The following is a 144,179-nucleotide window of genomic DNA, read 5'->3' on the forward strand; positions in this document are numbered from 1 at the left end:
CATCTGTTCCCACACTCCTTTGTCTTCTTCCCCTCTGGGCAGACCAGGCTTTAACAAGAAGGAAAACTCTGATAAGGGGATTCACAAGTCCAATCGGATGTGGACAAGTTTTAGGGCTGGTAGAACATGCATTTTCTAAACTTTTTCTCACAAAGTAATCTCCGTAAATGAAATTACTCATCTCAAATCCATGAACCACTCTTTCATTAAGTATCTTTTTAAAAGGAAAAGCACGGGGCTGAGAATGTGGCTTGACTAGCATGCATGAAGCCCTAGGTTCAATTCCTCAACACCATGTAAACAGAAAAGGCCAAAAGTGGTGCTTTAGCTCAAGTGGTAGAGTGCTAGCTTTGAGCAAAAGGAAGCCAGGGACAGTGCTCAGGCCCTGAGTTCAAGCCCCAGGAATGGAAAAATAAAGAAAAGAAAAGCATATCATGAAACTGGATTGTTTCTATTTTCTGTACATAAAGTCTGTCAAAATGACTCTTGTAATTAATAATCTTGAAGATGTTTTTAAAACACAATCTTGGACATCTTTTTTTTTCAAATTTTTATTATCAAACTGATGCACAGAGAGGTTACAGATTCATACGTTAGGCATTGGATACACTTCTTGTACTGTTTGTTACCTTGTCCCTCATACCCCCCCTCCCCCCCCTTTCCCTTCCCCCCGCCCCCGAGGTGTTCAGTTCACTTACACCAAACAGTTTTGCAAGTATTGCTTTTGTAGTTGTTTCTCTTTTTTTACCCTGTGTCTCTCAAATTTGGTATTCCCTTTGAATTTCCTACTTCGAATACCAGTAAACACGGTTTCCAATATACTCAGATAAGATTACAGAGATAGTGTAGGTACAACCACAGGAAGGTGATACAAGAACATCATCAATAATAGAAGCTACAGATACACATAGGACGTTGAAAGTAGTTACAACTGTGATATAACACTTGTTTCCATAACATGGAGTTCATTTCACTTAGCATCATCTTAGGTGTTCATAAGGGTATAGCTATTGGGCCTTGTGATGCTCTGCTATGACTTGCCTAAACCTGTACTAATTATTCCCAATAAGGGAGGCCATAGAGTCCATGTTTCTTTGGGTCTGGCTCACTTCACTTAGTATAACTTTTTCCAAGTCCTTCCATTTCCTTACAAATGGAACAATGTCATTCTTTCTGATAGAGGCATAAAATTCCATTGTGTATATGTACCACATTTTCCTGATCCATTCGTCTACTGAGGGGCATCTGGGTTGGTTCCAGATTCTCACTATGACAAATTGTGCTGCGATGAACATTGTTGTGCTGGTGGCATTACTGTGATTTTGTTTGTGGTCTTTTGGATAGATACCCAAAAGTGGGGCTGCTGGGTCATAGGGGAGTTCTATATTGAGCCTTCTGAGGAATCTCCATACTGCTTGCCAGAGTGGCTGAACCAGTTTACATTCCCACCAACAATGAAGTAGGGTTCCCTTTTGGCCACATCCCCTCCAACAATTGTTATTATTAGTTTTCTTCATATATGACATTCTTGCTGGGGTGAGATGGAATCTCAATGTTGTTTTGATTTGCATTTCCTTTATGGCCAGTGATGTAGAGCATTTTTTCATATGTCTCTTGGCCATTCTCATTTCCTCATCAGAGAAGTTTCTTTGTAAGTCTTTAGCCCACTTGATGAGGGGGCTATTGGTTCTTTGCGGTTTTGTTTTGGAAGAAGGTAATTTTTTTAGTTCTGCATATATTTTAGAGATGAGGCCTTTGTCTGTTGAATGTCCGGTAAAGATCTTCTCCCAGTCTGTGGGCTTTCTGTTTATCTTGCGAGCTATGTCCTTTGCCGTGCAGAAGCTCTGCAGTTTGATGTAGTCCCATTTGTCCAAACTTTCTTTGATTTGTAGCCTTTCTGGGTCTTTGTTAAGGAAGTTCCGTCCTGCGCCAAGGAGCCCAAGTGTTTCTCCTACTCCTTCCTTTAGTGTTTTCAGGGTGCCTGTTTTGATTTCAAGGTCTTTAATCCATTTGGAATTGATTTTTGTGCAGGGTGATATATAAGGATCTAGTTTTAGTTTGTTGCATGTGTTGAGCCAGTTTTGCCAGCACCACTTGTTAAAGAGGCTATCTTTCTTCCATACTATTGTTTTAGCTCCTTTATCAAACATTAAGTAGGCGTAGTTCTGTGGGTTCAATTCTGGGTCTTCAATTCCATTCCATTGGTCTTCAGGCCTGTTCCGGTGCCAATACCAAGCTGTTTTTATTACTACAGCTTTATAATACAGCTTGAAGTTGGGTATTGTAATTCCTTCAACACTGTTCTTTCTGCTTAGGAGTGTTTTTGCTATTCTAGGTCTTTTATTGTTCCATAGGAATTTCTGGATTGCTTCCTCTATTTCATTAAAAAATGGTGTTGGGATATTAATGGGTATTGCATTGAATTTGTAGATAGCCTTTGGCAATATTGCCATTTTGATTATATTAATCCTCGCAATCCAGGACCATGGGAGGTTTTTCCATTTCCTTAGTTCTGACTTAATTTCATTTTTCAAGCTTTTAAAGTTCTCATCAAAGAGTTCTTTCACTTCTTTGGTTAAGGTTATTCCTAGGTATTTTATGTTTTTGGGGGCTATTGCAAAAGGAGTTGCTTTCCTGATTTCAGCCTCGGTCTTCGGGTCATTAGCATAGAGAAAGGCCGTTGATTTTTGAAGGCTTATTTTATATCCTGCAACTTTGCCAAAGTTTTGGATCAGCTCTAGTAGCTTGGGGGTAGAGTCTATGGGATTCTTTAGGTATAGGATCATGTCATCTGCGAAGAGAGAAAATTTAACTTCATCTTTTCCTATTTGGATCCACTTTATATTTTCTTCTTGCCTAATTGCTCTGGCTAGGAATTCTAGTACTATGTTGAAGAGAAGGGGAGAGAGTGGACATCCCTGCCTTGTTCCTGATTTTAAAGGGAATGGCTTTAGTTTTTCCCCATTTAGAGTTATGCTTGCTGTTGGTTTGTCATAAACTGCCTTGATTATATTCAGGAATGTTCCCTGGAATCCCAGTTTTTCCAGGGCTTTAAGCATAAATGGGTGCTGGATTTTATCGAACACTTTTTCCGCATCCAGAGATAAAACCATGTGGTTTTTTACCTTGCTCCGGTTGATGTGGTGGATTACATTAATTGACTTGCGTATATTAAACCAACTTTGCATCCCTGGAATGAAACCAGTTTGATCGTGGTGTATGATTTTTTTGATGACCTGTTGAAGTCCATTGGCCAGAATTTTGTTGAGAATTTTTGCATCTATGTTCATCAGGGAAATCGGTCTGTAGTCCTCTTTCCGTGATGAGTCCCTGCCTGGTTTGGGGATGAGGGTTATACTGGCTTCATAGAATGAGTCTGGTAGTGAACGTTCTCTTTCAATTTCATTGAAGAGTTTGAGAAATATTGGAGTGAGTTCTGTTTTGAAGGCCTTGTAGAATTCTGCAGTGAATCCGTCTGGACCTGGGCTTTTCTTGGATGGGAGATCATTTATTGCTGTTTCTATTTCAATACTGGATATGGGTCTGTTTAGAAGGTTTAAATCTTCATGGTTGAATTTGGGGGTATCAATTTTTTCTAGGAAATCATCCATTTCTTCCAAGTTCGCGAATTTGTTGGCATAAAGGTTTGCAAAATAGTCCCTTATTATTTTCTGAATTTCGGTTATTTCTGTGGTGATGCTACCTGTTTCATCTCTTATCTTGTTTATTTGAGTGTGCTGCCTTCATTTTTTGGTCAGGTTTGCCAGGGGTCTGTCTATCTCGTTGATTTTTTCAAAGTACCAACTCTTTGTTTTGTTGATTCTTTCAATGGTTTTTTTCGTCTCTAATTGATTTAATTCTGATTTGATTTTAATTATTTGCTTCTGTCTATTGACTTGGGGTTTGGCTTGCTGTTCTTTCTCCAGAAAATTAAGGTGCTTCCTTAAATTACTGAGTTGCTGTTTCTCCAGTTTGTTGATGTATGTACTCAGAGATATAAATTTTCCTCTGAGTACTGCCTTTGCTGTGTCCCAAAGGAGCTGGTACTTTGTGAATCTTGGACAACTTGCTTTCAATCTCCAAGTTTTATCTTAATCTCTATGGGAAGTTGATCAGATATTACCCACATGGTTATATGAGAAAAGAGGAAAAAACAGTAGCCTAATGGAGAGCAGTTAGTGTCATAGGCAAAAATGCAGTATTTATAGCTACTCTTTATTCCCCTTTACTCTAGATATTTAGACAAATACAAGAAAAACTTAGAGCCCCAAACTTGGAACTGGTTGCTTGATTTCATTAACCACTTTTTCTAATACATTTGATTAGCCAAATCACAAAATAAATTAAATGATATATTTGACTTTCCCATTCTCTAGTTTCTAATTTCAACATTAGAAAATCACAAATGAGTAGGGAAAACTAAAAATATACCAGTGTGCTAAAGAGAGAGAGGAGAGAGAATTATTTTCACAGTCCACAAAGTATCATAATTAATGTAAAATACACATACTTGGAGGTAGATAATGACTGAGGCACTAAGATACACACACACACACACACACACACACACACGCACGCACACGCATGCACACAGAGTATCCCTGGAGGTGTTAAAGAGCTGTCTAGGTACAAAATGTGCTATATTAACATTACTTACTGTGCACTGAGCATTTTCAAAACATATTTGTAGTTTCTTCACTTAGAGAAATTTTTTTGCCTTTCGCAGGCATTATGAAAAGAAATCAAATGGTATTACTCTAACTTGAGAGAGGAAGGCAGAAGAAAGATAAATACTTTAGGCACTTTATTTTTTTTCCCTTTTTATTTTTATTTTTTTGCCAGTCCTGGGGCTTGAACTCAGGGCCTGAGCACTGCCCATGGCTTCTTTTTGCTCAAAGCTAGCACTCTACCACTTGAGCCACAGCGCCACTTCTGGCTTTTTCTGTGTATGTGGTACTGAGTTATCGAACCGAGGGCTTCATGCATGCTAGGCAAGCACCCCTACCACTAAGCCACATTCCCAGCCCCGGCACTTTATATTTTAATGCAGTACATTTCTTCTACTATAGAAAGTTAAAGGTTTACAAAAGAAAAGAGAGTAGAACACGTTGCAAAATGGTTAAAGTCACTTCAAAAATCATTGATTTTTAAGCATAACCCCTGACCAGGCTACTGTTTTTCTTTTTTTTTTTTTTTTCAAATTTTTATTATCAAACTGATGTACAGAGAGGTTACAGTTTCATACATTAGGCATTGGATACATTTCTTGCACTGTTTGTAACCTTGTCCCTCATACTCCCCTCCCCCCTCCCCCTTACCCTTTCCCCCGCTGAGGTGTTCAGTTCACTTACACCAAACAGTTTTGCAAGTATTGCTTTTGTAGTTGTTTCTCTTTTTTTACCCTGTGTCTCTCAGTTTTGGTATTCCCTTTCAATTTCCTAGTTCCAATACCAGTATACACGGTTTCCAATATACTCAAATAAGATTACAGAGATAGTGTAGGTACAACCAGAGGAAGGTGATACAAGAACATCATCAATAATAGAAGCTACAGATACACATGGGACATTGGAAGTAGTTACAACTGTGATATAACAATTGTCTCCATAACATGGAGTTCATTTCACTTAGCATCATCTTAGGTGTTCATAAGGGTATAGCTATTGGGCCTTGTGATGTTCTGCTATGACTCCTAAACTTGTACTAATTATTCCCAATAAGGGAGACCATAGAGTCCATGTTTCTTTGGGTCTGGCTCACTTCACTTAGTATAATTTTTTCCAAGTCCTTCCATTTCCTTACAAATGGGGCAATGTCATTCTTTCTGACAGAGGCATAAAATTCCATTGTGTATATGTACCACATTTTCCTGATCCATTCGTCTACTGAGGGGCATCTGGGTTGGTTCCAGATTCTAGCTATGAAAAGTTGTGCTGCGATGAACATTGTTGTGCTGGTGGCATTACTGTGATTTTGTTTGTGGTCTTTTGGATAGATACCCAAAAGTGGGGCTGCTGGGTCATAAAACCTTTATGCCAACAAATTCGAGAACTGGGAAGAAATTGATGATTTCCTAGAAAAAAAATCATATCCCCAAACTCAAACATGAAGATTTAAACCTTCTAAACAGACCCATATCCAGTATTGAAATAGAAACGGCAATAAATGATCTCCCATCCAAGAAAAGCCCAGGTCCAGACGGATTCACTGCAGAATTCTACAAGGCCTTCAAGACAGAACTCACACCAATACTTCTCAAACTCTTCAATGAAATTGAAAGAGAACGTTCACTACCAGACTCATTCTATGAGGCCAGTATAACCCTCATCCCAAAACCAGGCAGGGACTTATCACGGAAAGAGGACTACAGACCGATTTCCCTGATGAACATAGATGCAAAAATTCTCAACAAAATTCTGGCCAATTGACTTCAATAGGTCATCAAAAAAATCATACACCACGATCAAACTGGTTTCATTCCAGGGATGCAAAGTTGGTTTAATATACGCAAGTCAATTAATGTAATCCACCACATCAACTGTAGCAAGCTAAAGAACCACATGGTTTTATCTCTGGATGCGGAAAAAGCGTTCGATAAAATCCAGCATCCATTTATGCTTAAAGCCCTGGAAAAACTGGGATTCCAGGGAACATTCCTGAATATAATCAAGGCAGTTTATGACAAACCAACAGCAAGCATAACTCTAAATGGGGAAAAACTAAAGCCATTCCCTTTAAAATCAGGAACAAGGCAGGGATGTCCACTCTCTCCCCTTCTCTTCAACATAGTACTAGAATTCCTAGCCAGAGCAATTAGGCAAGAAGAAAATATAAAGTGGATCCAAATAGGAAAAGATGAAGTTAAACGTTCTCTCTTCGCAGATGACATGATCCTATACCTAAAGAATCCCATAGACTCTACCCCCAAGCTACTAGAGCTGATCCAAAACTTTGGCAAAGTTGCAGGATATAAAATAAACCTTCAAAAATCAACGGCCTTCCTCTATGCTAACGACCCGAAGACCGAGGCTGAAATCAGGAAAGCAACTCCTTTTGCAATAGCCCCCAAAAACATAAAATACCTAGGAATAACCTTAACCAAAGAAGTGAAAGACCTCTTTGATGAGAACTTTAAAAGCTTAAAAAACGAAATTAAGTCAGAACTAAGGAAATGGAAAAACCTCCCATGGTCCTGGATTGGGAGGATTAATATAATCAAAATGGCAATATTGCCTAAGGCTATCTACAAATTCAATGCAATACCCATTAATATCCCAACACCATTTTTTAATGAAATAGAGGAAGCAATCCAGAAATTCCTATGGAACAATAAAAGACCTAGAATAGCAAAAACACTCCTAAGCAGAAAGAACAGTGTTGAAGGAATTACAATACCCAACTTCAAGCTGTATTATAAAGCTGTAGTAATAAAAACAGCTTGGTATTGGCACCGGAACAGGCCTGAACACCAATGGAACAGAGTTGAAGACCCAGAAATGAACCCACAGAACTACGCCTCCTTAATCTTTGATAAAGGGGCTAAAACAATAGTATGGAAGAAAGATAGCCTCTTTAACAAATGGTGCTGGCAAAACTGGGTCAACACAGGCTACTGTTTTTCTAGTGTTTTATGTAAAGTTCAAAATTGAACTTGCCAATAGACAGGGGAAATTAAATTCCCTTGAGAAGTATACAAGAGCCTACATTTTGCTACCAGAGAAATAGAACATTAACAGTGTTGCACGATATTGGTGTTTTTTAATCAAAATCTCAACAGGACTCTGAACAATAGCATGCCTCAGAGAAAGCACCACTGAGAGAGGAAGAAAAGCTCCTCTTCATGCAAGGACTATCCTGTCTATCAGGAGTCACATGATGGGTGAAGGATGCTCAGTCAGAGAACTAGCCAATAGTTGGACATGCAGTTAGGCTGTTTATTTTCCCCTAGTGATTTGAGCAAAGAAATCACCAAAATGAGGTTTGAAGCACTTTAATTTCTAGATGTATAGACCTAATAAAATGAATAATTAATGAGCTAAAGAAAAAACATTAGGGTAAGATGGCACACCTGCTGAATCCAGGGCACATGGCCTGGCATAGAGTTTCTCCCTAGTTCTGTGACTTAGAGAAGTGATTTAGCCTCATTTTTCTTTTCTTTTTGTTAATTTAATCTTATTATTGTTATTGTAAAGGTGATGTACAGAGGGTTACACTTATATGAGTCAGGTAATGAGTAAAATTCTTTTTGAACTATATCTTTCCTTCCCTCCCTCTCTCTGTTTTTCCCTCCCATCCCCATCCACAAGATGTAAAGACGTACAGTTCATTTTTCATGAGTATCTAGTGAGTACCACTTTTGTATTTGTTCACCTTTGGTTCCACCTTTTCTGTGCCCCCTCTTACCCTCCCAAATACAAACTAACAAATAAGACAAAAAGAAAAGAAAACAAGTACAGCAACAACAGCAACTAAACAGCACACTAAAGCTACCAACACCACCAAACATGTTCATTGCAGCATTGTTTACCATAGCCAAGATATTGATTCAACCCAGATGCCCCTCGGTGGATGAATGGATCAAGAAAATATAGTATATATACACAATGGAATTTTACCATCCATCAGAAAAAATGATATTGTACTATTCATAAGGAAATGGAAAGACTTGGAAAAAATTATATTAAGTGAAGTAAACCAGCCCCCCCCAAAAATCATAGGTTACATGGTTTCCCTCATTTGTGGTAGCTATATTGTGCCTATAAATCTATAAGGAAACACACTGAATCACACACACATACACACACGCACACACACACGCACACACACACACACACTGGGACATGATAAATTGTATAGATCTGTAGATATTCACACACTGAGGCTAAAGGAGGATATACATAGTAGCAGATGACACAGGCTCAATAACTATGTGCATATAATCATATAAGATAATATGAAGTGAACTCAGTTTTCTTACATGTAGATAAAGGTAATGATAGCACCTGCTTTCTAGATATTAGTGAATATAACTGTAAATATTAAACACTATCTTACATCAGCATTCTGCCTGTTGTGGATGACTCAGCTCGCAAAGCCAATGAGTGAAAGCGTCACATATTGAACATGAAATAAAGAAAGAATGAAGAAAGGAAGGAAGGAGGCAAGGAAAAAGGAAAGAAAGAAAGAAAGAAAGAAAGAAAGAAAGAAAGAAAGAAAGAAAGAAAGAAAGAAAGAAAAAAAGAAAAAAAGAAAGAAAGAAAGAAAGAAGGGAGGGAGGGAGGGAGGGAGGGAGGGAGGGAGGGAGGGAAGGAAGGAAGGAAGGAAGGAAGGAAGGAAGGAAGGAAGGAAGGAAGGAAGGAAGGAAGGAAGGAAGGAAGGAAGGACATCTCATGTTCTTTCTTGTCCAATGCAGTGATCAGATGGAATAGTGTTTGAAGAGAACCAGGGGGCTTTCCCCTAAGATGCTTGAGACTTTATTATCTTTTTCAATTCAACCCCAGAAATGCAGGAACAGAATCCTGGTTGTTCAGGAGGAAAAAACCAGATCCTTCTCTGAAAAGCAGAATTACGTGAAGTCAGCTTTGTGGGGCTCATGTGATCAATGAAAACTAGTTTAATTTATAGCGAAAGTTCTAGTTGGTACAAGAACAAAATGCATGCATTTAAACATCAAGATCATTCTCTCCTGGTACACAAGCCTAGATAAAAAATAAACAAAATCATAGGTAAAAGAAGAAAGATTGCTTGGGGACACAGATGAGCAGGTAATGTATACCTGTCAGGAGCCTAATCCCTCTAAAAAATTAGTTGTGTTTCAGTCATAAGACCATCTGGAAGGTAGACCAGGATCCTTGGATCGAAGTTTGGAATTTTTATGTGACTGAACCATATCCAGTACAGAGAAGGTAAACCATAATGTGTAAGCAGGAACATATCAGGAGACGAAGCTGAAAAGTAAGCAGAGTCTTGATCATCTATCATATATATCTTCTAATAAGATAATAATAAATTTCTGTTTGGGAGCTCTAAAGGTTTTCCTTGGTTTTATTCAGATAAAGAAATAATATTTCAGGTGGAGTCCTAACCTTGAAGATGCCCCTATTGTCTACAAATGTCCCCCAGGCAGCCATCACCCTGTTGAAATAGCCTCAAAATAAGTAAGACTGATCCTTTGTTGTTTTGTTTCTTGGTACTCTTATAGCAGTTACAACATCCTGATGGGAGTATGTGGGAAGGGTTTCAGAAAGCTTAGATGCTTGTTTAAATGACATATGAACATGTGCCAAAGCATGTAAAAATGGCATTTGTGAATTATTATATGATTCTTGAAATAAGCAATTACTATACTTACTATTACTGAACTCCTGACTCTTCCATTTAAATACCCTCACTTACCTGTCAAGATCATTGCTGATTTGAAATACAGACATAGACAAAATAATAAGGTGATCTAAATTCACAAGAACATCTATAAAAATGTTCCTACTAAAGGCTTTTTTAACTAAGACACTAACACTCTCTTGCAATCTCAACACTTGGGAGGCTGAGGCAGAAGGAGAGTGAGTTAAAATCCAGTGTGGACTAAATAGAAAGTTCAAGGCCAGATTGGGCTACAAAGCTAGTGTTTGCATCAAAGAAAAACCAATTGCACTTTTAAAATCAGTTTTATATCAGTATCCAAAAATTGTGCTTACTAGATATTTTAATCATCACTGCCTATTAGAAAATTTACTTTTAATAATAATAATAATATCTAACAAAAAAATATAAACGGATGCCAAACAAAAAGACATGAGAGAAAAAATCCAGTCACGTTTATATTAAGAAATTTTGTTAATTTAAACAAGATTAAAGAGGAATGCTTTTAAATTTATGTTAACAATGTTGTTATTGATTGATATTTATAACAATATTTATTAACTTGTTATTATGTATAAAATATTGCTCCGGACATTTTGCATATACTTTCTGCGTTAGCCATCACAAAATGCCAGTGAAGTAGGCACTATTCTACCCAACTTATAGACATAGGAAACAGTTGTTTTAAAGAGAGATTGTCATACTTTGTTGAAAATGAAGATTTTATTTTCCCTATGACTTTGGGACAGTTTTTCTTTTACATAAACAGTAGTGTTCAGTGCTGTGCCAGGGCAGAAGGCACTGCAAGTTGTCAAATAGTATACAAATTCTATGTGACAACACCACATGAATCATTCCTTAAAACCAAACACACTATGGAAGCATGTTCTTTAACACATAGCTCAAATCATTCCCCCAAATATAATGCTACATTGTCCAAGAGTTCAACAAAACTTGAGAGAATTGAGTTGGCCATAAAGTCAGTTACAGCTCAGTCTTCCAACACCACCTTACAGAAAGCCTGTTTTGTACAACATCCAACAATAAGAATCAAGGAGCATTAAATTAAGATGCGTTAAGAATCTAAAAGAAGATGGTAGAAGAGGCAGCTAAGCTGAGGTTTTCCCTTCCAAGATAGCTAAATATTTCATCTTCCTCAAGCAAGTGAGATGGCTAAACCTCACCTAATTAAACTGCACAGTGATTGTGTTCTGCCACCTTTAAAGAATGACAGGCATATTGTCTCACTGGTACGTTACAAAAATCAATGGCTGACATTTACTCGATGAAATACAAATTAAGATTAGCTACTTTCACTTTTTATTCAGCAAATTCAAGCCTGCAATCAATTCTTGTGCATCTGTAGACTGTGGAAATTGGTTTTAAATTGATTTGTTTCTTCCTTAGCTAATTATGCCGTACAAGTAAGTGAATAATCAATTGCTAACCTTACTCTTACTGTATACATTTCAATAAGCAAAACAAGTTTGTCAAAGATGGGTATTATTATGGTCTTTTCAGAGAGGCTGCTAAATGGTCCACAAGACTGTAATACATCAGCTATTTAATGATAATTTAAAAGACTCTCTTAGTTGTTGAACAAATATAAAACTTCCCCTGCTGTTATTAGTTAAGCTTATAGAAAATTCTCAATTGAATTGAGAAACTGCTTAGAAAAACATAATAACAGGGAGAGTTCTTATTAGCTGCAATCAGGTAGTAGTTATTATACAATGGAATTGTTATACAATTGTGGAGTCAGAAATTTCAAGTTGCAAGTTTTAGATCAATCACTCTTCTCATCTAAAAAAAAAAATCCTACTCCTAGGTACATGACCAAATGAAATGAGTGTCTATGTCCACCAAACGTGTGATTTAATTTACTATGCACAAAAATAAAACATTGGCTATCTCCTGCATGGCCATCAATTATAATACATACAAATAAACTGTGACAACTTCATTCAGTGAATAACTATGCAGATGTGAGAAAGTATAAGCTGCAGGTATACATTGCCTAGATGAAGCACATAGACATAATTTTGAGCCAGTATAAAAAAATATGAACCATCCTAGGACTCGTTTTTTAGTATTTTAAGTGAAGGCAAAAGTAATAGCTAAGGTGGCAACCATTTTAAATTTAAATTGTATATATTTAAGGTCTTCAGAATGATGTTTTAATAAACTAACACATAGTAAGCTAGAGATCACGTTGCTACCTTTTCTGTTTTGGTGAGAATACTTCGGAACTACTCTCTTAGCAAATTTAAAGTACACAATACAGTATTATTGATTTTAGTCATATACCTTAAATCTCTAGAATTTCTTTGCCCCACAGAAATGAAACTACACACAGTTTGATGATTAGCTCCTCATTTTTCATTCCTTTTAATCCAAGTAACCCTCATTCTACTACTATGAATTTGACCTGTTTTGATTACACTTGAGAGAGATCTCCCAGGAATTTTCTTTCTACATCTGGTTTGCTTATTTAACATAATGTCCTCCAGTTTCATTTATGTCATTTCCAATAGTAAGATTTCCTTTTAAGATAGAATAATACCTACCAATGTATGTATCTAAATTACACAGATTTCCTTAATGACTATAAGAGTTTATATTCCACCTATTTTTGGAAGAGCTTTAATTGAGAAACTGCATACAGAACACCCAATTTTCTAGGGCTGGGAAAGTGGCTTAATGGTACAGTGCTTGCCTAGAATGCATGCAGCCCCAGGTTCATTTCAAACAGAAAAAGCCAGCAGCACTGTGGCTCAAGAGGTAAAGTATTAGCCTTGAGCAAAAATAAGCCAGGGACAGTGCTCAGGCCCTGAGTCCAAGCCCCAGAACTGGCAACAATACATTTTTCCCACAGAATTCATTTACATAAAAGTTATAATGGTCCTGTGTATCTGTGCATTTAACCAATCACAGGTAGAAAATATTTAGAAGAAAATGCATCTATCCCAAAAAGTAGACTTATTACCTTCTAAACAATGTAGTATTATAATTGTTTACATAAAGTTGCATTGTATTTTGTACTAAAAGTGTATGAGAGGATGAGCATAGTTATATATAAACAATACATCATTTTACACAAGGAACTTGAATATTTACACATTTTAGTATTCATTAGTCCTGACATCAATCTCCTGTGGTTATCAAGAAACAAATGTTTTGGGGATTTTCTTGGTTTGAGTTTTCTCAATTGTTTGTTTTTGTTGTTGTCATCATTTTCTGTTTGTTTTTGCTTCTGTTTGGAGAGATTTCCATTGGGGGAATAAGATATCTGTGGCACTAGGGATTGAACCCAGGGCCTCATACTCAAGTTAGAAATGCTTTCTACTACTGAGCTACATAGCCTGTGACAACTTTAATAAATTTCAAGTATTATTAGATGTAACCGAAAAGATAGGTATATTTTTGCTTTAAAGATATGTCTAAGGTAAATCAAAGATTTGCAACTGTTATAGCACCAACCTGGTAAGCAGACACCTGTGATGGCACACAGATTCTGTGAAGAGACCGTGGGATCCAGTTTCTATCTAGGAGAATCCAGTGGCCAAAAGATTTAAAAGTAATGACTAGTTTCTTGCCTAAGCATGACTAAAATATGAATTAGCGGTCTTAAAAACTTCTAAGTTCTTTCTTAGAAGAGCTCAGGAATGAGTCAACAGGCTTTCTCATGACTATTGCCACAAAATGTTTAAAATTATTGGTTTTATTATGAGGACTATAAATTTATGCAAGAGCCTTTGGAAATCTGTCAACCTACAGAAAATCTTATGCGGTTGAACATTCTATTAGAAAATTTTCACAGGTTTTATAGTAAATCATACCATCTATTGATCTACTTTGAAATACATAAACCTATAAAAAGCTGACTGTCACGGATTAAGAAAGCATGGATATATTGGTCCAAGTTCTGTAGAGGAAAAGAATCTGGTATGGAGACCTGCTAGATTCATTTACAAGATTGAATTCCACATTGCTAAAGAAGCAGAGAGCTCAGTAACTGCTCAATCCAAGAAGTCAGGAACCCCAGAACAAAGAGGGGCCAACAGTGTACCCCAGCCTGAGACTGAAGGCCCCTGAAGCTTCCTGTGTTTGCCAGTTTCACAGCCTCTAGCTGTATACAGCTGTTAAGCAGTAACAACAAGAAAAATATTCTGTGCCCAGACCACTGAATTTGTCACTGAATTGAATTTTAGTACAATTATAATAGCCACTTAAACTTCAATAACTACCTGTAGCTATTATTTATTTTTCTGAACAGTACATTTCTTAACAACCCTAGACTTTTCCAGTAGGAGACATTAGTGTTCTGAACTGGCCGATTCAACTCTTCCCATTAGTCTCAGCCAATCTTGCAAAAACAAAATAATCCAGATGCTTCTATCCCATACTTGTTCCTTGAAGCCCATGGATCTAGTTAAACACCAAAAAGGTCCACTGCTCACACAGCTCCCAAATCATTGCATTTGGAGCCTGACTCCTTTTTCACCTGACCTACTACCTCAGTTTCCCTCTAGCCTCCTTTTGTAGGTTGGTATCTACTAAGGACTCTAATCCAGATGTTAGACGCCATAATGCCTTCTCTTTAGTTCTTACAAATACCCAGAAATTATCATAGGTTCTTCCATTGAATTTTTAACCATTGCCAAAATCTGCTACTGTTATGCCCATCAAACACTCGGTAGTTCTCTCAGATGCCAGCATAGAGAGATGACTTGGATATCCTAAACCTATGCACATTGTTCTTCTTTTCCCTCCAAGCTTCCTGATTCAGGTAGGAGAATCTAGGCTCTCAGTCTATCCCAAAGTTATTCTGAAATACAACTGAAATGCCAGTAGAATCCCATACACATTCACAAGTAAATAAAGAGCTTAATTCAATATTTCATTCACCTTCATGAATGGTATGCACGTATCCTCATTATTATGTATGCATGGCAGCAAAGATCACTTGAGAGATGTTCTTTCATTAAGTGTGCTGCATTTGATAAGATCAACATGTGCTCTGTCATTGCCTATTGATATAATTTGAAGGAAATGTATATTGTACATGTGATCTAGCCTACATACGCATGACAAAACACATAAATGTGTATATTCCCAAACCGTTAATTGTCAGTATGAGTTGTGATATTTCAGAATGAAGAATCTATTTCTGAGAGATGTCAGGTAATCCATGAATGCTGCTCCACTGAATGATGGTTTCATTCATCATTCTGTACAGAAAGAGGAGAAGGTATGGCTAGCCTGCAGTTTCAAACACTATCATGTGCACTGGCAGCCCTTCACTTGAGAAGCACAGACCTGAAAACAACATCTGTTGAGTTCTGAGGGCCCTGGGGTAAAGGATCTTGGAAAAAATATTTGGTCTTGGTAGCTATTTTCGGGAAGTAACAAAAAGTTCTTGCTGGTTTAATCTTTCTTGATCCTTTGATGTTTTGTTTTTCACATTGAATAATCTGGAACAATTTAAAAGAAAGCTTTAAAACCTAAACAGAGGAAATCCAAAATGCTAAGTAGCAATATACTTTAAAATGGAGACAACACTCAGTAGTGCACAGGTTTGTTATCCAGTTCTTTGTCACTTGTTTTCTTCCTCTGTCATTTTCTACCAACAACTTGCACCTCCACCTGCTGGCATTCTGAGGAAATGAAGTGGAAGTCAAGTTCATGCAAGCCAATTAAGGTATTTTCTGGAACTTCTAACACATGTTAAGTGAAAGAAATGCATGAAATTACAGTCAGAAATGAAATTTCAGCCAGGTGCCAGTGGCTCACATCCATAATACTAGCTACTCAGGAGACTGCAATCTGAGGATCCTGGTTCAAAGCCAGCCTAGACAGAAACATTCCCAAGAGACTCTTATTTCCAATTAACCACTCAAAAGTGGAGTTGGGGCTCAAAGTAGTAGAGCACTAGACTTGAACAAAAAGTGCTCAGGGACAGTTCCTGAGTTAAAGCCTCAAGATCAACAAAAAAGAGAAAGGGGGGAGGGAAGGGAGGATGGGAGGGAGGGAGGGAGGGTGGGAGGGAGGGAGGGAGGGAGGGAGGGAGGGAGGGAGGGAGGAAAGAAGGAAGGAAGGTAGTTGTTTCAGCCAAGCATATGTGGATCACACTCTTTTATTGTAAAGGTGATGTACAGAGGGGTTACTGTTATATAAGTTAGGTATTGAGTACATTTCTTCTTGAACAGTGTCATCCCCCTCCCATATTTTCTCCCAGTTTTTTCCCTCCCAACACCCACCCCCCAGATTACATAGTTCATTTCAACTTTTAATCCTAACTACTCAGAAGGTTGATATCTGAGGATAACAGATTAAAAGCATAAATGTCCATACAACTTTTACCTCTAATTAACCACCAAAACCTGGAAGTCAAGTGAGTCAAGTGGCAGAGTACCACTCTTGAGCAAAATAAAAAAGGCTAAAGGAGAGTGCCCAGGCCCTGTGTTCCAGCTCCCATACCAGCATACACAAAATACAAAGACACACACACACACACACACACACACACACACACACACACAATTAGAAGATTTAGTAGTGTATTTATTAATGTGTCCATTCTGTTAACTATTAAAGATGCAAAAGTTATTTTTAAATTCTTTTACTAAATGTCTTATCTTCTACATGTTGGCTTTTCATTCAGCTGTCTTGCTGTCACTCGTATGTCATCTTTTCAATAATCCCACTAAAGGTTTTATAAGAAAATGCAGCAGAGTTGGAGTACAAACCAAGCATAAATCAAAACATTTCATTCAAACTAAAGATAGAAAGAGCTTCAGGAATATAAATTGGTCCTAAATCTTTTTTTTAAATAAAGTAAGTGTTTAAAAACCTACCAAAAGTATATTACAATAGAACATTAAGAGCATGAACTGCAGAAGCTGTCCTCTCAGGCTGAAAACTATGACAGCTAGGCAGCACTGATCAAATTATTCACATATTTCCCTGCCTTTATTTCCCCACATGTGAAATGGGGTTATGTTAGATGGGCTACCCACCTAACAGTCTTGTTGTACATATTGAGTTAACATTTCCAAAACACCTAACACAGCTCCCAGAACCCAGAATGGTACAGGAATAGTAGTTAAGCAAAGGAAAGTTTATTGTTGAAAGTTTATTGTTCAGTCACATGAAATCTGATGGTCATTACCAAGAAACTATTTTCTCTCAGTTTAAAAGTATTGTCATTATCACATGTCCCCATAGCAACTTGAGGTATGATGGGCCCAGAGGGCCTGCTTATTTTGTTAGGAAGAGGACACTGAGTCAGAAAATAATAAGCTGCTAATAACTCCCTAACTAGAGACTAAACAGTAGGAGTTCCAGTAATTTGACATTTCTGAATAGGCTAATTTAACATTAAATGATCTGGAAGGATAAATTCTTAGTAAAATGTTCAAGTTTTAAGAGGATATTAAAATTTCCCTGGAAAGAAAAGGCGAACAATAGTACTTCTAAGAAAAAAATCAATACGTTTTACCCTAATCTTAAATGCAATTATGTTCATAAAAACAGACATAGAAGTTGCAATGGATGTGCTGGTTAGATCATGCCTTTCATTCAGCCATTTAGTAAATTGGTTGTTTTTGTTTGATGTGGTTGGGATTTGAATACGTACTTGACATTCACAATTTAACACAGAATAGGGAACACATAACAGATACATACAATAACAAAGGGTGAACAAATGCAGCAGTTGTGCTTATTATACCCTATGTGGAAAATGAACTATACAACTTGCTGGTGGGGATGGGAGGGAAAAGTTGGGAGTGAGCAAGGGAAGGAGTGACGTTATCCAGAAAGAACGGTACTCATTACCTGATTTATGTAACTGTAACCACTTTGTACATCACTTTTATAATAATAAAAAAATTAAATAATGGCAGGCAGTTTAAATAAAATGGAAAAAAGAGGAAAGAGGGCACAAAGGAGGAAAGCAGTCCTCCCAATGAAGACCTTGTACATAGATGGACATTTGAGCTAAGGTCCTAAGGAAGGCAAGAAGTAAGCAATGGATCATCAGGAGATGGAAGAATATCTTGGAGGTCTGAGGTGGAACTCTGCTTGTTATATTCCACAAACAAAAAGAAAACTGATAGGTTGATGCAAGTTATCAAGGGAAAGAGTGGCAAGAAATCTGGATAGGAGGGACAAGACACTGGATAAAGTAGGAAATTTTAAGCTACATGTAACTGATTTAAAAATACAGCTCTAAAATTGTTTAGAATTTTCCCAGTAGAGGTGGGGTCTTTGTCTTTTTCCCTCAAATCTGGGTGGGGTTGCAACTGCTAAAACCAGTATACGAATGACTGCCATTTCAGAAGCTGGATCACCATGGGAATATGGCTGTCTTGCCAGATGGATGGCTTATGTGTGTTGCCATCAGTTGTCACAGTTGCTAGGTGGCTGCATGGAGGTTGCCATGTTAAAGGGAGTCAAGCCACATGTAGGGAACATGAAGCCTATCTTCCATCCACCAAGTCAGCTTTACTAGCTTTTGAGTCAGTCCAGCTCCCATCCCAGACATGCAACTGAATAAACTTTCAGATCATTCTAGCACCCACCAAATCTTCCCCACAAAAGGCCCCTGAAACTTCAGAGTAGAGACAAACCATCCCTGCTGGGTCTGATCCAAACCTCCAAACAAATTCATGATCATAATGTTTATTTTAAGCTAATGTGTTGGGAGTTCAACTGTTATACTAGTAACTAAGTAGTAACTAAGATAGGATTTTTTAATTTCACTTTAAATGAGAAGACTTTGAAAACTTGAAAAGTGAGATTATACTAAGAAGAAACAGAATCAAGGCCAGTAAAAAATAGTGCACATGAGAACAAGAATGGAAGCAGAGTTACCTGTCTGCAGCTACCGCCCTTGTCTGAGCAAGAGGTGATAGAGTCTTGGAGAGATACTAGCAATTAAGGTGTGGAGAAACAAACTGAGACTATATTTAGAAATTAAAGTTGTCAGATGGAGATACTTAATAGGCCATTGGATATATGACCTTGCAGCTCCCAGCAATAGTTCATTCAGTATCACTATTCAACTTCAACTATCTCATTTTAGAAAAGACAGCCACAAAACAGTGGCTATTCAGAGAAAGTGATCATGAAACAGATGCATCTCTGAAAGCCACCTTGCTTTAAAAAATAAAAAGTAGAATTATCTAAACACAGATTAGGCTCACACCTTTATGATGAGGAGGTACTTGAATCAACAGACTAAAAGTCATGTTGAGGTAAGGTGTCTTCTTTGGGAGACTAAAAGTTCTAGTGGCCACTTTCTACACACACACACACACACACACACACACACACACATTCATACACACACAAAAACTGCTCACAGTCAATTATGCCATTCCTCACCTCAAAACCAGATGCCATCCTAGAGAATCTGACCCTTTCAGAAATTGTGTTTATAGGACACAAAAACCTCAAAATAATACAGCAGGTGGACCGAATAGCAGGAGATGCATTCTCTAAACAAAATAAAGCCAAACAAAGCCACATACTCATATGTTCCCAGCAAATGAAATTCTACTCTATATGAAATTTATCTATTGACTAGGAGGAAGTAGGTGTTTGTTGTTTTATGCCCTTCAACCTAAGACATCTTGCTATAGCAATCTAAAATGACTGAGATGTTTGCCTCTGTGGATTTATATATAGTTGGGGGCTTCTAGTGCTTGTTTTTATTCAATTGGGATTCATGTAGGAGGACTAATATAGAACTAATAATAAGAGGAAGTAATTCAAAGTCACAAGTTTGAACTCACCCCCTTTGCTTTGACACCATCAAATGCTTTCTTAAAGGCCTCTCTCCTACTATTACAGCTGCTGTCACTCGGCTCTCTGTCTCCTTTCTCACTGCCCTTCACACTGCATTCATCTGGAAATGAATGTGTCCTGACAATGAAAAGAAAAGAATTACTCCACTAGCTATAAAAAAAATGTACAGAATGTCAAACACATTGCTTAGAGATAACAATAAATATTCTGAAATTACCTTACATGTACAGCAGATTCATTGTGTCTGCAAATGAGACCAGCAATGGAAAGGAGCTGAGATTGAACTTCATTTGAAAAGAGAGGTGAGCAGCAGTTGACAATATTTCACCCTTAGGTATGGAAGCTAATGGAGTCCTCACTGCATTCCTCGTGTGGAATGCTTCAGGAAGGTAACTCTGGGGATTACTGGATTCATTTCACACCCAAAGGAGGAACCATAAAAACAACAGAGTGGAAACAGGCTTGGGTTGACATGAACATGTGAGTGACTCGCAGGACTTCTGCCCTCATCTGCAGAGCATTTTCCCCCACTCACCCTTATGAGCAGGCCCTGAATTTCCCAAAGGCTCCTGGCCTGAAAAAAAAAAATCCATTAAACATTAATTGGGACAGTAAAAGCCAAAGGCACTCTACTTACTAGACCTGTGGAGTGCCTGTCCAGCCTGGAACAGAGGGACACAAAGATACTCTAGGGTCCTCACAGTAGGAAATCTCTGCAGACCCCACACCTAGAATGAAAAGTGGCGGGCCAAACTGTCAGCCCCTGACAATCTGTGACTGGAAGAGATTTGGTCTTCCCTTGCCCCTTGCTTGATAACTGGTTGGTCAGTGTTCACACAGCGTATTCCTTAGCCCGTGTCCTAGCCTCACCATGGCACAAACCAGTGACTTTGCCGATGGCCACTAGCAAAAGACTGGAACCTGTGGCCAAAACGCAGACCTAGGCTACCTGGCTCCCTAAATTATCCACCCTCCGTCTCTTTCTCCTGTCGTGGCGGCGGCACCAGCACGGCTTATCCACCAGATGGCGCCGCGTCCCTAGGTTCTAAAAAGCGTAGTGGCGGTGCTGGACTGCGCAAAGCCTGTGGTTGTCAGCAAGCCAGCCAGCCTCTGGGCCAGGAGGTCCGCCACAGGGACTGTTGAAGTCAGCTTCCGTGCTAGCACCCGGAGATCACCGAAATTTTGGAATAAAAAGCCAAGCACTTCAGCATTGCAGCCTTCATTCTATCATTTTCCCCCCTCAGTTTCCCTACGTAGCCCAAAGGTGCTCCCTGTGATCAGAGACAGCTGGGTTGGGCCTTTGAATAGCAATAAGGAACCTATGTCAGCACATCGTCAGTGCATCTTCAGAGACCCCCGGGCTTCAAACAGTCTTGGCTTTATTTCCTAGGGCTACTAGCAGGCAAAGCACCACGGAATGTGCAGCTCTGTGACTGAATCCAGATATCCAGATAAGGAGTAAGTGGGTGTGGAGTCGTTAACATGGCCCACTTCCACTTGCAGTATCCAAAAAATGACCTGGCCCCTGCGTCCCAAATCTGGGTCCCTGACAGCCATAGTGGCCAGGTCAGCACCAGGTGGGTTATTCTAGCATACTGAGACCTCATGGACTGGCCCCGTGAAGAACGTCCCATTGTTGTTCTCGTCGCCCCCGCACACGGTGTAGGGTTTCAGGGCGCACCATGGCCCTCGGCCACGCGTGTCGGGTTGTACTTGAGGATGCGCTCGCGCGGTTCCCCCAACACCTTGGTCCCCCAAGTTGTTGCTTCTGCAACAGCTGGAAGTGCTCTTGCCAGTAGGGGGCGCGATGCACCTGCCCATTGGCGTCAGAGTCTCTGTCCAAGGTGCTGACCGGAGCCAGCAGGTTCTGGATCACTTTGCGATCCACTACCAGCTGGGTGCGGCGCTGGCGTCAGATTTCCTGGGACTGGCTTTCGACGGTGCGTCCCTGCTGGTGATGGTGGCAGCGCACCTGGAGAGGTTATGGGAATGATGAAGATGGAAGCTTTGCCATGATGGACCTTGCAGGTGGCAGCGCGAGGCTCTGTGCCAAGGTCTTGGGCCCGCATGTCCAGCCCGTAGGTGTCCTGGCGCTCGTAGTCCACTGGGCCGACTACGGTGAGGGAGACACAGCGCAGGTCTGGCTGGAAGAGGTGGTTTTCCAGCAGCAGAGAGCCCACCGGAGCGTCCTCAGCCAGTTCTACCTCGGCCACGGCGCCTTGCGGAAAGGCCGGGTCATGGTCATTGGCGTCCAGCACGCGCACGCTCAGGGCGGCCGTGGCGGAGCGCGGCAGGCGCCCCGGTCCTGGGCTACCAGCTCCAGGCTGTAGGCGGCCTGGCTCTCGCGGTCCAACTCCTGGAGCAGCACCAGGTCGGCGGACTGGGCGCCGTCCGCACGGGTCTGCCGCTCCACTGGGAAGGGGCTGTGCAGCTCCGCCAGGCGCACACTCTGCAGCCCCGTTGGCCCCCGAGTCCTCGTCCACCGGCACCTCCAAGGGGATGCGCGTGCCCAAGGCCGCCCCTTCTGAGATCTCCACGGGGTTCTGGGCCCGGGAAAAGCGGAGCGCGTGGTCGTTCACATCCCTCACCTCTACCTCCACGTGCACCAGCCGGAACTGCTCCTGGGAGAAGCTGACCAAGTCGAAGGCACTGCGGGGCCTGGCCGCGTCCAGGCCGGCGTCCCCGATGGTCAGCTGCCTGTCCCCCTCGTGTACCGGGAGCAGAGAGCTGTTGAATTGCTTCATGCAGACGAACTGACTAGAACCTAGCACCTGGGAATTACACAGTATATGGTTAAGCAACACCAATGACAGTGCCAAGGACTTTTTATTTCACAGATCAGGAAACTAATTATTTCAATGCAAGACCCAGGCAGAAGCAGCCACAGAAGCAAGGAGGACTCCAGTCCAACTCCCTCTTCGACGTCAACACAGAAACCAGATCTCCAACAAAACATTTTTTTCCAAAGAGAAGAGCCAGGTACAAGTGCAGAGCTCAAACTTCCAGTCATCTCAAGCCCATCCCTCCTCCTCAGTGCATGATCAGGAAACACTTTACCTGTTAAACATATCTTCTTACTAAACCTTCTTGTCCTTTGATGTCATTGCTTTTCCTTGCCGCGAGGCCTACTTGCATGCCTCTTTGGAAACATACTCATTAGAGATGATATAGGCAAGAATATACAAATAAGCAGCCATGTGAACCAATCACAGGAGACTCTGGGCCTCTAGGTTGCTCTGCTTCTGCAAAGGGGCTCACAGAAGGGTTTGGAGAGGTGAGCAGTGACCAGAACAGTGTAGGGGTCAGGAAGATTGGTGCAGAAGTTTGTATGTCCTGTTTGCTTTTCCCCTGTGCTTGCTTCTTCTTCCTTGCATAGTGAGATCAGGAGATGTGTGGTTGCTTTGTTCTCTCTGCACAATGTGCTCTCCTTCTGAGGCACAGTTGCTCTTCTGATTTACCCTGGGAGAGAAGCATAGATGCTCAGTGCCACATGCATTGCCACTGACAGGTATCATCCATGTTGCATTGTCATTTCCAGTCTTGAAGGCTTCTGGGGCAACCATTTCTCCAGAGAGAGTCAATGTCTAATCAGAGAACTGTTTTCCAAAGTAATCATTTCTGAATTGCTTTCCTATAGCAAAGAAACCATTAATGATGAAATCTCAGGCCTTTCATCTTCTTTTATGTCAGTAATTACTTATACGTGAGGATTCAGTGTCAGACAGAGAGGTTTGTCAGCCACAAACCACTGTAAGGGATAGTTAAGGGAAAGAAAAAGATTTAGGGAAATAGATTGCAGTCAGTCTTGTTAGAAAATTGCTGTGGACCAATTATTTTTAAAAAGCCCTTGGCTGAAGAAAACCACGGGTGGCCTGATAGACTGAAGGCTAAAGAGACATTAAACCATCTGTCTGAAGCGTAATAAATAGTCCTGTGTTAAGTTCTCTTTCTGTGTGAAGTGTTCTAAATGCTAAACAGTTCCACATGTTAATGATGACATTGTTCCTTATGCCACGGAGTTGTCATCACTGCAGAGTGCTCTTTAACTAGTCATCCTGACTCAGTGAGCAGGCTGAGTTATTAATATGCCCAATCTTTTCTTGGCTCCTCCACAATCTGTAATATTATTGATTCCTGCAGGGATACATCAGTAAATGACTAATTTTATTCTTTCGTGCATAGGAAGGAATCTGTATTTATTTTAGCACTAGGACTTATGAATCCAGTTCTGAGACCATGCCATCTATAATGAGATCATTCGTTTTGGAGGAGCGGGGAGTAGGACAATGGATTAATCTGGTGGAGCATTGGGCCATGATAATAGTTACCACAATCCAGTACTGGAAAAGTACAATGGAAAGCATAAGTTGTTTTTGGTATAGTACCCTGAGAACCTAGACAAAACTTTCTTCTCATTGAATTTTACTCTAGACTTATAATTTTTCCTGAGGAACTATTAGTCTGAAAAAAGACAAGTCAATACTGGGGCCTGAACTCAGGGCCTGTGCTGTCCCTTTAGCTTTTTCTACCACTTGAGCCACAGCTCCACATCCAGATTGGGTTTGTTGTGTGGTTAACTGGAGACAAGGTTCTAATGTTTTCTCAGGCCCTGGCTTGCTTTCTGTCACTGGAATGGTGACCTCAGATCTCATTCTATTGAGGAGCTAGAATTACAAGCATGAGCCATCAGCATCCAACTGGGACCAGATTCAGAACTAGTATCTTCAATGTCGTATTAGATTGTCTTTCTTACGACTAAATATTACAGAACTAAATATTACTGATTATTCAGCCTGTGGATCTTAAGGAAAGTTAAGGGAATATTGGTCCATCTAGTCATCATGCTTTAGAGTCCTTTAACTGAAAACTGAAATTGCTTCAGCTGAAGCTTTTTTAAAAATGCATGCTTCCATACGCATTAGCCAGGAGAGGGACCCATTTAGCCACAATCCACAAGTCTCATTTCCTTCCTTGTCTCCCACAAGCCCTGCGTGTGAGCTGCCTCTGCTTATCTTCAGCACTGCTATTGCCATTCATGATCAGAAAAGCTATTCAGGATACCAAAAAAATGAAGAATAGTCTATCACGCCATCTATAGAACATCAGAAGACACAGAGAAAATATGAAAAAGCAGGCAATCAAACATATCACTTCCACAATGGTAAACATCTGGACACTTATGTTTGGAAACATCCCGTGATGATATTTAAATGCCTGATTGCATTTTCCCCTACTTTTCCTCCAGCTGTTTAGCATCAAATAAACCATCCATGGCAAGGAATATGCTATGCTGTTAGTGATTCATTATTAGCATTATCATTGTTTCATAGTAAACAGCTATCTTATTCAAACATTGCTTTATGAATGAAGGACAGCTGGATATACCGGGAAGAGACATTTTCCAAGGTAAAAATGAGTTTTGTGCCAGAGAATGGCAAGCTGAATAATACAGAAACTGTATGATCAATCCCCCTGGGGATATATCATCAGGAAGCTGTGTTTACAGCCCTGGGCTGCTGGTACTCTCGTGTTCCATTCTGTTGGCTCTGTTAGATAAAAATCTGTCTTGATATTAAAAGCACTGTGGCAGAAATTTGCTTTATGTTGCTTGTTTTCCCATTTGCCTTCATATTACAAAACTATAACTCTATAAAATATATGTTAATCTCTATTGGAGTCAAACATAAAGCAAAACAAACAGTCAAGGTAGGTCCCACCACGAAAGAAAAATCAAAATATAAAGCAAGCAATTTGTTTCACTTGCTTAGTTTGTTTTTAAAAGGGAGGATTTGATAAGCACTCTACTTAGTTGCCCTTTATTTCTAAAACAAAATACACAAGATATCTTCTAGGTCTCCCCAAATGTCAAGAAATCACATCTGTACCACAATTCTTACACTCTAATCATGATTAACACATCACACTAACATGCTCCTTTAGAGTATACTGTATGAAAACTAAAATAATTTTAACCAAAAATGTAGAGAAAAAAATAGCTTTCTGAAATAGAATAGTGCTACTACCTCTTCCTATTTCTATTTGCCTATTACATAAAACTAACAGTGTTTGGAAAGAATTAAGCCAGAGGAAATTCTTCATATAAACATTTATCTGGAATATCATGTCATGTAGGTATCTACTTTCACAAGATTCAGAACTAATACATCCCTAAGCCAGAAACAGTTTGTGTGTCATTTAAAACAAATCATTCTACATTATATACTGAGACCCATTTTCATTTCTCAACTGAATACATTCTGGAGCCAAGTGAGCAAAATGCTCTCAAATGTAACATCGGTGTCTTCAAGGACTAAGTTCCAGGAACTGAGACTATCAAAACTGCTTGTAAAGAAGTAGCATTGTGGCTCATGTGGTAGAGGGCTAACCTTGAGCACAAAGAGGCTTAGGGACAGTGCCCAGGCCCTGAGTTCAAAACCCACAATTGATTTAAAAAAAAAAAAACCTGCTTATAAGAGCCTGCTACACGTGCCTTGAATTTAGCAGCAGGCCAGCAGTTCAGCTGAATAAAGTTCTCTCTTCTTCTGGGGAGGGGGACGGGGATTGCTTGTAAGAAAACAGATCAACATATCGGCTTAAAACATTTTTTTTAAATAATACTTTGGGGAAAAAAAAACCTAAAGTCAAATTTTAGAAGTATGAGGCACCTCAAACAGAATAATTTTCTTAATTCATTCTCATAAGAAGCACCATTAGCATGTATTCCTGTTGTCCATTTCATAATCAATTTGTTACTAGGACTGGATTGTGCAGTCATTTATAAGAAGAGTAATGAGAACATTGCTGGTCTTTTTGGCAAAATTATTTCAGGAAAAATAATTCAGTCCTGAAGTCAGCCAAATACCATTTAAAAACATAACACAGAAACAAATAGTATTTATCAAGTACTTAACTGCTTTAACCCAGAGAAAAATCACAGAAATCCCCTAGAGAACATTACACTAATCATAAATTCCACCTTAACATAAAACAAGCACTTAAATGAAGTAATCCTTACTTAGAAAAAAGACTTTTGTCATGAAAAGTATCAAATTAATTTTTTGAAATAGTATCAAAACTATGGAATATTCAAAAACTGTGTGAAGCTTTACATTTTAAATCATTGTCTTCATTAACATTTCTGCACAAAGTAAATTAAATCAATGAAGATATGAAAAATAATTAGGTTAGTTTGGGTTCAGGGATGCTGAAAATCCCAAATGTAGTAGTGAGATTGACTTTGGACTTGATAATCATTAGCTAAAGAGTCAAGTTCTGTGTCCCTGCAGAAAGGAGGCTTTCCCATTACAACCTCACAGTAAGAACAAAGTAAATTAAATGAATAATAGCAAAATAAAGAAAAGCAAAGCTGACAGTGGAGAAGGTGATTCCTGAATTTCTGAGTTTAGTCACTGGGTTCAATGAAGGGAAATCATCTTAGAAGAGATTTTAAAGTCAAATCTTTCAACCAGGGAGAATAAAAGACCCTTCATTTTTTACATCTCTAAATTCCAAAAGATTTTACCTCTCCATTGACTTAATAGGAGACAACCCCAAAACTTATTACAGAACCAGGGAAGCAGTTGTGACTTGGTCTCAGGTTCACTGAATGGATCTATTTGGGTGAGAAATGTGAGTCACTCTGCAAATACTGTATTGCAACATAGAAATCTAAGAAATTGGAGGGGAGGAGGTAATATAACGCCTTCAAAAGTTCATAACTCTTCAATGCTAAATTCCAAGATAATAAAATGGTTGAAATAGGACAGATAATACAATGTCTAATTTATTTTATTTATTTATTTATTTATTTTTTTGGCCAGTCCTGGGCCTTGGACTCAGGGCCTGAGCACTGTCCCTGGCTTCCTTTTGCTCAAGGCTAGCACTCTGCCACTTGAGCCACAGCGCCACTTCTGGCCGTTTTCTGTATATGTGGTGCTGGGGAATCCAGCCCAGGGCCTCATGTATACAAGGCAAGCTCTCTTACCACTAGGCCATATCTCCAGCCCAACAATGTCTAATTTTTAAAATGACTGCTGATAGGAAATACAGAAATTAATAATGTAAAGAAGCCAATTCAAGGTCTGGGTGTGATTGTGCAAAAGAGATGAATAGTTCAGCAAAGAAATTGTTCTGGGAATTCAGGGTGGGGGAGGAAATGTTGGAAATGAAACATTCAATATAACAAATGAAAATGAGGCAGAAAGCATAAAAAGTAGGAAGATCTCAGTCCAGACCAGTCTAGGCATAAAGTGAGTTCTGTCTTGAAAGTAACCAACCCCAAGTTACTGGAGATGTGGCTCAAGTATAGAGTGTCTGCCTACCAAGCAGAAGGTCCCAAGTTCAAATCCCATTACCACCAAAAATAAATTGATAGAGAACAAAGTCCTTTCAAGATAAGCACACACTAAATCAGTTTGTGACTACTAAAACAGTATTGCAGAACATACTTACAGGAATTCTATGTAGGTGAGCAAGAAAGTCATAAACATGAGATTACCAGAAAGAATCTATTCCATGAGCGAAACAGATGAACTAATGAGGTTACTCAAGTATCAAACATGTTCAATTCAGTAAGACAACAAGTTCCTAAGATACTTAAGGAAGAAAGAAAAGAATAGACAATGCTCCTAAGATCGAAAAGGAAAAACAATTGGTATTTCCAAATAGAATACACAAAGGTCCTTCCTACTTATTAGCTAAATGACCAAAGGCAGAAGACTTCATCTATCCAAAACTCAATATATCCCAGGAAGAAAGCCTAACTTAAAAGAATCCATTTAATGCTTAAGAAAACGTAGGAAGAACAGAAAGGTGTTTTGCTTAACATTGTGTGGGATCTCAAAAGACAAGCGTAGGTTATTTGTACAATGAATTGTGATCTGCTTATTTAAGGGTATATATCTTACTTCCACTATGAGTCATTCCAAATCATCAAATTTAAATTTAAAACACAGTGCTCAATCTAGTGGCTGCCAAAGAAAAGGACTCCATAAGCATTTGTGGCATTACTGCATTACTGGTGGGGAGTGGGGGTTCCATCACCCCATATGGTTTCTGTGAAACACCACATAACATGGTTCAAATTCAAATCTAGAAAAATGGCTAAAGAATCACAAAGTGGAGAATTTTGAACTATTATCTTACATGAGACTTCTGTGATAAGTGAAAGTTACTGAAAATATTTGAAACTTGGTTCAGCCTCGTGTAACAAAACTGGTATCTTGTGTCAGTTTCACATTGATCTATTAGGACATGTCCAGACTTCTGTTGTTATTGTTGGCTTAGAATCCAGTTCTTTTGAGAAACTGTTTCTTTACCAAATCAATCCATGTGAGCATTGTCTCTCAGATCCCTCTCCCTGACACACACACACACACACACATACCCCAACACAGACACATACTCATAGTGTGAGGTGTGAGGATGGCCACATGATCCAGGCTAAGCCAAACTAAAGCACTCTGTCTCCTTGGCTTCAATAATTGATTCTAGTAGATGCATGTATCCCTCCTGAAGCAATTCAGAGAGTTTCTGAGCTCAGCAGATGTGACCTGGGACAAGAAACCACCAGGTTGGAAATTCTTTCCTGAGAGTAAAGTCAAACTCCATGAAGAAAAACTGAGGTGACATTGAACACTTAGATCAAACCATCCTTGATCTCATACTGAACTCTCCACTGCATGAAACAGCACATCATCATGTTGAAGCCAGTATACCATTTTTTTCTGTCTTTAGACCCCTAAGGTATCATAGTGAGTTCCAAAGCTGGGAGATGAATTGTCAGTAACAGATCCTAGCATGACTAATTTGTTCAAGGGAGCCAGGAAACAGGTCCAAGAGGATGACCTATGGATGATAAACTGACAGCCTGACCCACATTCTTGTTACATGTTTGCAGAGCTGCTGGTGAGTTGTTGGTCATATATTGGAACTCAGATGATATGTCTATTAAAGCCAAAGACTTGGAGACTATTAGATATGGCTATACTTTTTTTTTTAAAGAGGACAAATGATATCACTAAAATAGAACTTTTTTCACTGAAGTCAACAATACAAAGAAGCTAAAAGTTGGCAATCTTGACTCATCATAAACAGAGAAGAAAAACCAAATTTTTCTCCACCAATCTAGTTTATACAAGAAAATAAAGGCAAAATAATCAAGAATGAAGTCATGATTCTCCATGTCTTCTACAAAATACCCTTGATGTATGGCATATCTATGTTGAGAAAAATGACAATCACCTCAGAGAAAAAAAATAAATGAAAGGAACGAAGAAAAAGAAAGAAAAAAAGAAAAATCTAGCACCTGGAATGTGGTGTGGGAACAAAAGAGCATACTACTTGTGATTTCCACTCCATGAAATTGATCTAAATGGCCCTAAAGAGATCCTGGTGGAAGTAATTTAAGCTGAATGTGAAGGGACCATCTAATCCTGTTGTGCAGTGTAGAAATTTCCTAGCCTCAGAGTACATTCAAGCACTTTCCCCAGCTTTGATTATGGGGTTGACCAAATGCAAATATAACCTCTACATTGTTGTAGCTGGCAGACTTGGGACTATGATAGCTGAACACTGAGTTTAAAACATGGCCCATTAACTTGGTAAACCCTTGGTAAAGCTTCCATCATGGCCAGCTCAGAATTTGCCTCAGATGATAAAGGACAACACAAATCATCTCAGAAAACAACCTCATAGGTGATAGGAAATCTACACTCCTTCTGGCCAACAGGACTTCCTTGTGTTCTGTGTGGGTACTGGCTCTTGAATGCAGCTTCTGTTTTTCCAAGTAATATTTAAGTTGCAGTTCTTTGTTATAAGATGTGTTAGGAAATGTTTAATATATCACATAGGTTAGTAGATCACAGCCAGTCATGCCCAACCCTGGCTGAAAGCTGTGCAAATCTTCCCTGAATCTGACTTGTCACCAAACACAACAATTGCATCTGCCATTGAATATCATCAGAACTGGTAAAAATCACTGACAGCAACAAAAAAGTCCTAGGTAGCACGGTACAAGATACAGATGTAGACTTTTTGATGGTTTACTTTTTTTCCTTTGACTCTGTAGCTCAACTCCCTGATAAATAGCAAGGACTTCTGATATTCAGCACCCTGTGTCCAGGGGTATTTATCTCTTCCTTGTCTTTGTCCCTCAACCAGTCATTGGATATCTCTGATGACTCATGTGGGGATATAACACTGTTGTCAGCCTGCAAGATGGAAGATTTCTTTCAGTGGACTTGCCTATCCTTCCAAAACTCCTCTTTCCATGTTCTTTTTTTTCTTCTTTATTGTCAAAGAGATGTACAGAGAGATTACAGTTTCATACGTTAGGCCTTGGGTACATTTCTTGTACAGTTTGTTACCTCCTCCCTCATTCCTTCCTCTAAGACAGACAAGATTCTCCCACATACACCTGAGAATGCACCTCTTATTGGTTCCTGTTGTTCCTAACTTCCTTATGGAGGACAGCTGACAGCTTTAAAAAAAAAATAGCTTCTGTCTCTCACAGACTTCTCATCACAAGAAGCCTGGGGAAAGGATGTAAGGGTCCTTTCCTGGCTAAGAGAGTAAAGGTCAATATTGCATCTACTGTCCCTCCGATCTGAAAGACAAAGTCATGTGGGCATTTAAGTCTCCTAGATCCATTTGACTTTGGCACCCCTACCTGGATGATAGGTGTGATTCCCAGTGTATCTGTTTGCCTTCAATATTTACTTCATTCTTTTTTGCATAGCTTCATAGAGTTAAGGGTGCATCTGTTGAAAATAGATTTAGTGAGGTGATGACATAGGAAATACGTGGAGTGGCACCCAACCCAAAGGTTAAGTTCCAAATGTATGACAAAATATATGTTACAAATTTTAGATAAAAGTTCCTACATCATTTGCTACTCAAGAACTTTTTGTTATCCATCTTTATCTCTAGAATAAGGAACAGGTCTTAAGCCCTTCTCAAACATCAGCCTCCGTGTCCCACTACTCACCATCTTCTGTTCTGCAGTCCATGTGAGAGCTCTGACTGATGCAGTCCTGGAAGTGCTTCACTCATCCCCATCCCTCTGTCCTTGCTTACACTGTCTGGGGAGCTACAGTGGGGTTCCACGCACATAGACTGTTGAAATGCTGTACAATGAATATCCTGTAAGGAAGGGTTTTGCAAGTTTCCATGTGCCTGCAAATGAGGATCCTGATGAAGTATTGATCCCAAGTCAGATCCAGGATAAGGTCTAAGATTCTGCATTTCACACAATATTCCCATTGTGCCCTCTCTACAGCTGCTCTCTGAGGAAGAAGAGGGGCAGTTAACAAAGGCCAAATCTTTGGGGAGACATCGTCTGACTACCTCAGCTCTGATATATCTCTGCTATTGCACTTACTAGACTTAAACCATTTAACTATCCATCTTATCTTAGAGCCAGGCTTCAAAGTAACATTATGTGTAGCACTATTAGTCTTGTAAGCTTAGCTGCACACATTAATATCATAAGAGGGGGCACTACACTTTCAGAAATTACAAGAGTGTCATGTTCAACACAGTTTTTGTTTAGTGAATATGACTGAGATACTAGGCTGCATAAGCCTGCATTGCTTGTGAGTCTCTCTCCAAGAGACACACTTAGAACAGTCCTACACTAAATATTGGGGAAACAACCTAGATACTCCATGTCTTCATGCTTTATATAACTCCTCTAATTTCTCCATGTCTCAGTGATGTTCTCATAATTTTAATAAGACAATGATAATATTGTTTTACAGGACTGTTTAAGGTTTCAGCCAGGGAACAGATGTAAAGGAGATGGTGTTTTATAAAGCATTCTGTTCTTGTTACATAGCAAGTCCTGTGTAAGAAAATGAACATTCATTACTAGCTTAAGTGCCAGTTCTTTTAGGTTACCATGAAAATTCTTACACAATTTAAATTCCTTTAATCACTTTTGACTATTCTGCAACCTACCCACTGTAAGTCCTCTAGACTCTTTATGTTTGTGCATGTTTGCTTTTTTTCTATGTATTCCTAGGTAACCTCCAACTCATTCTTCTGCCTCAGCCTTCCAATTGCTAGATACAGGTTTGTACTATCACATTCAGCTATACTACATTTCTCTTTAAAGCTAAGTAGTTCTCATAGGTATATCTGTAAGGGTTACTAGCCATCACTTCCTATCTCCTTTCTGGGTTGAAGCTAAAAGTATGCTGATTCTAATACTAGAAGCCGACATGAAAGATCAGGAAAATACAGCCATCTGTAAGGTTACCACAGCAACCACTAGATGTCATCTTTAGAATGTCCCTCTGTTCACGTCCTTTTTGAGAAGGGCTGTAAAGTATCTATTCACTTGTCTACTAAATACTTGGCTTACATATAATCTTAGAGAGTAATCAAAACTATTCAGGCATCAACATAAAGAAATTTGCAACTGCACTGGGTTATAAAATACACACCATAAAGGGATGAAACTTCCTCAATATCAAATTTCTTTTCTCTTTGCTTATCTGCTAGCATAGCCTTTTCTTTAAAAATTGATGGAATACAGATTTGCTTTATTTTTGAAAAGCATTCTTATATTTTACAGATTTTTTCCCCATAGCCAAGGTGAAAACCACAGCAAATCACACATCAGAAACATGTATGTGCATGAGTTTGTGTGTATAAGCGTGTATGTATAATTCACTGAAGTATGTATTTGCCCACAATTGCTACTCAGACACAGTATCCATCAACATCTTGGTTAGATATATAGGAGGAGGGAAATGAATGGGATATGCACATGCATATGTCTAAAGAAATAAATATACATTATAGATACAGACACACAAACATATATGTGTTATTTGGCTATTTTGGACAGGAAAATTTGGGTACAGTCACTTAAATTAGATTGATGTTTATATGTGCTTATGCAAAATAAGTCATGAGACTTATGTGGTGATTCCCGCAAGACTAAGCTCTCCCTCGCTCACTCAGCTTTCTTGCTCACTGATACCACTGTACCACTAGAACCACCCTACAGACCAGCATTTTACTGGTGAATTGGAGATGGAGCTTCATAGACTTTTCTGTCTGTGATGCTCCAGATTTCAGCCTCCTGAGTAGCTAGGATTACAGACATGTGTTCCTGATGCCCCCAGCTTTGTTTCCGATCTCGTTATTATTAGCAATGCTGTGATGAATATTCTTGCAGAGAGATCGTTATTCACACATCTCATCACTTCCTTGGGATCCATTTCCTGCAGGTGAGTTGTTCAACCCATGGATATGCCAAATTTTAAGAGTTTTAATGCAGATTGTCAAATTGCTCTCCAAAAATACTGAGCCATTTCCTGTTCTCATCTGCAGTGCATGTTGGAAAGAGAAAATGCTAATAGGAAACTGAATTTAATTTGACTGTTCAAAGATTTTATACCTCCAACAAGAAAGATAAAGATCCTTGCACCTCTGAAAAGCTAGAGATGGAGAAGATTTCAGGCAGGGGATGGGGCGGGGAACTGCTGACTGAAAAAGTCTTTTTCTATCTAATAACATCAAAAGAAATGCAATTTAAAGCCTAGAAATGGAAAGAACATTGTAAGGTTTGGTTATTGAAGATATTTTAAAAAGGATTCATGAGGAGAGAAATGGTGTGGCACAATGAAGAAAAAGCACTGGATTTAGTGCTGACATAACTGGGTTTGAATCACAGCTTCTGCTTTACTATGATGCTAAGCAAACTATTTTAACTTCTCAAGCTCATTTTCCTTAATATAAAAATGAGGCAGTTACTGCCTCTCTCTCTTTCTCTCTCTCTGTCTTCTGCTTTTGTGAAGTTTAAATTTGTTAATGTAAAAAGGTTTAATCATAGTTGTATTTGAATTGAAACTTGAACTCCCCTTAAATTTTATGATATTGCTATTCAATATTTTATATTCTCCATAACTGCTTGGAGATGAGTAATAAATTCTTTTCCTTCAATAAAAAGAACCATTTGAATTTGATACAGCATTCTTCAAGGCTTCATTTTTGTGGCTGTTGTTTTATAATTTTATCAGTAAAAGATGTTAGTTTTTGATCAACTTTTACATATAACACAATGCACACATTTTAAGTGTGTGGCTCCATGGGGTTTGGGAAGTGTGTAGATAGCTATGTAATAGCACCTCCTTCAAGATGTGAAATAATCCATCACCAGTCCCTCAATGAATTCATCCTAAGAACCGCCCCCACCGCCAGGCCTCTTTGTATCAACCCCTCCAAACAATGCCTGATCTGAATTTTATCACTATACATTAGTTTGACCTACTTTCAAATTTAAAAAAAATGGGATTATATCAGGAGCCAGTTGCTCACACCTAGAAGCTAGCTACTCAAGAGGCTGACATCTGAGGATCACAGTTCAAAGCCAGACTAGGCAGGAAAATCTGTGAGACTGTTATCTCTAATTAACCACCAAAAAGCTAAAACTAAGATGAGATGCAACCCAAGTGGTAGGGTGCTAACCCAAGTGGCTTTGTGCTTAAGCACAAAAGCTCAGGAAAAGCAGCCATGTCCTTAATATGAGCTCTAAAACTAGCACACACACACACACACACACACACACACACACACACACACACACACACGCACAAACACAGATAGAGATAGAGATAGATAGATAGATAGATAGATAGATAGATAGATAGATAGATAGATATGCACCGATGTTAATTCACCTATTTCACTTTTGTTTCATAGTTTGTTATTTATTTATTGCTGGGAAGAGTAAAATTTCATAGTACAAATATACTGTTCTTTATTAGTAAACTGTGTGGATTTAGCTGTTTACCATGGTTCTGATGAGTAAAATGGCTCTCTGTGTTGTAGACATGCATTTCATTTATCTTAAAGTGGATATAAAGGGCTATTGCTTGGGCAAACAATAAATGTATGCTTAATTTTATAATTATCAAAACACTTTTCATAGTGATGTGCCACTTGCTTTCCACCAGCACGCTCTAACACCACTATGGTTCCACATCCTCAACCACATTAGATGTATAGAGTCTGTGGTTTTGTTTTTAAACTCTCAACTGAGTATTAGGTGTTATGTCATTGTGGTTTTTGTCCTTCATTTTATTGATGAATAACAATGTCAAGATTTTGTTCGTGTCCTTCTGGGACATTTTTGTAACTATTTTTCTGTCACAATGGTTGTTCAAGATGTTTTCCTACTTTACTAGCTTATTTTGACTTCTTATTAGTTCTTGCTAATGTGGATATTTCCTCACATAAAATGTTAAGTCAAGGCCAGGCACTGGTAACTCAGGCCTGAAATCCTAGCTACTCAGAAGGCTGAGTGAGATCTGAGGATGGTGATTGAAGCCAGCCTGGACAAGAAAGTCCATAAAATTCTTATCTTCAATTAACCACCAGAAAATCAGAAGCAGAATTGCAGCTCAAAGTGACAGAGCACTATACTTAAGCACAGAAGCTCAACGATAGAGCCCATGCCCTGAGTTCAAGTCCCATGACTGCAAGAATTAATTTAAATAAATTAAAAATAAAATGTTACGTTGATTTTCCTTTTCACTAGTTTTTCACTCAGTTTTTTATATGCTTGCTATTGAGTTGTAAGAGTCCTTTGTATGTTTGAACCATAGTTTTTTGTTTTTGTTTTTCAGATTTACAAAGTGTGTCTGGCAATGCATGTCTCAGTCTATAGACTTTTCATATTTAATGCTACATTTTGATGTAATTCAAATTATCATGTTTTAAGTTGACAATCTGTGCCTTTTCCTATCCTAGTGCCTAAAATTACACAGATATTTTTTACACTGCATTTTCTAGAAACCTGATACAGGTAGCTTCGACCTTTAGATCTGTGATCCATTTTAAATTAATTTTTGTGTGCTATAAAGGAAGAGTCAAAGTTTATTTCTTAATATGAATATCTAATTTTTCCACTTTGATTTGTTGAAAAATTGTCCCTTTCCTATTGAGTTACTTTGTTGCCTTTATCAACATGACCTGATCATGTATGTGCAAGTCTGATTTGTTTCAATGCCTACTATTTTGATAATTCCATATTGTATTGATGGTTGAAGAGATTATAGTAAATTTTGAAACCATATTTTGATTTTGGATTGTTGAATTCCTGTGTAAATGATTGAATGGTTTCTTAATTTCTTGTTTCTTTTTACTTTCTTTTTTCTTTCTTTCTTTCCTTCTTTTAATCAGTAGTGCTCTCTCTCTCCCTTCTCTCGGGCCAAGGATCATCTTGGCCACAGGCCAGCAGTTCAGTAATAAACTTTCTCTCCTGCCTGAATACCGCGTGGCGCTCTCCTTTACCGGCTACCTACTTAAAAAAACGTAACATATATGGTGCCATGACTCGGGAAGGGCTTAAGAGTCAGGACAGGTGGAATTACCATCTATTTTTCTTCTTTTTCTGGGAGTATCCCCAGTCCTGACGGCCCTTTTTACGTGACCGAACTGCTGCGAGTCGCCACACGGCACTTTTTACTAATACCATTGCTGGCCTCCACATCCACCTCCACCTCCACACCACTTGTCTACCCTGGTGAGTGAAACTGCTGCTGCTCGGGTTCTCTGCCGCTCCGTCTGCCACTTCTGCTGCTTCTGCCCGGTAAGCTCATCCACTTACCAGGCGCCTCTCTCCCGTGCTTTTTGGGTTTTGCATCACAGTCACACCCAAGCTGGGAAACTGCTAGCATGCCTCTTGACAGTGCAATGAGGCCTGCTCGAAATACTCACTCAGATATAGTTTTTGCCACTGCAATGGTAAATGGTTAGAAGTCACTTATATTCAGGCTCTCTCTCTCTTTCTCTTTTCCTCTCTCTCTCTTCCTTTTTCTCCCTCTCTCTCATCTTCCTGCTTACTTGCTTACTTTATAAAATTCCCAAGTCGTACCATCGTTGTGTGCCTTGCTCACAAAGCTGCCTCTTCTCACAGACCTCTGAAACTGAGGCTTGACCACCAATGTGCTTTGTCAGCAAAGATATCTAAAAGTTCTTTTCTCTAGCATTGACCACGTGGTGAATATTGGGTTTAACAGGCATCAGCTCAGGCGCCATTATGCCATGCCACGTGTTCTCTGTTAGTGTGTTTGTGTCCTGCCACCCCCCTCAACATGGCATGTTTGATAAACATGGAGTTTATCAAAATATGGTTTCTCCATTTGATAATCTGAAAATTGTTGTTTGCTAGCAAAATTGTTTTTCTAACCAACCACGTGGTTTTAAAATATTGGGCAAAAAAAAGTCATTTACTATTGGAATTCCAAAAGAGTCTACTGCTGAAATTCATTTTTGCATGCTGTAAAACCTATGTGCACAGTGTGTATGTCTGTGTAAATGTCATTTGTTAATATGTTCATCTAGCTATATATCTGTGCGAAAACTCATCACATCTACTGAGTTTTGTCATTGCAGAATTCTGGCAAGTATTTGGTCAGTTCTTGACAAGGTACAGGTAAGCTCTAGTCCCCTTGGTCTCCTTGTTGTTTTAATTGGAAGTAAAAAAAAGGGCTTTTGTGGCAAAGACTCCTTGGATTGCAGTTCGAAGCCAGCCAGGGCTGAAAATCTCTCTCAAACTCCATCTCCCAATTAATCAGCGAAGAGCCAGGCTGGAAGCATGGCTGAAGAGACTTATCTCTTACCAGACAAATGCTGGAAGTGGAGTTCAAGTGGTAGAGTACTAGCCTCGAGCAGAAGTGCTCAGGGACAGTGCCCAGGCCCTGAGTTCAAATCCTGTGAATGCCAATGAGGGCAAGCCATCCCAGCAACAAGCACCTAGACCACTGGGACTCAGCCAGTTCCAGGAACAAGTATCATGGAGTGGAGTAAGAGGAAAATGATCACATCCAAAATGGAGTCACTTTGTCTCACCCTTTCAAAATTAATCAGAGCTGGGGGATCAAGAGATAGTAGCTTGTCCATCTAATGTCCATACCTGAGTATAAGAACTAGCCAAGTCACCCAATTTTTAATTTTGTGCCCTAAACCCTTCCTTTTGCCTTAATATTTTTTTTGCCCTGCCCCTGCCTCATGAGACTTCTTCCAGGCTTCATTCAAGGACTGGCATCTACCACCAAGGGACCCTGCTGCTCGCCTTCTCCAAGAGAGGCCACATTTCTGCCTTTTACCCCTAATGCTGATGCTTCTTGCCAGCAGGAAGCAGCCAGAGAGAGTCTTCGTCCTTTTTCATAACTATTAAAAGGCTGGAATGTTAGGTCCTCTCCCTAAGGGCTCCATGTAGATGCCCCCACCTCATTAAGTCTCCACCCAGTTACCTGGGTAACCTGCAGACCTGGAGGCAGTTACCTCCCCTTTCCCTGAGGTCACATCCTAATCTACCTGGCCACACCCCTTGCCCCTGCCCTAGATATAAGGCAGGGCTGGGTGGGGGTCGCTCTCTCTCTCTCCCTTCTCTCCCGCCATGGATCATCTTGGCCACAGGCCAGCAGTTCGGTAATAAACTTTCTTTCCTGCCTGAAAAAAAAAAAAAATCAGTAGTGGTGGTGGTAGTAGTAGTAACAGTAGTTGTAGTAATAGTAGTACCTTGATGATTCTGTATTTGAACTTAGGGACTTGTACTTGCTATGTAAATTCTCTGCCACTGAAGTCAAATTCCAGCTCTCAATTTCCATAAAATTGACTCTGAGATTGGATTGGGATTGGATGAGTCTCTACTATAATTTGAAGGACGTGAACATATTGACAATATTGTGACATGCAATCTATTAACATGGTTTATTTCTCCATTTATTTAAAAATTTAAAATTGTCTCCCAAGGATATCTATTGGTTTTCAACACAGGCTTCTATATTTATTTGAAAGAACTTTATAGTTTTAACAGTACTTTTTAAAATTACAATTAGTTATTGCTAGTACAGAAATACACACACATATGGGGGTTGTAATATTGTTTTATAACTCAGAACCTTATATTTGCTAGGCAAATACGTGAACCACACCTCTAGCCCTTTTGTTTTATTTTTGCAGATAGTGATTTGCACTGTTTCCTGGGGCCAGTCTTGGATCATGATTGATTCTATTAACTGCACTTCCCACATAGCTAGAATTACAGGTACGACCATATCACATCAGGCTGTTTGTTGAGATAGAGTCCCACTAACTTTTTGCCTGGGTTGGACGAGAGTAGCTATCCCCCAAATATACCTGTAATACAGATACAAAGCACTGTTCATGGCTTGGATGTATATATAGATATAGATATAGATATAGATATAGATACATATATGTATATATATATACACATGCATATACTATAATATATTTAATTTAATTATATGTATATTATATAATGTATATTTTAATGGAGGTAGCCTATGACATTACTAAATCTGTATAATAATCCTAGTTATTTCTTTGTTTCTTTATAGACCTCTTTTTTCTCTTTTTCTTTTTTTATTTTGTGCTGCTCCTGCATCTTGACCTCAAGGCCTGGGCACTATCTTTGAGGCTTTTGCTCAAGGCTGCCACTCCACTGCTTAAGCCACAGCTCTACTTCTGGCTTGTTGGTGGTTAACTGGAGATAAAAGTCTCAGTCTTTTCTGGCCAAGCTAGCTTCAAACTGTGATCCTCAGCTCTCAGTCTCCTGAGTAGCAAGGATTACAGATGTGAGCAATTGGTGCCTGCTTTATAGACTTATTAGTCTTTTCTATGTATATAGCTATGTAATTTATAGAGATAATTTTACTTCTTCCTTCTCAATCTATATTCCTTTTATTCCCATTTCTTGCTCTAGTTTATTGGTTAGCACCTCCAGTGTAATTTTGAATAGAAAATGTATGAATAGACATCCTTACGGTAGTCCCAATTTTAGGACAAAGCACTTGGCATTTCACAATTAATTAGTATTTCCTATTGATACATTGAATAAATTTTCTATTGGTCTTAGAAAGTCCCTCTTCTTTCTAATTTGATGAGGGATTTTCATATGCAATATTTAATTTTGTTAATTTTTTCTTTTTCCACTGAAGCTATCTTATGACTTTTTCCACTTACATTTTGTCAAAGTGACAAATTATGATAGTTAACATATGTTTAAAAACAAGCCTTGTATTAGATCACTCCATTTGGCTATGACATATTTATTAACTTCCTTAAGATATTTTTTGTTCGAGGTGCCAGTGGCTCATACATATAATCCTAGCTACTCAGGAGGCTGAGGTCTGAGGATCAGGGTTCAAAGCCAGCCTAGGAAGGAAAGTCTGTGAGACTCTTATCTCCAATTAACCATCAGTAAACCAGAAATGGCACTGTGGTTCAAATGGCAGAGCATTAGCCTTCAGCTGAAGAGCTGAGACTGTGCCCAGGTCTAGAGTTGAAGCCACACAACCAACTTAAAAAAAATATGTTTTTTGTTTTGATTCGCTAAAATTCTGATTTTTTGCATTAAAATTACTTGGAAATGCTACCTATAATATAATTACTGGCTAGCAAATTTGAACTTGTTATTCTGGGTTGTAAGCTGTAAAACTCTAGAGTTGTTTTGCATTCCTCCAACTTTGTGTGTTTCCTCTCCAAACACTAAATCTCCTGTAGATCTTGTCAAAGTTTAGTCTTATTTTAACCCTTATCAAGATGAGTCTAGAGTAAGTCATACAAGTTGAAGTCCTTCCTTCAAAGAGATGACATTTGTGGAGCCTCAAATGTGTGCACCCCAGCTCCTATTCCACAATTTGAGGATTGCTACATGTACACTGGAAGAGATTTCCTCTTCCCTTTGGGATTGTGCTGCTTGTTGTTCAATCCCTGAAAACAATTACCTTATATTGTTTCTCAGTTCTCATGTCATTTATGACACAAAAAGAATAAGTCTGCAGGGCTTTGCCTTAAAATGAACTCTTTGACTTGCGGCTGCCAGAGGGAAGACAGCAACTCTAGGACAATGATCAGATTTTTTTTTTAGTTGTCTCAAAATAGTACTGAAAGCAAGATGTGGCAGATTGTGTAGGATTATATGGAAAAGCTTCATGTTTCTTGGTCATTCTAAAATCTTACCTTCTTGCCTTTTCCCCAAGACCTCTGTTCATTCTCATGATATCCATTAAATTTCCATATAACAGCAATATACTGAATTAATAAGAAAAGGTCAGAGAAACTGTACCCTTTGCATTCTAAAAGGAAAAATAATGACAGATAAGTACAGACAGAAAACTCACCCAGGTACTTCACTGAGATTTAGTAAAACTAGCTGGGTCTTTTTCTCAAAATTTCTCAAGCTGACCCTGATCCTATCTTGGAAACAAGGGATCTATTCACAGAGACTTAAATACTTGACCTCAACTTCCAGGAGGATGGCGAGACCACAACCATCTTATATGTACCGCGTGCTAACCAATTGCACTACTGGAGCTCCCCACAACCATCTTACCTGCCATCAACACACCCCTCAGAACTCTCTTTCCCATCTTCAGCCTCCATTTTCTTGCTCTATCAAGCATCAGTTGCCACCCATCAAAAGAATCCAATATTTCACAGCAAAAATAGCCATTTTGTTTGCTCTGATTATGTGGGTTAGCAACCTGGACTGGTCTCATCTAAGTGGTGTCTTTTCTGTTCTCATTTGGAGTGGCTTCTGTTGCTACAGTCATCTGTCAGCTCAAATGGGGCCTGTTTGTCTAAGCCTCACTTACCAGTCTTGTGGAAACTGAAGGCTGTCAGCCATGCCAAGTGTCACCAATAGGCCAAAAGGTTTCTTCACACAATGGCTGGGTTCCAGAAGCAACATGAGGCAAGGCAAGCCTATGAGCAAAGCACTTGTTAAGACTTTGCTTGTGCGACATTTGCTAATATCCCATTACCAAGCAAGTCACAGAGCCAAGCTGAGTCAGTGGGAAAGAACAAAGCAGGGGTGTGGAAATGGGGACCCTGCTACTATGACAATTTGCCACATATATTTAGACATCCCATTCTGTACCTAAGCTCAGTACATTTCTGTTACCAAAATCTGCTACAATATTTCAGTGTCACTATGTGCTGCTTATGAGAGAAAGGATGCTACAACCTGGAAAATCAAGATGATGTATTGGTGATTTCTGAGTTCTGCTCTGCTGTGGCAACTTGAGTTCAGGCTCTATTTTTGTGTGTGTAATTAATAATCACCAAACATGCACAAGTGCAGAACTATCAGCTGTATATGACTCCAGTGCTGGAGTACCAACAAACACTTACCATTATCTACCCTATCCTATATACACACTACTTGCAACATAGTAATCCATGTCTCATAACTATCCTATGAATAATTTGCAACTCGTGGATTCCTTAAACTTTACATAAATCTTCCAGGTTATTTGATCATGGAACCAGAATGGAGAACTAAGCTCAGAATTCAGACCTTTCCATTGTTAGAACTATGTTGTCCTAATCACATAGCCTACAAACTTTCATATAATTCAGTCCTGCCTTCACAGACATGTGTCTCCTATTCTGATGCCTAATTTATATCTATAAGATCTGCATTCAGGTTGCAAGTACATGCCTAGAATCCCAGCATTGAGGAGGCTGAGACTGAAGGTTCACAGTTCCAGGCCAGCTTAGCCTATGAAATGAAATCCTGTCTCAAAGAAAGAAAATTTGCATTCCAATCACATATTTTAAATGGAAATTTTCCAAATCCACAAATAATATTAAAATATTTATACTATTCATCCTCTTAATCTTCATTTCATTTGATGAGCTTGTGTTATGGCTGTAATCCCACTTCCTGCTTTAGAGATGTGTAGGAATGAGGAAGAGGTTCTATTTTATAGATACAAAACCACATTTCTTAATTCTCTCCCACCTGTTTCCTCATCAGGAAAATCCTGAGCCCTGACTTCACCAAGTGAGCTCTGATAAGAAGGAAGTTCAGCATGTCCTCTATTGCTTTCAAATGACAGTAATCCACAGAAATGTTTTTGTTCTGATTTATTTACCTATTAATGTTTGCCCCAGAACATCTTCAGTTCCTGCACTTTTAGATGTCTTTCCCCAAAGTAATAGCTTATAGCACATGTGAGCTGTACTAGCAAGGAATGAAATTGTGTTCTAAAATGGACTCAAGGACAGGACACTGAAAATCAAAGTGCCTTTTGCCCCTTATAAACTCCAAGTGAATTTTTAAGAACAAACAACTAAACAAGATCACAACAGAAAAAGATCAAAAACTCAGAGTCATTTGAAACAACTCAAAACTCTAGGACCTTCCAATTCTATGTATCCTAGCCTAGCCATGAAGTTGTTTTTTTTTTATCATTACAAAATCATGAGTACTCTTTACAACTACAAATCACTCATAAGTCTGTACAAGAAGGCATTGAGAATCCCAATTCCACTCTACCAAGTAAAGTATGAGCTAACAAGAGGAAATAGAAATGGAACATGGAGAGAGATACATAAGAAAGGGACGAACGCAGCAATCTGACTCTTGTCAGACATCTCATCAGAGCTCCTGTCAGCAGGAAGCCAATTACTTGAGAAAGAATGAAGTTTGTTTTATGACACCATATTACAAATGCAGCCCCTTCATCCTAACATCAAGGAAGGATTTTTACATTTCCAATAGAAACCAGCAGTGTTCTGCAGCTGATGGGCAGGTAGTCTGCCTTGAAGGTGAAAAGTATGGGGCTATGGAATGAATAATTGAACTTCATACCTCCCTCACTCTTGTGATTAATCTATGACAATTTGTGATAACCTGCAGTGGACAACTATGGTCCCTCAGATCACAATCACCAACGCCATAATATAACTTTTGACCTCCTGAGCCTCTTGTTGTCTCTAATAGGACAAGCTTCTAATGAGTTTTGTTAGTGGGGACTTATGATCTTCCACAGAGGCATTAAGGAAAAGCAAAGAGCATCACTCTCCCTTCCATTATTTACTAGGATTAGTTATTATCTTTTAATGATGTGATATTCTCCATGAAGAAATCATCTCTTGAAAAGTTTGCACATAAAAATTTATTCTAATGACAGGACCATCTTTGACCTTATCTGGAAAACAAAAATGCTTATCTGACTTCATTTTGTCTGTCCCTTTCCCTCATAGGGAACAGTACATACTGGTAAGTACTGGCATGAAAAGTGTGTCTGCACTCTGAAGCCTCTACCAGATTTTATCCACAGAAAAGTAGCATTTACATAAATGAGAAAAGGAAAGGAGTGACTTCAGGTCATTTAGGTGTTAGTAATATCCACTTTTATACCTGTGCATCATGATACATGTTTCTAATATTATCACTGTTGTCTCACAAATCCAGTCTAAGATGGCCATTTTATCTACAAGATTAATACACCAGACTTCAAAACACACACACACACACACACACACACACACACACACACACACACACACACTACCTAGACATTTCTGTTACAGATACAAAATTCCTTAAAACTTTCACAAAAAGAAAATTAAAAAGGAAGAATAGATTCTATTCCTTAAGGATAGCTATGTAACTTCCATCATTATCATTTCAGCACAGTGACGTTTATTCTCCTAAATCCTAGATAAGTTCTCATTTCTAATGTGATTTCTTCTTTGACCCATAGTTTGGCTTAAGTTAACTTACTTCCCAAACACTTGGGATTTTTTCATTTATCATTTTATGATTCACTTTTACCTTAATTCCATTTTGAGCAGAGAATATGCCCTGTATTAATTTAATGTTTGGGAGTTTGTCACCATTGGTTGTAGACTCCCCAGCAGTATTCTTGGGTCATGTGTTCAATTCTTCTTGGGAAACATGTTCAATTCTTCTACATCATTCTATCTACTTATTCTGTTATTTTTTTTTAAAAAGGCATAATAGATTTACATAAACTAGGGTGGATTTGTCTTTGTCTCTTTTTCTATCAGTTCTTACTGTGTAAGCTTTTAAACCTCTAATTATAACTAGGCATATCTGTCAGTGTTACTTCCTGCCTAATTAACCATTTTATCACTGTGCAATGTCTCTTTAATAATTCTTAATAGCTCTTAATCTGTTACTAACTTAGAATAGTAATTTTCTTTGGTTAATGTTAACTAGTATTATCTTCTTATTACTCTCAATTTTTTAAAAATGTTTTCTTTTCTTGTTTTGATGGTAGTAAGAATCAAATTCAGGTCCTCATATATGCTAGGCAAGTGTTCTACTTTAGAGCCACATTCCCAGCCCCTGTAATTTCATTTTTAAGTTGCATATTATGAGTAGAATAACATTATTCTAAGTCCAGTTTGAAATTCTATATATTCTAGTGAAAGTTGTCTTTCATTATTGATTTATGTGGGTCTAAATCATATTCTTGCTGTAGGTTTTTCTTCTTCTCCCCATACTTCATCTCCTCTTTGTTCTGATTTTGGTTGTGCTGCTTGAACTCAGGGCCTAGGAACTATCCCTGAGCTCTTTTTGCTCCAGGCTAGTATTCTACAACTTTGAGCCACAGAACCACTTCCAGTTTACTGGTGGTTAAGAGTCTCATGGACTTTCCTACCTGGGTTATTTCCAAACTGTGATCATCAGATCTCAGCCTCCTAAGTAGCTAGGATTACAAGCATATGCTACCAGTGCCCAGCTTAATTTGTATTATTTAAAAATACCTTGACTCAAGTATTTGTTGTAACAGCACAAATGGATTAAGATGGCAGCTTCAATTTCTCCATCTTTCTGCAGGTCTTCCTATTTCCTCATTTGGATCTATTACTAACCTCCTTTTGTAGCCTCTCAATCAATAAAATAGAGGTAGGGATGAGGATGGAATCAGAGAGAAAAAGAAGCACTTCAAATACATGCACATAGAAAGAGAGACAGGGAGAGAGACAGAAAGAGAGAAAAAGGAGAGAATCTTGAACACCCCTTGCTCCTTGCCTCATTGCTGTACCTTATTCAGTCTCTTTTAATCTCTCCTAAACTAAAGATAGGTCACAACCTCCAGCAGCAGATTCCAGAGAACACAAGATTTTCCCCCTCCCTAGAGTACCTCTACACTGGTAATTGTTCCCATGGTGTCCGTTTTTCCCCATGGTTCTGAAGGCTGGGAAGTTCAAAACCAGGTGGCTACATCTAGAGAGTTCCTCCTTGCCTCTAAGGATTTTTTGCAGGGTTCCATTGTGGTGAGAGATCATATCTCACAAGCACATTAACTTCATCTCTGTTCTTCTTACAAAATCACTAATGCAATCACAAGACTCCCAGCTCTTGCCTCATCTAACCCTATTAACCTCCCAAAGGTTTCGCCTTCAAATACTATTGGAAGTGACAAATACCAAGACTATAACAACAAGTGAGGGACCAAGGGGCATATTCTAACTCTTTTCACTTAATCCCTATCTTAGAATGCTCTTACTCTTTAAAATAATGGGGAAGATATTGCTACATTTGTCTTTCTGCTTCCACTAGAACTCAGGAATTTTGTTTCCAACACAAATTGCTGTTAGATGCTGTGAATTATTAATTACTTGCTTCTAAAATATTATTTTTTAACCTAAATGTTTAACTTAATAGAACTTCCTTTCCCTCTGGAGAAGATTTTTAAGTGTGAAGAGGGCACTGAAAATAGGCTATTACTACACAGTTGGCATCCTCTTCCTACTGAGTGACATAGAATCGCCATTAAGGTCTAACTTCTAAAACAAATTAATGTTGGTAGGCTACATTGGACTCTGTACTTTCATAGGCCATGAAATCAGAACATGTCAAGCCAGTATCACAATTCCTAAACTTCAGGAAAGTATGTGCGGTGCATATTCATGGAATATTCCGCCCCCCCCCCCCCCCACTTCTCTCTCCTCTCTCTCTTTCCTCTCTGTATTAAACCCAGAACCTCACACATACTAGGAGAATGTTTTTACTGATGAACTACATCCTCAGTTCTTAATGGGTGTTGGCCTTTTGGTTCAGTGCTGAATTACAATGCCAAATAACAGATGGTATCATCTCTCAATAATCATACATTAATCAGAAAAACAAAAATAAGACTTAGCATATAGCTGTGCAATGGTGGAGATATGCATATGCACATGGTTCTCTGAGAAAAACCACCTTCACTTAGGTGCTTAAGAATAACTTTGTTGGGGCTGGGGATATAGCCTAGTGGCAAGAGTGCCTGCCTCGGATACACGAGGCCCTAGGTTCGATTCCCCAGCACCACATACGCAGAAAACGGCCAGAAGCAGCGCTGTGGCTCAAGTGGCAGAGTGCTAGCCTTGAGTGGGAAGAAGCCAGGGACAGTGCTCAGGCCCTGAGTCCAAGGCCCAGGACTGGCCAAAAAAAAAAAAAAAAAAAGAATAACTTTGTCCTCTTTATTCTCCAACATAGTGTTCAGGGAATTGGTTTGCCCTTAGCCCCACTGTTTCTGTGGAGTGGTGACACTGATCAAAAGGAAATGTACTGTTACCTGACTTATTTAACCATAACCCCTTTGTATACCTTTACAATAAAATTTAAACAACAACAACAACCCTTTCTTCACCCCAATGACTCTTAAGTGGAAAAAGTAAAATAAAACCACAAACTGAAAAAAAGAAAATAACTTCCTAACACAGGCGCTACTTGAGTTGTCTGAAAAGAATCAACCAAACAATTCTCAGTTTCTCAGTTTAGATGTTAGTAACACCAATGATGGTAGAAAGTGTGTAGACAAGATTTACAAAGAAAGCCAATGAAGTAGAAAGCAGTTGCTGTTGGTGCAAAGAATCAGAAATAGCGAGCAAGCATTTGGATATATAAGAATGAAACTCCTAGGAGTATAAGCTAGAAAGGTAGGTTTGAAAGTTACCAACATTTATTATTTGTTATGGCTTAGATCTTAAATGTTTCCAAAAGCTATGTGTTAAAAAGTATAAGTCCTTAGTGTAACACTGGTGGAAGATTGTAAAACTTTTAAGAGGTAAAGCCTGTTAGATGATCTGAGGTCATTGGAGGAATGCCCTTGAAGTAGATATTGTGATTCCAACTCTTTCTTTCCCTCCCTATAAGTTGACTAGGTAGGTATTTTGCCAGAGCAACTGCTAGCTGATTAGCACAAATAATTGGTACAGAAAAGAGGGGTCATTGTTGCCATTTATATTTGATCATGTGGTTCAGAAGCATTTGGAGGTTGTTTATGGGTGGCGTTTGGAAGCTAATGAAGTCTTATTATGCTGTAATCAGAGCTTATAAGGAAAATCTCATGGATTGTAGAGGCTGCGCTCATAATGTTTCAGGTAGAAATGAGAACCTTAGTGGAAATCAGACTAAAGTTTTATAGTCTGGCAGAAACCTGTCTACATTTTGTCAATGACCTGAGACAATGAGTGAGGCTGAATTTTAAGGTGGACATACTAATTGGTCCAGTGGTGGAAATTTCAAGTAGCACAGCATTCAGACAGTACATGGGTGCTTTTAGCCAGATTTACCTTGAGAGATGGGACCAAAAGCAAAGCAGAAGATTTAAAAGACCTGCAGTTTGACAGAAAAGGATTACATCTGTTCTTTCAGCCAAGGAGAGCAAAATGATAACAGGGATTAGCACAAACAAAAGAAGCCCAGTACTTTGTGTTACTTTGCAGTAGATAGTAAAGATGCCTAGAGGAAATCCCAAAAGTTGGCCAGACACAACCTATGGCAGACTCAATGATTTGAGAAGTATAAGCTTATTTCAAAATCTTGCTTTGAGAACAGACAGAACCTCCTCAGGGTTTCTTCTTGTCTTTGGGAAACATGTAGAATTGTCTCCTTAGAAGTCCTTTCTCTAGTTTGTTTTTCCCCTTCCCTTCCCTAATTCAGATAAATGTATATACATTACCCATGGTACCAAAATCAAATACAGTGACAACAGGGAATAAACCACAAGGGAAAACAAAAACAAAAGAAAAAAGAAATAACTTCACATAGTACATTAAAAACAACAGCAACAAAGAAAAACCTCTTGTTTCTATATCTTCATTCACTTAGTATCATCTTATATGAGCATATGTAGATAGCTATTGGGCTATTGTGGTCCTTTGATAAGACTATCCTAGACATATACTAACTATTACAAATAAAGGAAACCACAAACTAATGAGACAAAAGACAAAGGGCAAACCAATGCAACAGCAATATTCACAAGACAATATGTTAGAAAAGAACTGTACAACTTAGTAGGGGGGTGGGGAGAGAGAAAGTAGGAGAAAAATGAAGGAAGGGGTAAGAAGTTTGACAAGAGGGGCTGGGGATATGGCCTAGTGGCAAGAGTGCCTGCCTCGTATACATGAGGCCCTGGGTTCAATTCCCCAGCACCACATATACAGAAAATGGCCAGAAGTGGCGCTGTGGCTTAAGTGGCAGAGTGCTAGCCTTGAGCAAAAAGAAGCCAGGGACAGTGCTCAGGCCCTGAGTCCAAGCCCCAGGACTGGCCAAAAAAAAAAAAAAAAAAAAAAAAAAAAGAAGTTTGACAAGAAATGTACCCACTACCTTATGTATGTAACTGTAACCTCTCTGTACATCACCTTGACAATAAAATTATTTTTTAAGTCAACATAAATTCAAGGAAAGCTTTGCAATCCCATAGTTAAGTATTTCAGTGGGGAGATGACAAGAATATGAGATTTGTTGCTGCATGATTGAATAGCAAATAAGGCGTGCTGAAAAACAGAAGAGTAGGGGAAGAGGTGAGAAGAGGAGGAATGGGAGAGAAAATTGAAAAGGATGACATTGATCAAGATTCATTGTCTATATAAACTGCTTTGCTAAGTGGCAATTTCTTGGTACAACTACTTAAAGATAATAAATAAATAAAGAAGGAAAGAGAAACAAAAAAATCCTTTTTCTATTTTCAGCTACCAAGATACTCAGAGGTCACTGAAGTCATGCTCAAAGCAAGCCAGGGGACTTCTCAAGCCAGTGCTAGACTGTTGACTGTCTACATAATGGTGGTTTGTCACTAATGCAGACTGCAAGAGGTGGGAGGTGAGTGAATGACTAAGACTTCCACTAAGATTTAAGGAAAGCATGAGAGGCCAGACAGTATTTAGGTGAATCAGAATCCTTACAACTGGTTCCTGAGCGGGTGATGTGTGAAGCTAAGGGACTAAATCCAAAATTGCAAGGAGGGTCACAGGAACATGAAGATGTCAGGAACATGGAACCTCTGTTGAGACAAACCACAGGCAGCAAGGAAAGCCAGTTCAAGAAAGTGATCGTGTAGGCCATTGCTGTGGGGCTGTTGAGTCCTTTGGAGCCCACACCAGAGTGCCAGTAAGTGGCCTGGACATCAGATACTGAGCTCTAGGATTTCATGTTTGCCATGTTATGTTTTGCTCTTGCTTTGATCTGATCCTTTCTCTCTGTTTCCCTATTCATTCCTCATAGAATAGAAATGCTTATTCTGTGCCATTGTATCATGGAAGTGCAGAACATTCTTTTTTGTGTTTTACAGAAACCCAGAGCTCAGAGTGTACCTGGAGTCTCAGGAGAGATGTTGGACTTTGTTGAGCACTGTTGGAACTGTTAAGACATCAGATACACTTGGAGGTGGAATAAATTCATTTTACATTATTGGGAATAGATAGGAAATTTTGAGAGCCACGTAAAATATTATAGTTTGGGTCACAAACATCCCCAGGATAGCAAGTGGTGGGTCTGGTTAAAGAAAGGTAGGCCACTAGGAACCCTGCCCCTCCTCCTCCTCTACATTTGCTTCCTAGCAGCCATGAATTGAGCAGCTCTGCTCTGCAACAACATATTGTCTGTTGTTACCACAGGCCTAAAGCAATAGAGCAAGCAATTCTGGACTAGAAGGTCTGAAATATGCACTAAAAGAAATGTTTCCTTCTTACAGGTTGATTATATCAGCTATTTTGTCACAGTGACAGAAAGCTTACTAATATTATTGAAATACTGAGAATAAATATAATCATAAAGGGAGACTATAGGTTGTTTGGTTCATGGATTTTTTTTTAAGAGAATCAGTGAAAAGAATGGACTCTTTTCCCGGGGGTGGAGTGGGGGGGACACTGAAAGAACTTCTTGTATACACTTTTAGTCCCTGAAGTGATTATCTAAAGCTCATTTAAGAAAAGTCAAGGCTAGTAAAATGCAAGTTGTAATCAAGGAAGTAAGTTAATGACTGAAATTTCCTGAGCCACCGTTGAAAATACTGATGTTCAAGATCAAGCATGGTAACACCTGTTTTTAACCCCATCACACAGGAGACTAAGGCAGGAAGATTGCAAGCTTCAAGCCAGTCAGGGCTGCACAGCATGAATCTCTCTGAGCTTTTCCTCCATCACAGCCCGACTCTCTATCCAACACATTTAAAATATTCTGATGTGTAGGAAAGCATGCAAGACAAAGCTATCCAGAAAGGGATATCTGTAAAAAGTTAGTTTTCCTAAACTGAAAAACATATTTTTGTAACTATCTAACTACATAGTACCTGTCTTTTGAATCATAAAGTCCATAAAACACACTGTCACAAAAATCCAAAACCAGAGGCAAGCTTGAAATATACATGCGAAGTGGAGTTTAATCTATTCATATCACAATTCTGAGAATATATCAAGCTAGAAGTAATGAGTTCCAGTTTGTAAGGATTTTTACAGCTCATAAGAAATTGGCTTTTTTTTTAAGTTTTCCCTTTTCCTCTAGGTTGCAGAGTACTGTACCTATGTTTTCACTGTAAAACTCATTTCATTCTTTCTTGTTTATATGTTGACCTTCCCCATTCAAAACTTTAGGGTCCTTGAAGATTAAGATCAATTCTTGTTTATCTTGGTATATAATTCTGTGTTCCCCATTATTTAAGTGTCCCCTTCTGCATATCTAATATGGAGTCCCATACATACAAACATTTTTGATAAATGTTTGTGTAACTAATCAGAACTGTCTATACAATCTTCTTATACTAGCAAAGCAAAAATCAGAAGTATAGGAGAAATAATATAATGGAAACTAGTTGATTTTTTTTCAAGTGAGGTCTGATACTTCTCATTTCTGCAACAATTGATCACAAGAAGAACCAAATAAATATTATTAATAAGCCCAAGCTCTTCCTGCCACAGTTCCCAATCTTATATAATGTAAGCTCATTCTTCTCTCTTGTCACATAAAGAAGACTATCATTTTTTGCAAAGTGAAGGAAGAAAAAGAGGTGTTCATACAAGAAGAGATCATCTCAGGAGGTTATAAAACCAATGTTTGCACCCAACATAAACCTACCACAAATCAAAACCCTCGAGTGCAGGAATTAAATCACAATATATCTTTGTTTGCTGTGTAACATTGTAACTAAGACTGCTACACGATGACATCTTTAAACATTTCATGCTAGCCTGACAGGAAGCCATTTTCTGACCTTTGCAGATTTATAGTCCCAGCAAATATGAAATGGAGCAGAATGTTGTGAATGTTTTCAGAAGAATATTTGCTCTGGTCCCTTGCTAATGCGATCATTACTAACTCCAATAAATCTTCACTTGCTGTTTACCAATGGAACACTTTTGGTTTCCATTCCAATATACAAAAGGTCTAAGTCTGTTGCAGTATCAGACAAGGTGCCTTTTTTTTTCTTTTTGGTTTTGTATTGGTTTGTTTTTTATTATTCTAGTCTGGTTTTATAGTTTATCTAGTGTTGTGGAAAGGGCACTTAAACCCCAATGTCTCACAATTCAAAAATATGAAGTAAAATAAAATAAACATAGATGGAAACCAATTTTGAACTATCCTTGACTTGATGTGAGCCTCTTAAAGTAAAACTCAGTCTAAGATAAGCTCAGCTAAAACTATGAGTTGCCCAAACTATTTCTCAGTCTTCTGAAAAATAGAGTTGGTCCTGTTCCAGGGTCATTTCATAGAGTCTGCAGGAATTCTGGAGAATAAAAAGACTTGTTCTGTCCTTCAACCTTCTATTCTTCCCTACAAAATTCTAAACCAAGAAATCGATTTGTCCTAAACAAAGGAAGGCAGTACAGTAAATAGGAAAGAGCAGAGTTTCTTGATGTCAGGCTGAGGGTCTTGTGTTTTGACAGGGAGTGAAACCTATAGTTCCAGATTTGGGAAGGAAGTCAGGACTAACAAAGAGGGGAAAATGGCAAGTCTTGAAAAATAAATTAAAAAGGAGAAAAGAATACATATAGGTTTCAAGTTGTGACTACTTGCATCTGAGGATAAAAAGATCAACAGCTGGGTTTACAATGATAAATCTAGACTTTTCCTGGAATGTTCTCTCATTCCTCCCTCTGTGATACAAGTTCTTACCCCTACCAAGAAGCCTCAGTTCACATGTCATTTATTCTGTAAAGATTCCCTAACATGCCAAAAAGAATGCCTTAGGCTACCTCCTTATGCTCCTGTCTCAGTTAGACCCTTATTCTATTTTATTTCATATTTTATTGCTTTAAAGAATGCCTCTCCCCACTCTACTGGGCATACCATGAAGGATTATATTTTTTCCCAGAGCTTGTCATTATAAGTGACATGAAAATTTGTTTAGTAAGAATCTTTTGAATCTGTCCAGGGGGCCAACACAAAAAAGAAAAAGAAAGAAAAAAAATGCCAAGAACCAGATACTTAATGTAGACAGACAACTAACAGTTCACCTTGTCATGTTTAAAACCCAGTGTGAAATTAAGAGAACACTCAGGGGCTGGGGATATAGCCTAGTGGCAAGAGTGCCTGCCTCGGATACACGAGGCCCTAGGTTCGATTCCCCAGCACCACATATACAGAAAACGGCCAGAAGCGGCACTGTGGCTCAAGTGGCAGAGTGCTAGCCTTGAGCGGGAAGAAGCCAGGGACAGTGCTCAGGCCCTGAGTCCAAGGCCCACGACTGGCCAAAAAAAAAAAAAAAAAGAGAACACTCAGACTGATTCAGAAATCATGATGTCACAACCAAAGTATCTGGAATGTCAATTCAGAGAAAGATTTATAAGAAACCAAAGTGGAAATTAATCATCTACCTTTTTTCCCCTTTATTGTCAAAGTGAAGTACAGAGGGGTTACAGTTTCATATGTAAGGCAGTGAGTACATTTCTTGTTCAACTTGTTATCTTCTCCCTAATTTTTCCAAAAGGTTTTAACAATGAACATACTTTTACATGGGGCGGGGGGAGGAAGGAACCCTGAAACTATTTATCTTGAAATATCCCAAGGTGGTACATATAATATTCTGGGCAGAAATGTTACACACCAGCAACAATTTTACAAATGACCTGAAGTAAGGAACTGAGGAATGGCCTCCCAGTCAGAAATTGCTTAATCCTGCTTACGAGCAGTCACTTAACACTACACTTAAAAGAGAACCAGTTGAAAATGAGGGCTACACATGCTGCAGCACAGACACTGGCCAAATGTCACCTCATATTGTGACAGAAGCCTAAAATGTATTGAAAACTGTCTTTCTTTCCAATGGATTTCTTTTCAGAAGTACATTTAGGGCTGGAGTGGGTTACTAGAATTACCCAATTGCTACACCATTTGAATCATTTGCTACAAGAGTTTTCAACTCCTTGTAGAGGATGAAGAGGCCCACACAATGGTGTAGCTAATGCGCACCATGCAGGCACACACACATACTCCCACATGTGTACACAAATTCAGACATGTATTTACACACATGTTCACCCATGTACCCTTACACATTCTCACTCACTCACTCACTTCTCCTTACTCTCACTCTTATTCTCTTTTCCTAACAAGCTTAGAAGCAACTCAATGAAGAAAGATCATAAGATAATTTCCAAAATGGCTCAGGATGAAAAAGGTGGCTTCTTGTAACTTCTCAATTCATTGATCAGTTGAATTTTATGATAGTGACCCAGGTAGTGACCCAAGTCCTACTTGATATTTACACATACTACCACCACTACATCCTGTAAATAGCAGGTCTTTATACTGCAGAAAATAATTTGTGATGCTAAAGAAAATAATAATAAAACTATTAAATCTCAAAGAAGCATAATAAACATATCCACAAAACTAGGACTATTTAGAATTCTTTTTTTCTGAATAATTACTCATTTATTGTCAATGTGATGTACAGAGGGGTTACAGTTTCGTACATAAGGCAGTGGGTACATTTCTTGTACAATTTGTTGCCTCCTCCCTCATTTCCCCCCTCCCTCTCCTCTCCCCCTTTCCCTCTCCCCCCATGACTTGTTCAGTTGGTTTATACCAAATGGTTTTGTAAGTATTGATTTTGGAGTCATTTGTCTTTTTATCCTTTGTCTCTCAATTTTGATATTTCCTTTCTCTTCCCTAGTTCTTCTAATACCAGTATATACAGTATTCTTATTGGCCTTAAAGTATCTTCTTAAAGTTGCTTTTCTAACAAGTGAATGAGTGAACCTTTTCTGATCTCTCATCTTCTCAATTTACCTTAACTTGAATCTAGACAAAGGCACGATCCTTCATGCCTTGCCTACCATTCTGTGACCAAGGTTAGCATCTCAGGGACAGAATGAATGACTTTGGGTGGGTAGGACAAACTCTCCAGCTCACATTAACCTTATTCGTGGTGAGTCCATATGTGCACATTTGCTGGGACATATGGTGCTGTCCTCTAGAGAAACAAAAGAGAAATTAGAAGCAGGCCAGAGAAAATGCAGCATTTCCCAAGTGTACCTACAGTTAAAATATGCATTTTTCAGCATCCTTTTTCCTCCAGATGCTTGACTTCACTGGGGAAATTTCCTCCATGTGGAGAAGAGACTAAAATCATCTACATACTCCCCATACAAATTATCTTTCTTTCTTCCAGTAGTGACACAGGGGAGAAATGACTCAACTTGTACCTGTGAACAAAGGGGGAAAAGCCAGGCAGATGTACAATGACACTAATCAGAGCAGCTGAAAATATGTATAATTCATTTTCTATCTTTCTCCTGTGTTGAAATGTTTTGACCGGAAAATCAGAAAATTATTTCAGGTTTATACCTCATTAGTTTTATGTAAGCATCATTTCACTTTTACTAAAGATAAGGTTAACTCAAAGGTTTTTGTCCAATCATTTGTACTAAATAAATGAAGTTTTGAAGTGGATTCCCAACAAAAGGCTGAAGAAAAGTATGGGTAATGGTTACATGGAGGTTTCATATAGTTCATATATTTTTAAACTGAGTTGAGAGTAAGAAAAAAGTAAGTAGAGACATTTGGTGATTAAAACTAAATTAAGTTGGGCACTGGTGGCTCATGTCTATAATCCTTATCTATTCAGGAGGCTAAAACTGAAGATCATAGTTTGAAGCTAGTCTGAGCCAAAAATCCATGAGGCTTTTTATTTTTGGGTCAGTCCTGGGGCTTGAACTCAGGGACTGAGCGCTGCCTCTGAGCTCTTTTGCTCAAGGCTAGCACTCTACAACTTTGATTCACAGCACCACTTCCAGTTGTCTGGTAGTTAATTGGAGATAACTTTCCTGCCTGTGCTGGCTTTGAACTACAATCTTCAGATTTCAGCTGCTAGGATTATAGGTATGAGCCATCAGTGGCTTGCTGACATAAAACCTTTATCTCCAAATAACCAGGAAAAAGCTGGAAATGAAGATGCGGTTCAAGTGGTACAGCACTAGCTTGAGTGAAAAGGTTAAAAGAGAGAATGTTCTCACTCTGAGCTCAAGCCCTAGTACTTGCACAAAAGAAAAAAAACAGAATCAAGATCACAATGGTTTGTAAAAGCTATGTCCATTCTGTACCTATTGTGTATGTGGTATGTATTACATATACATATATATACAGTACATATATAGTACACAGATGAAAAGACATGCATAGTTACCCCATATAATCCATATTTGTTGATTTTCTAGTCATGATAGCATATGCAAATTAACAAAAAAATAACAGAAAACAAGTCTTTGAAAACTATGCTCTAGGAGAGTTTTGTTAGTGTGAACTGAGCCATAGTATGTTCAAGTTGACTCCACCCCCAGACAAAAGGGCATCCATTTGGAAAGCAACAGGAAGAGATTTTGCTTTTGTGGTGATAATTGGCTCTAAAGAGGCACAGTAATTAACAGCATCAGGTAGCTCAGGCGGCATTTGGTCTCCTGATGCCTATCCATTTGTTCACAAATGGGAGGGTACAAGGGTGACAGGGACAGATGGGGAGGAGATACAAGTACCTCATTGGCACCTTGCATGGATGTCTCATGTTGTTTTCTCCCTCTGGACCATAATTAATGCCTCTGGATTCAGAGGCAGGTCTGAAGAGTCTGTGAGTAAATGTAGATGTTACCAGCTGTGCTGGGCTACACTCACCAGACCCGGCTCCATACCTCCACTCATTATGCTTAAAGAGGGAATTTCTAGGCTGATTCCTCCCATCTCTTCACACATCCGTTTCACAGTTGAGCATTGTTGTTGTTTTCAACAAGTACAATGCAGTAAGGTTGTAGTTAGGGGTTAATTGGGCATAAAAACAAAATGTGAAAAGACCCAACTGTTCCTCTCAGGGAGAATTCCAGAGATTTATTATACTGAGCACTACCTTTCAACAATAACTTTCTAGTCTGACGGCATTATCAGGAAACAAGTATTAGCAATCAAGAACTTCAAGAGAAGATACTGGTTAGAAAGGGAATAACTACAAAGAACCATAATAGAAATCTTTGGATAAAAATAGAGCAGCTGGTATTTATTAATAATTATTGTTTGACAAGACACTGTAAGCTTTGATATCTGGACTTCAAAATAAAGTTTTAAACTTTATGATGTATCATTCAGACAGTGGGTATTGTTCAATCCTTGATTCATATTCAGGAAATCCCTTCCCCCTGCCCTCTTAGAAGTCTGGAGTGTGGAGTTTTGCTCTGAGCCAACTTCTATGTAGCAGAATAACTTCAGCTTATCACTGAATTTCAGAATCTGTCCAGATAAAAGTGGCCATTCCAAGCACAACTGACGATTTCCTGCATGTGAATCATCTGGCGGGTTTATTAAAGATGTAGATTTTTAGGTCTCTTCTTCAATCTAATAAATCAGAATCTTTATGGCAAAGTGCCCAAGACTACATTATTAATCCCCAGCAGGAGAGGGCTCTGTTCAATAAAGCTGAAAGATTGATGGACCAACTTATCTCCCTCCAGTATCTTCTAAGTGGAAAATTGTGTGTCTCTGGTAGTAGACACGACACCCAAAGAACCCACTACATTATTCACACTCCAGTTTTATTTATTTACAAAGAACATTCTGAATAGTTTTATTTGGTATAAATTACTGTTATTGACAAGAAGTGATTTTGATGACTTCCCCTTATTCCCAAAACTCAAGCCATCTTCAAAGGAATGGTTTCTACATATTGAGAAAGATTAAGAGACTTAGATTCAAGACTAGTTTAATTATGGTGTAAAACATGATTGTGTTTTTGGAATAAGACCCCTACTGACTTTTTTAAGTCAATAGCTTGAGCCAGGAACTCACTCCTGTGATCCTAGCTATTCAGGAGGATGAGCTTGGAGGATCACAATTCAAAGCCTGCCTGGACAGAAAATTCCCAAAGACTTATCTCCAATTAACTACCAAGAAGTCAAAAATGGAGCTGTGGCTCAAGTGGTTAGAGCATCAGCCCTGAGCAAGTTAAGCAAGGGCATGTGGCCCTGAGTTCAAGCCTCAGTAATAAAACAAAGGTCAATACTCTTTGGATATATAAATGAACTTTTAAAATAAAATTTGATTACCTTGATCACACCTTCCAAACAGTAAATAATGTTAGATTAAACTACATGAATTTTTTACTTGCAAAAATAATTAGTCTACGTGGTTTCAATTGAGTGTGTGTGTGTGTGTGTGTGTGTGTGTGTGTGTGTGTGTGTACTGTTATTGACTGGCACAGTTCTTATGAATATAGTATTTAAACATTATCTTACTTGGCCTCCACAATACAGTATAGACATCTTCATGCATCTTCAGTGATGATAAGTGGTGATATTAATGAAAGTTCATACCCAACTCCCTAACCTGTGTCCACAATCCTTAGATTTGAATTTTTAAAAATACCAAAAAGATGAATATCCCCAACTCTAGTAGAGTAATGAACAATTAAGCTAAAGAGCTAACTTATTTTCTTCCATTCATTCTCAAACGTAATCTCACATGCAAACTCATATATCTAACCCAGTAGCCTCAGGATAATTTCCTATTATTCTGCATATGTACTTGCTGTGTCTTACCAAAGCTTCATAGTCTAGCAGCATAGTCAACAGCCTATTTTTTCCCCCACTGGTCAGGCCATTTTCTTTTTCTTCCTTCCTTTCTTTCTTTCTTTCTTTCTTTTTTTTTTTTTTTTTTTTTTGCCAGTCCTGGGCCTTGAACTCAGGGCCTGAGCACTGTCCCTGGCTTCTTTTTGCTCAAGGCTAGCACTCTGCCACTTGAGGCACAGCGCCACTTCTGGCCATTTTTTTTCTATATATGTGGTGCTGGGGAATTGAACCCAGGGTTTCCTGTATAGGAGGCCACATTCTCAGGCCATTTTCTTCAAGCTAAGTATTCAGTCATTGTCACTAAAAACATGAAGAAATCTAAAAGTTAAAAACTGGCAAAATGACATAGATTTGCATGGATTGAATGCTCTGCTTAGGGAAGAAATAAAAACAACTGTGCTCACTCTGTCATAGAAATATTTGTGCCTTCCCCTTCCCCACATCTTCCTAAAATTGCCCAACTTGGGGTGCCAATGGGATTACTGGGCAACAGCAAGCTCTAACTAAAGCTCCTAGAAGCTCTCATTCATGGATGAAATTGTTGTCTTCCTCTGATCCTCAGATTATGGAGATGAGGAGATGAATGTACAGCACTGAGATTCCCTACTGAGATAGCTTTTCACTCTTTTCAGTAAGAAAAAGATCAAAAGGAAATGGCCTAATTAGCATACCAAAGGAGACAAAACCCCTAGAGCTTTATCGTTGTTGCAATCCAATAATAAACACCCCAGTACAAAAAAGATTATTTGATAATGACACACAGAATTGAAAGTCTTTGAAAGAGCTGCTTCTAGAAAAAAAAATATTTTTGGAAGTGAAAATATCCATAATTATACAGAATAATGCTCACACGTTGAGGGAGAGGCTCTTGGTTCCTGTGAGAGCTGCTAGCAGAACTACTTTGCCTAAGAACTGCCTTTCCGATTGCCTTTATCTGCAACACTCAAAAAGCCTACAAAAGGTTTCAAATCCCTTCCCAAGTAAACATTCAGCTCTTTCATATTCCCAAAAATTAAACACAGAATTCTACTCTTAAAATAAGCCTTCCCTTTCCCCAGACCAGCACCAAGTCAAAGGCTTTCAGTTCTTTAAAAACCAAAGAAATTTGCAACTCTTTGAGACTCATTATTCTTCTCTGCAACCTTTTCTGGTTTAGAAACTCTGGTACTTTCTGCAAATATAGACTTTTTTTTTCCCAGGGGTGAAGAACAAAGCCACTGTTTAATTCTGAACAGGTTATTCTGGGACACAAGCATAGGGATCCACCAGGCCTAAGGGAAGCAGCCTTGAAGTAGATCAGCTCCTCACTCTTCCCATTCATATCAGTCTTGTGGCACCTGTCTCCCTACATTGAGAGGATGGTATTGATCCACCATCAAAATGTATTCTTTGGAAGTCATAGGAAGTTAAGAACCTGTGTGCTTCTTTCTCTAAGGGGTACATAGGTAACTATAGCCAACATCAGGCAATAAGCAAACACTGGGTCAAGCCTACCCCTCCTACTTGAAGCTGGTATTCAACCAGTCAGTTCCAGTAGCTCACTGGGGCAGGACTGGGTGGGGCTTGGAGGTGTGGGGAGGTGCTAATAGAAGACTTTTGCATAGGAATAAAAAAGGTATTGCCCCTTCACCAAGCTCCAGTTTACAATTAGAATGCCCACTAGCTACAGGGAAGATATTATGTTGCCTGGAAATCACCCAGGTTATTATAATGAACTTGACCGGGACCTTCGACTAAGTCATTTGCATTAAAAACCTCAGAGCCAGGTTATTAATAACATTTTATCCTGTTTCTAACCAAATAAATCATTGTTAGAGAGTTAAATGGTGACGAATCTTTAGCAGTGCAAATCTGAGCATAAATGAATATTGCCTTTTCCTGTTTCATAAATTTCATTTTTAAACAGTCAATGGATGAGAAATCTACCTTTAACTGCCCAGCCAAGAACCTACTTTTCCCCCTGGGACCTCTCAGTCCTTTCAAATTGGATAAATCACTAACGATATTATTTTGTTAATTTCATATAGAATTATTTTTGTTGTTGTTATTCCTGTTTTATAAATTGTCCATTTACAGTGAAACAAGCCCCAAATCAGAATTTTACTTAGAAAATGTGTCTACAGGAGTAAAATAAATGTCATTTACCTACCACTCCAAAGTATTAATTAGACTTTGCTGTTTGCCAGCTAAATACCAAAGGAACCCATGGTGATTAGCTACACTAATTGGAATTTCAAGTGGTGCTGATAACCACACAAAGATAATAGGATTATACCTTCCTTCCCTAAAAAAAAGCAGTAGCTTTGTCATAACTGTTTAGATGGTGGTTTTAAGCTGTTTCACACCTAACTACCCCTAAAGAAAGGGAACACTTTTACTTTCTATTTTTATTTCCTTTTAAAGAAAAAGAAGAAAACCTAGGTAGCAGCAGAACAAAACAAAAAAGTCTTTCAGTGTTTCTGAGTTTTATCTTGTTCTCAAAAAGCATTAAAAAAAACTGGGGCTGGGGATATGGCCTAGTGGCAAGAGTGCTTGCCTCGTATACATGAGGCCCTGGGTTCAATTCCCCAGCACCACATATACAGAAAATGGCCAAAAGTGGCGCTGTGGCTCAAGCGGCAGAGGGCTAGCCTTGAGCAAAAGGAAGCCAGGGCAGTGCTCAGACCCTGAGTCCAAGCCCCTGGACTGGCCAAAAAAAAAAAAAAAAAAAAAAGCATTAAAAAAACTAACTTTTCCTAACCTTCAATGGGAGCTCAAAGCAAAGCAAATCAGACAGCCAATTGGACCTGCCTTTGCCAATAGGAATGTATTTTTGTTTTAATTACAAAAACTACCTCATGAATAGTTATATCTTCTTGGTAGCCAGGACAATATAACTTGTCGTTATGAAGGCTAGCCAGATGTTAATAGTGCTTCCCCCCCCCCACCCCCCAGTTCTGGGCCTTGAACTCTGGGTCTGGGCACTGTCCTGGAGCTCCTTTTGCTCAAGAATAGCACGCTGCCACTTGAGTCACAGCTCCACTTCTGGCTTTTTCTTTTTTTCATTTCTTTATTGCCAAGTGATGTTCAGAGAGGTTACAGTTTCATACGTAAGGCAATGTGAGTACATTTCTTATCGTACTTGTTATCAACTCCATTTCCCTCCCATCTCTCCCCTTCCCACTTCCCTCCCCTCCGCCCATGAGTTGTACAGTTGGTTTACACCATAAAGTTTTGTAAGTATTGCTATTGCATTGGTTTGTCTTTTTATCCTGTGGCTTTTTCTGTGATAAGAATCTCCTGGACGTTCCTGCTTGGGTGGCTTTGAAACACAGTTCTCATATCTCAGCCTCCTAAGTTGCTAGGATTACAGGTGTGAGGCACCAGGACCTCTTAAATAATGTATTTTTTAATACATTAAGAAGCTAATGTTTAGCTGGGCGTAGTGTAATCTCAGCTCTGGGAAAGCTGAGGCGAAGGATCACAAGTAGGATCCAGCCTGGGCTACATAGCAAAAGCCAGGCAGGAAGTGAGGAAGGGGGAGGGAGAGAGAGGGAGCAAGGAAAAAGAAAAGAGAGGAGAGGAGAGGAGAAGGGAGGAAAGGAAAGAGGGAAAGAAGGGAAAGAGGGAGAGAGGGAAGGGAGGGAAGAAGGGAAAGAAGGAAAGAATAAATATGTTGTATGATTACTACTTTGAGTGTTAAGGAATTTAATAACTACAAGTAGGACTGTGTGTGTAGTGCTATAAATGTTGGTCTAGAACGTACAGGGACCAAATTAAATGTGTATTTATTGCTGTAAGGATATAACATGGAAGAGATTTTTGTTTGAGTTGTGGTATTGGACAATGGAAGGTAAGTTAACACCTATTGGAAACTAGAAGAAATGTAACCTGAGTTATGTGCTGGCAAAAACAGTGAAACTTTCCTGAAAAATTATGTAGAAGTTAGGAACTGATACCCTAAGTATTGTAGCAGTAGCTACAACAACAACAACAACCTGAAAAGACATATTGGGCAAAGAAATGAGACCTAATGAGCCTCTAGAAGATTCTTAGTGGTATTGAGAAGGGCACAGAGGAAATTGCTTTGAGAAATAAAAATTGAAGTTATGTATGGGCAGACTAATTACTAAAATCATCACCCAGGGTAACTTGGAAAATAGAAAAGATGCCTAATTAACTTGTGGAGCTAGCTATGGACATAGACATGCAGAATGTTGAAGGTAGCACCTATCATCTAGGTGCCTAAGGTAAGTTACAGGAATCAACTTTTTTTTTTTTCTGTAGAGTTTAAAGAAAATGCAAAGCACTTTCGCTGAGTTGGGGGAATCAAAAACAAAACTCTTCTTTATCCCTAGTGCTTTTTGGGGGAAAATAATCTCGAACTAAGAAATTGCCTGAGGAAGAACATCAGTTCCAGAGCCACACCAGTATAACAGGGCCTCAAAGCAAAAATCAAATTAAAGACATGATTTGTGAGACATCAGAAAGAATTAGGGCACTGCATTATAACTCTTGGATAAACAAAGAGCTTCTGTCAATCTTCCGGGCTTGCCACATACTGTCTTCGATGGGAGGTTGGCAAAAACAAAGACCTTCTAAAAATATTAAGCACCCTGACTCAAAGAGAAAATTTAAAAGGGTCAATCTTATAGAGCTTTGAAAGTCTGACTTTTGTCTAATGAAGTGAACCTTTAATGAGCTTTATAAAAAATTCACAAAGTTTAAAGAAAATTGTATTGTATAAGCAATTGCCAGATCAGACTTAAAGAGAGAGACATTTCAAAATGAAAAGAACTCTCTCTCCCCCGGGCTCTCAACCTATTACGAATAGGACTAAGACTGGAAAAAGTGACTCAACTGTCAGCATGAGCTATGGAGAACCACTTTCAGATAACAGAATTCTACCTTCACCAAGATGAAAATGTGTTCCTATCTAGATTTCATGGTTTCAAAAGACTAGCATTTCTGCTATTTTCCCCTTTTGAAGAAGAGACTATTACAGTGCCTCTTCCTTTATTCACTTACTGTATTTAGTGGTGATGGCCAAGAAGAGTAAATATAACTTCATATACCACAGGCACTTGGATTGAAAACAGCTACACCTAAGGAGCTTAATCTTTACCTGGTCCTGTTATAGACAATTAGATTCTAGATTTCAAGCCTGAGTAAATGCTCCCGTGGACTGAAGCTTGGGGGTGGGTGTGGGGTCTCAACAAGAGTAGAATATATTGCTTGTACAATGGAAGAAACGGGAATTATTTCAGGTCAGTAATAAACAGGTATTTTGGTAACTCACAACAAACCATATCTCCCATCATGTCCTTGTGTTGCCTATGTGACTAGCTTTGGTCTGGGTAGTAACACCAAGTGTGATGCAAGCAAAGGTTTCATAAGCAGTTACACATTTGGGCTTATCCTTTTGGCAAGCTCCATCCTGAAACCCAGCTGTCATTCAATGTGGAAGGCCAAGCGAGCCACTAAGAGAGGACTCATGGAAACAAAAATGCTCAGAGAGCCATCCAATTAAGTCATCAGTCAAATGGATGCAAAAGACATCTTGGATATTCCAGCCCACCAGATGTAGAACACAAATGAACTCCCTTCCCTTCACCACACTCTGCTCAGATCCCAGACTCATAATTGGTCATTGGATTGCAATTGGTTTGGGGGTGATTTGTTATAAGAAATAGATCATGGAAATGAGACGTGATTTTTGTTTCTTTTTTAAATTTAAAAATTATTTTTCTTTTGTAAATGTTCTGTGTGAATTTTCTCATGAGTTCACTTTAAACCTAAAATGTGTGATAGCAGGTTCTAAATTCCAGTCTTTTTTTTTTTTTTTTTTTTTTTTTTTTTTGCCAGTCCTGGGCCTTGGACTCAGAGCCTGAGCACTGTCCCTGGCTTCTGTTTTTTGCTAGCACTCTACCACTTGAGCCACAATGCCACTTCTGGCCGTTTTCTGTATATGTGGTGCTGGGGAATTGAACCTAGGGTCTAAATTCCAGTCTTTTGAAGGCTCAGTTCAATTGAGCCGTCAGTTAATATTGTATAAGAACAAACTCTACAGTCTGTGTTATATGTAAGATTAAAGTAAGCATGACATTTGTAATAAAGACTATGGAATATAATTTCAGTGAGATGACAGAGATGTTATTCTTCACCATATTATCCTGTTCTATTTTCTGTAAGACATTTGTCCCCGAATGAGCATATTTCATATGTATTTGGTCACTCCTGTGTTCCTCTGGCCCAACATAGAAATGTAGTCTCTAGTACTTCTTTTTGCCTAGATATGAGCACCTCAAATATAGAAAAGGACTTAAAAGATACCAATGCTATACAAGGTATATTTTTACAATTAAAAACAATTGTGCTCAAGATAGGCATTACTAGAGATATATATTTCTAGTTCTTTGACCCATCCTGACACATAGAAGATAATGTTTATCAATCTAATTGCAGTTGCCTAGTGCTATTGACAAGTTCTGGCAATAGACCAGCACACTTTTAAGCTGGGACATGGAAGATCCATGTAGGTTTCTTCTTGATCTCTTCCTCTACCACTCAAAACCTTGATACTTAATGCTGAGAGAGGGTAGTCTGGGATGTTTATATCCAACCTGAATGATGACAACCTTGAGGAACTTCTAGAACTGCAGAAGAGCTTAAGCAAAAAGTAAACCTTCTTGTATTAAATCACCGCAAGTGAGGGCTGGATATTGCGTCTTAGCCTTACCTTCCCTGACCAATATGGTAATTAAAATGAGTCTGGGGCTGGAGGTATGGCTCAAGTGGCTCCTAATTTTTTGAACTCTGTAACTATAAAATCTGCATAGGCATGTATAGATTCAGTGGTAATTATTGGATATATATGTAATATGCAAAATATTGTGCCAGGTTAAGAAGTAGAGACAAAGATGAATTAGTTACTACTTCTACGCAGTCTGTTGTTTGATGAGGAATAAAGAACTGTAAAAAATGGTGTCAGAATATAGGTACAAATAAGCTGCAATAAAAATCTACCCGAGAAGGATACGAAAAAGATTTTTTAGACCCCTTATTAGTGTAACATTTTATGAGAGAATCAACTTCCTACCCATATATGCCACAGTAGACCAAGCTATTGGGCTTTCTGTTTCCCCAAAGCTCCCCTTGAGGCTTCTTTGTAGGCTGATTTGTGACATCCCAAGCTTGTATGTTGAAGTCCTAATTCCTAGGAGCTCCAGATGTGACATTATTTAGAGATAGGATTTTACAGAGGTAGTAAATTCAAGCGAAATCATTAGAGTGGGCATTAATCCAACCCAGAAGAAGAAAAAGACAAGCAAACAGAGAAAACATCACATGAAAATCAAGGCAGAGCTCAAGGTGACATGTCTGCAAACCAAAGAACACCATAGGCTGCCAATAAACTACCAGAAGCTAAGGAGAGACACAAAGAAGTCTTTCAGCCCCCAAAAAGTGGTATCGATATTGGACTTCCAGTCTCCATAATTATGAGACAGTTGATTTCTGATGGTTAAACCACCTGGTTTGTGGTACCTGGTTACAGAGGCCTTAGCAAACTAATTCAAGCCTTAAGTAAAAGAAAGACACATGAGCTAGAGAAAGACACATAAGCTTGTGGCGTTTTAGTCAAAGACATGTTCTAACTACCTAGTATCTAATATCCCTCCTTTCCTTCACTATCAGTCAAGTTAATTAGAAAAAGATGGAAAGAAAGCAAAAAATGTTTGGCTATTATTGAGTATGGAAGAAAAGAGGAAGAAGCAACTAGAAGCCAGGGATGACGTGTTTGATTTTGTGGTTGTTGTTGCTGTTGTTGTTTTACTTTTTAGAACATTTAATTAAGCTACCAGAAAAAAACAAACAGAGGTGTGAGTGTGTGTGTGTGTGTGTGTGTGTGTGTGTGTGTGTGTGTGTGTTTCTGTTTATTCTCTCCATTTGTTTCCTTTTCTTCTTCAGGGAATGTCTTTAAACATGGTTCTTTTTTTAATACAAGCAATAATATACAGCAAAAATTCTAAGTTGAAAGTGTTCTTTAAGCTTTCAGTGTTTCTCAAGTTTGTGTGGGTGTTCAAAGCATTAGGATGATTGCTTCACGTTATTGCAATGGGTTTCCTAACTCATTGAGTCTCTGAGCCTTATGCACACCTCCACAGAGAGCTCTCATGGGCTTATTTCCCACTTTTGGTCTCTTATGCTCTTTTCTGCATATAAAATGTGACAAGAAGTAATGACACTAGCTCTTAAAATGGTTTGTGCAAGTACTTCTGAAAGCAATTCCAAACGAAGAGTACCAAAATATTTGGGATAATGGCATCTTGAGAAAAGAAATTTCTACAATCCTCCCTGTGGCCACTTTAAAATGCTAATATCCTTAGTCATCTAGTCCTGATTCTTTTTTTAATCTTGCTAGTTTATAATCCCAGCTAGGCTTCTGAATGTATGATTGGCTTCCCCCAAAGGTGGTAAACATACATATAAAGTGACAAAATATACATTGCTTCACTAGGTACTGTACTAAATAGATAAATGACACATGGCTCTGCCCTCAAGGGAAACATGAAAGGGAACTATGAAAGAAGTGATTTTTCCATATATACAGACATCAACATCCTAAATGATCTGATAGAATAGGGGCATAGGCACCTGAGAGAAGCTAGGCCTCACTTTCTATCTTTACTTCCTGTAAGAATGAAGAGTATGGCCAAATGGATCAAAGACCTGGAAATAAAATCAGACACCCTGAAAACTCTGCAAGAAGAAAGTAGAAACTGAAGGACTCCTTGGAACTGGAAGAAACTTCCTCAACAAAGGCCCAGAAATCCAACAAATCAAAGAAAGGCTGGACAAGTGGGACTGTATCAAACTGCCGAGCTTCTGCTGGGCAAAGAAAATAGCTTCCAAGATAAATAGAAAGCCCATAGATTGGGTAAAGATCTTCACCAGCCATACAACAGACAAAGGCCTGATATCTAAAATATACACAGAACTCAAAAAGTTAAACTCCTCCAAAACAAACAATCAAAGAACCAACAGCCTTCTCAACAAGTGGGCTAAAGACCTAAAAAGAGACTTCTCTGAAGAGGAAATGAGAATTGCCAAGAGTCACATGAAATAGTGCTCTACATCACTGGCCATAAAAGAAGTGCAAATCAAAACAACATTGAGATTCCACCTCACCCCAGTAAGAATGTCTATTATCAGGAAATCTAATGATAACAAATGCTGGAGAGGATGAGGCCAAAAGGGAACTCTACTACATTGTTGGTGGGAATAAAAACTTGTTCAACCCCTCTGGAGAGCGGTGTGGAGGTTCCTAACAAGGCTAAACATTGAGCTCCCCTAAGACCCAGCAGCCCCACTTTGGGGCATCTACCCAAAAGACTACAAGCAAGACCACACTAAAGCCACAAGCACAACTATGTTCATCTCAGCACAACTTTTCATCACTAAAACATGGAACCAACCTAGATGCCCTTCAGTAGACGAGTGGATCAGGAAATTGTGGTACATATACACAATGGAATTCTATGCCTCCATCAAAAGGAATGACTGCCCCATTCGTAAGGAAATGGAAGCACTTGGAAAAAAATCATACTAAGTGAAGTGACCCAGACCCAAAGAAACATAAACCCTATGGTGTCCCTCATAGGGAATAGCTAGTACAAGAATAGGCTAGTCATGGTAGAAGACCAAAATACCCCAATAACTACATCCATATGGCCACATAAGAAGATGCCAAGTGAAATGAACTCCACGTTACAAAAAAGTTATACCACTGTTGTAATTATTCTCAACATGCTATGTGAATTCGTACTACTTTTTTTCTCTTTTTCCTTGTCTGTTTGTTTAACTGAGTGGTTAGTTTTGTTTCTCTTGCAGTCCCTTCCTGTGCTCTACCTTCGCTGCCACTGTACTACATCCGAGTAACCTGGATATTGTCTGTTCCGGTTAATAGAACTGGGGAAGGAAGAGGGAATATCAAAATTGAGAGACAAAGAACAAAAAGACAAACCATTCAAAAAACAACACTTAGAAACCATTTGGTGTAAACCAACTGCACAACACTTGGGGGGAAAAGGGAAGGGGAGGGGGAGGGGGAAATGAGGGAGGAGGTAACAAGTAGAACGAAAAATGTACTCACTGCCTTTCATATGAATCTGTAACCCTTCTGTATCACACTTTGACAATAAAGAAAAAAATGCAAATTGAAACAACACTGAGAGTCCATCTTACCCCAGTTAGAGCCTCCATTGTCAAGAATGAAAATAATAACTGATGGTGGCATGAATGTGAATGAAAAGGAACACTAGTAGACTGTTGGTGGGAATGTAAACTTGTTCATCTTCTCTGGAAAGCAGTATGGAGGTTCCTCAAAGGGAGGAAAAAAAAAATTGGGAAAGTAGGAGAAAAACAAGAAAAATGGATGTAATTGTAACCTCTCTGTATATCACCTTGACAATAAAATTAAATTAAAAAACAAAAACAAACAAAAAAGAATGAAGAGTATGGGCGGAGCTGAGCACAGGTGGCTTGTGCTTGTAATTCTAGCTACTCAGGAGGCTGAGATCTTAAGATTCTTGTTCAAAGCCAGCCCAAGCAATAAAGTCGATGAGACTCTTACTTCCAATTAACCACCGGAAATGGAGCTGTGACTCAAGTGCTAGAGCGCTAACCTTGAACATGAGAGCTCAGCAACAGTGGCCAGGCCCTGAATTCAACCCCCAAGAAAGACCAGATTTTTTAAAAGAATCTGGAAAATAGAAAAATTTCATCTAGGACCAGAAGTGTTCTGAGATTCAGTTACATAACTTGTTCATTGCTTGAGGCAAAAGTTGGGAATTGGACATAATGTACAGAAGGTAGTAGTGGTGGTACAGGTGGTAGTGGTGGTGAAATGAATTCCTGCTTCATGATTAATATAAACTTGGTTCTGGATACACCCAAACTTTAAAAAAGGAAAGAATCACTGAATGACTAGGTGCTGTTGGCTCACACCTCTAATCCTAGCTACTGAGGAGGCTGAGATCTGAGGATCACAATTTGAAGCCAGCCCTGAGCAGGAAAGTCTGTGAGACTCTTACATCTAGCTAGCCACCAGAAAACCAGAAGTAGAGCTCAAAGTTGTAAAGCGTTAGTCTTGAGAGAAAATATACATGGATGCGTATATGTTTAAGGTGAATTTCTTGCTATGTGGAAGATCACAACTGAAATTGTAAAGAAACATTCGATAAAATAAACAAGACAAATATATTTAAATGTATATATTTATATATGTCACAAATCACTTATTAAAAATAAAAGAAAGAATTCAAAAAATATATGTAGCAAACATAATGGAAGGTGGGAATAAGTTTTCCTATGATATAACATTGTTTTAAACTAATGTGAAAAGAAAATATTAATAGACAAATATACTAAAAACTTGGAAAAATGTTCACCCAAAGAACAACAATTTTCACTAAAGTTAAGCAGGTTGTTGTTGTTGTTTTTTTTTTTTAATAGAACTAACAGTAAAGGGAAAAGAAAAAAGGTTGCAGGGCTAATAATAATAATTAGCACTTATGCTGGCACTTCTTTTCTTCAAAGCATTCTGTGAAAGATTAACTTGTTATTCTTCACAACATTCATTTCAAGTTTATAAAGTTTTAGGCTATTTTGATATTCCCTGTGGTATAATTCCATATAATGTGTGAACATTTATTTGATTTCTGCCTGTAAGTACTATTGAAGTTCTGATTAGCCCACACATACATTCATACCCAACAAGTTCACAAACTTTGGTGGAAAAAATGGATGGTACTTCCTGACTCCTCAGTTCAAAGGGTCACTCAGAATGGAAGAATGTGAGTAGATGATGGATTGCCACTTTAGACACTAAATCAAGTTTATTGAGATGTATTCTTCCTATATTTTTCTTCATTTACATCATAAGTTCCTCAAGGACAGTGTGTGTTTTCCATGCTGGTTCCAAGGATCAGCTAGGCTTGTGTTGGCTCATAATTATTAAATATAATGGTGAATTTAATAAGGACTCATGGAATAAATTTAAATGAGACTTTTATTGATAAACTGTTCTTAAACTGTAAATAAATAACTCTTGATGTCTTTCCTATATCTGCTAAGGAATTAGTACAAAAGAAGAAGGAAGACATATATAGGAAACAATTATTCATAAAATACAACTGTTACATCTTGAATATGAAATAGCCCCCACAGGCTCATTTTTAAAGGCTTGATCCTCAACTGGTGGTGCTGTTTTGGGTGTTTTCAAAGGATAGGAGGTAGATAGATCTCTCTCTCTCTCTCTCTCTCTCTCTCTCTCTCTCTCTCTCTCTCTCTCTCTTTCACACACACATGCATATACACACATACACACACACACACACACACACACACACACACACAATCTCTACTTCCAGTACACCCTGAGGTGATTGGCCCCATTAACTATGGAGTGAAACTTCTGTAATCATGAACCACAATAAATCCTTTCTCCATTGTCAACTTTTTATGACAAGTATTTTGTCACATGATGAAAATCTAATACAACTAAGAAATAAATCTTGGCGAAAATAATTTTATTGTTTTTTGTCTCTGTCGGTCCTACCTCTGTCTTTGGATTTCTAAATGTCAAGCCAATCTTTGCCCCTCAATAAAATGCTATCATGTGCAAAATAGTATATTTCCTAATCTTCTTATAGAAATTTGATTCATTTGAGAATTACATACTTGCAAAAAATGTTTCTTTCTGTAAAAAGAAATAGAAGAACACATGAGAAAAAGTATTCAGTACACATTGGTGCAGGCCTTAATCTAAATTAAAAGAAAAATAGTACAACTCCAAGATTAAGTTGAATTTTTAAAGATTTTTATGAATGTCAGCAAAACTGCTCTCTGAAAGAAAACTTGGTTCAAATTTCCCTTAAGCCAGAACTTGTTTTGGTTATTCCTCTTTACATGTGGGTGTTTTTAAAACTCATAGAAATGTATAAACCCAAGACATACCTTTGAATCTGTCGTGTGTTTTTTCCAAGGCATTTTTGAAGTTTGTCAGGATATTCCACAAGTATCATAAATTGACACAATTTTTAAAAAGAATGTATTGTCTTCTTTTGAAACCAAATGTCTTTTTGTTGATTAGTTGGTTGGTGTGGTGTGGTGTGGTGTGTGTGTGTGTGTGTGTGTGTGTGTGTGTGTGTTTTAGTGCCAGTCCTAGGGCTTGAACTCACAACCTGGGTGCTGTCCCTGAGCTTTTTTGGTCAAGGCTAACATTCCTCTACTACTTGAGCCACAGTTCCTGGCCTTTCTGGTGATTAATTGTGTAGGTAAGAGCCACACTGCCATTGCTGTCCAGCCTGGCTTCAAACTGGGATCCTCAGATCTCAGTCTCCTGAGTACCTGGGATTAAGGGCATAGGCACAAGGTACTGGTGCCCAGCTACAAACATGTTATTCTTATAGAGGCACCAACCAATCTCAAATCCCCATTTCTTTCCTTTGCTCTCTTCAACCAGAATGCACATCTCTTCTACCCCTGCACACCATTCTAATCCCATTTCCTTCATCCCCATGAACAGCCACATTTTAGGACCATGGTCAGCAGCATGTCTCTCTCCATGCTTCTTTTCCAGCTGCTTCAGCTTCTGTATAAACTTCATGTCACTAACTACACAAGTTATAGATCTAGTCTTTCTGAGCCCTGTCTCTACCTTCTACCTTGCTTGTTGGCACTGTAGCTAAACACAACAAATATCTGTTGGAAGTGGACACAGTGTTAGGCCACAGTGTTAGGGTACGAAAGGGAAGGTAACACAAGGAAGAGCTTTGTCTTCCTGATTTCAAGGCTATTTTTCCAACAAGAAGAAACTTGTCAGAGAATCTTGTAGGAAGGTTTGTGTCACTGGATATTTTGCCAGTGGTGCAGTTATTGCATCCAGTGAGAGTTACTGTTCAGCTAGCAGATGGCTTCCTGCTCCAAGCTCAGCCTGTATCACCTCAGGGAACTCTGCCACACATTGAACCACATAGCCTTGGCATGGAGCAAAGGGACTTCCTACAAGTTTATTCATTTCTTCAGCCCTGTGGAGAGTAACTTCTCTCTATGTCTTACTCCTACTTTCTGGAAAGTTGCTCTATGCATCTTACTAGGCATTAGCCTTTAATTCGTTCATATGTGTTATAGAGTATTAAATTTTCTCTGTTCAGATTATTATTATATTATTATACTATACTATTATACAGAGTGTCTGTTTCCTGAAAAAAATCCTGACTGTTTCATTAAGTGTATCCTTTCTAAATCATGCCAACTCATGCTTTAAAAAAAATCAGCAGTGACTTCTGATTTTAAGGGGCATTCAGTATAAAACATTTTTTAGTCCAAAACAAAATCCAGTTGAAAACTATAACCTACGGCTTGATTATTCATCAGCTCAGATGACCCTCGGATGTATTTTTGTGCTTGGCAGTCATAATATTTAGCTGTTTGATATCATGGGTGACTCAGAAAATTCTGACTTTTTCTTTTCCTTTTTTATGTCCTTTGCAAATTTTATTATTATTATTTTCATTATTACTTACTTTATTGTTATTATGAAGGTGATATAAAGAGGGATTAAAGTTACACAAGTCAGGTGATGAGTATATTACCTTGCATACATCCCTTCCCTTACTCTCTTCCAGTCCTTCCCTTCCATCTCCACCAATGGAGATCTATAGTTCACTGTCATCAGTGTCCAGTGAGCAGACTCTCTCTTTTTTACATAGTTAATATTCACCTAGACTTTTGGGGCCCCCACAAAGAAGTACTAATTTTACTGGTCACAAAGCTTCATGGTACACAAGGATAAAACCAAGCCAGCTGCAATAGTGTTCAGTTCTTTCATCATTCTACCTCAGTACAAAAGCCTTTGACTCATTCCTTGAAATAAAATAGCATGCACTGAGTGAGTTTAAGGTATGTTGGAGACAAACTTTCTCCTTGCTTAAGTCTTCTCAGAAGTGGTTGGTTCCATTTCTCACTTCCAAAGGCCTGTGGCTGTGTGGCAATAGACATAGTCCTGAAACTGCCATATCTTGCTCCCTTTCCCACAGACATCACCAGGAGCCCAATTCAACGCCTTCTTAACAGCACTCTTCAGATTTATCTGTCAGGGCAAAGGATCCAGATTAAAAATGAAACAACCATTTCACTTGCTTGACAAGGGGAGACCTGGTCTGCCAAATTTCCATCCCTATCGCTTGAGAACAGGACTTTCAGAAATAAATAATGAGTGTTTTCTGACCTAGGGCCACCTAGCCTGGAATACTTAAGGGGTTCTTATCTTAATGCAACAATTATTCCAGTTAATAGGTTAAGGAATATATATATAAGATTACCAGTAATCCCTTCACATGGGTTGTTCAGTACTTATTTGAGATGCAGAGCACATGTGTTTAAGGATTAGCTCCCTCTCTCCTTACTTATACTCTTAGAGTGATACCACTTCCTGCTATCTTCTCCTGTGGAATAGAAATGAAGAATAGTTGCACTAGGGGAGTTATTACAATCAGGCTCTTTTATATCTTTAAGGCAATTACAGGCAAAGACAAGAGTGCCTAATGCATAGCATTTCCAGAATTTGTCATTTTGGTATCTTATCTTGCCAAGCCATGCTAACATGCAGATGTTGCCCTATTGAAAGGTGTTAAATAGAATAAACCTCAAGCCAACAGTACTTCCGTGTTTTATTTTGGAGACTTCCAAAGTGTATACACATTTTTTCTTTAAAATATCAGACTTGGGAGTCTGCGCTATCTAGTCTCTAGACTTTGAACCTCTAACCTGGCCTGCCTCCAATCCACTCGCCAACTGTAGTCAGGAGAACATTTCCCTGCTTCTATCGTTGGCTCCCACTGCCCTGGGCTTGCATCCAAATGCAACATGGTTAGAGCCTGGCTCTGAGTTTTACCCCATCCGTTTTTTTAAAAAAAAATTGTTGAGGGGATCTGTGTGTGTGTGTGTCAAATATGCAAAAATACATTTAAGATCACTCATTAAATAGGAATTATTTTATTTTGCAAAACAAACTCCAAAAGGCATTTTAATTAAGTTAGTCATTTAAACATTCACTTTTAAAACTTTCAGATTTTATATGGAGGTGCTAATACTCCCCCACCCCACTCCACCTTCCCCAAGGAAGTGTCAAATGTTTGGGACCTTTGGAAGCTCAGAATCCACATTTTGGGTGCATGGAGCTGCACCGCTCTCTGAGAAACCTCTGTCCGTATCTTTCTAAACACTCTTTCCTCTGTCTGGATTTCCTCTCTCCTTCTGCAAGCTCTCAGGGCTGCCCCAGCCCCTTCTCCTCTGCCCTGGGGTCTATTTTCTGCTTGTGTATTTCAGTTTTGTTTGATTTACTGGGAATGGAGTCAGGGCCTGGGCATGCTTTACCTACCCCCTGAGCTGGACTCTCAGGCCAAGAGGAAACTTGTTGAGTTGTTGTTGTTGTTGTTGTTGTTGTTGTTGTTGTTGTTACTGTGATATACAGTTTTTTAATTGTTACTGGGATGTACAGAGGGGATATACTTATATAAGTCAGGTAACAAGTACATTTCTTTCCTTCTGTCCTCCCTCTCCCTTCCTTCCTTCCTTTCTTCCTTCCTTCCTTCCTTCCTTCCTCCCTCTTTCCCTCCCTCCCTCTCTCTCTCTTTCTTTCTTTCTTTCATTCTTTCATTCTTTCTTTCTCCCTTTCTTTCTTTTCTTTTCTTTCTGTTGGTCCTGGGGCTTGAATTCAGAGCCTGGATGCTGCCCCTGAGCTTCCTTTTACTCAAGGCTAGTGTTACCACTTGAGCCACAACTCCACTTCTAGCTTTTTCTGAGTAGTTTATTGGAGATAAAAGCCTCACAGACTTTCCTGCCTGGGCTGGCTTTGAATTGTGCTCCTCACATCTCAGCCTTTTAGAGTAGCTAGAATGACAGGCATGAGCCACCAGTGCCCAAGCTATGAGTGTATTTCTCCTTGGACAATGTCACCCCTAGGTTGTTGTTGTTGTTTTTTAATCTGTAAAATGAACTGGCTCTATAGAGGATCAGATATATGAATATAGCAAGCCAGGAGAGGAGATACATGCCTGTAATCTTGGCATTCAGGAAGTTGAGGTGGGAGGATCGTCATAAATTCAAGGCTAGCCTGAGATACATAGTGAGACTGGGTTTCAAACATATATATATATATATATATACACACACACACATACATATATATGTATATATATACACATATATATATATATATATATTCCTAGTTAATGCTCCAGAATATTTCAAGTGTATATCTTTGGAAGGGTTGAGGGGAGGGTAAGAACTCAAAGGAAAAAGGGTGAGAAACCACAGCCATGGAGCTCACTGGACACTGATAAAAGTGAATTATACAACTCATGGGTGCAGACAGGCAGGAGGGCCTAAGAGAGAGCGAGGGAAAGAAAACACTGTATGAAAGGAAATGCACTCACAACCTGACCCACACCACTGTCATCCCTCTGAACATCACCTCTAGAAGAACAACAACGTGAATTAATAGTCATAATTAGAAAAAACACACACATGCCTTTTGCTATAGAAAGATGAATTCTATGGAATCTCACCTGCAGCTTGTTTAGAAAAGCAGGCTGGCCCACTGTTTTTAACAAGTTCCCAGGTGATTCAGAGGTGGGTGGAGCCTCTTGTGTGTTTGTTAGCTCCTGGTAAACAGCAGCCCTCTGTAATAGCTAATATTGCTGTCAGGAATGTGGGGTGTGGGGAGGGGAGGGTGTCTTTGGGTGCCAGGGAGCACTGGAATCGAGCCCAGTACCTCATGCTTGTCAGGCCTGTGGCTCTGTGGCTTGAACCACACTTTCAGCAATTTCTTCTTCTTTCTTTTTGCTTTTTTTGTGACTCCTTTCCAGAAATCTCTAGAAAAGCTGGGACCACAGGTGTGAACAGCTGTGCTCAGCCTGTTGTCAGCATACCGAAGCACAGGTTCTTTTAATGGTGTCTGTTTTTCTTCTTGCCTTCTACGGTCGCTGGTGACACAGGTGGTGTTTTAAATCTGGGTTTCCTGGGAGAACCCCAATGCTCTGGGAAGTGAAGGGGCACCCAATTCTAGCTAAATGCCAAGACCCTAATCTGTGACACAATCCCCAGCTTGCCTCCCTCCGCAGAAGGCTACGGAAGGAAGAGAGGCAATTAGGATAGGGGCCACCTGCACTGGGTCACTTGGGGCCACGCAGCTCAGAAAGTATAAAAGCTACGGGAGGGAGCAGCCTTCATTTCAGGTTTCTGGCTCTCATCGCCTGTGTGTTTCTTGCGGCCTCTCTCTCTCTTTTCTTAAATCTGTTATGCCAAAACTTTTTTTAAAAGGGGAGCAGGGGATGGGGGGGCAAAAATAGCAGAGGGTGTAGACATTTCGTGGGAAGCTTAGGTTCAAGAAATCACTGGCTTCAAGATTGTGTACCCTAAAGCCAGGCACTGGAGAGCACATGCCTGCCTGTAATCCTCAGGAGGGTGAGATCTGAGGGTTGCAGTTCAAAGCTAGCCTGGGGAAGGGAAGTCTGTGACACTCTCCAACGAACTGCTGGAAAACTGGCAGTGGAGCTGTGGCTCAAAGTAGTAGAGGGCCAGCCTTGAACAAATGGAGCTCAGGGACACTGCCTAGGCTATGAGTTCAAGTCCCACCATCAACAACAACAAGCGTACTCCAAGCGGCAAACTAGTCTCTCTTTAGACAGTGGGCTCGAGGAGATGGGAGGGAGAAGGGAGCTGGGGGGGGGGGGGGACAGGCACCATCCGACTGGTGGCAGAAGCTGCTGGCCAAGAGTCTGTAGCTTAGATTGATAGTTGAGGCCCTGAATTTGATCCCTGGAAACAGCAGCCCCACAGAAGGAAATGGGGTGTCCCAAGGAAGGACAGAGGTAGCTTGATGCAGGCTCCACTCCTCACCCTCTGCCCTGGCTGTCTGTACCCCATACACACCAAGGGCACCCTTGGGGTTTTGCCAGGACTCCGCTTGCTATCCTGGTCTGAAGCCCAGCAAGACAGACATGCTGGGTGAGGGCTTATGCCCTGGCCCAGAGCTTCAACCTCTCCAGGCCTACAGGATAGCACAAGGGGTTCTGCTCAGGTGGGCGAAAGGTGGTCATTCTGTTGACTGTCCCGGCTCGAGGGTTCACTTTGTCCTTCTACCTAGTTCAGAAACTGGGTAGCCACCAGATAGTCTTAGCAGATACATCTTTAGTACTTAAACAAAAAATATCCCTTGGGCTGGGACCCAGGCCGCAGCCTCTCCTCCCTTGCAGAGGCCTTCAGCAGGCTGGACAGAGACAGGTCCATTAGGGTCACAGGGAAGAAAGAGCCACAGTTTTCCAACGGCCTGAGAGCCACAGGGGCAAAGCCAGCACAAGGCCGGGCTAAGGCCTTCCTGGGGCTCTGGAGATCCTTTTCATAAGGAGGAGGCCATAGTGTAGCCTCTCCCTGGAAGATGGGCAGGGCAGACCTGTGGAGCCCAAAGCCTTCAGGGAGGGGTCAGGCCTTGGAAAACAAGGTTAGCTGAGCCGGGCCCAGCAGAATAAAATAAAAATATTTAAAAAATCATACTTGCAAGAAACATTTCAGTCTGCTTGATGTTTTAGGGTCTACTAATACTAGCAATGGTGATTTTTTTTCTCCACTTAACAAATCCTTATATGGTGTTGTGTTTCTTGAATACTAACTTATTTAACCTATGGTATGCTCTCTTCTGGTACAAAAAATAATCCTTTACCCCATATTACTCCAGATTTTTGTCTAATTTTACTTGAACAGAAGGGAAGGTCACTTCTTGCAGGGTTGTTTGCCTTTAAATGAGTCAGTGAAAATTTGTCTTTTCTACAAGCTAGAAATCTACTAGGAAAAGGTACTATGCCCATTCATGAAGTTTGCATAGCAATTAATGGGGGGGAAAAGCCTATAAAGTCAACACTCTCTTGTCACATTTGAACACTGTGATCTGTTTCTTAAGTGGACTGTTGATGCTGTGAGCATGCTGTCTCCTCTGCTTATTCAGTGGGTCTTTACCAAATGTCTGTGGTGTCTCCCTGCAAGGCACCAAGCAGGAAAGGAGAAAGCCCCTACACTCAAGATTCTCTGGTCTCCCAAACATGAGTTCTGCTGTGTGCTAGGCACCAACTAAAACGGTAGCAAACTACTACAGTGCTGGGAAACCCAGCCACTGGCCATTAAGGAGGGCCTATCAAGGTGGAAAGGGATCAATGGAGTATGAGAAAGTAAAACATAGCCAGGCCCACAGAGTCAGATATCTTTATGTTCTAGAATGGTTTCTTTTAATAATGAAAGTCTTTTTACTAATTTTTTTTTGTTCTGTTTTGTTTTGTGCCACTACTGGGGCTTGAATTCAGGGCCTTGTGTTCTTGCTTAGCTGTTTTTGCTCAAGACTGGCACACTACCACTTCTACTTCTGGCTTTTTTGGTGGTTAATTAAGATAAGAATCTCACAGACTTATCTGTCAAGGTTGCTTTAAACTGTAATCCTTAGCTCTCAGCCTCCTGAGTAGCTAGGATTATAGCTGTGAGCATGAGTACTCTGGTGCTTATGAGTTTCTTACACCAAGAAGGTTACTGAGTAAACTGCCAATGTTGTGAGCAGGCTTTCTACTCCGCTGTCTTTAACAGTCACACACAAACCTCTTCCCCTTTGCACCCATCTAGCTCTGTTCCCTCTGTTTGCCCTAAAAGATGTATTTTCAATCTTTTCTCCCCTCCATCAAAGAAAGGCAGTCAGTCTGCACAGCAACTCGTCTTTGGGGAATTGCACTTTTCTTTAGGGAAAGAGCACAAAGTCAAGGGGCCTCAGCTACTGCATATCATGGACCAAAGAACAGAGTAGAGGAAGTTGCCTCTGGGTCACTGTTAAAAAATAAAATGTTGGGACTGCTCACAGCAGTCTGAGAAGGTAAGAAATACATGTGTTTTGCCTTTCCAAGGCAAAAGACAGTTTGATAAAAAAATAATTTGAAAACAATTCAGGTCTCAATCACTCATTTATTCATTCAATAAACACTCCTTGACACATTTGCAAAAACACATGCAAACAACCCATAAGCACAAAGATGGAATTGTACCAAGAAGAATCCTCAATCCAAGCTACAAAAGGGTGCTAATGGAACTTGTTCATGATGCTTAGAAAGTCCTTATGCCAAGAAGAAGATGAGGGTCTGGATATTTATAATACCAAGGAAAAAAGAGGTTCTGAGGTTCTAAAGCAAGAAGGTTCTAAGCAATTTGAGGACAAGAACCATGCCCTACCTACCTTCAGTTCTACCACTTAACCAACACCTGGTACATAGCCATTCATAAATATATTTCAAACCGAACCAAACTGAGGTCTTACGATTCTTGTTTTACTGACTTTACAGAAAGCCAAGCACTGGGGGATAAAATCCTACCACAAAAGGTAAAGGAATAAATTCATTGGTATTACTAAATTTCCTAATAGCTTGACTTCAAAAGTATTTTAACTTTTTTGTCTCTGTTTTTATTGGGTGGAAAAGGCTTAAATCCAGATTTCAGTCTCATATTATAAATTATTTCTAGAAATCAATTATTCCCACTGTCCTGAAAAGTCTGTAAAACAAGCTCTGTGAGACAGAGGGAGAATCTGAAACCAGGAGGCAGTGCTTGCATGCTCCGTGTGTGTTGTATATTTGTTTCAGACATTCCTCAAGAGCTCAGAAAGGAAAAGTCAAGTTGTCAAATCAATAATGTTTCCATCGTGTTTCATTGCTTTAGATCTATAGAATGATTTGGTAATTCTGTTTCTCAAGCACATCGTAAGCACACAGGTATGATTACCATTGTCTTAGCCCATTAGGCTCTTGATCAGCAAGTTACCATTCCCTAGGAAGAAATCACATGCTTCTAAAATAAGAGAAAAACATTTCTTATGGATGCCTCATAAAATGAGGAAAGTTTAAATCATGTCTCTATTCACCTCAGCCCCTCTTGATCACCAGCTGGGAGCTCATGTGGCTCCAAGGCAAGCTATACTATGTCAGTATGGGCAAAGAGCAACAGCAAAAGAGGCAACATTTTACACATCACACTGATCCTGCTACAGCCTTCGACATGCCACTCCATCAGCACTCGAGGCCCAACCGTGTTTCTCAATGACAGACAGAATCTGAAAGTGCTGCCCTAGTAACATTAGCTGACCCTGGGGAGCTGCCTTTATTCATTAATAGCAGTTCCTGAGTCTTGCCAGTTAATATAAGACACTCTCCAGAGACATGCTCCATCACTCCTTATTTGACTTCAAGGATCTTGATTGCAACCCAGTGACTCCAAATTTAAGAGGCGGTGAGAGGAGGAAGTAGAGGAAAGGGAGAGAGAAAGAGAGCGAGGGAGAGCTAGTAAAGGAGGTTCTGGTGATTAGGTGATTAAGTGATTAGTGCTCAGGAAAAGAATACATTTACTAACTCTGGAGGAATGGAGAGTCACCGGAAGGAAAAAAAAAACAGAGATGCAAAGAAAGATTCAGAGATAAAGAGAACAGCAAGGCAAAGGACAAAACAGAAAGAGAAGTTGAAAAAAAATGACATTTTGTTTTCAAAGCGGAGCTCATTATTGTCTTCCCCGACATGTTAGTTATAGGTTTCTGATGCCACTGATGTGGCTCGCCTCCTGTTCTAAGGGCTGACAATGGTTATTTCCTGGTGAACCCGCTGAGGGGAGTAGAGGCATGAAGTAGGCTAGCACATGCACTGAAAGGAAAGGGAGCAACTTTGCAATTTGGAGAATGGTTTCTAGGAAGGAAGACTGTTATCTGGGGAGAAAGATGTACAGCCCCTCCTTGTGAAGCCAGCACACATTTGGAGCTGACTGCAAAGAAGAATGGTCTGATAAAATGTTTGAGGGAAATAATTGGAGGGTAATGGAGAGAAAATAAAGGCTTTTATCCATATCATCATGCCTGTGCTTGCTCATTAAATCCTCTTTTCTTCTACTTCCCTCATTCTTGTTTGTGCCTCTACTTTTCACATAAAAAAAAGAATAAGAGCTCACCACATTTCTATCCAAAGAAAAATGAAAGAAAAAGGATGAGTAATTTCCATAATATATTATTATATCAGGAAATTTAAAATTTAGTGTTATAAATCTTTTTTTGTTCACTGAATATGCTGTCAATTTGAAGAACAACTGTTTGGTTCTTTCTACTTGATCGTGTGTGAGTTTAATTAATCACAATGGAATCCTATTCAAACTATTTTCCAACCCAACAGGCAATTGTTTCCTATAGCTCAATGTTTCCTCCTAACTAAGGATGGCACTAAGCTGGAGAAAACATTAAAACCCTGATGCGCATCATAATGAACTGCATGCAAAGTAGTTATATTAATGTAATGGAGTTGAGATCTTAATTGCACTCGTGTTTATATTTGCAACCTCCCTTTTTTTTAAGCCTTTTTATTTTACTAAATGATTTGAACAATGAGGTAGGAGAGGTTACATGGCCTGCTAAATAGAAATGAGTTTCTCCACACTAAAGGAGGAAAAATGAATCTGGAAGGGAAGACTGGCTAATTTAATTTCGCAAAGTAGGTTTTATTCTCAGTTGATAATGGCTAAAATTGCTCTGTGAAAGCAATCTTTCCAGAGCCAGAAAATGTTCCCTGGACGCTTAAAAAGAAGCATGTCCAAGAGCCCTTTTTGTTCCTCCCTATGACAACCATTAGCTGCCACTGAAAAAACCTTGGGCTTCAGAGCTGAATCCTGTGCAAAGCAATTTAGACAGATGCATCCTCTGGCCTTTGCTTTGAAAAAGTGATATATGAGAAGATCCTTTCCAGCTGAACATAGGATAAGAGAGATTGAACAACAGGAGGTGGAAGGGAAATTCCCCCACAAAGCCTCTTATAAAAGAGACATGCAATAATTAAGAATAACTACTTTATGGATCAATGTATGAATCTGCCAGAATGTTAGTCTGGAAATAGGGACTCACATCTCTGTACTCTTTCACTTGTCCCTATCTATCGGAAAGACAAAGAGAATACCATATATCCATTTCCTAATTAAGACTTCTTCATGGGGCCACTTGTTTGTTTTTTTTTGTTTTGTTTTTTTGTTGTTTTTTTTTTTTGGCCAGTCCTGGGCTTGGACTCAGGGCCTGAGCACTGTCCCTGGCTTCGTTTTGCTCAAGGCTATCACTCTGCCACTGGAGCCACAGTGCCACTTCTGGCCGTTTTCTGCGTATGTGGTGCTGGGGAATCGAACCCAGGGCTTCATGTATACGAGACAAGCACTCTTGCCACTAGGCCGTATCCCCAGCCCTCATGGGGCCACTTAACAAATATAAACTCTCCCTGCCTGAAAGCAAACAGGAATCACATATTGTGTGCTAGCTGTTTTGAGAGAGACAGAGACAGAGAGAAAGAGAATGATGGTGCTCACTGGGTCATAAGACCCAGAGTCAGAACTTAAAATTACTGTTGTTTCCTAGCACAAGGAGTTCTGTTATGTGGATACTAATGTACATTCTACCTCTTACCTTTGATTGGGCCACTGGGGAGCTAGGCTGCCCAAGGCAGATGATGCCCTAATCCAATCCCTGACTTGATTTCATTATCTTTCCTAAAGCAACAATTTTAGTAATTATAATAATATGTATTTAAGATGTATGGCATGATAATCCAGTACATGTATATAGTTTATAAAGATCCAATTGGGAAGCTTACCTTTAACACTTACCATTTAACTGTTGGGTATTTTTTTTCAATTTTTTAATTGTCAAAGTACAGAGGGGTTACAGTTTCATACATAAGGCAGTGAGTACATTTCTTATCCAATTTGTTACTTCCTCCCTCACTTTCCTCCGCCTCCCCCCTGCCCCAATTCTCTCTCTCCACCATGAGTTGTACAGTTAGTTTACACCATATAGTTTTATAAGTATTGCTGTTGCATTGGTTTGTCTTTTTATCCTTTGCCTCTTGATTTTGGTGTTTCCTTTCCCTCCCTAGTTCCAATACACATATATACAATATCCAGGGTACTAAAATCAGTTTCAGTGATATCAGGGGCAAAACCACAGAAAGAAATATAAAAAAAGAGAAGGGCACAGTTCCACATGGCATCTTGAAAATAACTACAACAATGATATACCACTTGTTTCCATAACTTGAAGTTGATTTCACTTAGGATCATTTCATATGTTCATATGGGCATAGGGAAATGGAAAGGCTTGGAAAAAAATCATACTAAGTGAAGTGAGCCAGACCCAAAGAAACACAGACTCTATAGTTTCTCTCATAGTGAATAATTAGTAAATGTCTAAGATAGTCCTAACAGAAGATCACAATAGCTCAAGAGCTATGTCCATGTTGGGTAATTTTGAACTCCTCTCTCATGCATGCTGAGGAAGAGCTCCACCACTGAACTTACTTATACTCCCATGCCTCTCCTAGGTCTTTAGAAAACACACAAACCATTTTAAAATGTAGTCATCTTGCTGTGCTATAGAAAATTAGAACTAATTCTTCTCTAACTGCATTTTGGTATCCATTATCTATCCTCTCTCTCTCTTTCTCTATCCCTCCCCCCATTTCCTTTCTCTTATCTAGACTGTAGTGACAACTACTATACTTCACTCTACATCAGTGAGATTGACCCTATTTATCTTATTGTTTTGGTGTGCCAGTCCTGGGGCTTGGAGACAGAGCCTGAGCACTATCTCCAAGCTTTGCTTTTCTTTTGCTCAAAGCTAGCACTCTACCACTGGAGCCACAGCTCCATTTCTGGCTTTTTGGTAATTATTTGGAAAGGTTTCACAGACTTTCCTGATCATACTGGCTTCAAACCATGATCCCAAGACTTCTGCCTCCTGAGCAGCTAGAATTACAGGTGCAAGACACCAGTGCCTGACACAGACTGACCTTTTAACTTCTGAATGTAAATAAGATCATGTGGTGCCAGGGGTTATCTGTGCTTGAATTATTTCACTTAACATAAGGACCTCCAATTCTATCCAATGTTGCTGCATATGACAGGGTTTTATGCCTTTTCATTGATTAATAATATTCTACCACCTTACAAAAAAGAACCTAAGATCTTTGTAGTTTTTACAAAGTGAATTTTGATGTGGCACCTAAGACTTCCCTCTAAGAGGAAAAATGAATGGTGGAGGAAGGTAAAGGGATAAGAACATACATGGTACTGCATGAAATATTCTGATGCTCACCATCTCTTAAAACCTTCAATAGATTTCTATTAAGTCCAAGCGCTGCTCTGGCTGCTACACTATTTGTAATCTAAATGCAAAGAACATGAGAAATCAGGCAAATCAGTACTATATCACTCTATATAGCCATGAACAAAGTGCCATAGGAGTGAGGTCCACTGCTATAGTCTGCATATTGAATGTACCCCCAAAACCCTGTATATTAAAAGCCTGGTCCTCCAGTATGTTCAGAGGTGGTGAAGTCTGAACTCTTTAGTTCTCTAGAGTATATGCTAGAGAGGACTATGGGATTCCCTTACCCATTGTCCCCAGACTTCTCCCTTTTCTTTGGCTCACTTGCTTACCATAATATGAATGATCTCACTGCACCTCGCATTCTCACTATGATGTGTTGCCTCATCAAAGGCCCCAATACAATAGGGCCAACTAATCATAAATAATAACTACCCAAACCATGAATCAAAACAACCCTTTCCTCTCTCTAAGTTGATTATCTCAAGTATTTGTCATAGTAACAGAAAACTAACTTACACAGTCACCAACGCTGGCTTGAAGAATTGCTATCAACTTCATCAAAAATAAAATATTGCTGTAAATTTTGAAGATGAGAAGAAATCCATCCAATAAAGATGGGAGAAAAGAGCATTTTGTGCAAAGGAAACAATAAATGTAAACCACAAAGCATTAAAGACTATGCTGTTTCTAAGACACAACAACAACAAAACAAAAACTATACTTCAACAGGGATTTGTGAGGAAAAGAAAAAGGAACAGAGCTTGAGGAATAAGAGGTAGATCGATTTGATCGATAAGAGGTAGATCGATCGATTGGAGAAGGTCCAGAATGGTAACATATTGAATTTAAAGATATATCTCAGGCAGTGAAGCTAGCAGTAATTTCAAAGCAGGAAAGCCATGCTGTCAATTTTAATTTTTCTGAAGAAATCTCTATGGATTGGTATGAAAAGAGTGGCTAAGAGGACTGGTATTCAGTGAGAAAAGTTGAGGACAAAATCAGAGCAATCAGATCCATGAATATTTATGAGATAAAATAGCAGGGTTCCTTAAATGAGTGGGCCCAGAACCAGAAACAATGATACATTACTTGAGAGAGTAAAAGAAGGCAGAGGGACAGGAGAAAGTCAAGTGTGAGGTGCGTAGATGATAGCAGGTAGCTAAAAAATATAGATCTGTTCAAGGCATTGAGAATTTGACTTGACATTTTCTAGCATATAACTAGCATGTAAACGATTAGAAAGACTGCAGACAGAAGACAGCATGGAATTCTGAAAGTGTATGTGTGTGGAGGGGGGTTGTTCTTAATTTTTAAATCTTTTTTCTGGAAATTTTAAATATAGGTTATGTTTTCACCTTCCTGGGCTAGCCATTCTTTCAGGCACTAGCTCAAAGGCACTAGCTACTTGAAAGTGTAGTCAAACACCTGGACTCCTTTAAGTTTAGTTGAAAAAGCACTGTATGATAACCAGGAGCCCCCACTGTGTGCTTGGCAACAAGCATGCTGTCTCCCTCAGAGGAGAGAATCACACTTGGAAGAAGCAATAGAGGTAGGGAACAGCAGGGCTATATTCCAGGAGCAAATAGCATTTTAGGGCTACTTAAAATACATCAGAAACTGTGGGCACTGCTTTGAAAAACAAGAGATGTGTCAAGAAGTGGTAAGGATATCTGTGGATATCCCAAATGTATAAACGTAAGGAATGGAAACTGCCCACTACATTTAGGTATAGGTAAATGACATCAGGGGTTAGGATGCTGCAGTGTTTAAACAATCGTGAGAATAAAGAGAATGCAGCAGAAAGAAAAAGGGCAGGGAAGAGAAGTGAAAGGCAATAGCACAGAAGTACAGGGGAGAAAGCAGCTAGTAGAGCCAATAAAAGAGTGAGGATAGGAGCCAAAGTCACTGAAATAACCAGAAGAAAAAAAAAAGTAACTGGAAAATGGTGAGAGAGAAGAGATCAAGGGCAGACAGGATTTCTTCAGGTCAAAGGTGGAAATGAAACCACTGAAGAGAAAATAAAGGTTGTTGCTGAATCAATACAGTTTTGACCTAATGAATAGACTTGAGTAAGAAGTACTGAGCTCAAATACAACCTTTGGCACTTATATTGTAAAATGATGGACAAGCTTAATGTATTTGGGTTTCCATTTTTCTCCTTGGTAAAATAGATTAATGATAGTACTTACCTTTCTAGGCTGTTTGAAAATTCAGTAGGATAATAGACATGAATGTACCAGGCCAGACACATCACAAAAGCTGAATGACTATATTTATGAATGAATAAAAACCAGATGGTAAATTTCAGATGAGATTCAAATAAATATCAGAAAGACTGATCAGGAATCTAAAGAGGTAGAAAATTTCAATGTAATTTACATATTTCATGGGTTGAAAAAGTATGCTAAACTATTATGTCTTGTACCTTATAATGTGACCTTATTTGGAAATAGAATCTTTGTGAATTTAACTAATGTAAGATAGGGTCATTAAGGATTCTGGGAGCAGGAGCATGGCTCAAGTGGTTGAGTACCAGTGTCTCAGGAAAAGCATCAGACCCTCATACCAGAAAAAGCAAGATGGAGTAGAGAACTTTAATCCAACATGACTAGTATATTTATTTAAAAGGGAAATTTGGATACAGACATGCAGAGAAGCTGCAGAAAAAAAATACAAGGAGACCACCATGTGAAGACAAAAGGCAAATTTGGAAGCTATCTTGCCACATGGCCAAGGAGTAGCATGATCAACAGCCACCACCAGAAAATGGAAAAGGAGAGGAAAAATTCACCCCCGGAGACTTCCCAAGGAGCCTGGTTCTGCCAGAAGATTGATATTACACTCCCAGGCTCTAAAACTTGATAATACATTTCAATATTTTAAGCTATTAAATGTTGATATTTTCTGATGGCAACTCAAGGAAACTAACAGGACAGAAATTTAGAGGGAAATGCCAATCCACAGAGTAGAGTGTGCTGAAGTATGTCATCAACAATTTCAACAAAGCCACAGCTAGACCTTGGATTCCTTCTCTCTTAGTGCTACTCAGGGTTGTCTGGATTGCAGTCAGTAATGTGCAGATCCCCTATGGTCTGTGGGATGAGCAAGCCATTAGGATGAAGAAGGCAAAAGCTGAAGGCAAGTACAAGACAAAACAGAGGTTGGGATTGTGGGGAGCCATTTTCTGTAAGAGAGAAATTCATTCTGTCCAACAGACAGAGGAAAGGCAGCTTCAGCCAGTGAGGTACAAGGCAAATACAGAAAATGGTGCCACAATTGTCCTTTAAAAATAATCATAACACATCATTCAGGCAGGAAACTCAAAATAGAAATATCTATGTCATATGTGCTTATAAAGTTCCTAACAGAGGCAAGAGAATTAGAAAATTGGACAACCTAGGGAAATAAACACCAATGAGAGATATTTGAAAACCTAATAAGGAAGAAGTTAAATTTTCACATTATTTGATACTGGGCATATCCAGGAAGGAAGAAGAAAAAAGAACACCACCAAGTACCAGAAGATCTGGAACTTGGAGCCAGGACCTAGCTAAGCATAGAGCATAAGTACTTCCCATTGCCTTCTCCATGGCTCTATTTTGCAGGTGAAGATACTGAGACTTAGAAAGGTAAAGAAACATGCCTAAGCCAGTGAGATCTAGATCTGGGATAAAAGTTCCAATATGCTCTCTTCCCCTTACCTTGTAGATCTATAAACACAAAACATAATGCTAAATTTCTCAAGAACTTAAAGGGCCAGCAACAGAAATGGACTGAGATCTTTTAAAAGGAGACTACATCCTCTTTTCCCACTTGGAGCATGGGACGTCACTTGGGCATTTGCTTCTGACTTCTCTTAAAAAGTCAAATCTCAACCTCCCCACCTTCATTCTCTCGCTCTTCCTCCCTCCTTCTTCTTTTCTACTTTCCCCCTTTCTCTCCCTCTCTTCTCCTCTCCTTCCTCTCCCCCCCTCCCCAAGTTCTCCACTAGGACAGCAAACATGTAGCTGAGTGACTACCAGAGGACACCTGGGACTCCTCTGGAATTATTCCATTCCAGAGAGATAAAAGCCCAAGGACCTGGCTCCACTCCCTGGAGACCTCTAGCCCCACCTCCAAGCCAGGTGTATGCTTCCCCACATCCTGAAGTAGCTCATTACAATCAAGGGCTGAATAGTAAAAGAGAAATTAAATTGACACTTTGAAGCATTAATCTAAGTACAAATTAATATTCATCAACATCTGCTATTTGTTCAGGTGAATGTTCAGCTTAAACAAAAAACAGCATTCTTCCTACCCAGAGAGACAGCATGTTCCAACGAAAATGGCGTCCACAGGTCCTCTGTGTGCAGCCAGCAGATGAAGCAGGCTCCCTGCAGAGACACCATCAGAGATAGATCTCCCAGAGGAACCCTGGCTATTTCTCAATAGTGACTGTTTTCTTCCTCTCAAGATATTGCTGTCCCTTCTCAGAAGGGAAGCAATAGGAATGCTTGTGATGTTTATTCCATCTCAGCACTTGGCAACCCATCGGTTTGATTATCATCATCTGGGCAGGAGAAATTTCTTTGCTGAAAGGTTACCAGCTAAATTTCAAAATGTGTGTGGAGTCAAATTTGCAAGGGGAGATGATAGGGTAGTAGAACCACACCAGTAGGTATAGCTCCACATGGATGGAAAATGAAGCAATTACACAGTAAAAACCCACACTGTTATAGCCAAGGGGGGGTGTTTGATGGTGTAACACAGAAAGTATCATTGAGTTGATAACATCTTCAGCACAAGGGAGCATTTTTTAGGTCATAGCACAGCTACCAGTTGTTCTCTTTCTGCCAAAAAGCCAAGAAAACTTTGGAAAGTCCTCTCCTGACTACAGACCAGGGCAGATCTGAGAGATATTTAGAGACATCATCAGTCCTCTAGCAGTACATTCAAAACATACTTTGGAGAATGTATTTCTTTATATTTCTCTATTTCTACTTTCTCAATCCCAGATAGTTATATTAGAGGCATTAAAATAGCAAAATACAGTTTGAAGACAAGAAGCAAATTAAGAGGCCATAAGTTATATATACATTTGGATTAAATGCCTGGTAGTGACTGATGGAGAGAGTACATGATGCCGATAACCAATATAGCCCTTTGTTGAGTAATGATGCCATGAATGGGAGGTGTGAGTTCTAATTAGGATCAATGATTAGATGGTTAAACTTGAGGCCAAATCTCCCTTTCCTACATACTACTTGTAAAACATAGAACTACTAACTTAGTCCTTTGTGTTTTTCCTTATCTGAAGAACATGAGTGCTATGATGTTTAAAGAGTTGTTACATATAAAAAATTGAAGCAATATTTTCTACCTTATGTGTCATATTAGCTATTACAAACTTAATTTAAAATGTATGTGTTAGAAAACATCTGGCAACTCTATTCATAGAAATTGATATTAATTCAGAAATAGATAGAATGAGTCAAGGCTAGAATTGGTCAATCCATTTTACTTGTGAAGAGAGAGAGAACAAAAAATTTAGTGAATATACAAACAATAATAGCATTAAACTGGTGAAAGTAATGCAGATAATTAAGATAATAATGCAGAAGGGTCTATCTAACAATGTATATTAAGCTGAGTAGTCATGGAAGCCTTTTTGAGCCGTGAAGATGAAGCAGAAATGCAACCACACAGACCAGTGGGAAAGTGGTCAGTGGGGTGAAGCATCTAATGCAAAGCTCCAAGGAGGAAAATACTTGAACACTGTAAGAAACAGAGAAAAAAATCAGGGTGGCTTAAGTATGATGGATAAAAGAATGTTTAGAGGAGAAGAGTATGAGAGGCTAGGGTCTGAAAAGCAATAAGAAGTTAGATATCATTGTGCAACCAAAGCCACTGATGTTTTTAAGGAGAGGTACAAGATAATATGTCCTATGACTTTAAATGAACAAACATTCTGAAGCCATGCAATAAGCAGCTTCTGGGATAGTTCTCCAAAGATTCCACCTTCTGGTATTTATGCCCTAGTATAATCTTCTCTCATTGTGTGGGCTGCACCTAGTGACTTGTTCCTAGCTAGTAGAACCAATAATGCTGATGGAATGTTGCCTCCATGATTATGTTTCAAATGATTATGACTTTTCTGTGTGTGTGTATGTGTATGTGTGTGTGTTGTGTGCTCTCTCTTGCTCTCTCTCCCTTTCTTCCTTGCTCTTCCTTTAATGAAGTCAGATAACATGTTGAAAACTGTTCAATGGAGACTCCACATGACAAGGGACCACTGGATGCCTTTAGCCAAAAGTGCATAAGAAACTTAGACTCTCAGTGGAATAACCCAAAGGGGCTGAATCCTACCAACCATCATTTGAATGAGCAAAGAGGTATATCCCCCCCACACACATCTTGAAATACATTCCCAGAGACCCTTGCGTAGTAATATCAACAATGGGTTGCTTGTGGAAAATACATTTTAAGAGAACAAGACGAGAAGCAGGAAAACTGGGTCTATGATACAACAGTGAAAGAACAGATCATGGCCAAGTCCAATTGGAATAGAGGTAGATAAGATGAAGTTATACTTTCATGAAAGAGTGAAAAGTTGTTGTTTTTGATGCCATCTTTGGGGCAAAAAAATGGAAACACAATGAATAGAATTTTGGCTTGAAAAAATGGAATGCATACAAAGGTTGGGGGAAGGCAAGAAGCAAGGTTGAAGATCAAAGATGATGCCAAGCTTTCTGCTTGAATCATAGTGAATTTCAGGTAATGCTTATTAAATATCATCATTGGGAGATCAATTAAACACTTACATTTAAGAGTTCAGAGTTTAGGGTAGAAATCAGAGCTAGAACACAAACTTGGAGCCCACATGCAATTACAGCCAATCCTTAAAGTCCTGTAAAAGGATGAGGCTTTTTAGTGAGAGTATTAGTTGCACTACTTCATAACAAGTTATTGGAAAAATTTGGTGACAAGAAACAACTATGTCACTATCCTCATGGATTCTGTGGGTTAATGTTTTGACAAATACAGCAGAAAACACATGTTTGTGCACCCCAGTGATGTGTCCTGAGCAAGCCAATTGGCTGGAGTACTGCAATAAGGCCCCTTGAAAGGCCTTCTCAGCTCTGGAGATTTAGGATGCCAAGGACCAGATGGAAACTTTGTGATCATTTCTGACCTGGCCTCACATGTTAAGATCATCTCTTCTTCTCCATTCTGCTGATTATAAGTAACTTGCTGTGTTCAACCCAAATTCAAGGGGAGGAGACACAGATCTAACCTCTGCATGGATAGAATGTCAAGGGATTTGCAGACATGCTTCAAAGCCACCAGATGGAGTTAATACAAATAGAGAAGAGAACTGAATCCTAGGAGGTCCTCTGAGGTGCTCCAACATTTGGGTGTGCAGCAAAGAAGGCATAATTAGCAAAGGAGTCAGAAACCAAGCCAGTGAAGTAGTAAGAAAACCCCTTCTTTTGGCAGTCAAGAGAACATGCTATTTCCAGAAGACAGGAGTTGCCAGTGGGGTCCATGCTTCTGAAAAGTAAAATGCCACAGAGTCAGAGAAGATTGGGGCTTAGTGAATGAGAAGTACTTTAACCTTGACAGAAGGAATCTCAGTGGAGGAATGAGATACAGACAAGCCTAGAATGGATTTAAGAATATGTGAAAAAATGACAAAGGCACCTCTAATCACAACTGGCACTGGATGTGTGTATGCTCTTGTAAACAGGTCACTGGCAAGAACCCACCACATCAGACCACCACAAAACCTTTGATTTAGAAATCACATATTTGAACGTGCACGTATTTGAATACTGCTACTTTAAGGACAGCTCATTTCATCATTGTTAAAAAAAATATTGCTTTGGATAATTCATTTGTCTTTGCCTGGAACAGAACACAACTAATCGAATCCCTGGAATCACCTGCAGCTTTAGACTCTTTCTGATAGAGAAAGAATCTTCAGTGCCTTCCAGATACTTCCTACCCAGTTTGCATTGTTCTCCACTGAATAGGCTCAAATATGTTTCTGTTTGATAGAATGTCATTCCAAAGCCAAATTCTGTGCCCTGAGAACAGTCAGAAGATGTCATCTGTGGGTCAAGCCATCATCCCTAAGACTATTTAGGGTTTTTGTCATGATGAACAATAGTCAGCCCCTATTATAGACACTGATTCTTAATCATCATTGTGGTGGCTTACAAACATTCAATAACAGTTGATATAGTGAACTCAATCTACAGGTCTCCTGTAATGAGAAGGAAGAAGTGAAAAAGAGGAAGAAGATGAACCACAAAAGAAAAGGATGTGGGTGACCAAATAAGTCTCTGTCAGATCAGGACCCTCTGTAAAGATGTCAGGAAAGCTATGCAGAAGTGGATCCAGGGAAATCTTGGGTGCATGCCACAATTTACTAACCTGAACACCCTCTGGGGATTTCCCCTCTCTCCTAGGCATATAAAATTTATAAGACATAAAATCGAAGTTCTCTTTCTAAAATTCACTCACTAGCTTTGTAGACGTTGGTCTTCTATCTTTTTTCTATTAAACTATGTGAAAGCATTTTTAAGACATTGAAGTCAATATTTGTATCTCCAGACCTTTTTTCTTGTATTTTAAGGAAAGGTTAGGAAAGCTTGCCTAGTGCTAGAAAGGCAAAAATCCCAGAGAGTAAGATAAGGAAGCTTTGACTTAGTCTAACAGCTCTTGTCTTGTGAAGACAAGAACATACATGCACACATGTGCGCGCACACACACACCTGAATCCAGTGTAAGGAGAAGGAAGGCAAGTCTATAAACACTATTCTTTGTTTCCTCCTGGTATTTCATAGCATGTGGAAGCCAGGCAGGATACGTGGCTAAAATGTGCTGAAGCAGTTAGGCAGTTAGGAACATATCATCCTTCCAGGACTTTCCTTTTCCCTTTTTAGAACTTGGAAAACTTTATGTGGATAAGAAATACATATGCGTGTATATGTGTGTATATATATTTATTTATTTATGTATATATGCACATATACATATATACATAAGTATATGTACATAAGTATATATATATATATGCATATATACATACATAAAACAGTGAAGTAACTGTTTTCAAGGTCTTAGTTCCGTATGTTCTGGTTCAAGATCAATATGCCAATTTAGGACTGTGGGATATGTCTTAGTTCATTCTTCAAGTCCATCAATGCTTTCCAAATTCAGAAAAGCTACATGAGTAGGGGTTGGCTTTTGAATATGTTTTACCTCTTCAGCATCTTTTTTCCCTAGTATTGGTGTTTGAACTCAGGACCTTGTTAATCTGATGTTCTACCAGTTGAGCCATGCCTTCAGCCCTTTTTATTTTTCAGGTGGGGTCTGACAATTTTTTTGCCCAGGCTGGCTTCCAATTATACATCTTATATAGCTGGGATGACAAGTGTGAGCCACCATACCCAGCCTTTCTCTAAAGTACCTTTGTACACTTAGCATTAGCGTAACAACTATAGTAAGTACTCCATGATGCCTGTACCGCATCATGATGAAGGTGGAGCATGCTATCTTCACTATAGTCAACCAGGAAAGTTATGACCAATGTTTCCATGTTGGACAAGTTTCATAAACATTTCAGCCTCCATTTTCTTAGCCTCAAAATGGAAAAAATAATGACTCCATGAAGTAAGATATCCTCAGAGAACTTCTTATTCAAACTGTTTATTTTTCATATCAGAAAATATTTATTGATGGTTTAAAGTGACAGATGACCTCTCAAATGTGATAAATGCATATGTAGCAAGCAGATTGTGTTTAAAAATTGAATCATTTAATTACAGTAACAGTTCAATAGGCTTCCCCAGAACTTACAATATAAAGAGATAAACATGATAAAATATTAAAAATATGAGAAACACAAGGGAAATGAACCAAAAGATTATAGTATTCATGTGTAACAAGAATTCCAGAAGGAGAGATCAGAGTATTCAAAAAATCAATAATCATATTTAAAAGGTCATTCTTGAAGTAACAAAGATATGAGTCATTTTAGTTAGAAAGTAGTCACCAACAATTACACAATGAGCAAGTGAATATAAGCTTCAAGACATACCTTGTTTTCATTTAAAATAAATTGAGTATTGTGGAGAATCCACAAAAATTCAAATTTTTTTTAATTTTCCAGAAAATTATACAGAGTAGGTGGTCCATAAATTTTAGTTCCATTGAACTTCTCTCCTTTAATCCATTCTGCCCTAAGGCGAAAATCTAATCCAACAGAAACTTGGCTTTGAACTGTCACACTGCTCTGCAGCCTGCAGTTACTTCTCAATGAAAAAGGGCATGACCCAGATCCAGCACTACTGATAGCCTTTTAAGACATCTCCCCTAACTACTAAAAATAAAGGCACTCTTCTGGCAGCATGAGTTACTACTATGACTGGTTCTCTCCTTTTTCTGCCCATCCCTGTTCTCTAGTTTGCTTATGGACTTGCCTTCTTCTATCTCAGCCACTAAAAGAAAGTCTGCAAATACACTAAAAACAAGCCCAAATACTTCTCCCCATCCATCTCTCTACTATAACATGTTGGAGGATTAAATGTATTTCTCATAGCTCACAACATCTATGTCCTGTTGCTGTTCATATGTATAGCAGAGATGCCTGTCATAAAATATAATTCCTGTGTTTCTCCACTAGGCTGAGAACTCCTTAAGAACAAAAACTTATAAACAGAGACTACATCTTATTGTCTTTAAATCTCTAGCATCTGCCAGGTAACTTTGTTAATATTAACAAAGCACTGAAAAGTTTATCCAGCAACTCTTCGATTACAAAGTGGTACCTACTCAAATCCTTCAGGTACCAAACAAATAACATAAATCACTGACACAGCCTATGTCAAGGAGATTTAGAAAGTGTGGTGATAGTAGCATTTTGAAAGAGGGAGGGCATCCTGCCTCTAAATAACTGTAGACTGGTATGAAATTGATCCCAGCATCATAAGATCATTTAATATTTTAAGAGAATCCATAAATCTATATTTTTCTACACAAAACATGATTATTCAGCAAGAGAGAATAAAACAAGCATTTCTTTGTTGAAATACTGAGTAGGTCCACCATATAAACCAATCCAGATACAATACTAAGGCCCACATTTGTAAAGCATGGGGTTGATGGATGGGTAGACCCACAGAGAAGAATGGAATAACCCTTCGAGGTTCATATTAATTTCTCACAGTGGCAAGTGGTAGAGACAAGAGAAACCTGTCTGGTAAGACAACTTCTCCTACCTAAGAGAAAATGACAGATGGAAAGCTGGTAGAAGTGAGGATTGTAAAGAGGTGGGCTATAAGAGTCGGGTTTCAGCATGATGAGTCTGTGACATATAGGACATTGAGTAACAGCTGCTTCCATAACTCTGAGTTGAATAGAAATCCTCCCACCTCACCTAGGCACCACAACCAACAAGTTAGTGTTTTCTCTAACTCAATTGTTGAGCCTTCCTAATAATATTACCAGATAGGTAGTCCCATTTAAAGATAAATATTAACCAGTAATTTTTAAAGCTGGGGAGGAAGGGGTAAAGGCATGGTTCTATTACAGCACTTGTGTAGCAAATGTGAAGTCTGAGTTCAAACCCTAATACCATCAGAAGAAAAAAAATTGAGGAATAGATACCTCAAAAATAAGAAAGGAACCAAACACTGATTGCTCATGCCTATAATCTTAGCTACTCCTCAGGTAGTTGAGTTCAATCAACTATTACCTCCTTGGTAATAGTTTCATTTGTCAGACTGATTTAAGAGCTCCTTTATCCCCACCACAGGACCCTGAGTATAATGTTACCAAAGCACTTCCCACAGTATATAATGACATTCATTACCTTGCCTAAACAGAAGACTTGTAATCTTCCTAAAAGTTGTTATCAGAGTTCATTTGACATTGTCTGTCTAGCATTAAAGTGGTACTTTGGCATAAGTTAAAAAAAATTCCAGTTGAAAACATGACCTTTTTCATGTAAGATTTAATTGCAAGAAAAATGGCTACCTACAAATGAAGTTAACATTTCTAAAACAAAACTTATGACATTGAGCCCTATCTCTTTCTAACCCAAACCTCAATTTTTAATATATTATGCTTCCAACCACCTGTGACAGAAATCTCTATTCAAAATTATTGGAATAATAAAGAAATTTTCTTATCTCATATAACAATATGCCCTAAGGGAAAGTCAACCCCAAACTCCAAAACTATTCATCTTTCTGTTCTAATAGCATCAGCAAGCGAGCTCCTCTTCTTCAAGTCAACTGTTGTCATGGTCACACACACAAACATACATCACAACTTCCAGCAGAAGAATACAGCTTCCAACAGAACCCGCAATAAACACACATCTCCTCATATCTCTGGGGCCAGATTTTTATTTCAGTTTAAATCGTAAATAATCTATTCATATATGTCATAGGATCACTCTGGTTGGCTCAAACCCTTTGCTATGTGAAGGAGGCCTACTTGAACAAAATGAGCGAAGTGGAAATGAATGCTGCACAGATAGGTAGCTCACAGATATTACTACCCACTGTATAAACTGCCACTCATGGTCTCTCTTGCCTCTTGTATCTAACCTTCTCCCTTTTATCTCAAAACCCTTGTCACCACTCTTCTGTCACCCCCTAAAACAAAGAATGAAGTTCCAACTTGACTCAGTTTTTGTCTCAGCATTTGCTCTACGTTCTCACTTCCACCTGAAGAACTCTTCTCTCCAAATGGTATCTCCTCATCCTCCAATCTTCTACACTGGCATCAGTTCTTTGGTGAAGGCTTTCTTGACCTCAGTTACTATGCCACTAACATTCCTCCCCCACAACTTGTCTGCCACTTCCATTGCACCACCCTTCATGCTGAAAGATGCTCCTTTGTTTACACTTTCATCTCTCTTATTAGACCTCAGTGAGCAGGTCTGTGCCTTGTTCATCTTTGGATACCCCATTTCCTAGTGTACTGTCACATATTTATAGGAACTCCATGTAGGTTTGATAAATTGAGTAAAACTGAATGAGCTGAATTGAATCTGGCAGTGTGTAATATTTCCAGCAGTTTCTCTAATGTAACTCTCTCTGCCATAGGGGACTCATTGAAAGATCAATCAGTGAATGGCTCAACAGGAACTATTCTGGGCTGCCTTCCTTAGAGAACTCTAGGGGAGGAACTCTGAGCTGCCCAGAGCTCAGAATTCAGTAGAGCTCTGTCTGATTCCTTACTTGGAGACCTTCCTGTGTACCTAATAGGGCAAATAGGCTTCAACCCCAATGATCCTGATCTCTTCCAGTTTCTACTAAGATCCCGGGGCTTCAAAGCCCAAAGAACTAGCTAAGTAGCTTTTTAAAACCATAGAGATTATTTGAATTTGGGATAGAAAGCAGACTTTTCAAGGCTGAATAAATGAGATTACATTAAACTGAGGAAGTTCTACATGGCAAAGGACATAGCTAGCAAGATAAATAGAAAGCCCATAGATTGGCTTATCTCCTCCCTGCTATAACAGTCAGATCTCCAGAGGATCTGACAGGATCTGTCACCTCCAGGTGATTAACGCCCAGGAAGATAGGAAAAAAAATTATTCATCATTATCTTCATTGGGGAAAGACAGTAAGATTTCTCACCAGGGGTTAAAGTTTTAGAAACTGGATAGAAGTGAGCAAATTATAGAGACCTAAAATGGTTGTCCAGGGAAGATAGTTACACAACATTAGTTGTTTCTAAGGCAACAACTTCTCAGATTTATGCCAGAGCATTGGAGCCATTTCCCCCTAGAGCAGATGATTATATGCTCATTTATCTCCAGAGAAGCTCTTAAAACCTCTTCTTTCTTAGCAAACCTATTAGACTTAAAGAAGGAAGAATAAGAGAAAAACTGTGTGTTTAAGATGGAGGGTTACTCTAAAACATTCCTAAATCCCCAGAGAAATTCTGTGCAGATTGCTATGGCACCTGGTATTTGGCTATACTTCCATGAGACTTCAGTTCAACAGTTTCCTTGTCACCACATGGTCTGTTGTTTTGGAAGGAAATCATAAGGAAATATTCAAATAGTTATCTATATGTTAAGATTTCCTCAGAACCATTCACAACAGGCAGAGAGCCTATATCACAAAATTGCACCATCACACAATGAGTTTCATTGTTGATAGTGAATGCTTAAGGGAAAATCCACCCTCCTTATAAAGTGACCTTACTGCTCATTTCTGATAGACAACTTCGAATAACTCCCTCAGCATAAAGCTTCATGGTTTAACAAAGCATTCAGTTCCATCCTATGGTCCTTGTGCATTTGCTGAGAAAATCATTTCTCTCTACTGGTTTCCTTTGTGTCCTCCTCAAATAGTGTCTCAAAACCCTCTGTACCCTACTGTTGACTGTACCCAGCTCTATTTTGTGTGTCTGGGATTCTAAGACTGAAAGAGAATCATAATCTTCTATTCATTAGAACACTCAGATTCTAAATATTTGAAGGCTAAAAGATTATGCCTTGTTTTGCTTTGAGCTATACTGCCTTTCTTCAAATCCCAGCTCTGTCACTTATAGCTTATGTAACTTTTGGAACATTGCTTCAACTCATAATGCTTCCAAAAAATGAAGTGAAGATAGTAATAGCTCCAAATTTATAACATTGTTCTGAGTTTTAAATGGATTGTAAATGTAAATTATATAGAAAAAGGTCTGATACATCTGAGTATTATCTTAGTATTATTCAGTGCCTAATATGATCTGTAGCATATACCCAAAACTGAAAACATAAATAAATAAATAAATTTACCCCACTGAATTAAGATTTTTCTCTCACAAAGAATAGAAGGTAGAGATAACTCATTAAATGCTTATCATTATATACTGTCATTCTTGGTTGGTTTTTGCTTCTTTCTTGGCCACGTATAGACATGTCCCCTTTTCTTTGTTTGGATATCTGGCACAGTCTTTAGATAGGCTTATAGATTTACAAAAGGACAAGTGAAGGTCTCATTCCTGCACAAGTTCTAGTCCCACTGGGATCCGCTGAATGTTAGAAAACCTTTCAAAGTTCAGCAAGGAGGAAAACTTGTTGGATAGCTTATGAAAGACCTCACAACAGACTTGTCATTTCAACTGAACCACAAATCAATTTCAGCAGAAATAGAGGAGAACATTCTAAAACAGAATGCTACACTCTATACGTGAAAATTACTCAGAGCATTCAAAACGTACTGAGCATTCCTCCTGGGCCTGGGCCATGGATGAACTCTCACCTCATTCCTACCCAATTCAACTCTCAAGGATGGCAGAACAGCTGAGATTACCTAAAGGTCATGTCAAGAAAGAAGTGATTTTTCTCTTCCAGTTTCTACTAAGATCCTGTGGCTTCAACGCCCAAAGTTACTAAAAACCATAGAGTTTATTTGAATTTGGGATAGAAAGCAGACTTTTCAAGGCTGAATAAATGAGATTACATTAAACTGAGGAACGTCTACATGACAAAGGACATATCTAGCAGATAAATAGAAAGCCCATATATTGGGAGAAAATCTTCACTAGCTATACAACAGACAAGGGCCTCATATAAAAAATATACCTACAGAATTCAATACACGGCGAATGGTAGGAAGACGGCGGAGGAGCGGCTGTGCCCTGCAGAGCTCCCTCCGATAGCGTAGTTTTCTCACCTCATAGAAACTGTTTCTCCAAGAAAGACAGCCAAAGTAACATCTAACAGTACAGGGATTCTCTACAGGAAGGAAAAATCGACTTTGCTGGTCTGAAAACACAGTTTTGAGCTCCAGGCGGCGTCCCGCCGCGGCGCCAGCGCCGGCTCCGGCACAGTGCCGGGCACAGCCCCTCGCACTCCACGCAGCTAAAGCGAGAAATACTCCAGACGGCAGCCGAGCACGGAGGACCTGACATCGCAGAGACCGCGTGAGTACCCCGCAAAAAAAAAAAAAAATTATTCTCGCTTGTGTCCACAGTCCAGCTTCTGGAAGGCATCCCTGTCCCCACCGCCAGAGCAAAGCGCCATCTTTGCCACTGGCATAGGGTCAGACCAGACTGGAACTGAAGCGGGCCTGGGGAAAGCGAGGTCAAAAAAGCCATCTTTGAAAAGGGCAGGAGGGGCGGAATCAGTGAGAACCAGCTCCGCCCAGAAGAACGCCCCCTGCCCTGGTGGGAGGCAAGTCCGGGGCCTAGCCAGAGAAGCCCCGCCCTGCCCGCCGGAACTTCTAAACTTAAAGCAAAAGCTGCGAGCAGCTACCAGGGGCACGGAAACAACAGAAGGAGGAACAAACAGTTCCGGGGACAGATAAACGGTCCCGTCACAGAGGAAACTAATTCCCAGCCCAAAACGGAGCTGCATTCCATAGCTACCTATGCCAAGGAGGCCGCCTCCCTCAGGCAAGCAACTCTTAGTGGAGCAACACAGGCTAGAGGCGCCACGCTCTGCTGAGTTCACAGTCTAGTCAAGACCAGGCATCAAAGGCAGCGGCCCCACAGCAGACAGAGGAGCCACAGTTCCTGTGAATGCCCACGTCCCCATCGACAGAGGACGCCCAAGGCCTGCCTGCAAGCTGTACGAACCTCAGAGACCCACGATTGCACCAACAGGGGAGAAAGTCAGAACAGAACCACCCCTTGCCAACTGAAATCAAGTCAAACCAGCCAATCAGGAAAATAGACTGCAGTCAATTGCAGGGAAACGAGAGACTGGTTTCTTTTCAAACATTTTTTTTTAACTTTTCTTTTAAATTTTCTTTTTAATTTTTTCACACCTGAAACATCATTGGCTGTTTTTTTTTTTGTTTTGTTTTGTTTTTGTTTGTTTGTTTGTTTTCCATTTTTACTGGTTTGTTTTATCAAGTTTTTTTGTGTGTTTGTTTATTTGCTAGGTTTGTTCCTTTTCGGTTATTTTTCCTTTTTATTTACTTATACTTCCTTGTTAAATAATTTTTCTCTGTTTTGTGTATCTGTCTTCCAGTATTTTTACTTCATTTCTCTCATTGCGTCCTCTTCCTATAAAAATTACTTTCCTATAAATAACACCTACACCCTTTTCTGCTAACTCTCCAGTGTCTGTCATTTTATGAATGTTCTTTCTACTGATTCTACTCTTCTCCACATTTCCACGTCACTGAAACTAAACCAAAATCACCACCCCCCCCCCAAAACACTTTACTCTATTCTCTTTACTACCTCCAACTTACCCTCCAGACTTACTGCCTGGACCTCCAGGTTCCATTGACTTCTGGTTATTGGATAGAGGATATCCCAGCTTAATACGAGTGAATCAAAGGGGTTCATAGAGAAAGCCAGTCCTAAAAGAACTTAATATAAAAACAAGAATTGCGTATAAGGTTGTAACAGTAAATAAGTAACTACTGAATACAGGGCCCAGGATCAGATGTTATATTGAAATTGTATTCTTTAGGAACACCAAATCTAACTTTATAGACAGGTATACAAGTTATCTGTTTATAATTGTGAAATTGTAAGATTTATACAACAGTGCTTGGTAAGGGCTGCTTTGGGTCTTAAACAGTGCTCACAGGTGCTGGTAGGTTGGCATTCCCAATTCAAATGGGCAGAAGAAACACAAGAAAGATGGCAAATAATGAAGTCTTATCCCCCACCCAAAACAAGCAGGAAGCAGAGCAGTCAATCAAAAACATAGAAGAAAACCCCCAAAATGCTCTACAAAGTTTACTGATAAACATGATAAATGAAAAGTTTGAATCTCTTCAGTCAATTATGTTAGAGCGTGAGGAGGCAAAGCAAAAATTAATGGAGAATTTCATGGCATCCACAAATAGAAAGATAAGTGAGCTTCAAGAGTCAAATGAAAAGATAGCTACCCAACTTAAAGATTTGAGAGACAACACTCAAAACCAAAGTAATGAAGTTAATGAAGTAAAGAAGTCCATACAGGACCTAAGAAATGACATGGAAAACATCAGGAAAGACCAGTCAGAAGGAAAAGAGATTCGAAATCAAGTAGTTAGCCTACAGTCCCGACTAACTGAAGCAGAGGATCGAATCTCAGGAGCTGAAGATTCCTTAGATTCTATGGAGAAAGATCAAAAATCAATACAAATCCAGTCCAAGCAACAAAACAGATCGCTACAGGAGATTCAAGACACAATCAGGAAGCCCAATTTAAGGATAATAGGTATTGAGGAAAACTTGGAGAAAGAGGTTAATGGGATAGGCAACCTATTTAACAGAATATTAGCTGAGAACTTCCCAAATATCCAGAAGGAAAGGCCTATACAGATACAAGAAGCATTTAGAACCCCAAATCGACCAGACCAGAATAGGACTTCCCACCGACACATTGTGATCAAAACAGCTTCTGCAGAGTGCAAGGAAAAAATACTCAAAGCTGTTAGGGCAAAGAAAACAATCACATATAAAGGAAAAGCAATCAGAATTACCCCAGACTTCTCAGCAGAGACCATGAAAGCAAGGAGAGCCTGGAATGAAGTATACCAAACTCTAAATAAAAATAACTACCAACCAAGAATTCTGTACCCCGCCAAACTCTCCTTCATAGCCGAAGGTCAAATAAAAGTCTTCCACAATAAGGAAAAACTGAAACAATATATCTCCACCAAACCAGCTTTACACAAAATCCTTAAAGATGTACTATACAGGGAAAATAATCAGGATCCCAACACAGACAGAGAAATGAACCCTAATTAGTAAACACTAGATCAAGAAATGGGAAGACACAGCTTCAAACAAGACAGTGATAATGAAAGGAACAAACGATCACCTCTCAATCCTAACTGTCAACATTAATGGACTTAATTCTCCAATCAAACGACATAGGCTCATAAGTTGGATCAAAAATCAAGATCCATCTTTCTGCTGCCTCCAAGAGACACACCTATCCAGCAAAAGTAAACATCTTCTAAAAGTGAAAGGCTGGAAACAAATCTATCAAGCAAATGGCCCCCATAAGCAGGCTGGAGTTGCAATTCTAGTATCAGACAAAATTGACTTCAAATTAAAAAAGGTAAGAAGAGACAAAGAAGGTTACTACATACTAGTAAAAGGATTTCTCCAACAGGAAGAAATAACCATCCTAAATATCTACACGCCAAATGCAGGAGCACCCAACTTCATCAAACAAACACTACTGGCTCTAAAAACATTCATAGACCCAAACACAATGATAGTGGGGGACTTTAACACTCCACTATCACCTCTGGACAGATCAACACGCCAAAAACTGAACAAAGAAACCACAGAACTAAACAATTGCATAGACCAACTAGACTTAATCGACATCTACAGAATATTCCACCCAGCAAGGACAGAATACACATTCTTCTCGGCAGCACACGGAACATTCTCCAAAATAGATCACATCTTAGGGAACAAAGAAAATCTGTACAAATTCAGAAGTATCAAAATCATTCCCTGCATTCTTTCAGACCACAATGGAATAAAATTAGAGCTCAACTCATTCAGCCACCACAGAAAATCCCACAATTCATGGAGACTAAAGAACACACTGCTGAACCATCAGTGGATCATTGAAGAAATTAAAACAGAAATTCAAATGTTTATGGACTTCAACCAAGTTGAGGGCACAAAGTACCAGCTCCTTTGGGACACAGCAAAGGCAGTACTCAGAGGAAAATTTATATCTCTGAGTACATACATCAACAAACTGGAGAAACAGCAACTCAGTAATTTAAGGAAGCACCTTAATTTTCTGGAGAGAGAACAGCAAGCCAAACCCCAAGTCAATAGACAGAAGCAAATAATTAAAATCAAATCAGAATTAAACCAATTAGAGACGAAAAAAACCATCGAAAGAATCAACAAAACAAAGAGTTGGTTCTTTGAAAAAATCAACAAGATAGACAGACCCCTGGCAAACCTGACCAAAGAACGAAGGCAGCACACTCAAATAAACAAGATAAGAGATGAAACAGGTAGCATCACCACAGAAATAACCGAAATTCAGAAAATAATAAGGGACTATTTTGCAAACCTTTATGCCAACAAATTCGAGAACTTGGAAGAAATGGATGATTTCCTAGAAAAAATTGATACCCCCAAACTCAACTATGAAGACTTAAACCTTCTAAACAGACCCATATCCAGTATTGAAATAGAAACAGCAATAAATGATCTCCCATCCAAGAAAAGCCCAGGTCCAGATGGATTCACCGCAGAATTCTACAAGGCCTTCAAAACAGAACTCACTCCAATATTTCTCAAACAATTCAATGAAATTGAAAGAGAACGTTCACTGCCAGACTCATTTTATGAAGCCAGTATAACCCTCATCCCAAAACCAGGCAGAGACTCATCACGGAAAGAGGACTACAGACCAATCTCCCTGATGAACATAGATGCAAAAATTCTCAACAAAATTCTGGCCAATCGACTTCAACAAGTCATCAAAAAAATCATACACCACGATCAAACTGGATTCATCCCAGGGATGCAAAGCTGGTTTAATATACGCAAGTCAATTAATGTAATCCACCACATCAACCGGAGCAAGGTAAAGAACCACATGGTTTTATCACTGGATGCGGAAAAAGCGTTCGATAAAATCCAGCACCCATTTATGCTAAAAGCCCTGGAAAAACTAGGATTCCAGGGAACATTCCTGAATATAATCAAGGCAGTTTATGACAAACCAACAGCAAGCATAACTCTAAATGGTGAAAAACTAAAGCCATTCCCTTTAAAATCAGGAACAAGGCAGGGATGTCCACTCTCTCCCCTGCTCGTCAACATAGTACTAGAATTCCTAGCCAGAGCAATTAGGCAAGAAGAGAATATAAAGGGGATCCAAATAGGAAAAGATGAAGTTAAACTTTCTCTCTTCGCAGATGACATGATCCTATACCTAAAGAATCCCATAGACTCTACCCCCAAGCTACTAGAGTTGATACAAAACTTTGGCAAAGTTGCAGGATATAAAATAAACCTTCAAAAATCAACGGCCTTTCTCTATGCTAACAACCCGAAGACCGAGGCTGAAATCAGGAAAGCAACTCCTTTTGCAATAGCCCCCAAAAACATAAAATACCTAGGAATAACCTTAACCAAAGAAGTGAAAGACCTCTTTGAAGAGAACTTTAAAAGCTTGAAAAATGAAATTAAGTCAGAACTAAGAAAATGGAAAAACCTCCCATGCTCCTGGATTGGGAGGATTAATATAATCAAAATGGCAATATTGCCAAAGGCTATCTACAAATTCAATGCAATACCCATTAATATCCCAACACCATTCTTTAATGAAATAGAGGAAGCAATCCAGAAATTCATATGGAACAATAAAAGACCTAGAATAGCAAAAACACTCCTAAGCAGAAAGAACAGTGCTGGAGGAATTACAATACCCAACTTCAAGCTGTATTATAAAGCTATAGTAATAAAAACAGCTTGGTATTGGCACCGGAACAGGCCTGAAGACCAATGGAACAGAATTGAAGACCCAGAATTAAACCCACAGAACTATGCCTACTTAATCTTTGATAAAGGAGCTAAAACAATAGTATGGAAGAAAAATAGCCTCTTTAACAAGTGGTGCTGGCAAAACTGGCTCAACACATGCAACAAACTAAAACTAGATCCTTATATATCACCCTGCACCAAAATCAATTCCAAATGGATTAAAGACCTTGAAATCAAAACAGGCACCCTGAAGACACTAAAGGAAGGAGTAGGAGAAACACTTGGGCTCCTTGGCACAGGACAGAACTTCCTTAACAAAGACCCTGAAAGGCTACAAATCAAAGAAAGGTTGGACAAATGGGATTGCATCAAACTCCAGAGCTTCTGCACGGCAAAGGACATAGCTCTCAAGATAAACAGAAAGCCCACAGACTGGGAGAAAAATCTTTACCGGACATTCAACAGACGAAGGCCTCATCTCTAAAATATATGCAGAACTAAAAAAATTACCTTCTTCCAAAACAAAACTGCAAAGAACCAACAGCCCCCTCATCAAGTGGGCTAAAGACTTACAAAGAAACTTCTCTGATGAGGAAATGAGAATGGCCAATAGACATATGAAAAAATGCTCTACATCACTGGCCATAAAGGAAATGCAAATCAAAACAACATTGAGATTCCATCTCACCCCAGCAAGAATGTCATATATGAAGAAAACTAATAATAACAATTGTTGGAGGGGATGTGGCCAAAAGGGAACCCTACTTCATTGTTGGTGGGAATGTAAACTGGTTCAGCCACTCTGGCAAGCAGTATGGAGATTCCTCAGAAGGCTCAATATAGAACTCCCCTATGACCCAGCAGCCCCACTGTTGGGTATCTATCCAAAAGACCACAAACAAAATCACAGTAATGCCACCAGCACAACAATGTTCATCGCAGCACAATTTGTCATAGCGAGAAGCTGGAACCAACCCAGATGCCCCTCCATAGATGAATGGATCAGGAAAATGTGGTACATTTACACAATGGAATTTTATGCCTCTATCAGAAAGAATGACATTGTTCCATTTGTAAGGAAATGGAAGGACTTGGAAAAAGTTATACTAAGTGAAGTGAGCCAGACCCAAAGAAACATGGACTCTATGGCCTCCCTTATTGGGAATAATTAGTACAGGTTTAGGCAAGCCATAGCAGAGCATCACAAGGCCCAATAGCTATACCCTTAGGAACACATAAGATGATGCTAAGTGAAATGAACTCCATGATATGGAAACAAGTGATATAACACAGTTATAACTACTTTCAACGTCCTATGTATATGTGTAGTTTCTATTATTGATGATGTTTTGTATCACCCTCCTATGTTTGTACCTACACTATCTCTGTAATCTTATCTGAGTATATTGGAAACCGTGGTTACTGGTATTGGAAGTAGGAAATTCAAAGGGAATACCAAATTCGAGAGACACAGGGTAAAAAAAGAGAAATAACTACAAAAGCAATACTTGCAAAACTGTTTGGTGTAAGTGAACTGAACAACTGGGCGGGGGGGGGAGGGAAAGGGGGGGAGGGAGGGGGGCATGAGGGACAAGGCAACAAACAGTACAAGAAATGTATCCAATGCCCAACGTATGATACTGTAAACTCTCTGTACGTCAGTTTGAAAATAAAAATTTGAGAAAAAAAAAAATTCAATACAAAAAAAAAAAATATATATACCTACAGCTCAAAAAAAAAGTAACCCCCCAATAACAAATCCTCAAATAAACAATCACCCCATTAATAAGTGGGCTAAGCACCAGCACAACAGTGTTCATCGCAGCGCAATTTGTCATAGCGAGATTCTGGAACCAACCCAGATGCCTCTCCGTAGACGAATGGATCAGGAAAATGTGGTACATATTCACAATGGAATTTTATGCCTCTATCAGAAAGAATGACATTGCCCCATGTGTAAGGAAATGGAAGGACTTGGAAAAAATTATACTAAGTGAAGTGAGCCAGACCCAAAGAAACATGGACTCTATGGTCTCCCTCAGAGGGAATAATTAGCACAGGTTTAGGCAGTCACAGCAGAGGATCACAAGAGCCTAACAGCAATGCCCTTATGAACACATAAGATGACTCTAAGTGAAATGAACTCCATGTTATGGAAGCAACTGTTATATCACTGTTGTAGTTATTTTCAACATGCCATGTGAAACCGTAGCTTCTATTGTTGATGATACTCCTGTATCCCCTTCCTGTGGTCGTACCTGCACTATCACTGTTTCTTATCTGAGTACACTGGAAACTGTGTATACTGGTATTAGAACTAGGAAAGTGAAAGGGAATACCAAAATCGAGAGACACGGGATAAAAAGACAAATGACTACAAAAGCAATGCTTGCAAAACTGTTTGGTGTAAACCAACTGAACAACTCATGAGGGGAGAGGGAAAGGGAGAGGAGAGAAGAGGGAATGAGGGAGGAGGTAACAAATAGTACAAGAAATGTATCCAATGCCTAACGTATGAAACTGTAACTTCTCTGTACATCACTTTGACAATTTAAAAAAAATGGTCTAAGGAATTAAAAAGAGACTTCTCTGGAAAGAAAATAAGAATAGCCAATTGGACACATGAAGAAATATTCAACATCTCTGGCCATACTGTTGTAGTTATTCTCAACATGCCATGTGAAACCATGACCTTCTTTTTCCTTTTTTTTTTTCTTTTTTTCCATATTCCCTTCCCATGGTTTTACCCCAAGGGAATACCAAAATTGAGAGAGAAAGGATAAAAAGACAAATGAATGCAACAGCATTACTTACAGAACAATGTGGTGTAAACAGATTGTACAACTCATGGTGGGAGAGGGAAATAGAGAGAGGAAGGCAGGGGGAAAATGAAGGAGGAGGTAACAAGTTGCATAAGAAATGTACTCACTGCCATACGTATGAAACTGTAACCCCTCTGTACTTCACTTTGACAATTTAAAAAAATTCTAAAAAGAGCATAAGCAATAAAAAAAGAAATGCAAATCAAAACGATGTTGACATTCCACCTCAACCTAATTAGAATGACCATTATCAAAATAACAAATAACAGCAGATGCTGGTGGGGAGTGGCCAAAACGGAACACTACTACACTGTTGGTGGGAATGTAAGCTGGCTCAACCATTCTGAAAAGAAGTGTGGAGATTCTTCAAAAGGCTAAACATAGACTCCTCTATGATCCAGCAATCCCACTCCTCGGCATTTATCCAAATGACCATGAACAAGGCTACACTAAAGCCACCAGCACAACCATGTTCATTGCAGAATTATTTACTATAGCTAAATTATGGTATCAACCCAGATGCCCCTCTTTGGATGAATGGATCAAGAAAATATAGTGTATATACACAATGTAATTCTATGCTTCCATCAGAAAGAATGATATTGCCCCATTCATAATGAAATGGAAAGAAATGGGAAAGGCATATTAAGTGAAGTGAGCCAAACCCAAAGAAAAAAGATAGACTCCATGGTTGCCCTCATTTGTAATAATTAGTATATGTCTAAGATAGTCCTAGCAGAGGATCACAATAACTCAATAGCTATGTACATATCACTGTATAAAATGATGGTAATCAAAATGAACTCCAAGATATTAAATGAGGCATTTTTATGCACCCTGTGAAGTTATTTCTTTTGTGTAGTTTTTTTTTTCTTTTGCTTGTCTTTTGTTGCCATTTTTATTTTAGTACCCTGTGTCTTATATACACATTTATCTGACTTGGGGATGGGAAGGAAATAACAAAATGGTGAGACAAAGGACAAAGGGTGGATAATGCAACCATGATACTCACAAGATACTATATTAGAAATTAACTTTACAACTTGGGGGAATGGGAGGGATAGTGGGAGAAAATGAGGAAGCAGGTAACACTATTTGACAAGAAAGGTATTCATTACCTTACTTATGTAATGAAACTCCTCTGTACAACACCTTCACAATAAAATAAAATATTAGAAAAATAAATGTAAAAAAAAGACTTTTCAAATGGCATCACCATACCTCCATTCTTATGCAGAGACCTAATGGGTATATAAATAATCATTACCAACAGGCTGGCAAGAGTACTAAAAGACTCCCACAAATAGGAAAATCCATATATTACCATTAAATCCTGGCCAGCCACAGTGGTAGGGAATTATTACAGTCAGTAGACACAAAGATTAGACATGAATGTTACAGAGCCTATAATCCATAGGCCAAGATGGGATTCTTCCAAGGAAGGAAATGACATCAATGAGATTATTTAGAAAGCAGCAATCCTACTAGACTATTATTTAAGTACCTCTGCTTTTGAAGGTCCCTTGGACCAGTGGTTCTCAATCTTCCATGTCTTATGGCTGAGGTTGTTATTCTTTACCTTACTCATAACGTAGTCATTTAGATGTCACCATGCTGAAGACATTAACATGTTCACAGACACATTGCCCTCATGGTTTCTAAGCTAGCCAGAAAATGTTAGAATCTAAAAACAGACCTCATCCAAAATCATACCTAATTCCAAAAGAAAAAGTAATGCAGTTTTCTCAAAAAAGAAATGGCTTTAAAATAGGGATTGGGAAGGAAAGGAAGAAATATTATTGAAGAGTTGTGTGAGAACTAACAACCAAGTGCAGTGTGTACACTCTGATCAGATTATGATTTGAAGAAACCAATAGATCATCAGGAACATTTGAACTTGAAACAGATACAAGATAATATTAAAGAATTACTAGTCATTTTGTTAAGTATGAATGGTACTGTGATTATGGGTTTTTTTTCTAATGTCCTTATCTTTCAGAGACATACTGAAACATTTAGAGAATTTCTTCTCTGAGATTTGCTTCAGAATACCATAGTAACAAGTAAAATAGGGAAGGAAAGCAGTAGAGCAAAAGATGAGACAAAATTGGTAAAATATCAAAATTTGCTTGAAGCTGTGCACTAAATTCACTTTCACTGTGGTATATATTCATTTATGCCATTATTTCTAATCTTGTATATACTTTGAAATTTTCCATAGCTTAAATTTCTCTGGGCCCACCCCTAGTGGTCAACTAAATGGTACATGCTATGACACCAGGCATATGGACAAGGAAATTGATAGACTTACTGGATGGTCACCAATTCTCCATTCTATGCTCATCCTTTCTGCTGAATTCAGTTGATGCACTGGTTCTTGTTGACAGTTATAGTAAGGTAGGAGAATGAGCAGTGGAACCCAGAAACCAGTTGTTCATCCAGGTGTCTCTAAGCTGTTATTTTTATGTCATCTCTTCCCCCTCCTCTCCTTTTCCCCATCCCTTTAGACAATTTGTCAGATGGAGGTTGGCATGTCTAAAACAGGCAAGACCCTTGCCTAGACAGTAGTCAAAGGATGGTGGCCTGACCTGAACGATTATGACATTTCCCACACAAAGAAGTTTGGTTTCTCCACCCCAGCATTCTCTGGCTGGCAAACACTAGATATGCTTCTATATGTAATTACTCTGAGCCTATAATGACACAGTACAGGATAGATACATCTAGTTTCTTGTCCCAGGGAAAGTCAAAAGTATCTGAAGAAGGAAAAAATGTCCCAAAGCTGTTGAACTCTGTGACAGGAATTCAATCTTTCTCATCACTCCCCTGCTTTCTCCTATCAAAGTGGAAGCTAGTCTCCACATTCCTCTCTCCTCCAAAGTTTTTAAAATAAAAACAGGAGAGCATAGTCCTTAGTTTTCTCCCTCCAAGGCTGGCCTGAGGAAAAAAAAAAGCCAGAAATGTAGAAAAGCCTGGTCTAGCAAGCATAAAACCTTGAGTTCAAACTTAGAATCACCACAAGAAGAAGACAATGAAGAAAGGAAGGAAAGAAAGGAGAGAAGGAGGGAGGGAAGGAGGAAGGGAAGGGAGGGAAATTGCTTTTACTAAAACTGACTGCCAGTGTTAACAAAAATAGGATAAGAGCTCTGCCTCCTTTGCCTGCATTTTGTACCTGTATCCTTTTGTTGATTCTCTCTTCTGCAGTCATTTGGGATCCTGGGATTCCAGGAACAATGAAACTGATCAATATCATCTCTACAAGGGACAAAAACTACATCCCAAGGAACAGTGTATCCTCAAAGGACAGACTCCTCCAAATGAGGACACTTACATGCAATGATGGGGCTACATCCTGGGGCAGGAGCAATCAGATTGCTCCCCTCAAGTGATGACAGCAGTAACTTCTCCAGAACCCCTCACAGAACCAAAGCTGAAATGATGATCAATCAGGTCACATTTTTCTGGGAACTGCTTAATTATGTTTTCATCTCTTCCTGCCCCAGTTAATCCTCTACGTAAAAAAGGCTCATGTCATACCCTGGAGATAGATTGAAATGCAATCTGTCCCTTTCATTCTCTGCACATGGCTGGTGTATTAATAAATCTTCCTCTGCTCATCACTACTACTCATCTCTGTATTTGTTGTGTTGGGACAAATGACCAAACATGGCACATTGGAACTCATGGATTAGGAATTCTGGCTGGCCTAAGACTCTAGTTACAGTGAAACCTAAAGGTAGTACTTTTCAGTACTGATTTGCCTTAATGTAAATGGTCACACTCAGATGGACAATTCACATATTTCTTCATTTATCAAGATATATTTTAAGGGCTGGGGATATGGCCTAGTGGCAAGAGTGCCTGCCTCGGATACACAAGGCCCTAGGTTCGATTCCCCAGCACCACATATACAGAAAACCGCCAGAAGCGGCGCTGTGGCTCAAGTGGCAGAGTGCTAGCCTTGAGCGGGAAGAAGCCAGGGACAGTGCTCAGGCCCTGAGTCCAAGGCCCAGGACTGGCAAAAAAAAAAAGATATATTTTAAGAAATATACAGTTTTGAATTATGTTTACAATTTTAGTGATGTTAAGAGAGAAAAAGACAAAGCTGGAGATTAATACAGTAGAAGTGGCAAATGAAAAAATTAAAAAAAAGTATTAGCTCCAGTTTACTGAACATTTACTATGTGCCAAACACTCTACACACATTTTTCTCATAGCCACTGTAACATTTTCTTCACTTTTTCCCCATAAAAAAATTCACAGAACAAATGAGTATATATATTCCATTCACTACTGGTCCTATTTCTTACTAACTAGACTTATAGGCATGAGACACGATCCTCTGGCTCTCTTTCCTTTTCTTTATTAAGTTTGTCATGAGCATGGATGTTTTTAACAATAAGAGAAAGGGGTTTATATTTGATCCTTAATGTAAAGGAGGTTGAGAATTCTAAATTGTCTTGGACGATCATCTGTCTTCTATGAAAATGTAAAGTGCTTGGCTAACTCAGCCATAGAATTCACTCAACAATGGCAAGACCCAAAGGACAGAACATCCACAAGAGCTATCATTCCAAGACCCAAGGCAAAAGACCAACAACCATATAAGCAGAAAAACAATCTATTTCAGACCTGCTTGGCTAGTATCACCCTTACTGTGATTTCTCAGCCTCTGAGTTATTCCAGTACTTGTATTTTTTAAACACAACAGAGGAATTGTTCTCCAAGTCCCTATCAGCTGAAGTACTACTAACAGCTTCCAGTGGAGAAAATATCTTTTCACTTTGCTTAAGTCTAAACATTATTTTCTCCCTCCTATAGGAATATCAGTATTGTATAAATGATCCTAATACAAAAGGCCATGTGGATGATTTTTAATAGAGTTGCTCTTGTAGACTTACAGTGTATAATTTGGATGTGGATCTGTTTAAAGTTGTCAGTTGTTTGAATTTTCTTTCTAGAATGAAAATCTTTGCCCCTTCATTCTTTGAAAGCCAAAATCCCAATGTACCCAAATTAAGAAGAGGAAAAGAATAGTAAAGCTCCTCTTAGGACTTTTATCTTATTTTTTTAAGTTTCTCTTTTAGAAATGAAATTCTACAGATGAGGATCTCAGTATTCCACACCTGTCTCTGACTGCAGTATAGAGCTATCTTACCAAGTATACAGGAAAGGAGTCTCTCACAGAACTACCTCTTCTCCTGCCCAGGATTCCTATAGGAAGTGGATTCCACTCCCACAGATGTACAATGCCTTCTCATATCACTTACAAGTATCATTTACAAGTCTGTACTAGCCAACTTACTAGGTTACACTTCTTGTTAGTGAAACAAGTCTGAAGTGCATTTCCTTCAAAAAGCACTGATTCTTTGCACCAAGGCACAAACAGCCCAGACAACTGTCTGACAAATGTCTTCTTCATTGGCTTTCAGGAAATTAAAGGAGAAATGGTTCTTCAGCACCCAAGTAACTCTAGCAGTTCAGTAGGTAGGAAACGCATGGCCCTGATTCCATTTCCTTTTCTAAACTAATGGCACTACTCTTTGTTGTGCTCCTTAGGCACCAAAATAATTTGCTGTCCTCAATTTCATTTCACTCTTAAAAAAAGTTAAAAATGATCCCCAGAAAGTCATGTGAAAAGTACCTTTGTGTCACTGTCATTGAATAATACTCCAAGGTTTTCCACTGCTGAGACCCCTGTCTTTGTCCCCCAGGAGACTATAGACCTAGTAATATACTCAGAAAGACCACCCTCTAAAACGAAGTACTGTCCCTTGAACTGTGGAATTTAATGAATCATTAAGATTCATTGACAGAAGACATTGTTAAGGCCAAGAGGAATTTTGGGTCCCACATCACAGCAAATAAGTATATCTATGGTCAGTGCCTGGGTCTTCCTATAGAAAAGACAGATTCATACCCCTAATATAAAGGCAATTTCCTTTCCTATAAAATGGTAATAATAACCAGGATCTCCTAAGTTTGCCATGAGAATTAAATGACATAATGAATGGAAAGTCCCTAGCACATAGTAAATAATCAATACATGTTAGCTTCCTCCTTCACCTTCCCTTCATTTTCACCCATTCAATTAATATTCAATGAACCAGCTTCTTCCCTATCTTGAATCACTTCCCAGTGGTGATTTGAGTTAGTGCTTCGGGACATGACTGCTCTCCTCCAGGCTAGTAAGATGCAATTTAGTACCCTTTAGCATAAAGCACTAATTGGTCCCTTAGTGACCTGAAAGAGTTAATGTATTATTGTAGGATTTAATCCCCACTTCCTGAAAAAATAAGATTTAGCATTTTTATACATAAGTTTCTTAGAATTGTTGTTCAGGACTTTTCTCCCTTTCTTTTCTTCCTTCTTCCCTCTGTCCCTGTCTGTCTGTCTGTCTGTCTGTCTGTTTCTCTCTCTCTCTCTCCCTCTCTCTCTCTCTCTGGCATGCATGCTTGCATATCTACACACACATATACACTAGAGTTGTAACACATGCTAAATGATACAATTAATTAGTCCACTTTCTTACTGTGTACTTTTTTCTCTACACAAAAGCAACATATTAAAAAAAATTCTGAGATGTATAAGTTAAACAAACCACAAATTTTTCATCATTTTATAACCCCTGAAAAATAATGTCCCAGAAATGCTATAAACATGCTGTTCTATTTTCTCCCATAGTTATTTTACTCTTATATAATACATATTCCATGATTTATTTGCCCTCACATATGCATTATGTACTATATTTGCCAGTATAATTAAAATTTTGTCTTGAATATTTTTCAAAGCTATTGGACTATATTGAAATATTTGAACAGAAACTTAATATTCCATCATATGACACTGGCATTCTATGGGTCTATCACAAATGTTTACATAATTTTCTTTATATAATTGTCAGTCAGCTAGACTATTTCTTTTTTTAATTGATTTATTTATTGTCAAAGTGATGTACAGAGGGGTTACAGTTTCCCACATAAGGCAGTAAGTACATTTCTTATCCAACTTGTTACCTCCTCCATTTTTCTCCCACGTTTCCCACCCCCCCGCAGTTTCCCCTCCTCCAAGTAGTACAGTTGGTTTACAGAATATAATTTTGTAAATATTGCTGTTGCATTGGTTCACCTTTTACCCTTTGTCGCTTCATTTTGATATTCCTCTTCCCTTTCCTACTTCCAATAAACATTTGTACAATACCCAGGGTACCAAAATCAGATACAGTGACATCAGGGGTAAAACTATGGGAAAGACAAAGGAAAAGGCAAAATTTCACATGGTACATTGAGAATAACTACAATGATGATAAACCATTTGTTTCTATAACTTGAAGTTCATTTCACTTAGCATCATCTCATGTGTTCATATGTACATAGCTATTGAGCTATTATGATCTTCTGCTAGGACTATCCTAGACATGTACTGATTTTTACCAATGAGGAAAACCATAAAGTCTATGTTTCTTTGGGTCTGGCTCATTTCACTTAGTATGATTTTTTCCATGTCTTTCCATTTCCTTACGAATAAAGCAATGTCATTCTTTCTGATAAAGGCATAGAATTACATTGTGTATATGTACCACATTTTCTTGATCCATTCATTGACTGAGGGGCATCTGTGTTGGTTCCATATTTTAGCTATGGCAAATTGTGCTGTGATGAACATAGTTGTGCTGGCGGCTTTAGTGTGGTCTTGATTGTAATCTTTTGGGAGATGTCCCAAAGTAGGGCTGCTGGGTTTTAAGGGAGTCATGCATACATTTCTAAGTACATTTTGTTATATACTTAGACCAGACTCCTATACATGACATTACCAGATTTAAAAGAATAAACATGTCCAAGGCTCTTGATGAAGATCTCTAGACTGCTTTGCATAAACCAGTGGTGTGAGGCAGTGTTCTGTCTGGATAGCTCTGTGTATTTACAGTAAGAAATCTGTGTATTTATACCAAACAATCTATGTTAATCTGATAGGCATAGCATTGAATTTTATTTCTGTTTTTATTTCCATCTGGGTGACTACAAATGAGACTGAGCATTTATTTCTGTTTATTAACAATTTGTCCTATCTATTCTGTAAATTGTAGGTTTATGTTTTTGCCTATTTTATTGCAACTATCCAGGTTTTATTATCAGTTATATTAACTCATTACATATTAATGTTTTCCCACTGTTTTATTTTAATTTTTGAAATATTTACTCCATAGGAAAGGGCTATATACCTCCAGCAAAACTAAGGTATTTTTCTTGTTAATAAACATATCTCATCAAAATATCAATAATGTATAATCACCTCGTTTGCTTTGAAAATTTTATGATGTTTTGACACAAAATGTTTGAATATTAAAATCCATCTTTGCACTTGCTACTTAGCCCATTGTTTGTATGCTTAGATAGATCTCTCCTGTCTGGCATTAGGGAGGAATTTACCTAGTTTCTTCTGGTTTCTTCAAGTAGTTTTATTTTTCATGTTTTACTTTTGAATTCATCTAGAATGTAGTCTATGTATAACAAGAAGGTAAAGGCTTTCCAAACATCTGTTTTCCAATGGTATTTCCCAAAAGAAATCTTATCCCTTTCAACATTAGTTCATATACACTAAGGTCTATATGAGTGCTAAGCATTGTTTCCTATCCGTTTGTCTGCACATTGGTTCATCCTGTATTTTGATGACTAATAGGTCTAATTATTTCCTCTCTTGCCTTCAAAAAGCCTTACTAAAAAAATTGTATTTCAACTATCCATTTCTTCAGAGAAATTCTAGAATCATTTTGTGAAGTTCTGAAAAATTGCTCTCCTCTTGTATTACTGCCAATTCTCCGAGCTAGTTGACTTTCCAGCATTGCTTTCCACTTTTTTTGTTTTTGTTTTTATTTTTTATTAATAGAGCCCCTGATTTGTTCACGAGAGGGATGGGCATAATCTCTGATAGTAAAGTTATTTCCCAAACTCCACTGCAATCAGAAAGAACATATGAATCAATTTGAGTGAATGAGGTAGTGTGGTTTAAAAATGTCCACAGGTTCTTTGGTACTCTTTCCTTCAGGAAGTGGAGGTTACTTTCTTCATCCCTTTTATCTGCTATAGTAAGATTCCTGGGAGTAGGCTATAAAGAATAAAAATGTATTTCTGACATTTCTGGAGACTTGAAGTTCACGGTCAAGGAATTGGCGTTTGGTACAAGGTGAGGCCTTCCTACTTCATCCTCATGTAGAAGAAGATGCGAGACTGAGAGAACAAGCTAGCTCCACTTCCAAAACACTCGTCACATCGTTCCTCCTCTTACCAACATCACATTGGTAAAATCTAAATTTTAGAAGGGACAGGTTCAAACTACAGATCTTGTGAGGCTAGTCTATAAAATAATGTGTTTTCTGACTTGCTGTCTCTCAGGTTCCTTGCTGGAGAAGCTAGCGGCCATGTTGTCAGGACATTGGGTAAGGACCTTGGAAAGACCCGTGTGGTCAATGGTAGGCCTGAGTAATAGGAGTGGGGCCTCCAGCCCTAGTCACACTTTCAAATGAGTATCCACACTGTCAGTACCCTAATGAGAAACTCTTAGCCACACCTGCCTAGCTAAACCTCTATGGAATTCCTGGCCTATAGAAGCTGTAAAATAATAATGACTTTTCTTGTTGTATTAATCTATTTAACTTCCTGAAGTATTATTGTTATTGTTGTTTTAGACTGATTTTGTAAATTGTCTTAGGGAATAGATTACTCAATACAGAAGTATAGGCTAGAGTCTTTTAAAAGAGGAAAGGTATAAATAGACTCGCACCTTCTTTTCTTCTTTCATATTTGAACATTCATCCGATGACTGAAGTATGGTAGCCATCTTTCAACCATTAGGCTACACCACACATGGAAGTAGGTGCATTAAGGATGATAGAACAGAATGAGTGAAAGACACATGTCTGAAGATACTGTTAACTGGCTGAAACAAGCAAACAAAAAAAATCACCTAGTTGGTAACACGGCTTAAAAACAGCAAATGTATGTGAAAGAGAATTTGCGTTATGCTTATCTACCAATGTCTTCCTAACTGCTTATGATCAGCACAGAGCTAGGTACCCTGTACATATGTGATTTTAAAGTAATTAACTGCCAAACTGTAACAGCTCTAATGCAATAAGAAGTATAAGCATTCCTCTTTTCCAATCTCAGTTTGTAGAAATAATGAGAGGTGAATTAATAAATAATAGCAGAACTTAGATTTCCTCAGGGAAAAATGCTTCAGAATATTAGCATATGAATAGACTTCTTACCCCAGCACTTTTTTTGTGCTGATGTAGATTAACCAGTGGTCAAATTGCCTGTAATCAAGTATTGATCAGAATTCTTTAAAGTAACCATAAAACATGAAGTAGATTGGAAAGCATCTTTTTTTGTTGTTCCAAGATATGACTTTGCAACTGATATCTTTTATGGAAGAAAAATTACCCATACTCAGAACATTATTCCTATGTTAGTGTTGTTCACCACCACTCCCCAGGGAGGTAGGCCATCCGTACATTTGTCTTATTTAATCCTCATAACAAGAAATTATATATATATATATATGTTTTTAGATTTATAGCATAACTCTTATGCTTTACAATGTGTATTTCCTTTTAAAAACAAAACAAAACATGGTGTCATTCATGCACCCACCAGAAGGGCTAAAGTGTCAGAGGTCCAAGATCAAGTTCAGAATATAAAGGAGCCCCAACTCTTGGAATAGAGTGTTTAATGGCTCTCAAGGCTTTGTAAAAATGATCAGAATTCACTGATACTGAACCTACACACACTCTTTAGCCCGTCAATTCCACTCCTAAGCACACAATCAGTAGTAATGATACACATGTTTAGCAAAAACACATAAAATGCATCTCATTGTACATAGCCAATGACCTTGTTGGTAAGAAATTAAACACTTAAAGCAACCAAGATATTCCTTCACGACAGAAAGAATAAAATGCATAAATGTATTGTACTCTATTTATCCACTGAAATCCCAGAGTAGGGGAAATGAATGAACTCAAGCTATAACAGCCCTCACACCCTTAGTGCTGAATGAAAGAACTGGGCATAAAAGGTGACACACTATATGATTTATTTAAAATCCCCATCTAAGTCAGGCACTGGTGGCTCACTTCTATGGTACTAGCTACTCAGAAAGCAAAGACCTGAAGATCATTATTCAAAGTCAGCCTGGGCAGCAATGTCTGTAAGACTCTTATCTCCAATTAACTCCCAAACGGCTGGAAGTGGAGATATGGATCAAGTGGTAGAGTATTAGCCTTGAGCAAAAAAATTAAGTGACAGTGCTTACGCTCTGAGTTGAAGCCCAATACTAGCATGCACATGTATGCACACGTACACACACACACACACACACAAATATGTCATAATAAATACCATTAAAGTGATTATCTTTGTAAAGGTAGAAATTTGAACGGAGAACAGGAGGATTTTGTAAAATTTCTATTTCTTTACCTGAGTGGGGCTTATAAGGGAAGGCACAGGAGATGTCCTACTTTCTAATTTCTGATTTAATTCAGAAAAGGATAACACATCAGGCTGATAGGTAGCCAAGTCTGGACTTGCTGTGTATCTCAGTATAATTAAAGTCAGTTGGCTTACATTGCTTTGCTTCTCAATATCAGCACATCACTGGCTGCCCCCTAGAAGTATGAGCACATGAACGTGAAAGCATGCTCAGCACGGTGGCTTATAACATCTATCAAAGTTCGTTTCCAAGGCCCTGACTATCAGGTCGTAAGAATTAAGCTTCTGTGCAGTTCTACTCTGCCTCTGCTGGGGACACTATAAAAATGAGTATAAAGATGACTTTCTTTTTCTGAATGTAAAGATGACTTCTTTGGCCTATAGGAGTTTTGGGGTTTGTTTGTGGGGTTTTTTTTTAGAAGATTTATCTTGCATTAAGTGTTTCCAAGTGGTTTGTGTCTTCCAAGAACCTCAAATGTATTCTATAAAACAGATCCCCTCCACAGAGACCAAGATTCTGCCCCATGCTTGATCCTTTTTTCTTATATAGCCAGAAATCATCAGAAAAAAATATGTTTTTACAACAAAAACAAATCCAAGCCTAGAGAAATGAACATAGATTCTATGGAGGAGAAGTATTATATGTTTATAACATTTTTCCCAATTCAGATGTGGTAAATCTGTTTATCTGCAAGAAAGAAAATAATGTGTACCTTTACTTTTTAGGTGCCCTGAATTTGGAGGTTTAAAATAGTTCTTTGTAGCACCTCCCTGGGATTTTGACAGATGCTTCAGGCTATTGGTAAACTTTGAAGCGATTTAACAAGAAACTGCATTGCACCATTTTCTTTTAATCTGTATACATAGTTGTCTAGCTATGGCTGGCTTTAAACCATCCAAAAGCCGGAAGCATTTTAAATCCTATTTGTTCCGTGAGTGGACTATTCATTAATGAGCTTATCTGCTTGGTTGCTTCTGAAGCTAAATCTTATTTCTACATCTACTTTTTCTAATGACATTTTTTTTGCTTTGATTTGTTGAACACAATTTGATTTGTTAGCTTGTTAACTGTACATTTCCCAGAGTTCGGATTTTGTTTTAAAAACACGTTTTAAATGTCCAAGGATCAAGATACTCTTAACTTGCCTTTTTTTAAGGTAGATGTTCCAAGTTATCAGTTATTTTTCCTTCAAGATTCTGATAAGGACTGTCAGCATGCACTCAACTCTTTTCCCAGCCCCCTTCCTACATCTCTTTTCCACAAAAGATAATCCTGTTGTGTTGGGGGGAACAGAGGGAGGGGGAAGCCAAAAAGACTTCATAAATGCATTGAGCCATTCCTCACCTAGGTGTATTCCACTATGTCATTTCTTGAGAGTAGATGCCCTGGACAGATCATAAGCACTTAAGAGTTTTATAGGTCAGGACCCATTCTCAACTCATCTTTCTAAATATGTCTCCAAATGGAAGAAATCAGACCCACACTTCTCTAGGGAGCTCTCTTCCAAATCTGAGAGCTCAAGATGTCTCTGTCCTCTTCCAGGGCCTTCCTTCTCAACTCTGCTTCTGCCTTCTGAGCCACCTTCTAGAAGTAATTCTACCTGGCCTTCCATCCAGGGACAAGGATGTCTTGCTCAGTGAGCAGGTCCAACAATCAAGTTCTCACTTAGTCACATACCAGTTGACCTAAGTAACGATCAGAGATATCCTCTAAAGAATAGGAATACTTACTTGAGAATTTCATAGTGTTTCAAGGACAATACTTGTATTATAATAAACCATGAGCCTGTTCAAAGAAGGTGAAGCTTTTAGTGTGCGATGAAAAGAATTAATATAATAGTTTGAATAATAAACTTTAGCTGTGAAGTTTAACAACAAAGATTAAACAGTCGATGGGAAGATATCCTTGCAGAAGTGGTGTGTGTGTGTGTGTGTGTGTGTGTGTGTGTGTGTGTGTGTGTGTGTGTGTGTGCATGAGCGCGTGTGTTAGGTTGTATTGGCTTTTGTGCAAGATTATGGTTCAGCTAGTCTTTTGTGAATAATTTTTGTCAAGCAGGAGATTCCCTCCTTCATAACTTCCCAGATATGTGTACTTATTTTGGGGGTAAGGTTTGACCAAAGTGACTCCATTTTCAATCTGACAACTTTTATGTGCTTTTTGTATCTTTTTAGTTTTATATTCTTTTTTTTTCAAAATTTTATTATCAAACTGATGTACAGAGAGGTTACAGTTTCATACGTTAGGCACTGGATACATTTCTTGTACTGTTTACCTCGTCCCTCATTCCCTCCTTCCTCCTTCCCCTTTCTCTTTCCCCCCATGAGGTGTTCAGTTCATTTACACCAAACAGTTTTGCAAGTATTGCTTTTGTAGTTGTTTGTCTTTTTTTACCCTGTGTCTCTCAATTTTGGTATTCCCTTTCAATTTCCTAGTTCTAATACCAGTGTACACGGTTTCAAATATTCTCAGATAAGATTACAGAGATAGTGTAGATACAACCACAGGGAGGTGATAAGGATATAAGAACATCATAGTAGAAGCTACAGATACACATGGGACATTGAAAGTAGTTACAACTGTGATATAACAATCGTTTCCATAACATGGAGTTCATTTCACTTAGCATCATCTTATGTGATCATAAGGGTATAGCTATTGGGCTCTTGTGATCCTCTGCTATGACTTGCCTAAACCTGTGCTAATTATTACCAATAAGGGAGACCATAGAGTCCATGTTTCTTTGGGTCTGGCTCACTTCACTTAGTATAATGTTTTCCAAGTCCTTCCATTTCCTTACAAATGGGGCAATGTCATTCTTTCTCATAGAGGCATAAAATTCCATTGTGTATATGTACCACATTTTCCTGATCCATTCGTCTGCTGAGGGGCACTGCTGCACGGCAAAGGACATAGCTCGCAAGATAAACAGAAAGCCCACAGACTGGGAGAAGATCTTTACCGGCCATTCAACGGACAAAGGCCTCATATCTAAAATATATGCAGAACTAAAAAAATTACCTTCCTCCAAAACAAAACCGCAAAGAACCAATAGCCCCCTCATCAAGTGGGCTAAAGACTTACAAAGAGACTTCTCTGATGAGGAAATGAGAATGGCCAGGAGACATATGAAAAAGTGCTTTACATCACTGGCCATAAAAGAAATGCAAATCAAAACAACATTGAGATTCCATCTCACCCCAGTAAGAATGTCATATATCAAGAAAACTAACAATAACAATTGTTGGAGGGGATGTGGCCAAAAGGGAACCCTACTTCATTGTTGGTGGGAATGTAAACTGGTTCAGCCACTCTGGCAAGCAGTATGGAGGTTCCTCAGAAGGCTAAATATAGCAACCCCACTTTTGGGTATCTATCCAAAAAAAACACAAACAAAATCACATTAAAGCCACCAGCGCAACAATGTTCATCGCAGTGCAATTTGTCATAGCTAGAATCTGGAACCAACCCAGATGCCCCTCAGTTTTATATTCTTATATAGTAAGAATGACAGATGCATAGGAAGAATTAATTGGGTATTGGAGGGGTGGGAGAAAGGGAGGATATACATTCATTTGTGATAGCATAACCCCACATTTCCTTATTTATCTATCCTCCTGGTTGGCTTCAGAAAAGGTTTGAGGTGATAGCATAATACTTCTGGGTCACAGTGGCTTGAGTAGGGGAGATACTTGAACCACCAAAATCCTTACATCCTTGCAATAACCCACATCCAAAGTGAAAATTATTCAGCCTTCTAAGTGAAGTTTTTGTTTGAAGATTTTTCAAGTATGCTTGTCAGGTACATGCCCATCAATGGTGACATCTTCAGAATATACTTGTCGTCTTTCTGACATCAGTAAATCCATTCATTCCCAGCTGTAATTTATCTCTTGATAAATCATGCTATCAAGTTGAAGTGTGAAAGCAATACCCTTAGGACATAAAATACCACTGAATCTGCTGTTTGGTTAATTTATTACCATTATTAGGGAACTGACAGGGTTACTTTAAAAATGGAGTGCCCAGAGGCCTCAGGTTTTTATCAGATCTTCAATACTGGAGCAGTGTTCAATCACGCTTGGCTGACCCCGCCACTTCCTTCTGCTGCTAGTCCCTTTGGAGAATTCTTGTGTGAAGGGAGGAGTGGTAGAAGTCAGGCTGGAGCTCCTCTAAAATGTTCAGACAGATAGTAGGTCTGACAATCCAGAGAATAAAGCCTGAGGGCTTTTTGTCTCAAAGAAGTTGTTTGGTTGGTTAACAGAACCTTCTCCCGATTCAGTCACTGTCAGCACAAGGCATTATGGATGCTGGGGCTCAAAGTTGAAGATTGACATGCTGTAATGATAGGCGCCCCAAGCCAGGAGGCGGCAGGTGTGACTCAAAATCCTAATTTCTTTACTGTGTGACCTTGGACAAGTAATTTAAGAGTTCTGCGCCTCTGTTTCTATAGCTGAAAATAGTATTAATAAATGACATATTGAGAGAATTAATTAATGTACATGGAAATAGCCATAATCAATAGCCATGAATGTTTGTTGCTCATTTTTAATAATATGTCTTATTAATTAATTTTTTTACAATTCTAGGGATTGAAACTAAAAACCTCACATGTACAACTAAAAACAGAATTTACACAGACAAATCACTGATCCTGGTTTATGAATAACCATCTTGTAGTACTATTTAGATTTGTTCTAATTTTGGATGCAACCCAGCACTGGGCATGAAGGTAGATGACAAATAAAAATATCCTTTCAAGACTTTTTATATCCTAGAATCTCATGAGAAGCTTTTTACATATTATTATAATCTCAATTACATAAAAAGAAGGAAGGAAAAGAAGAGAAAGGACAGTGAACGAGCATAAGAAAGGGGATCCAAACTATAGTCAACCAAATAATATTTCATGGTAGTTAATGCTTTGAACAGTCCAGCTTGAACTTTGTTGTAAAAAGAAGTGCTTGGAGTAAATGTCCAGTGTAAATGACCTGGGAGCTTGCCTGACTGCAGGTAGGCAGTAAATCAAGAATGTACTTCAGCCCTTGCTATTGGCTCTTCTCATGCTTTCCAGCTACTCTAGCTTTTATGACCAACCTCACAGTCCCATTAGAACTTTTGCACCGGACTGGGGATATGGCCTAGTGGCAAGAGTGCCTGCCTCGTATACATGAGGCCCTAGGTTCAATTCCCCAGCACCACATATATAGAAAACAGCCAGAAGGGGCGCTGCAGCTCAAGTGGCAGAATGCTAGCCTTGAGCAAAAAGAAGCCTGGGACAGCCCTCAGGCCCTGAGTCCAAGGCCCAGGACTGGCAAAAAAAAAAAAAAAAAAAAAAAAAAAAATGAACTTTTGCACTTTACAATCACTCAGTCTAGAATACTTGCTTCTGATCTTGATCAACCTCCCTTTAACATTTTCTACACATCTAAGGTAATTTGTCACCTTAGGGTAGACTTTCCTAAGCATCCCTCTAAAATAGTTTTCACATCTCATGTCCATCTATCACTTGGTCCTTCACCCTACTTCTCCATAGCACTTAGCAATACCTGCCATCAGTTTTTGTCTGATAGTACAGTAGGAGCAGAACAAATATCTATCTATTGTATATACCACTGCTATATCTGTATGCTATTTTTCCTTAGCATACATACAGTGGGAGTGAGAGGTATGGCTGGTGACTGCCATCATCACAAATGGACAAAACATCTACTACCTCTATAGCCCACAGGTATTATTCAGTTCCTAAATTCTTGAGGCCCAGGAAAGAAGTAGAGCAAAGTCAAATGGATCCCACTAACTTAGCCTCCTCATTTAGAGTCCCAGAGTCCCTGCTTGACTTTGACAAAAGTTTTCTAATGCTCTTGCTGCCTCAAGTCCATGTTGTAATATTTTTATCTACCCCACACACTACTTGTTTATTTCAATTTTTCTCCTTTATTCCGTTTTTTTTGAGGAATAATTGACATCCAATAAACTGCTTGAACCTTAAGTGTACCATTCAATAAATCTCATGGATGTAGCCATGAAACCACACCTCAATCAAAATAAGAACATTCATGTTACTTCCAATGATTTCTTCAATACCCCCCCCATAGACCCTCCTTACTTCTTTGTCTCACTTATCTCCAGCCCCAACCTCAGATTGTATTTTTGAGCACTTATGCTTAGAGGTATAGCTTTCTGAGCCTTTGTCTAGCACAAGAGAGAGATTCAATCCCCAGAACAAAAAAAAGAAAGAGAAAAATGAAACTATATTTTTCTCGTATTTGTATATGAATAGAATCAAACTGTATAGGCTGTCTATCTACATTTATTCTTTCACCCAACACAATTGCTTTGAGATTTATCCATGTTGTCATTATCAATATGCAGTTTTTTCTTTTGATTTCTAAGTGGTATTATTGAATAGATGTATCACAAGCTTAGTTTTTTATTTACCTGGTGATGGGCATTTGGATTATTTCCAGTTTCTAGCAAATATGAATAAAGCTGTTACTGATATCCATGTGCATATAAATCATTTTATAAGTATTACTTTCTTTCTTTTGAAAAAATACCTAGGAGAGGAATGCTTGATCGTATGGTAGGTGGTAGGTACTGTCAAATTATTTTCCAATAGAGTTGTTCCATTTTATATTCCTAACAGCTGTTCATGATTGTTCCAGGTGCTCTACTTCCTCACCAACATTTGGTATTCTGACAGCAACATCTAATTGAAAGACAAATCTGAGCATTGCCTAAAATTATCCATGATTTCCTGCTTCCTGAAAATAAGGCCCATCTTCCCAAGTACTGTTTATAAGCCAACCCCTCATACAGATACATCTTCTACCACAATTCATTTCTACATTCACAGCTCCAAGACCTTTCCCACCAAGCACATCAGGCATCTGCAGTCACACAGCACCCAGTCCTGACTCTGATCATTGTGCATGCATTTTGGTATTCTCTCACTGTTAGGGGCTTAATTATGTCCCCCTCAAAACCCTATGTTGACATCACAGTATGTTAATGTGTTTGCAGAGAGTGTCTACAGAGGTAAATTAAAGTGAGGTACTTAGGGTGGGCTCTAATTTGATATGTATACTGGGTCTAACTGAAGCCATCTTAGCCATGTGATGGAAGATAGGGAATTGGGTTTATCAGGCACCATCTTGTCTCCATGGTAGAGAAGGTGAAGTCCCCCCTTCCCCAGGTGATGGGCGTGTCTCTATTCCTAGAGGCAGGGGCTGGGACTTGGACAATATGTTACTGGTCTGTCAGTCCTATGGACCTTGAGCATCCAGGAGATGCTGGAGTTTCTGGTGACCCTGCCCCATGACTCTGTTTAGGTCCTGACAAACTCAGGTGTCAATATGCCATGTCTGATGTCTCCTGGCTCTCCTCTAGTCACCATGGTGTCCCACTTCATCTGTCCATTAGAGTTGTTCTAGTTTATTGGTTTTTCTGCTCTTTCTTTCCTCTCCTACTCTCAAGGCTCAGTTTTCTAACAGAGTTAAGTATAATCAGGGCCATAGATCTTTGAGACTACAGTCCTCCTGTAGTTGTTGGCTTTCTAGTTAAGACTCTCAATTCAACTTCTCAAAATGTAGATTCTCTGTTTTCACACAACTGAATTCCCATACAACACTTACAGGAAAGGCATAAAAACTCAGATACATACAGAGGGAAGACCTTATGATTGTTAGAATTTCCTCAGCCTTAGGTCCTCAGCTCCTCCCATTAGCCCCCAGGTCTACCCATACCTAAACTCCTTGCCATAGCACTATAATGTGCCACTCCTACACACCATTAAGACCTACTTCTTCCCCTTTAGCCAAAAGAAACCATGAAACCCATTGGCTCTGATAACCATTCTCATGGAAATGATGAGGACCTTTACCAACCAAACTGTCAAGCATATACTTCTTGCATGGTACCTGACCAAATGATGAATGGATGAATCGGGGACCCCTGACTACTTGGCCCCTTTACAGCAGGAAGTAGCTCCAGAAGAAACAACCTCCATCCATACTCGGGGCCTGGTAACCCTCCCCAATTATTAGTAAACAACAAATGGGGGAATGTTATCATTTCCCCTGTCTCAGGTACCCAGCTCCTCCCATTAGCCCCCAGATCCACCCATACCTAAACTCCCTGCCCTAGGGAGTTTATGCCTGGCATTTATGCCAGGGCATAAATTTATGCCAGGGCAAATGCCTAGGCATTTATGCCCCAGATCCACCCATACCTAAACTCCCTGCCCTAGGGAGTTATAGGGCCCTAGGGCCCTATAATGGGCCACTCCTACTCAGCATTAAGACCTACTTACTTCCCCTTTAGCCCCAGAGAAGCTACCACCTACATAAGGTGCAGCTGCCATGTTTCTCCCTTTCCCATGGGAGATATGGCCCCACTAATAAACCTCCTTCTAAACCTTCTTCTCCTGTCCGTAACTATCTCTGCATGGTCCTCTGGGATGGCTGGGACATATCCTTTCAATGATGACGCTCATCTACAAGCCAAGGAGAGAGGTCTGGAACAGATCCTTCCCAAACAAGGAACCACTCCTGCCAAAACCTTGATCTCATGCCTCAAGCCTCCAGAACAAGGAGAAAATAACTTTTGTTCTGTAAATCCCCACCCTGTGGTACTTCGTTTTGGCAGCCCAAGAAATAACCCATTCAGCTATTTTATGAAGAAGCAACTCAATTGTTGCTTTCACTGTTAATTCTTACCCCATCTCTCTTGCTCAGGTTTAATTGTCTTCTTTTATCCTTCTCATGATACTTTGTTCATATCTTTATTGGGAATTTCATCTCACTGTAGTTAATTATTGGCTTAAGTGTTGGTCTGTCTTCCCAATAGACTAGATTCTTTTGAAGCTTTTATATCCGTGCATCCCAAGCTGTATAGATTAGTCTCCTGACACAGCATAAGATTGTAGGCACTTTCATTGCATGAATTCCCTGCAATTAGGCTGCCTGCACACCCCTCCCCCCCCCAGCTCTCTATTGTCATTTTAGAAGAAAGAATTCCAGTAATTTCCCGTTACTGTTACTGCAGTTTATCCCAAGGAGAATTTGGGAGAATTTAAAAATGGATGTGCAAAGAGGTTCATCAAAGCAATGATTATAACATCAAAAAATTACAATTGACATAATTATTGTTCAATAGACATTAGTGAAGCAAATTATGGTATATCCCACAGAGGGATATTTTGCCATCAATAAAAATGATGTTGTGGATCTATATTTATTGATATGAGGAAAAAAATCCTCACCACCTATTATTGAGTAAAAAAAAAGATACAAAACTACAGTGTAAAACTTATATAAAAAGTGTAAAACATATATATATAACATATACATGAGTGAAGTATATAGATACATATATATGTGAGTGTAGCTGAAGGTACTCAATGAACAGAAATGTATAGAAGGATGTTTACTAAAATGGTACAATCATTAGGTCTGTATGTTATGATTTCAAAAGTTTTTGCTTTTTCTTTATCTATTCCAAAAGTATTTAAAAGTAGATATGTATTAGTTAAGATCAGAGGAGATGGGCCCTACCTTGTGCCTTCGCTTGAATTTGGAAGAAAAAAAAAGTGGGGGGGGGGGCTGAAATCAGGCCAGCCCTGGCAGCACATAAAGAGTTGCTATTGAGATGCTTCTGTCTCCTCTGTCCTGGTCTCATCCCAAAATGAATCCTATCATCCAGGTATTAAAGCCTTAGTTGTTCTCTACTAGTTATTCCCTTTAGATACTTCAATTAGGCAGCTGTTAGGAAGTATGGGCAAAAACAACAACAAAAAAGCTATTATTAGTTAGGAACATACTAATTCCAATTAACTCCCCGCGGGGGGGGGGGGGGGCGGGGGAGAAGGCTGGTCTGTTAAATTCTGATATGAAAAAAATAAACAAGGGAAATGGTCAGGAATTAGTGATAAGAATAGAGAGGGGGAACCAAGAATAAACAAATTCAGTTCCAATAGAAAGTAAAGGAACTGCTATGTATTAACCAGATGTCTCCAAAGAAATAGAGTCAATAAGATATATGCATATAGATAGGTACATTAAGGAGGAGATTGATTATAAGAATTAGTTCACATACTTAAAAAGGCTCAGAAGTCCTTCAATCTGCCATCTGCAAGCTGGAGAAACAGGGAGTCAGCGGTATAATTTAAACTGAATCTGAGTCTAAAGGCCTAGAAAATAAGAGTGTCAGTGTTCAAGAGCAGGAGCAAATAAATATCTTAGCTCAAAAGAAGAAAGAATTTTCCAGAAGTAGAGATGTGACTCAATGGGGTAGAGCACTAGCCTTGAACAGAATAGCTCAGGGACAGTGCCCAGGCCCTGAGTTCATGACTGACAAAAAGAGGAAGAAGAAGAGGAAAAGGAAGAAGAAGGAGGAGGAGGATGAGGAGGAGGAGGATGAAGAAGAGGAGAAGGAGAAGAAGAAGGAGGAAGAGGAGGAGGAGGAGGAGGAGGAGGAGGAGGAGGAGGAGGAGGAGGAGGGGGGAGGGAGGGAGGGAGGGAGGGAGGGGGGAGGGAAGAAAGAAAGAAAGAAAGAAAGAAAGAAAGAAAGAAAGAAAGAAAGAAAGAAAGAAAGAAAGAAAGAAAGAAAGAAAGAGAAAGAAAGAGAAAGAAAGAAAGAAAGAAAAGAAAGAAAGAATTGCTCCATCTTTTTGTGCTATCTCAGCCCTGAATAGATTAGATGATGTCTACCATGTTGGCAAGGATGATCTTTAAAACTCAGTTTCCCTTATTGGGAATAATTAGTACAGGTTTAGGCAAGTCATAGCAGAGCATCACAAGAGCCCAATAGCTATACCCTTATGATCACATAAGATGATGCTAAGTGAAATGAACTCCATGTTATGGAAATGATTGTTATATCACAGTTGTAACTACTTTCAACGTCCCATCTGTATCTGTAGCTTCTATTATTGATGATGTTCTTGTATCACCTTCCTGTGGTTCTACCTACACTATCTCTGTAATCTTATCTGAGTATATTGGAAACAGTGTATACTGGTATTAGAACTAGGAAATTGAAAGAGAATACCAAAATTGAGAGACACAGGGTAAAAAAAGACAAACAACTACAAAAGCAATACTTGCAAAACTGTTTGGTGTAAGTGAACTGAACACCTCAGGGGGGGAGAAAGGGAATGGGGGAGGCGGGAGGGGGGTATGAGGGATGATGTAACAAACAGTACAAGAAATGTATCCAATGCCTAACGTATGAAACTGTAACCTCTCTGTACATCAGTTTGATAATAAAAATTTGAAAAAATAAAAAATAAAACTCAGTCTACTAATTCAAAGGCTAATAGCCTTCCAGAAAAACATTCACAGACATATGTGAAAGTAATGTTTCATGAGTTCAGTGGGAATCCCTTAGCTCAGCCACATTGACACATGAAATGAACTTCATATGAAACCAAAGGAGTGGCTGGGAGCAAACCTGGAACTGGAAACAACCTCTAGACACCGCACCACATTCACAAGTGTTCCTAAACATACTAAAGCAAATCACCACCACTGCCCTCATATGCAGCCTGATTTTCTGTCAACACACTTCAGTTATTCTTGACTGCCTATGTACACATGAGTGATTACTACCAGTCATAGCTAGTAATGTGACAAAATAATATTGTAACATATTACACACTGTTTTGTATTATCTATATATTCAGCTAATATCTCGATGATAGATTATACCTTCTAAAGAAGAGCATATATATGCCCATGCCAATATATATCCATTTCACATGTTCATAATGTGACAAGATAAACCTCCCACTCAGAGGTAGTATCAAGGCTACAGGCTACACCTTCCATGAACACTAGGGGACCTTTGTAACTGTCACCACTCATTAAAGGATGCTGTGCAGTTTATTTACTTTGCCAGAAATGTCACTATGTGTGGTCTTCCAGCTGACTGCCTCAGCAAGGCCCCCAGACAAAGCAACCTTTAGATCCCATATTCACAAGTATGTGATGATGTCAGTTCCTCCTCTTTGATGATTTACAACTTGGCTCAGCCATGGTAGAAGATAGTCCTTGTCTTAAAGTGCCTTATCTAAATGCCTACTGCATAGAAGTGATGAGTAATGCTAATAGATGAATCATCATCATCATCTTCATCATCATCATCATCATAAGTAATAACTGATCAATAACTAGCACAACACCCTACCATTTACCACTGCCCTCTGGTTAGGTAGCTAAGAATATAAGGCATCAAGTATTTTTTAGATTACAAGAAGTTTTTTTGTTGTTTGGCTTTTTTTTTTTTTTGGAGAACCAAAAATAAACCTTCTTTATGGTAAGATAACTGTCTCCAGACCTTGTTATAGTGTTTGTGTGTGTGCCTGCCAGGGTTGGGGCTCCAACACAAGGCCTCAGCATTGCCCTTCTGCTTTCTTTGCTCAAGTCTGGCGCTCTACCTCTTGAGCCACAGTCCCACTTCCCACTTCTTGGCGATTCCTTGGGGATAAGCATCTCACAAGCTATTCTGCCCAGGCTGACTTTGAATCTTTTGTTCAGCTTTTTGTTTTTTAAGAACCATCTCTGTGATCATGGCTTACAGGAACTGGAGGTGAAGTCTAAATGTCCTAGCATCTGACTATCAAAATAAAAAGCCCTGGAAAATATAATATGTAGTATTTTTTGAGCTAACAACCAATTTGAAAGAAGACAATAAGAGTGAGTTTTATAGTCTAATGAGGAATTTAAAACTCTTTATTTCCACCTTGAGAAAGAGAAAAAGAATGTCCAGAAAGTGAGCTTGGGAGTGTTTGAAATCCTAGAGAAGGTGGCCTCAAAGCCCCAGCTACCATAGACCAGAGGGCATCAGGGGCTTTACAAACACCAATGAGATTGATGACAAACACCAGAGATGGAGAACATCAGGCTTCTTAGCAACTGGTGGATAATGACCCAGTATCCACTGTGTTCCCTCAACTATCCATAAGCTTCAGGGGCACCAAACCTGGGAGGGAGGGAAAGATTGGGAAAAAACGGTTTGAACAAAATTCACCTAGAATTGACCATGATCAGCCATCAGTAGTGAGATGTTTAGAATAGTGTTTGTTTACTTATTAAAAAGCTAATCAACATTATGACTCAAAGAAGCATATACACCTATATGTCTATAAATAAATAAGTAAATAAGTAAGGAAATGTAAATGTTGTTCTGTAAACAAGATCTCATCCTAATTATGCCTATAAGAAGTTAGATCTTGGGCTGGGAATATGGCCTAGTGGCAAGAGTGCTTGCCTCGTATACATGAGGCCCTGGGTTCGATTCCTCAGCACCACATATACAGAAAATGGCCAGAAGTGGCGCTGTGGCTCAAGTGGCAGAGTGCTAGCCTTGAGCAAAAAAGAAGCCAGGGACAGCGTTCAGGCCCTGAGTTCACGGCCTAGGACTGGCCAAAAAAAAAAAAAAAAAAAAAAGAAGTTAGATATTCTTTTTTAAAAAAAAATCCCTAACCTTCTTTGAATCCCAAATTTCTTATCTGTCAAGTTAGGTGAGCTCTATTATACCATCGATGCTTACATCTTATTGGGGCCAGAAGCTACTAAAGAACGGGGATCAAAGACTGGAATGTTTTTATAAGTCTCAGAATCAGCATAGTGCCTGGTCAAAAAGCAGGCACTCAATAAATATTTATCCAAGAAATGAAATATACCTTATACTTTGTTTCAAAACCTAACAAGGACAATGTGTAATTTGGTTGCCTTTTCAAGTACATAGATGTTAAATGAAACTAAAGTGAAATAATAAAGCGAGAATGTCATAATGTCATTTTCACGGTACAGCAGCATTTCTAACTGCCCAGCATTTAAGGAGTAATGGTTTTATTGCCTGGGAGTCTGCCACCATGGTGATGGGCTTTGACTTTTCTCCCTATTATTCTGACTGACAGCGTCTCTGAGCCGTCTTTTGGTGGGCAGCTGTTGCCCCCGGTACATTTTTTTATCAAAAGTACATACGTCCTGTCATCTTTTATAATCCTCAGAACTTGAAGATTGTCCTTTAAGTTTTCAGAGCCGAAATTAGGTTTGAATAATAATCAGGATTGTGGATCTTCTAAAGCAAAGGGACTTTATGAGAAAATGCTATCTTATGATTCTTCCAGGCATAGAGTTTCAGAGCTGAAAGATTTTTCCATCCTAGGATTTTATCTTATTAATATTCTCCTTTGCAATTCAAGTACCAAGAACTGGAAAAATTTCTGATTGTCCTGCAGCAACGGCAGTAAAGACTCTTTGTAACATACAGAACTAGAATGGTACCATAATTTAGTGAAATTGAACATTACCCTATGACTGCTAATTCTCCATTGAGATGATTCTGTCTCTAACCAAGGAAAGGTGAAATCTTGATACAAAAAAAATAAATAAACTACCTTTTCTAATTATTGTGTAGGCTCTCAGATAATTTAGGATACATATGCTACTTTTTCTTTGGATTCATATTTAAGGTTCTGCTAGAAGAAAACATTTGCAGCTAGGATGTTGTAACTGACATTTTCTATTTTAGTCCTCCATTTGGACTACCCAGCTATCATTGCATTGTATAGTGATGGCGTATTCTGCTGTATCAGCACATTCATTTTTTAACCTTTATTTTCAATTATCTGCAGTGTGAGAGCTAGTCTCCACAGTTAATTTGGAAGCGTTCTTCTCATTTAATAAGGGAAGCTGATTTACACATTCTACAACTGCCAGACCACCTCATTTAAAAATACCAACACATAATACTCTCCTTGAGTTCTAAAATATGCTTTTTAAACTCTTAATATGTTCATCATTAATGAAAAGTATTATTGTATCATATATTCATTTTTATGTGCCTTTATGATAAAATTTGGACTATCATACTACAGACCTAGCTGAAATATTTTGTTTGGTTTTCATAGTCATAAAAGATAATAATTGCATATCCTGTCTGATGAAAGCATACATCAGTTCTATTAAGGAAGATGTAGAGTTACTTACATGCCAATATTGGTACTTCATGCACTTTTTTTTTTTTTTTTTTTTGGCCAGTCCTGGGCCTTGGACTCAGGGCCTGAGCACTGTCCCTGGTTTCTTTTTGCTCAAGGCTAGCACTCTGCCACTTGAGCCACAGTGCCACTTCTGGCCGTTTTCTGTATATGTGGTGCTGGGGAATTGAACCCAGGGCCTCATGTATACAAGGCAAGCTCTCTTGCCACTAGGCCATATCCCCAACCCCCTTCATGCACTTTTTAATAGATGTTAAAATAGAAAGTTATGTTACTGTGCAAGCCTTACCCTGTGGCACTGGTGTGTTGAGGTAGACTTTCTTAAGACACATTTGTGTCAATTCTTGCCTGTTCCATACCCTAGAATACTGATTGTACATCCTTCCAGGAACAAGTGACTTAAGTATCTCCCTCCTCCATATCTTCCCTACTGCACAAATATGAAATCTGCCTTCTATTCATTCCTTTGACTTAATGAGAACTCTCTTTAAATACAAACATAGTAACTATCACAGTATGTTGTAAACTCTTTATAGCATGTGAACATTTAGGGAGTTTAGTTAGTGAATTAGGTATCAAAGTTTTGAATGGAGAAATATAAGGTAAGTACCAGAATATATATACTTGCTGGAAATGGAATTTGAAATCAGGGCCTTGTTTTTGCTGGCATAAACTCTACCATGTGAGCCATGACCCTGGTTACCACTTCCCTCTCTTTTTTTTCATTCTCCTTTTTTTTCTTCTTTATTTCTTTAGTTTATTTTTCAGATCAAGTCTTGCTTCTTGCCTGGGACCAGCCTAGCGAAACAATCCTTTGACCTCCTCCTCCCTTTTAGCTGGGATTACATACATATGCCACCACACCTAGCAAGAAGTACATTTGTTTAGCCGTGGTATTTTATAGGTGCCCCGTTTTCACTTAAGCACTTGTTTATGATTTGGCAATTAAATTTGCCTAGGTGTCTTAGAGATCAGAGTTTGAGATGAAAATAGAGCCCAAGGCTTTACATAAAGAACAGCCCCAGGTAACAAGTGAAGAGACAAGAAAGGGGGTATGCATAAATAAAGTGGTTTATTACTGAACATGCTACATCTTCCTAGAAAACATCTGTCTAATCACATGATACCCTCCCACTCTCTAGACCAGAATAATCTGTGGTGGAATGTTATCCAGCAAGAGTCCTGTAACTCCCACTTATAATTGTGCAGAGGTCATCTCACTGTCAATGCCCATACCCACTTCTGAGTTACGACTTTATCCAGTTCTTCATGGAAGCTGCAGGAGCCAGAGATGTGATGCTGCCTTTGAATGTCAGAAAAAGTGGGCATATTATAACCTACCCAGGCCTTGTCCAAGAGTCAAGTCAAATCAAATATGAACCAAAGAGCTCTGAGCCCCCTGTTTCTGCAGACAAGATGGTGCCCATGCTGAAGGCCAGAGGGTGGGAGAATAGGATTCAGGCTATAAAAATAGACAGGATTCCAGAGCAAAGGAAACTGAACAACAATAGAAAAAGCACACAGAATGATCTGGAATAAAACTTGTTTCTATGTCTTTTTTTTAACCTGATAGATTACATGATTCTTTTTTCCCCTTATTTATTGTCAAAGTGATGTACAGACAGGTTATAGTTTCATGCATTAGGCCTTGGGTACATTTCTTGTACTGTTTGTTACCTCCTCCCTCATTCCCCCCTCCCTCCTTCTTCTCCCCCCATGAGTTATTCAGTTGGTTTACACCAAATGGTTTTGCACAGATTGCTTTTGGAGTCATTTGCCTTTTTATCCTTTGTCTCTCAATTTTGATATTCCCTTTCACTTCCCTAGTTCTAATACCAGTATATAGTTTCCAGTGTACTCAGATAAGATACAATGATAGTGCGGGTACAACCACAGGAAGGGTATACAAGAGTATCATCAACAATAGAAGCTAAGGCTTCACATGGCAGATTACATGATTCTTGATGACAGGAATCTCATCCTATCATTCGTCTCTGAATGAGGAAATGATCCTTAAAGGTAAAGTGCTGCCTAGCCAGACTAAGATAGACCTTGTTAAGTCACATTTGTGTCAGTGCATACCTGGTTCATACACTAGAATGTTGATTGCACATCCTTCCAAATATTTCCTTTTAACTTCTGCAAGGAGATTGCTTCATTTGTCAAAAGGAGAAAACTGGAGTTCATGTAACAATGACTGAACTTAGAAAAATGCAAAGGCAACTAATTTGTCTAAAAGTAAATCCATAATTTTATTGGATGAATTGTTGAAGTTTCTATTAAAGTTTCTTGCAGCTGTGAAAGAAAGACAGACAGAAGGAAGGAAGGAAGGAAGGAAGGAAGGAAGGAAGGAAGGAAGGAAGGAAGGAAGGAAGGGCAATAAATGACATTTTAAAACAGAACATTCCATGTTTTAATAGCTAAGAAGATAGCATTAGATTCTGTTAGACCTAGTGATACATTTGTGCAACATCAGACAAGTAATTTCACTAGATCTTGTCATTCCTTTCTGTAAAAAGGTATATATGATAAGATATTGTTGTACTTTGGGAAGTCTGTTAGATTCTTCTATGTCATCTTGATTATGTTGAACCCAGACACCTATTCCTCTGTGAATGAAGTTTACAATTGGAGGGGGGAAAAGAGAAACATGCAGAAAGTGTGAGAGGAGAGAGTGAAGTAGTGAAGAGAAATCTTGGTAGTCAGTTATGAGGGAGAGAGGCAGAAATGCCAGCTGTGATAGACTTCAATTCTGATTTCTTATGTAACTTGCCTTTTGCTGATGTCTCCACTGATGAACAGCAGCTACAGGGCCCCCCTGCCCCCTGCTCCCCTAAGGACACACAGAGGAGTAGTGGTCAACAGAGCCATTAGCTTCCCACAGCCCTCTCCAAGAACTTCTCTGCCATCCATCTTTGGCAGCCAAAACTATTTGTCTTCCATTTCTCTGTGAGCTCTGAGTTGTCCACCTGATGTGTGTTTTGCAGATGTGTGTTAATGCAGATGACTCCTGTGACCCTCCCTCCTGCAACTCTTCAGACTTTTGCTTCCTTGGCTCATTCAGCTGTCATATGATAAACCCTCTGTCCATCATAAAACCATTGCAGATGGAGTTGGAAAGGAGGCTCACAGATGCTCTCAGGAGCCCATGAAGGCAACTCTAGAGTACCACCAAATGTCCACTGTAGGTAAATCATCCCTCCATCTACCTTACTCAAGCAGCTCAGTTGCCATGAATTCGTTCTCACTTGCACCGGAAGATGAGATGACTGGTGCCATGCACAATAGAGCACCTGACACACAGTAAATGCTCTATAAATTAATGTTATCACATCAACAGCCAATCCTCGTGTGCTATTTGTACTAAATCTGCTCAAGACAGATTTACAGTCTGCAAAGAAAAACACTCGCCAAGCAACAGGATTTTCTCAACTAATGCAAGAACAATTTTTACATAGATTAATGCAAAGCTCTTGCTTTCTTAACAAATTAAGTAAACAAATTCCATTTCCTACAAAACAAATACAGATTAAGTAAATAATAGAATCTTGTACATGTGCTGATGGAAGGTTACATTCTATGAATATTAAACAGTGATTTTATAGTTAACGTTAAATGACTATCTCAGAGAAAAATTCATTGTTACTGAATTGGTCCAGAAGCTTGGAGCTCTTTTCCAATAAAATTAATAACAGACAAAGCTTGTATAAATTTAAATTTAAATACTGCCCATCCCTTCCTACCCTTTCTTTTAGCAGCACTCTCTCTGGTCCTACCACTCTGATCACACAGTGTAAATATTCTTATCTTCTCAGTGAAGCACTTTAAAAATTCAAAGCATTTTGACATACAGGATTCCTTTTCTTCCTGGTCTTACCAAATAGCCTTGTGACTTATAGTTGCTTTTAATTTTAACCAAGAGTTTTAGGTTTATAATTTTCATTTCCTTACCTGAGAATAACTAAATCAATGCTCACTTTGGAACTGATTGTACATGGACTATTAGATAAATAACTTGGGTATTGCAAGCATACAATAAGATACTTATTCCTCTTCAGAAGAGGTGAAACTTTTAGCCAGCTTTTGCTAAAAGAAATACCTCTCCACAGATAACTGTGTAAATTCGCTTTCTTCTTTTGCCCTGGAGCTACGTTATTTGCTAATCCTCTTTTTTTGCTTTACAAAATTGTACACCTAACACCACTATGCTCTACAAAGGATGGTTCTTTATATTAGGGCTTTCATTCAGACTACAAAAAATTTCCAGTATCTCCATCAACCATTGTTCAAAGTTTACCTTTAAGTCATCAAGCTTATTCTGAGATTTAGTTACCTCTAAAGTACTCCATCTACAATAGCTACTGCCTCCATAATAGTCACTGGGAGTTGACTTTTCTTCTTTCCTTCTAATTTCTGTCTCTTTGAACTGCACTCGTGATGGGAAGGACTGTGTAAATCCTACCTTGGGTGAAAGGAGCAGGGATAAGAAACAACATTAGATTAAGTGTAGCCTGAATAAAGTATGCTGTATTATACCACACTCACTGTCTCTACGTTATTTTTAATACTAACCTATCAAAGAAATAACATGCAAAATATGGTAGTGAAAAAAATACTGCAGTTCAGTATCAGGAAGTTCACCAGAGATGGAACAGAGGTAGTAGAGGCCAAGATGCCATGGTATTATATTTGGACCTGATCCTAAGCCAGTAAAGCCTCTTTTTTTGTCCCTAGGCTAAGAACTAGTTAAGTTGGACAAATACAGAAAGATTCAACAGTAAAGTGCAACTATAGAATGGGACTAGTGTGGCACATTTCTTTTCTCTTTGCTAAAGAAGACATCAATCAAAATGGCTGCCTCACACCTTGTTGTTTAAATAAGTAGTGTATATCAAGCTGGAGTTGATCCAGCAAGAAATGAAAATCCATAGGAAGATTTTTAGCACAGTAGTGATGTGAACAACTTTGAATCTGACAACAACACTGGTGTTAAAGACCCATGGGGGACTATTGCTGAGGGCCAAGATGGAAGTGACAGAGGCTAGACTAAGGCAGCAACTGGAACATGAAAAGAAAGGAAGGATGAGTGAGAAGAAGGGAGATTTTGAAATGCAAAGGCAACATAAGGAAATATAGTGTCTGGGTTCTGCCCACCAACTGTCATTGGCTCAGAGAAAGGCAGGGTTCTGCATGGGAGGCAGGAGGAAGGATACAAGGGAGACCAGAGAAGCCATCAATGTTCACCAGGCTCCAGGGCCTGTTCTCTTTGGGGAATCTTGGTTCTTTTGGATATTATAATAAACTTCTCTGGTTTGTTTCCTTTTGCTTTTGGCTACAAAGTCTTTACTTTTCCACATGGTCAAAGATGGGATAAGATAGTCCATTGTGGCTCTGGTCAAGGGAGAATACTAACTGGCAAGTGTCTCTCTCTCTCTGCATCTCTCTCTGCATCTCTCTCTCTCTCTCTCTCTTTCGCTCTCCTCTCTATCTTCTAACCTCTCAATTCTTGGAAATTGGTTTAGAAGATGAATCTGAATCCTAGACAATGATATAAGCTTAATTTTTTAAAATTCTCTGTAAATATATTTGTAAGCTGGTAAGGATGGAGGGAGACCCTTTGGTGTCTGGCTTTGAGATGCCCATGGGTTCAACTTCCTTGACTGAGTGAACAGATTGTTGGATGTATAGGCCAGTACTGCTGATATGCACAGCCCTCCCTTCTTTGTCCCAGATTTCCTGAAGATCGCTAAGGTCTGCATTTCTGCCCGTCCTCAGAGTGCATCCCTATTCTGCACACACATTTCCCACTTTTCTCAAGCACTTTGACTCCCAGATTTTCAGTTTAGATTTCTTTGCTAATATCCAGACCTTAAAGTCTGCTTCCAAAAGAATCTTCACCATCTGTCTCCCAGGCACCTCGACCTCACACAAATAAAAAATTGATGGATCATTTCCCAATCCATGGCATCACACCTACTTGTCGTTCCATGTTCTCTACTTTCATTGTGATCCACAGTCTCCTAAGCGAGAAACGTAGGCTGACATTCTTGCCAATCCCTCCCCTCACGTGCAGTGTTTTTACTGATGCCAAATCTTGTTGACTCTAATTCCTTCTCCTTTCTGCTTCTGTCCCCTTCTCTCCATCACCCTGGCCCTTTGTGTAGTCACTTTTATGTTTCTTATACTTGTTCAACCACTTCCTACATGGATCCTCTGCTTCTCCTCTGGCCTCCTTCCCAAATTGTCTTCTGTTAGGTTGCCAGAAAGCTTTCTAAAATGCAAATGTGATCACACTGTCACCCTGCTTGAAACACTTCCAAATGCAAACCCTCCAGAGGACAAACCACAAACTTGTACAACAGGCCTTGAGGCCATTCAGGTTTGAGGTTTTGCTTTTCTTCCAGCTTATGTCACAGTCCACACACTGCTGTGGCTGCTTTGTTCCTTCTCTCTGTGTGCTTTGAAGCTCTGTCCTCTCTCCTAATCCTGTCCACTCAGGACATGTTCTGGGTGATTCATAGAGGAGACCTTCCCTGTGTCTCCAGGTAGAGCTAAGGGCTAACTTAGTTTTTCCCTTAGCAACCTGTACCCACCTCTCTTCCCATTGCACTAGCACTCTTCCCATTGGTAATCTTGTTTATTTTGTCCCCTCCTAAACTGTACTCTCTCCCAGGATATGGACTTTTTATGTATTTCTCTGTAACATTTGGGATGGTGCATGAAGCATAGTGATATTTTACTACAGGTTCACAGATTCAACAAATGAACAAATATGGAGAGGACAAAAAATATAAGTTTCTCTTCTGTGACTCCTGGGACCTGCCTGTAATTTCTCATGCTCTCATCTCCTGATGACATTTGTCTTCATCTGCAGCTTTATGACATCCAGGGCATAAAG

The 144,179-nt window shown here is 39.0% G+C and overlaps 1 pseudogene; it reads right to left on the reverse strand.

Annotated features, from left to right (window-relative positions):
* Nucleotides 1-14,378: 14,378 nt before the first annotated feature.
* On the reverse strand, nucleotides 14,379-73,945 carry LOC125347577 (annotated as a pseudogene).
* Nucleotides 73,946-144,179: the final 70,234 nt, after the last annotated feature.

This window comes from Perognathus longimembris, chromosome 3 (assembly GCF_023159225.1).
Source record: "Perognathus longimembris pacificus isolate PPM17 chromosome 3, ASM2315922v1, whole genome shotgun sequence".
Lineage (NCBI taxonomy): Eukaryota > Metazoa > Chordata > Mammalia > Rodentia > Heteromyidae > Perognathus > Perognathus longimembris.